Here is a 117,900-nt window from a genome sequence, read left to right on the forward strand (position 1 = left end):
GTATGCTTTAGTGGATCTAGAATGTGAGGACAATTATATTCTTTGAATCTTCCAGGTCGATCTAGATATATCACAAGTAGAAATACAATGAGAAAACTTATTGAAATACATTCTAGGATCTCTTTAATTCACAGTAGCCCATGTCTGAGACAGAAGCATAATATTTTCTTAGTAACTGTCACAGTCTCAGTTATCAGAGGCTTATTAATTTTTGTTTTAGCTAGCATAAACAACAATAATAAATACTGTACTAGGACTTCTAGGACATACTTCTTAGACTGTTATGCAATTTTGTAACACTTGTGTGACAGTCCTTCAATATTTTTACCCTTAGCACATTTTATTAGTTTATTAGAGTCTGTGGAATATGAGAACCTTTCAGAAGGCAGGGTGGCTGTGAAGTTTCGTTGAGGTTTGAGGGATAGAAACTTGGTCTTTGTTTGCTTTTTCACTATCCATATGCAGGGAGGTGTGCTGGTTTCCTGCTGGACTTGGTGAGAGAGTGGCACTCTCTCAGCTGCTTTGGAACGGCTGTGCCGTCTTTTCAGGACGGCTTGGTTGCTGTTATTCCCATGGCACCACACCCCTGCACGTTTCTTTCCACTGCTTTTTGCTGGGTGGGCCCCTATCAGAGGCTTTTTCCATGCTCTACTTCTGGGTTTGGTGTCTGCAGCTATTCTTAGGGGCCAGGGATGGCAGCTCTCCCTATGGCTCACCAAGCATGCCCCCACCTTTCCTGGGGGAGCCCTGGAGGCTCTGTCTGAGTCCTCCCTATTGCACAGCTTGACCACAGGTTCTTGCATGGTCCACAGGTCCTTCAGATGTCCTTGTCCTTGTCCTCCAGCCAGGGCCTCGGCAGCTCTGGAAAGGGAAGGCATTAGCAGGCCCAAGCTTCCCTCCTGGCCTTTCCTAAGCACTGTTTCCCTTGCGTTGCCTGGCAGTGCTCCGGAGTGGGGGCAAAAACAAGCCCTGTGGCCAAGGTGAGCAAGGAAAACTCTGCCCCTGGCACATCCCAGCCATGCCATTATTCCGTGCTGTGGCCCAGCTCAGCTCAGCCCAGCCCTCCAGGAGCCTGGCTGACGGCCCATCGCTTGCTCTGCTGGCAAGGAGGCTGCAAATGATGTGTTCCTTACCTGCTCACAGCTTGGAGAGGGGAGAGAAGGTTTCAATATGAACCCTTTATCTGGCTTTTTCACACTGATTTGGGAATGTGACACATCATGTCAGACAATGAATAGATGTTAGACTTCATATTGATTTTTTTTTTTTTTTTTTTTGCCTGCACAACAGTTTTATTTAAATGCCTAGTGAAAAAATATCAAATTTATTTCAGTGGGTTCTGGACCAAGTCCTAGTATATCAAGCACTTGTTCATAATAGACTGTGTTTATCTGTTTCAGATGCTGAGCTTGACATATAAATATGATATATACTGCACTGATTTTGAAAAGAGGTGGCTTCCTTCAGCTTGTGACAAATTCTGTTTGGAAACAATGCATAGTCTCCAAGGGGAACCTTGAAGAATAGGAAAAGGCAAGCACCCCTGTACAGCCTGAGAGAGAAAGCTATGACCACAGGTAGCACCAGAGCGAAGAGCACCACACAGATATGCTTATAGACCTTCAAGGCACCAGCCAAAGTCTGCACATGCCTCAGAAAAATATGGGTTTGTAAGTGTTTCCGACGAGCAACTGTGCCCTGCCAGCATGCTTCTACAGCACAGTGCAGGCACTGGAACGCATCAGCTGCATCAGATGGGAGCTCTGTGAATGTGAAGTGCCCTGCAGAGCTCATCAGTTTGTCAGCACATCCTCCTGTGCCTCTGCTGCTAGGGTTCTTCCACCAACCTGGGCACCAGAGCACCTGAGGTGCTCAGTTCAGCTACAAGCTGGCAGCGTCCTTGTTCTTGTAATGTGTGGCTCTTACCAGCCCGCGGCACAAGAGACTGAGTGGACTGCCTGCACTCCTTGAGCAAGATCTCTGAGGCCTTACAGCAACCTAGAAGGGCACTAAGTAAAGCAGATGCTTGGGAAGCTCTATGTAGTGAACCAGAATTAACTTAGTCTCATTATTTCTATGCACCTTCCATAATTGAACAGATGGATTACATTCAAATATCTTCCTTTTTAAATGATTCCACTTATTGCAGTCCTTAGCTGATGCCTGCTCCTCATTGATTTTACAGTCACTAACTAGATGCTTCATGGTCACCAGCTGTGTGAGGAAGAGGGAGGAATTACATCTCTCAGTGGTAAACACTTGGGTCTGTCAGGTTTCCATAATTGTAAGTCTAGCTTCTTGTGCTTGGGCACAACAGTTCAGAATGACTCAGTAACTTACAAGAGCGTGGACTGGGCTAAGGACTGCTAGGGAGACGGTGGATTTGCCATCACTGGAGGTGTTTAAGGTACGACTGTGTATGCCAGTTATCTCTCAGCTTGGGCTCGATCTCAGAGGGAGGTCTTTTCAAACCGAATTGTTCTGTCTGAAAGTATACAAAGATCTTACATATCAAAGAACATCCTGCCTTAATTTTGACACATTCCACATTTTCCACCGCGCGCGCCCTCAGGACTGCGGGAACAGCCCGTCCCGCCCCTGACGGCCTGCGGGGTCCTCCGCGCCGCCAGAGGGCGCGCCAGCCGCGGGGCGGGCTGCGGCGTGCGCGGCCATGGCGGTGCTGCTGGAGACCACGGTGGGCGACTTGGTCATCGACCTGTACACGGAGGAGCGGCCCCGCGGTACGAGCCGAGCCCGCCGGCACCGGCTGTCCCTGGCCCCCGCCGGCTTCGGGCTCGCCCCTGACCCCCCCCCCCCCCCGGCACCGGCTTTCCCTTTGCGCGGGCGGGTGGCGGCCTCGCTCGGGACAGAGGCCGGGGGGATGCAGTCAGCGCTTGCGGCCACAAATGTAATATCTGCTAAATCGAGGGGCTACCGTGAGATTCTTTCTCAAGTGTTTGAAAAGAAACGGAGGGGGCGGTGGGGCGGGGGGGGGGGGGGAAGTGTGTTTCTGTATAACTGGCCGTGTTTAGGGTTCTTTGAATCGCTAGAGATGATTTGTAGGAAGGGATGAAATGTTAAGTCTCCTCCGAGCATTTCTTTTAGCGTTTATAGGCTGTACCCTGGTAAGTCTCGACACAGTCTGCTCCAAAACCACTTTTATGCGCCTTAAACTAGGGCTCTGTTATATCTATTCTTACTGTATCTGTAGTTTCCCTTGTAAATGTTGGTATGATTTTTTGCAGCTTGTCTGAATTTCCTGAAGCTCTGCAAAGTCAAGTACTACAACTATTGTCTTATTTATAATGTACAGGTGAGTATTCTCATAAATTCCTTGTTTTTCAGTTGGTTTAAAATCACAGACAAGAAAGCAATATCTTATGTATTCTCCTTTGTGACAGAGGGATTTTATTATACAAACTGGTGACCCCATGGGAACTGGTCGTGGAGGGGAATCCATATTTTGGTAAGTGTTTATGTATAAAAATGATACATACATATGTATATATCTGTATATGTATCTTAACAGAGAATTTGTGTAAGTGAATAGGAATTCCAGTTAGATTGTCTTCAGCTTTCTTGGGACAGAATTACTGGTGGGAAATAAAAATGTTGATGCATAAGCTTCTTTGGCTTTCATACTTAGATACCTTTTTAATTTCTATGCTGCCTTTGGCCATTCACTGTTTTTTTCCTGGACGTTGTTCTGTCTCTGACCTTAGAAGTGAAGTTATAGGTAACAACTTGAACATACGTTTTTGTCTGTTTAGAAGCTGGCAAATAACTAAATGTTTGGTTAGAAAAGTATCATGACTAAATGCTCTGTAGAAGACAGAATCAATTAGCGTTGTGAATACATTTATTATTATAACAAAATATACTAAATGGAGCATGAGTGGAGCATAGAGGCTATACTTGATTTCCTCTGTGTATAGAAGCGATCTCCTTACTTATTTGAGTTTTAGTCGTGTTGAATGTTTATAAGGAAATCGCTTTTCTTATTTGTTCAAGAAGTTTTCAGTGGTCACGGAGACAAGAATTGAAGAGATCATTCAAACAGCTAGGATGGAGTTTTCTACATGATTCGTTTGCGCGTTTTCTACATGATTCGTTTGAAATAGGTATTAAAAGTAGAATTAAAATTACAGAGCAGACCTAATTACTGGGTAGATGCTGGGGAACACAATATACAGCAATAAAAGAGTTCAGCTGGAGCAGAGACAGTGTTGCTAGACTAGTGTTGGCTTTTTTAAGTCAGTGTGTCAGAGCTTCTTAAATACAAAACCTGCATTGATCCATAAATCACCACTCCAGTGGTCCTGGAAGGAGTGTAACTGTGCTAAGCAGATGCAAGTCTGGGTAAGTAAACTCGCCAGACTTTCCTATCTCTGCACACAAGTAAATTAAGTTTATTTTGATATTGTACAAGTCTTCTAAGACTGACTGGTGTGGCAAATTGGGAAGTACAGTGTGATGAGAGAGTGTCAGATCCTGTCTGGCAGTAGCACGGAGAAGGTCAGTTCATCTTTTGTACCTGTTTGTGTCTGCTGCAGTCCATGAAACTGGAGTTTCTGTTCTTGCAGGCAAAGTTTAATTTGAATCCTGTCTTCATAGAGTCTAGCTCCTGCCTAGCAGAATGAATTTAAACACAGCACTGTCCTTACATTTGGGCAGATATGGTTATTGATCGTGTAGCCATCAGTTTATGGAGTGAGACAAAATAAGTGATAGCAGGATTAGACATAAAAAATTTAAAAGAATGCAACAATTTGCTGTATCCCGTATATACCAAATTACTGTATGTAGTCCTGTCTGATGAACTGGTTTTGCACATAGATGTACTGCTTTTCTGTTTTTCTTGGGAGATAAATTTTTTATGTAAATAACTGCATTTTTACAGTGTGGAATAACTTCTTTTTGTAGAACCTACTTAAAATGTATAGTTCCTTCATGCCTCAGAAAAATGTTACATACTGAACTTAAAAATATAGAAGTGTACCCTTCCTACCCCACAAAAAGCCTCTTGAAATGAAATGTCCAGAGAAAAATTTGTGGTTCCTTGTAATATAAACTGTGGAAGTGTATAGGTCCATAAATATGTTTATGGGTGCAATGTAAAAATCCAGGTTTATTTGAAGGCCTAATGTAAATGTGAAATGTAAAAATTTTTTGAGATGTCATTTAGAGTTTTACAATGTTTGGTTAGCTCACATTTAAAAATTCATTTTTCTTGTAACATATTCATTATATATGTTTTTTTAGTCAACTGTATGGTGATCAAGCCAGATTTTTTGAGGCAGAAAAAGTGCCGAGAATCAAGCACAAGAAGAAGGGAACTGTGTCAATGGTGAACAATGGCAGTGATCAGCATGGATCACAGGTCAGCAGATAGTGTTGTTACATGTCTAAATAACTAAAATAAAAGTTACATGAGTTTACAAAAGCTGTAGAACAATGACACTGTCACGTCAATAGCATCATCTTGTAAAACAGTCAAAAGGCGTGTTACAAACCCACCATAGCTAAATATTTTGCATAGCATTCCAGGTGTCTATGGGTATTTGGTTACAAAGAGAGGAATTAAAATGCCCATATTCAAATCCTGTCCTAGAATAATTTTATTTGCTAGTACTCAGTCCTGTATTTTTTCCCTTTATTTATTTCCCTCTGTTAATACTTCTGTGTGATTTTGCTAATGAATAAAATGGTCAGGAAAAAATTCTGTAGTTAAATGGAAGTGAAAATTAAGGAAACTGAGTTTTGAATTTATGTTGACATATTCTGGTATTGACTTTGTGTTAGTTTGGAAACTGAAATCATATCACAGTTTCTCCTGTATGGTTGCTTGAAAGTTCATTAATAATGTAAGTTTACACTTTTACCACAGTGCTGGTATAAAACAGTTTTTGAAAGTGGTCTTGTTCTCTTTGCTGTTCATGGACACAAAGTTTTTGCTGTAGGTAATTATTTTTACTTATTTTGTAAGGTTTTTTAATATTTAAATCTCATAGAACACTATTATTTCTGAATTATTACTATTTTAGGTGCATTGCCACTTCTATGAATTAAAATACCTCACTTGTAATATCCATGTATTTTAATTTTTAAAAAGAGTGATTTTTAATAATCAGAGAACAATTTTTAAAAAGGTAGTGTTTTATTCGAGCTAGAGCTTGTAATATATACAAGTAATTATGCTGTTTCTCTGCATTGTATGTATAAAATGGCATGGTTGGGGTATTTAGGAAAAAGAGATGACATTTGTATTTATATTTAAGATCCAGCCTGCTAGTGCATATGCAGGTGTGTGGAAATGAATGCTGATCCCAGGAATGTTATTGCATCTTCTTCCTTGGGAAAGAAAAATTCCAGGAAGGAACTACCAGGAGTTGCCTTACAAGTATAGTGTAGCTTAGTGTAACCTATGCCAAATACTAACCAGTCTTAACTGTGTTGTAGAGAGAATGAGGAGTGGGGTGTTGCCAGTCAGACTGTAAAATGTGGGTGCAGCAGTTGTGTCCTGTTATTTGTGCATATCTGCCTCTTCCTCCCTCCTCCATTACCAAGTGTCCTCTACAGTTTGTTACTAAATTCTCAGCTGGTATCAATTTTCGTAGTTTCTGTTTTGCCTTAAAGTGAAAGATCTGATTTGTGATAGGATACTTTCCAGTGCCAGTTTGAGTTGATCTAAGTCAGTGTGTTAGTTCTTCTCTCAATGCTACTGCATCCTGGTTTTCATGAGACAAGGGTTTGTGGGATGAAAGGAAAAAAGTGGATAGAATAGGTAAAGATAGTACTATGGGAGTTAGGTAAAGATAGTACTAGGGAGTTTTTGCCAAATTTATGAAAAAGTACCTGCTGAATGCTGCTTGGTGAACAGGTGATTTCAGCTCAGCTCACAAGGGGTAGCTTTGCTCTTTCTGTCCTCTCCCTTTCATCAGCTGTGATGCCAGTCACAACTTTTGCTGGTCTTGCTCACCAAACCTCCCCAGCAGAGAGCTCTCTGCTCCTCCAATGCCCTTGTGCCTGATTACCAATTCACAGAAGGGTCCTGTGAGCTGCACCCACAGGCTCCTGCAGAGGGAGATTTCCTCAGGTAGTGGCTGTGAGCTGTACATTGGCTCACCATGTTCTCAGAGGTAAGAGAACACAGTAAGCCAATGTACATGGGAAAATGGCAAGAGGTTTTTTTTCCCCCCCACTGAAGTGTGACACTGTGTGACACTGAAGTGTGACAGTGACAGTGTGTTAAGATAAAAAAAATACAACCTGAGTTTTTCTATTTACTGTTCCTAGTTTTGTATCTTCTTTTGTAGTTCCTCATTACCACAGGGGAAAACCTGGATTACCTTGATGGTGTACATACAGTATTTGGAGAAGTGACAGAAGGCATGGATGTATTGAAGACAATTAATGAAACCTTTGTAGATAAGGATTTTATCCCATATCAAGATATCAGGTGTGACTGCTTTTAACTTTACTTTTTGATGAATACATTATTATTGAATGAATTTACTTCTTTTTGGAAACTAGATGAATATCATGATGTCAGGTGACCTGTACATGCTATCTTAAATCCTTTTTTTCCTCCAGTATTAGTGGTGAAATAAACAAGTACTAAATAAACAAGTATGTACAAAAATATTTAGCATCAGTTCTAGAATTTATAAGCACACAGGATATTTGGCTGTTTGGGTTACAACTGAGATTTAGTGGGGCTGGTTTGCTGTTAGTTGGGTAAACCAAGTTTTACTTGCATGTAACCAATGCTGATCTCGATTTTGCTTTCTCTAAGGATAAATCATACCGTAATTTTAGATGATCCCTTTGATGATCCTCCTGGCTTGTGTGTTCCTGATCGCTCACCAGAACCTACAAAGGAACAGCTCGACGTGAGTGTTCACAACAGGGAAAAGTTGGAAGAAATAATTAAATAAGTTTATCTCAAATAGCATCCAGCACAGATTTGGCCAAAATAAGAAATCAGTCTTCCAAGATTTTGTGTCTCAAATCTGTGTCCTAAAACAGCTACACAATTTTTCATGTAGAAGGTATTCTTCTACTGTGCCAGCTTGAGTTCTGATACGTCAAATGCTTGTCAGTTATTTGGAGCTATTGCTGTGTTTAATCGAATACTGCTTATTTAATACTGCTAATTTAAGCTTGTTTAATCAAAAGCTGCTTAACCTTTCAAGAGAAGGATAAAAGCATGACTTGGGTGCTCTCCCCTGTGGGTCCCGTGGAGTTGTGTTTGAAAGCTGTGTTTATGTTTTCTATTTACAGTGTAGATAAGCAGACCATTCAGAATATTCAATGCTGATGTTACTGGTTTTCTGTATACTCTGGTAGAAGACAAAATATAACTGACATTTATTAATATTAAAATGGTTACTGCTATTTTTCTTTTAAATGTGAGTAGGCTATATTTCAGTGGAAGTAATCTTTGTCATTTTTAGAGTTATATGTGCAGGCACACATACTAATGTGGGCTATTTGTTCAAGCACAAGGAATTTTCTAAAAAATAATTGCAAGTATGCGGTTACAGAAATTGTATGTGAGATTATTCCCTTATATGGAAACAGTTGTTTCAAGTAATGAATTAGTTAACTAGAGAGAATGTTGTTTATTTTTAAGCTTAATAGATACAATTACAGGATTCAAATTAGCGTTTCATAGTATGTGTGCACAGTGGTTAATCTCTGATGTACCTTCAGATATGTTAAGAATAAGGTATTTAGTAGCTCACTGCCAGCAGCATAGAGATGTGAAGACTTGTACTGAGTTCTTTTCCCTCATAGCCTGTCTGAGGATACCCCTTTTAGCATAGAAATGTCTATAAGAAAGGCAGCATTCTAGAGATACTGGTGAGGAGAAAAAAATAAACCTCAAGTCCTGCCTAGGTATAGATGTATAAAACCAAAGTTATTATTGTACTATGCTCTGTTTAATGTCTTGCTAGACACAACATATATTTGCAGTATTCCTTACCTTTGTTTGTCACAGGAGTTGCCTGGATTAGAAATGAGTTGACACTTGTGGTGAAATGTTGAGTAGGTGGGTATATATAAAAGAATTTAGAATACCTCACTGAGTATGGTTCAGACTAGTCACAGAAGTTCAGAAATAGTTCACAGTGCCTGAAATGTGAGGATAACATCTTCTCTTTTTTTCTTTTGTTCTGAGTGGGAAGAACAGAATAAAAGCCCAGTTCTGCAGACATACAGTGCTTAAGCATTTTTTTGTGTCTTGAGGGGTGAGGGGAAAGGTCATCCAAGTAATAGTTGGAAAGTGAGAAAGAATTTTTGGCCATGGCTTGGTAATAAATAGCATTTTCCTTCATTTTTCAGAGTGGCAGAATAGGAGCAGATGAAGAAATTGATGACATGAAGGGACGGTCTGCAGAAGAAATAGAAGAAGTTCAGGCAGAAAAAGAAGCAAAAACTCGTGCTATTCTTCTGGAAATGGTGAACATCTTTCTGTATTTATCTTTTAGATCTTATTCCAGTGTGTGTACATGTTAAGTCTAGGAGGATGTGTACTATTTGTCTTGAAATTACATATCTGGTGATTATGTCATGTTTCAGAATCTGCTGTTAAATATCTGTTGTACAATGAAAGGATTGAGCATGAGCACTCATGTTGTGGTTTTCTGATAAAGCCGGTGATGCTTCATTGTCAGAGTGGGCCAGTGGAGGCTTTCCAAAAACTTACTAGAAATGCATCCAATTAAAAAATGTAACAGACATAGTATGCTGCTGGAATACCTGCAGTTGTGGAAAAATTCTAGCATGTGTGGGAGAGAGCTGAGCTAATTTGTGATCAACTCCTCCCAGTGCATACAGTGGTAAACTCCATAGTAACAAAAATTGTGAAGAGGCTTTGAAGGCCTTTTTTTTTTAAAGAAAAAAAGAAAAGTAAATAAAGAATACAGACCATTGAAGGATGAGTGAATCCATCTCACTTCCTTACAACTACCAAATTCAAATTTCGTGAATAGTTTGCAGCAGAGACTAATTGCAAGATCAAGCCAGATCTGGCCACAGTGTTGCAGAAGATTTGTAGGGTCAAAAAGGGTGCACTTCCACCTTTTAGAGCTGTCTGTTTGTTATGCTAAGAACAGAAAAAGCAAAGTAGAATATATTTGTGAAGTTTCATGAAGTCTAGTGGTGGAATTGCAAAAAAATAATACATTTTAGGTGCTATAGAAAGCACTTTTTTTGTGACACTGAGTAGGAAAAATATTTTATTAAGTTTTGATTTTGTGATAGGAATGTGAGAGCACACAGAAGATGTGTTCCCAGTGTGCCATGTTGCCTGTAGAGAGCTTTAGGCAGAAGGTGATGAATGTCTTCTTTCTGTATCCCAGGTGGGAGACTTGCCAGATGCAGACATCAAGCCACCAGAAAATGTGCTTTTTGTTTGTAAACTGAATCCTGTGACCACAGGTGAAGACCTGGAGATAATATTTTCACGATTCGGTCCCATTAAAAGGTAATTATGATAAAAGAGAAAACCTTCTTTCTTGAAACTGAACTTGTTTCCTCCCAGTCTGTTTAGGTTTGGCTGTAAAGTAGTCTGGTGTCTCAGGAGATTTATGCTCTGTCTGGATAGAGACCACACGAATGGGGATACAAAGGCAGATCTAGCTAGAGGAGTATCCTGTCCCCAGGAGTGGTTTTAAGGAAAGCCTAAGGAAATGAAGGAACCAAGAAAGCATATGACACTCCTCCCTGCCCCCCATCTTATCACTCCCTTCAGCAGTTTTTATGTCAGATGCTCAATGAGCTGGATTGAGTCGCTGGGTTTTTCTTTCCTGTGGGAGTATGTGTGGTTTGGGATAAAGCACCAAACATCTGTGGCATCTGATACACTCCTTGTAAGATGTTCCTCATTCCTGCTGCCCTTCTCAGTTTTGGCCTTGGCTTTTAGTAATTTCAGCTGATTCCTCCTAGTACTGGTATCAAAAGACAGGATAGGCAATGAAATCTGCTTTCCTACACTCGTCTATCCTACAGCCCAAAGTTATTTTTTTCTTTGCTAAGAGTACTAACCTACATATTCATGCTTCTTCATAGTAGAGACTTAATTACCTTGTTTCGCTTTTCTTGTCCTTTTCCTGTTCTTTTGTTTTCATCTCAAGGTGAGATAACCAGAACTGCACGCAGTTTTGAAGAAATTACAGATTTATAGTGGAACAGTTTTGTTCTCTGTTTTACTCTCAACTCCTTTTCTAGTGAATTCTAAAGCTGTTTATTCCGTTGGGGTTTTTTGGGGGGATTTTGGGGTTTTTTACAATATACAGTTACGGTTCAACCCGTGCTTATCTTGTTGCATGTTTATTGATTCAAAGATGTTCCTTACGCCCTTGCGCTTACTTTCCCCAAAAGCCTTTAGTGCAAAAGTTTATTAGAATTTGCAGAGGGATTTCAAAAGACTTAATGGAATGGATCATCATCATCACCACACATGAGCCTATTGAGTCTGTTAGAGCATTTCACTTAAGTTTATTCAGATGGTCCAGAGAAGGCCCTGTGTATTCAGATGGATGCTAACTTTGTTCGGCTTGGAGTTTCTAGCAATTTGTGCAATACTGGCACACAGGCCTGCAGGCTCCCCGATCCTAAACTACACTGTCTCTGTATGTGGGTGAAATTGGCGTTGTGTGCCACTCTTACAGCTCCAGCATGATTACTCTGTGCCCTAAGGATTTTTAATTTTTTGTTCCTCTGTCAGAGCTGTCACTCTTCTGCAGTTTTTCCACTTTCAGATAGGTTCTCTGAATAATCCATGAAGGAGGGTTCTTGCACAAAACCATTCTGCCTTCTGCTGCGAAGAATTCCTATAGCTTGTCTGAATAGCCTTATGGTCTACTTTTTTTTCTTTCACCCCCAGCTTTTTTTTTTTTCTTTCAGCCTTGATCATCTTTTGATTGCAGATCCTGATTTGTCACTTCCTCTCTACATGTGGGGGAGGTCTAACATTTATTCTCACCTTAATGCCACATATCCTGCCCTTGTTGCCTGTGTGCCCTCCTTCAGCATCCTGTAGTCAGATTTATGTCGAGTACAAGAGTTGTGTAATACTGATACAATACTATATTGTTCCCATTTTGCATTACTTACTCAATACTTTCAGGCTTTTTATTTTTGCTCAGTGGCCTGCGTGATAAAAAGCTGGGCTGCTAAAGAGGTGCTTGCTAAGAAGAGAAAGTTTGTCTCAGGATGTTTGTTTAAACTTTTGCTAAAAATGACAAAGAAAATAGAATGTAAAATTTCTCATCTTGCATTACTGAAATGCAAAAAATTAAAAACGAACAGTAATGTTGAAAAATATATTTTGTTTCACTGATTAGAAATTCATCTCTAGTTTTGTGCTTCATGGTCCCATGTGTGAGTTCAGTGTAATTGTTCAAAGCAATGTCTCATGCATTTCTTATTGCAGTAGGGGGTCTCAGAATCAGGTGTTTTAATACCTTCAAGGTGTTTAGGTTTTGTGGGTTGGGGTTTTCTGGGTTATTTTTTTATCTCTACTCTCCATTTTAAGCAGTACTTTCCTACCTTACATTTTTTGCTCCAACAGTGTTGACAGTTTAATTTCATATCATTTTTTCAGTTGTGAAGTGATCCGAGACTGGAAGACTGGTGAATCTCTTTGTTATGCTTTCATTGAGTTTGAAAAGGTATGGGTTTTAGGTATAAACTCTATGTAGATCCCGCTTGTAAAAGCCCCTTTTTGGTATACTTCCATTTAGGAAAAACACTGACATCTTCAAGTGTGGAATAGCTAATATTTTCTCATACTTTACTGAGAGAAACTATAACTTAGTTACAGAAGTTGTAGGTCCTAAATGAGGCAAGCATATAAGTCTGTCTCTGTTTGAGCAGCCAGTACAAAAATGTACTTAGACTATCTTGAAACCAGTGGGAGGGCATCAGGCCCTTTTTTCCCCCAGAGTGCATTAAGTCTTCGAAGAGTTGAAGAAAGGAATGCTAGGGGCATGCAGCATAAAGAAAGGAGGGTGTATGGAATAAGATGGATCCATGTGTACAGTAGTTTTTTATTCTGGGCTTGTAAATGATACGTGCTGTATCAACACTGCTGCTCTTACTGTGAGAAGGATGGCAATAGTTCTCTAGGTGGTGTATAGCTTTATGTGTACTGGTATCTCTCATCTGTGAGGACAACACTGGAAAGTGTTCTCACTTTTCTTTAGCCTGCTTATGTAGTTAAAATTGAACTTTTATTAGTTCTATTTTCCTTTTTTTTCTGAATGCATTACATGTGCCAAATGTGTAGCTGGATTGGCAAATTTTTAAATAGTGAAATGAACTGAAGAATTGGGAATTGAAATGCTGATATTCAGACAAAGCATAACTATTTCTTTTGAAATGGTACAGTTGAAGAACTGTGGTGCTTTAGGCAATTTCAGAAAGAAATGTATGCCACTAAGCAGTTGAATTTGTGTTTAAGCTTTTCGGTGAATATTCCTATGAAATAATCGTGACTCAAGATTTTCCTGGTTAATATCAGGAGGAAGACTGTGAGAAAGCCTACTTCAAGATGGACAATGTGCTGATAGATGACAGACGGATACATGTGGATTTTAGCCAGTCTGTTGCAAAGATTAAATGGAAGGGAAAAGGTGGGTGTATTTGCAATTCTTCAATCCTCATAGCTTAATAAGCTATCACTTCTAAACTAAGTATTATATAAAGAGTTAGGAGTTTAAATCCTCTTATCTTCAGGCATATAAATGTTCCTGGTACTGGAATAAATAGAGCAAACACAGTTGTTAGTTCTTCCCTTCATTTGTTTCATAAGAAAAAGTGGAAGGGTTTCCTACTGTTACATGAACATTGCATTGCCACTGATTACCATCCTAGCCAATATAATTTTGCCACTAAAACATTTTTTTAATCTCAAACTTTGGACATGATTTTTTCTTATATGTTACTTACTAGCAAAATAATACGCCAATATATTGTTATTTTCTAGTTTCTTTATTCACTGTATGCCAATCAGGTGTATACAAGAAAAGGTCAGTATTCAGGCCAGGGATTTCTGCTCTTCACCTCCTGTAGGTCAAACATACTGCATGGCAGACTGTATGTTACAAAAACCCTGTTTCAGGTCTTTGAGGATGTTTTGGGAGAAAAAGGGTGGTGGGAAGAGGTGGATGAATACTGGGGCATGAGCAAAACACTGGACTTGGAGAGGTGTCTGTGTATTGCATTGGCGACATTCTTGTGTGTGGTCTTCTGAAAATGCAGTCAGTCCTCAGTTGTTGGCATGCAGTTTCTCCAGGTAGGTTGTGGCCATGAACACTGAGATACTGGAACTTGTCCTGCACAGAGCTGAGATGACTCTGTATTCTGTCTATACTAGGTGCTGTAGTGCATCCTGTGTTGACTGCCTACTTGGGAAACTTTATCTGAGGTCTAAATTGTCCAAAATATTGGAAAGCTAACTATATTGTCATCTTGTGCTTATATGGTACCCAAAAAATGGCCTTCCATCCTCGGTGTTTTCTGGCCTAGCCAGTGAGTGTTGCAGTTCTAAGCGTGGCCGTGAGAGGGCAGCACGTTGCCGTAGTTCGTTGATCCGTGCATTGGTGCTTCAGGGAGTGGAAACTGAAATCCATCGTGTCCCTCTTTAAATGTAGACGTGAACATTTTTTGTCATAGTCTTCCATTTGAATTCTTGAGATGTAGCTGTCTCAGAGGTTTCCCTCAGTGCAGACCAGAGCAAAAAATTGTTTAATAATGAGAACTGTCTGTGGGCTTTCATAGTGACAGAATTTTAAGTAGTGTTATATAGGACCTGTAATAGAAATGGGACTAATCCAGTTGCTGAATCTTGCTTTGTGATCCTCTTTGTGTGTTGTCTCCACTGGACATGAATAAGCAGAAAGTTGGGTGTTGTTTAATGGAATCTGCAAGCAAGAGAAGGACAGAACATCACAACTTGTCGTGCTGTCTTCTACTCTGTTATGCAGATGTCAGTACTTCTGGAACTATATCTTGCTCTGGAGCTCTCTATGGTTATAAAGAGCCCCTAAATCATCACCAGAACTTAATGTTAAACATGGGTCTTGGTTGTGTTTGTGGTTAGAGTGAAATGAACATATTTTTTTGTGGACAGGTGGACGGTATACCAAGGAAGATTTCAAGGACTATGAGAAGGAACATGACAAACCTTCGAAATTTGCTCTGAAAGAAAAGGTAAAACCAAAGCAAGAGTATCCTTTTCTTTTCAAAGGTACTTTTTGAATTAAGTAGAATTTATGAAAACAGCCTGGGAAAAACTTATTTTTAAAGCTTGACAAATGGATGTTTACCTTCTAACGCATATAACCTTTGGTGTTTGAGATGGAATTTAATATTTTGTGGTTTTCACTTTGATGAATTTAGTCAAATCAAAATGTGCTGTTTCACGTCCATGTTTTGTGCAGGTAAATAATGTCCCTAGTCCACAGCCCTGGAATGACATGTGGCATAACAGAGTTTTTAAGTAGTTTCAGAGGGGACCTTCTGCATCCGAAATGAGACCATTCTAGTAATTAAATCATTCTCTAAGATTATACTTTGTTTGTGGTAATCATGAGAGAAAACACCATAGCTTGTTCAGATATCCACAGGTGGAAAAGAAAGGAGAATGCAGCCTGGCTGTATTGTTCGACAGGACAGACTTCAGTCATTTTAGCACAGCTGATTTTTTTTTTTCCAATGTGTACAACTGTGTTCTGACTGAAATATGTGTTAAGTCTTGGTAAACTCTTGTCAGATAAACGGGGATTGGTTTGCTTTCCGTGCTGTTGTGCTCTGCTCTTCATTGATATGGGGAAACAGATCTGTCCTTAACCAGCACCATCAGTGCCAAGTATGACCTTGTGCTGGATGAGGATGCAGAAGAGTCTCACACAAGTCAGTCACACTTGGCTAAAAAACAGAAGAAGAAAAAGCACCACCACTCTGAAGATGAAGATGATGACAAGAGGACCAAAAAATCTAAGGTACTTGACTCTTCATGCATTAACTTTGTACCTGTTCATTGTTTTCTTCATAGAAGAAGCCAGGAAGAAAGCGTGATATTGAATAAGGACGTGGTATACAAAGTCCTGTGTAACATATAGCAGTTGTAAGCCTACAGAAGGCTGATGTTAATATTTGATTATGAAAGAGGGTTTCCTCATGGATTTTTGAAGCTTGATGTGTCTAGTGGTTTTTTGCCAGAACATCCTGAAGAGGCAATGTAGCCTCTCGTAAAGTAGGGGATCTTCAGCACTTAGAACCTGTTGTTCACATATTCCTAGTCATAAAGTAGAAGGTAATCATATTTCATGACTGTAGACTATGTCTCATTTTCTTGCCAGACCATCATACATTGGGTTTTTCCTATATGAGAACACAATCTCTTTACGTTATCTTTTTGTATTTATCCTTAACTGTTTTGGAAGTGTTTGTGTAAAATCTGCACATGGGTTTGCTTGCATCTGGAATGTGCAAGCCTATGGTGCTGTGAGGCTGGGGTTGTGGAGGACAGCACCAGGAGACAGTAACTCTGTAATTCATTAGTTCCACAGCAGCCTGTCAGGACAGCATTCCCACATTTCTGCAAACTTGGGATACTGAAGACACGGTGTTTTGTGGAACCAAAGTCTGCAGTGAGAAAATGGAGGGTTAACCACCACTGAAGTGAATGTTAGGAAGAATTGAGCTAAGCTGGAAAACAAGAAAACAAACCCCAGTATTTTAACAGTGCCAGCTTTATGAGTGAGAACAAAGCTGTCTTCTAGCAACTTTGCAGAAAGTGAAAAAGTTTCAGCCACAGTAAATAAGGCTATTGTCCCAGCCTGAGTTTCGAGTACTGCTGAAAGTTTTGGGTACACAAAGCATACATGATTCTGTTCTTATAGACCACTTCTTGCTGTGATGCTTGAAAATAATTTTCCTCATGAACATCAGCAATTAAAATCTTTCAGTGCCAGCAGTGAGACCTATTGCTCATTCGTGGACCCAGTCACTTTACTAACTCAGTCAGGGTCCTTTGAGTGGAGGGGAGGGGCTTGTTCAGGTAAGTAAAGTCCTGACTGCAGCGTGTGCATACAGGATGTGTGGACTAATGTTGGTTTAGACTTTCTCCTGTCTGTTTAGCTGATAGAAACGGTTGCTTTAGACTTCTTGAAAAAGTATTGAAAGGTATTTTTGGTGGCAGTCTTTGTTCCTGATGGTTCGGGAATTACACCCATGGAACTGGCTGGTCATGCATAGCAGAGAACATATTAAGATCATTTAGAAGTCTTCACGCTTGCAGGTGGCACAAATGCTGGCAGCAGAAGATTTTTAACATCTGTTCTAATCGTTGTAAATGGATTGTGAGACTTCATAGCATAGAAACATGAATGAGAACAGAGGGATTCCTGGTGCTATTTTCAGGTTCTGGAGTAGAACATATTCTAATGCTTGTCTATGTGATCTCCTCTGTGTTTATGTGTATCTTTTTGTGATTTAGTCACCTGCTCCTGGTGTGGTTTGTTCTCTTAGTCTGCTGCTGCTGTGTTCTGGTATCTTCTTTCCCACAGCTTTCTTCTCTCTTAGTCACCTTTACCCATTTTGCTCTAAGTAGTTTAGCTTTCTTATGCCTGAAATCACAGATGGAGGCTTACTTCTATTCTCTGATGGCAAGCATCATAGTTCCCCCTTGGAGCTGTGAAAATTAATTTCTGGGAAGAATTTTTCTCTCTGGATTTGAATGTCCTCATTAGTGTGTACTGTACAGTATGCATATACTGAGCAGTATGTACTCAGTCTCACGCAGACTCAGTATTTTAGGCATCACCTCTCTAGTGAAATCTGCAGCAAGCTTAGGTGACGAATCCTGTTTAGCATATACAAAATTTTGCTTTATTTTTTACTATTCATACTTTGGGCATAATATGTGAAACTAAGGGGAAGCAGGCATGTTCCTGAGGTGGAATATATTCAGTGGGAATATTGAGTCCAACACAAAGCATAGCAGCATGGAAACGTTTTAGTGAATGGTAGCATTTTTAGTATAGGCAAACAAAACATTCTGCCTTCCCCCTATTTTGTAAATCACTGAATGTATTTGAGGTAAGAACTTGAAAATAAAACAGATGCAGACCTTCCACAACTCATCAGCCAAAGACCGCAGTAGCCATACTTCATACAGAAACTTCCACTGTGAATCCATAGTGTGGCAGAGATTTTAATTAACAAAGATATGGGGCTTACATTGGGAAGTTCTGGCAACTGGAGCTGCAGTTTGTGCTATCAACTCTAGCTATGACTTGAAGGAGTTTTATTTTCTCAGTAGTTTCCATGATGTTGAGTTGTTTTTCTGTTCTCTTGCTGGTGGTAATTTTTTCTTTAGTATATTTTGACTCATCCTTTTCTCAGTCTGACACCCATTTCCTGAATCTTTGGCCTTTGTGTTGATGTTTCAAGAATATATTTTTGAGTCTTGTGCTGTTTGATTTCATTCCAGTGGGTAGAAGAGATAGGGTGCTGTGGCTTGCTTTTAGTAAGTAACAGGATGTGGGTCTGGGGCAGGAGGGCGGACTGCCATGTGGGTTTGTGAATAGGATTTGGTGCAGGTTTTTTGAATGCAGGACATGCTTCCCCCTGAGATCTATATTATGACTTTGTTTGCCTTCCAGTTTTCTCTGTGTGTTTTCTCTTGGATTTTATTTTAATTTTAGAAGGACTGAATCTGTGAAGTAGTATGGCCTATCCAATAGATTTTTGTGAGACATAGGGACTTCCCAATTTCAGATTTCTGTAGTGCATGGTTTTGGCAGAGGTTCTGATTTTTCTCGTTTTGATTTCCTGCTTTTACTGCTTATTGGACACTGTTCCCTTCATATTCAGGGTCAAGTTTTATCAAAATCTGCCCCTAGAAAAAGCTCTCTCGATTTGTTTGCTCCTTTTAACCTTTAACTACTGTATTTAATGTAAGTAAGAGGTGGCATATGCATTTTACTTCTGTGGCCATGATATTTCTAGCTATTTCACCTGTGACTGCTGTTTAGCAAGTACTTACTTTTGGCAAAATCAGCCATGAACTTCCAGAGAAGCATCTTTCCCTCTTTCCTTATTTCCTTCCTCCTGTGTGTTCCAACACAGTGCTGGATTAAGAAATGGGGTGATCGTCACTTACTCATTGACCGATGAGAGGCTGTGATCCTAGATTGAGAAATACAAATTTCAGCAGTAAGAGGAAGCCTGTTTTTAAATACAAATCCTTTTCTTCTTCTTCCAAAACAGTGTGTTTTTGACTTTCGGGCATAAAAATTTGGTTTTAAAATACCATTATTTTTAGTAATTTAGTGTGTTTTAAAAATTGACCCTTTTCCACACCAAAGACCTTAAAATGAAAAATCTTATTAAAGGGGAAATGTAACTTACGCTGGCAAGAAATAAAGATGCAATTCATTATATTAATTCAAATTACAGTTTTCTTCCTTTACATTGCGATCACATTAGCTACTGTGGTGACTTTGTTGTGTCACTTTCAGACTTGTCCATCACCTGTACCTTAAATGCTTTTGTGAATGTCACTGTTGTCGTTTAACACAATGCTTGTATGACTTCTAATCTTTTCAGCAAGTTGTCCTTTTCTGAGGCATTCAACATGGCCTATTTGTCTGTAGTTTGAAATGTTCACTAACCTGTTCCCTGCCCCCACTTGACCAGTAGCCTTGTCTCCAGTGTTTACTTGGTAGATTGTTCAGCTGAGTGTTGCCCTGCTTTTCTCCTGTTTATCCCATGTTTTTTTCCATGGGAGAAAACTCCAGCAGCAAACCAGTTAGAAGGCAGCCATACACCAAGCCCACCATTTGGTTTTCTGGCCAGTATTTTTTGTCTTGTTCCTGTCTACCCCTCCACTAACATGTCCATTGTCTGATGTTTACTCAGGCCTTGTCACAGAGGGGCTTGAAACCTGTTGGCTTTTTCAATCACATGGAGAGTGAGGCTTTTGGGTACAAGAGTAGTAATATGGCTGTGCATCATTCTGAGAATGGATGTACAAATCTCTTAAAAGTAGCTCGAAGCATCACTGAGACTTTTTGGTGGATCCAGATTTTAAATCTGTACTGAAATAAATTTTGACAGTAAAGATGTGGAATAGGCATTTGGCCACCACTGAGATTACTGTAACCAGCAGTAGCAGAATGTTTTTGTTATAGATCAAACCTGTGATTATTCATGTGTCTGTTTATCCAGAGGGTTTCTGTTGCTTATTGTAACCCTAATACTTTCAGCATTATCAATGTAATTCTAAAGGTGGTGTTCGCTCTGGGAACCACCCCAGTCACTGGCTTGCTGCATAAAATCTCTGTTCAAAGTAGAGTTTTTTCACTGTTCTTTTAAATAAATGAAGTTTGCTTGTTAGTACATGGAGTATAGGTTTTAACCATACAATTGTGAAGGCTGTTGTCATGGTACATACTTAGAAAAATAATATCTGAAATGAGGAAAGAAATACTGTGTGATTTAATGCAGACATTCTTCTTAACTTATAATGATCTGTGTTTAACAGTGTTGTTTCAAAAACCCCATGAAATGGTATCTTTCTGTTAGCACATACAGTGATATTAAACTATCAGGTTGTTCATTTTGCTGAAGCCTAGAATTTAGACCATTAAGAATTATTACAGGTAGGCCTTAAAATATGTTATATATCTGCATAGTGCTAGAATGCCTATGGGGCTTGAACCAAAAGTTATGGAAATATTTGCATTGCTGAGGTAAAGAAATCTGAAATCCAAATCTAGCTTACAGACATGTTTGATGCTTGTGAAGAGTTTGATAATATCCATCTGAATGGAATCCCTGATATAACCAATTTTTGCTACAGCTCCTTAGGCAGTACAAGAAACATGACTGACAGCCATTCTTTTTTCATAAACACCAACAGAAACTTACTTGTAAACTTACCTTCTTCAGATTGTTTCAGTTGGGTATTTTTATGTTACCTTTTCAAATCATCTTGGATGTGAATTTCTTTAAGGTAGTACCAGCTGTAGTTAAGGGACCTGCCATGCTCGACTTTTCTCTAGTTCTCTTTGTGCCTCTGTGTGTTTTCCCCTCTTGTTTGTAACTGCATTTCTGTCCAATTCCTTTGACAGGATTCTGACTGGAAGCACGAAGAACGCTGTAGGGAGAGGAGCAAGAGTGAGAAGAAAGACAGGCATCGGAGCTGCAGCCATTCTCAGGAGAGAGATTCCACTTACAGCAGACAAAAAGACAAATACAAAGAAGACATCCGAGTAAGAGACTGGGATAAAAAAGCAGACAGAAGCAGAAGTCCTAAGAAATCAAAAGACAAAGAGAAGTCCAAATATAGATGAAAGACAAGGAAAATACAGAGGGGCACTAAAATAATAAATTTAAATTTTTTCTTTTGTGATAGTGTTTTTTCTGTAATACTTACTGTAGTGTCTGACTGCATTATGCAGTAAGATTTTACAGCTTGATACCCTTCATTGGAACATGATCTGCTAATTCTAAAATTCAAGATGAATCGCTGCAAGTTGCTCTGCCCTGGAGTGCTTGTGCCTGGATAGAGTATTTCAGTGGACTGTGAAGAAAGATAACTTCTTATTGATTCTATGGGAAGGCAGACATTTAAGGAACATAATCAGCTGAAACTATCCCATGGCAGAAAATTCTGACTAGGCAGGCCTAGGGATGGCTGTAATCTCTGGACCTAAGCTGAGCAGGGATACTGAGGATATTTAATACAGGAATGTACTTTTCAGCAGCATCTGCCCTGTCTTTGCTTTGTTAAAAACAAAGCTGGAGTCCAACATCTTTGGTGCTTGTGGTAATCAGAAAACAGAACAAAAAACCCCACCTTCCTGTAATGTTGAAAATAACATAGAAAATGCAGTAGCAGAAGCATTGGCTTCTTCACTTTGACATAGCTGAGGCCTGTTTGAAGGGGAACACCTCATGCTTTGAGGCTTTTTGTTCCTTAGTTGAAGGCTTAGAAACCAGCTCCTCAGAGTTTTCCTTTACTTGCAACAGCTTAAAAATGTGATGTAGACTCTAAATTGTTTTATTCTATGGATTTAAGTAAGTTTGAGACCTATTTTGATGTCACACATTATAGTTCCTTTGGTTCTTTGTTGTCTTGAGCTTGAGTCCAAGACTTAAAGTGGGCTTTACCAAATACAGGAAGTGTACTTGGCTAAGAAGCTGCCTTTTGATGGATCTCTTACTTTTGTGTCCTTCAAAGCATAGAACTAGAAATCCAGGGCTTCCACAGCTGTCTCCTGGCAAGGTATTTCCAACTGCCTGAGACTCTACAGGGGCCAGTGCCTTCCTTGCAGAGTCTGAGTGAGAGCCCTCTGTCCCAGAGGAGAGGTAAACAGGAAGCCTGTTCCTGGAAGTCTGGGGAATCTGGGGCTGAGGACTGCTTACTATTCCTGTCAAGAAAATTTCTGCCTTCTATCTGAGCATAAGAAGATTCCAAGGAACTGTACTAGGTCAGGTTATGGTGCCTTTGGAGTAGTGTTATGGAGGCAGTAGGTTGTCTCAAACTCTTCCTGCTCTTGGTCTGCTTTGTTAAAGAAACAAGGATTGCGCTGTCGTCCTGTTCTCAGTCCTGCTCTCCTCCACAGGACATTTTTAACTTGGAAGAAGCACTGGCCAGAATTGACAAGGATGTGGAGATAGTGAGGCAATTGTGTTCTTGCTTTCTTTAGGAAATGGTAGTCATGGAAACAAACTAAAGCTTCCAGTTGGGGAGAATGCTGGATTCTTGCTGAACATCAGAGGTCCTCTTGTTGAAGAATTGTGACTTAACATTGCAGAGTTTCAGCAGCCATTCCTAGGCTTCAGCTAGCCCTCAACCACCTGTGGGATGTACAAAACTTACCAATGTTTAGAAACAAACATCCTATTTCAGGTGAATGTGTTCGCTTTTCTGCAGCAGAAATGACTTTTCTTTGCAGCAGGTAAATGCTTAAGAGCTGAAAGTTTAAATGAGTAGTATATGGAAGTAAATAGTCCATTTTCATTGTTGGCCAAAGAGTCTTCAGAATTAAGTGTTAAAAAGTCAGTACATCCAAAAGGTCTCAAGTACCTGATTTTCAATATGCCTTGGTGCTGTTAAAAATACACAGTATCTTCAGATTAGTGAAATTACCTGTTTGTATTTTTTTAAGAGGAAGTTTTCAAATGTTGGTGTTCAAAAATAAGGTAATATTAGTAGGTGATTAAATGACAGTATAACAGCTCCCAGTTTGGGAGCAAATACTTAATTTTAGGGCTGCATTTCTAGGCTAGTCTGCTGACAATGGAGGGATTGTAGTTCACCTGGCACATAGGTGGCAGAGCACTTGGGTTAGATGGGATTTGCTCCTCCCATCACTGGAAATTGTGGTTCTTCTGGAAATGGCATGAACAAGCTGAAACCACAAATATTTCCTGCTGTTCCTGTCCAGCCAGAGGTGTTGGAGTGGACAGGACTTTTTATTTGTGAGTTGAAGAGTTGACTTGTTTTAGCCTAATGAGAAGTCACACTTCACTGTCATTTCCTTTTTATCAATGCTATCTCCAAACTCAGTTTCACTATTGACCTTTGGTGCTTGTGGAAGTTGAAAAACAGAACCAAAAAAACCACCTTCTTCTATAATGTTGAAAATATCATTGAAATTGTAGCAGAAGCATCAACTTCTTCAGTTTCACTTAGCTGATGCTTGTTTGAAGGGGAACACCTCATGCTTTAGGTCTCTTTGTTCAAAGTGGTTAAAGTCTTAAAAACCAGCTCCTCAGAGTTTTTTTGTTTTCTAGTTTTCTATTTCTATTTTCTATTCCTTTACCTACAACAGCTTAAAAACATGATATAGACTCTAAACTGTTTTATTCTGTGGATTTGAGTAAGTCTGTGACTATTGCTGTCATGTGTTGTAGTTTCTTTAGTTCTCAGTAGATCTCTTGAGTTTGAGTCCAAGACTTCGAGTGGACTTGGCCAAAACCATGTTATAAATAGGACCTGGTGGCAGAGCACTAAAGGCAAGTGGGAGGAGGGTAGGTTGCAACACAGATCTCTCTCTAATCTCACGGACATCACACAAGTCAGTGGAAGTAGCATAAATGTTGTATCCAAGTAGTTGGTGTTGCAGGATGGGAATTACCCAAACCCAGTCGCGGTAACTGTGTACTCTCTAGAGATAAAGCTCTACCTGCTTCCTTCCACTTGTCAAAACCACACCCAACCCTAACAACCACACAGACCAAACCAAATTCTGCCCCAGTCCCCTCATCTGTTAGTTATTTGGGCAAGCATTTTAAAATTTCCAAGAAGTTTAGAACAATTTTTGATTCTGTTGCTGCAGTTATCTTTGTCCATCTCTCCATCTCACCCTCATGTAGCCTGATTTTTATCATATAAAACTTGGATTTGTTGGTGTTACAAGGTTTTGCTTGTAAGCTTCCTGGAGTGTGGGTAATGTCTCTCCTTTTCTGTCAGTCATCTGCTGCCCACAGAGGAGGTATGAGCAAATTGAAAAATGTTAAATTACAGTCAGATTTATATAAATACTTGCTACAGGGCAGTATTTTTGTGTAAAATGCTTGGTCTGGCCACTGATGGAATGTGCTTTTTCTCAGTGAACAAGCCAGTATCACCTTGGTTAAATGTGGTAGCTGTGTTAAAAGGTACCAGCACACCGTACACTGGTTTAGGTCTTGCGAGCTTACACTAAATTGTTGAAGCTGAAAGACAGTTCCAAGAGCCTTCTGAAATATTAACCTGAACGGCAGTAAACTTTTGAACTTGAAACTTGTTTGGGACTTTCTGACTCTGTAAAAGGTGCTTTTTTATTTTAAGCCCAATGGAAAACAACTTGAGTCATAGCAGTGTCTTGTTATATAAAAGGAGGAAAAAGAGATCTTTTAGGCCAACCAAGCAGGGATTCTGCTACGTCAAGACATTATGGACGGAGTTGCAATTTTCCAATAAGTTCCCATTGTTTGCATGATTGAGATTGGTTTTCTTATTATTTGTTCTCTCTGTTCTGTGATCAGATGGAGTGCTTGCTGCAGTAAAAAGTGCTCATTTTGGCAAGCATGTAGAAATACCTCTTCTAAAGATAGTGGCTTTCTGCCAGTATGAATACAGGATTGCCTGTCAGTAACTGAGCTGGTACTCTAGTAGGACCTGATAAGTTAGTGATGTAGGCTTTTGGGTGAACACCTGTCTCCAAGTCAAAATTTTCAGTGACTCCAACAGGGAAAGAATTTCACTGGCAGAAATTCATCCAGATTTTGCCTAATAGTAAAAAATTGTAATTAAAGTCAGGAGTGTAGCTTATTCTATTGAGAGAGCTTGGCTTGAGGATCTGACCTGAGCCTTCCTGAAGGGAGTAGGGAAATACTCTCACTTGAGGCAGGATGGAGAATATATTAGTTCCACAACTATTAAAAATATTCCTGGCAGTAGACCTACATTTGATTTAGCACTTGCTTTATTCTGACTGTGTCCTGCTGGTTAGGGGCTAAAGAATTTTCACTGTGTTACTATGGCCACGTGCTTGTTTGGTACACAGCAGGTGAACTTTTCAGATGAAGAAGAGAGTGATAATGCTTTTCTCTTGTGCTGATGCAATAGTGGCTGTTTCCTTTAGCAAAGCAAATACCTCACTGAGGTGTGTAGACTAAAACATCTGAGGTGTTCCACAGAACCAGTTTCAAGAGAGTGGTTTTTCCATGCAGGAGTCTAACTCCATCAGGAAAGTGCTTTTGTACAAGGAGCCTTCTTCAAAGTCATGCTTGGTCATCTCCATAGCCTCCAGGAGCTGCTGCAGCAAGGCTGCCCCACTTTGAGGTTGGCAGTGATTCTTTCTGGTGAAGGTCTAGTTGTTTCACAAACTAGTAAATCCTCAGTCCTTAGCACTGAAACATCCATTAGTGGGGAGATCTTCCCCTCTGAAAACTTCTCTTACTGCAGCTCTTTCCTTCTTGAACCTAACAATGGCCTTGAACAGCAATAAATCTGAGCTGGGAAAAACTCAGCATGCTTGTCAGCACAAGGGAGCACAGCAGAGAAAGGAAGTGTCTGAAACTACAGTCTTTGGTGCTCAAATGTGGGTCTAGGCCCTCATGAAAGGGTGTGAGGCCATCTGAAAAGTTAAATATGTTCCTTTATTTCTCATGGTCTTCCCTCTGGTAGCTGGTGATCACCTAGGTAAACAGATTTCAGGAATTGGCTAAGAGTCTCCCTAGCTGCCTATGATTTGATTGATGTTGAAGTCTTTTTTGCTCATGGCTTTTTATAATAGATGGACACAGTCACTTCAATAGAAATTAGATTTCTTTTATCTAATTGGCTTATCTTTTCTTTGTATAGTCTCTGATTTGTTCCTAATTAGGTAGGGAAACCCCCATTTTACTGAGAAGTAGGGGTTAAAACACTACCACACAATGTAGTGTGCTTTCCTCTGTTGTCTGCCTGGGTTATAAATAATGCAGCAACTTTCTTTCCTGTTGTACTGCTACTTGGTGGTCTTGTGATGAGGTGTGTGGCTTTGTGAAAGCTTAAATGGAGCAGAGGAGGTCCCTTCTCTCCAGGGATGTTTGGTTGGACTTGATGATCTCAAAGGTCTTTTCCAATCTAGTTCATCCTGTGATTCTGAGTCCAAGGAATGAGGAGTCAAAGGTTGTTCTGCTCTCACAGCTGTTCTGGGAGGCAGGGAGCTAACATGTTTCTTTAGTTGTGGCCCTAGGAACACTTCCTTGTTTCTGTAGCCTTAACCTGCCCAGCCCTTTGTGGATTAGAGGAAGTGTTGTGCCAGAGGTAGGATGGAGGAGGCTGTGTCCTGCCCCTTTATCCTGTCACTGCCTGAGCACTGCTTTACACAGCAGCAGGGCATCCTGGCTCCCAAAATGTTTCCAGGAGCCTGGGTGTGATGTAAAGGTGTAACCATCACTTGGAAAAAGCGACAGTGAGGATTGCAGCAACCAGCAAACACTCTTTGGATTAAACAGGATACTACAATGGGTTTGGCTACCCTGCTTACTCCCACAAAGTATGCAGGCAGTAGGATTTCTAACTGGAAAAGGTCAACCCTGCTCTGGTGTGTTGCCTTGTGACAGTGGACGAGGTTCTCTCCTTCCACAGCACAGCACCCCAGTTGTCCCTCAGGGCAGAGGGCACTGCACATGCAAGAGCTGTCTGAAGCATCCAAAATGTCCCAGGCTGACCCCTCTTAGAGTCTCCAACCCTTCTTGCTGCCTAAAATTGGATTTGGGGTGTATTTCTTTGCAGTGAGGTAAGGAAAAAGCAGAGGGAAACCTCAGGTTTCCATGAAGAAGTGCCTGTCAGACTTTGCTGTGGACAGGCTGAGCATCTCTGAAGCAGTCTTGCAATTGAGGCACCAGTAGGCTAGAGGGGGTTGTTTGGATTTTGATGTTTCATTGTAGTGTCCCAGAGCAGGTTCCTTCAGACATGGAAATGTTTGAATGAGGCTTTGCAGTATCAGGTGCTAAGCAAAATGTTGATTGTTTAAAGTACTTTTTTCCACATTTCCCCAGAGGTCAGGAATTTGCCAGATGCATGGGAATGAGGCTGTGCTAACTTGGTACAGCAACCCTGGTGAAAAACTTTTCACTTGACCCAGAATTCATATGCAATGTTCTCACTGCCCGGTGTTCTTCATCCCTGCTGGAGTGAGTTTGACTAATTTTTGCCTGTGACTCAGAACAGAGATGTGTTGGGAACCTCTTTTATTTTTTTTTCCTTTTGAAAAATGAAGTGAAAGTTTATCAGACTATGGTTATATGAGAGCATGGCCTGCCAAAAGAGGAAGTAAAACCTTCCTATAAAATGAGTTCTGCACACTGCACTTACTTGCCTCAGTTGACATCAGCCTTACCTCCAAATACAAGCTGGTGACTTCCTTGTGAGCCTGGTACTGCTCTGAATCCAGCTTCTGGCTGGAGGATGGTGGGACAGCACTGCTGGGCCACAGAGAGAACAGCTGCCAGGTAAGCTGCAGAGCAAGAGGGGTTACCTGTGGGCACAGCTCGCTCCCTGGGGAGTTTGGCTTTATTATTTTTAGCAAACAGAGCAGGGAAGGTGGGGAAGAAAAAGGCAAATCTTTTCTTAGTCATCAAGACAACAAATGTCTGGTGTTGCTATGAAGTTTATGAAGAGTTATGTGCATCTTCCATTTGTGAAAATAAAAATTCTTAGTTTTCTGAAAGTAGAGCAGCCCCACCACATAGCAGGGCTCAAATGGGCTGTCAGACTTAGGTGTTTTGCAGTGTTATTCTCAGGGGTGAAGGAGGAAAAGGGGTGAAGTGATCCAGCCCTGAGGTGTGAGGGGCAGCACGATGGTGGCAGGGAGCTGTAGCTGTGCTCTTTGTACTGCTTGGCATACGCATGAACTTTAGAGAATAACTTACCCTGCTCTGCCTTGACCAATGCCAGGTCTGTCTGGGGCTGTGTCCCCTCTGCCTCTGCTTGGGCAGAACAGGCCTTTGAGGGGTCTTTGAAGAGCCCTAACTCCCTGTGAGTCAAACTGCTCCTTGTGGTTGTGTGGTCTGAGGCTGTTGGCGGGCTGCTCTGACTAGTCAGAAGAGGAGCAAACACCTGGTGGAAAGAAAAATTATTCTTTAAAGTAATTCAAGACATAGTAATTGCCACTACTTCTTTGGAAAAGTGTTCTCAATTATATTTTTCTAATCTGAAAAATCTGTCAAAATATACCAAAGGCCATAACATACCAAAACCATAAGAGGTTTTTTGATTTTTTTTTTTTTTGTCTAAAGTACTCATTGAAACATTAACCTTCTAAAATGTTAAGATTGAAATAGAATTTTGGAAATCTGACTGAAGCCATTTCTTCTGTGTCTCTCTGTGTGTGTCTGTCTGTAAGAGGAGTCACAACAACACAGAGAGTGTGCTTTTTGATAGAACATAGGATGGGCAAACCATTATCTGTGGATAAATTATTCTATGAAATAAGAAGACTAGCTTTCAGTGGAGGGAAAACAAAAACAGATTCCAGTGGGATCAGCTGAGATGAAGGGAGAAAAGTGGCAGGAGGAAATCTAAGCAGTTTGCAAATGAAGGTCATAAAGTTTATAAATGGAATTTCACAACCTGTTTGTGATAGCAAAACCTGCACTCTGTGATACACAATTTCTCCTCTTGTCATGTTTTTTCTGCTGGTTATAAGCAGCCTGCTGACCTGCTGGACTTGGGCACACTCTGACTGTTTACTAATGTGTAAGCCAGGGATTTTATTGCATTTTAATTCCCCCTTGAGAAGGGTGACCTCAGTGTTTTCTGTGACCAAGGCTTCCATCTCAGTTTTTCCAAATTATTCTCTCTGTGGTGAAAACCCTGCAGTGACTATCACCCATTTATGATGTTTGGCCACACTGCAGCAGAAACCCAGTGGTTAACTTTGCAGAATTACCACATTGCTGGTGATGGCTCACACTGCATCTCATCAATCCTGGACAGCCATCCAGAGCTCAGCACTTCCCATGCTTACCAAGCCAAAGGGATTCACTGGTTGCACAGAGGGACCAAGCCTTGCATAAAGAAGCAAAATGTGCAGACGTGGACCACGGGCTTGGTGCTGCCTGGGATGGAGCTAGGAAAGTGTTGTGGTGAACAACTTTCAGCCAGCACCTGCTCATGTGTGCTGGAGGCTGCAAGGTGGATGTGGCCTCTGCCCCCTCTGCAGCTGGTAAAATTCTAAAGGAGTGAACTGAACCTAATTTCAGGTGAAACGCAGGGCAAATATCCATGCCACAAAATGTGATGCTAACATGGGAAATTGTTCTGATAATAAAAGATAAGGGGGGGGGGGGAAGAAAAAAAAGCATCAGAGTAGACAGAAGTATAGGTTTGAAAATAAAATTAATGGCAATTAAAATATGTGGTAAATATTTTCTTTTCAACCTGAAGACATACTAAGAAAAGTTTTAATTAATAATAATTTATTTTTAATAAACTAGGCATTTAAAAAAAATCAAGTAGTACACTTTAGGTGTTTGGAGCCACTACTCACATACCTGGACACAGGTTTTACTGTGGTGCTAGCCCAGATGTGACTGCTTCTGCTTTATTTGGTTACATCAATGTATTTCAGCTCAGACAGTAGCTGTTTCAAAGATGAGAAAACATTTCAATAATGAAAAAGCATTTTCATTTTCATCTTTAGTCAATAAATTAAAAACAAGGATTAGATATAAAAATGGTTACAGAGTGCACTGTGAGGAAAACAGTCACTGACTAAAATAAGCAATGCTTTAGTTTAGATAGAAAAATACACATGGTAACTGTTTTCCCCTTACAGTTATGACATACTTCAAGTGTGTTTTATTTTATTGATGCTGCTTGTCATTTTTAACTGAGTGCCAGATTTCTCCCAGAGAATACCTGAAATTTATAAAACTACATAGAAAAGCAAAGATCAAAGTTTCACGGGGTAAGGTATAATTATCATGTTTTCCTGCTGAACTAATCAGTTTTAAATTAACTGAACCCAGGGTGGATTTCTTCCCCACAGCCTGAGAGGGCTCTTATGCCTTGGGAAGGAGCTTCACTCTGAATCCTCTCCCAGCTGTTTGTTTCCAATACCTCCATGCCTTCTTCCACATGGTTTCAGCTTCTGGTTCCTGGGGTGGCCTACTGCTGGGCAGGGAGTGGCTGGCAGGCTGGGAAGGGGAGATGGTGGGTGGACTGTGGTTCTGGCTCTGGGCTCAGCACAGAGGGGGTTGTTTGGCCAGTTAATTCTGGATCTGACCATAGTCAGCAAAGGGAAGATGGCCACCCTTACATCCCTCGTGTGGGTAGAAGAACCAGCCACAGCTTTCAACCAGGTAGCACCAATAATTGCAGTGATGTGGCAAGAGATGCTTCAATGCAAGCAAGCCAACAGTGACTGAAGGTGTTTGGCTTGACAGATGAGTGGTCACTATGTTTGTTCTCCCATGTCATGCTTGTTGGGCTTGGGCAGCTCTGGGTATCCCTGACTGTGCTGCCCATCACCTTCATTCACTGGGTAGACCAGAAATTTACGTAGTGCTGTTCTGGAGACTATGAAGTAGCTTTTTGCTACTTTTGCACACTCATTTCTGAATTACCTTGACAATAAACGTAAGTGAAATTGAAACTGCTTTCTGGATCACCTGCTTCAAGGCACCGTCCTGACAGCTTTCAAAAAACCAAGCTGCTTCTCTGAAAATAAAAGCCCTCGCTGGAATAGCAAGCAACAGGAAAAGAGTAGTCAGGCATCACTAGAACTGATGAGTGACAGAATTTCAGAATTTATGTCTGTGTACACACAGACAGATACATAGTAGGAAAGAGAAAACTATAAAAAAAATCTGTTTCCAGATACTTTGCAAACAACATGTTTCCTTAAATCACTGGATGAAATTTGCTATACTTCTTAAGTTGCTATGGCATCTGAGCCTGCCCAGTAAAGCTTGACAGATATTTATCTTGGGTTGAGAAACCACACAGCAGATTGAAAATCCCCTTTGTGTCATTTCCTGTGAGATAAGTCTGCAGAACCAACTCACGCATGCAGCCTGTCTGCGTACAGGCACCCTGGCATAGTCACAAGTAAAGTGACACCTGTCTGACATAATGTTCGGAGAGTGACGAACATTGCATGGGACACTCTGGTGCTTTTATAATTAATAGCAGGCCAGAATGCTGAGAGAAGACTGGACAGTCTCCTCAGAGAGAAGACAGCTAATCTTCTGGTCCCTGCTGTGCACTAGGCAAAGAATTGAGATGATTGCACCTTCTTCCTTAATGCTTGTGTTTTGTTGTTAATCTTTCCCTCCCTGAAGCTGATGCCTGTGGGACACAGCTGGGAAGACAGGATCATCAGGTTTAAAGGAACATAAAAGCCTGCTAAAATGGCACTGGCCAGTTCAATTTCTAGCAAAGCAGTACCACCACACTCCAGAAAAATTTCTGCAGCAGGGGTGGAAATGCACCAGAGCAAGATGGATTTTTTCTGCAAGCTGGGCTATGGTAAGCAGGACATCTGCAAAGTGCTGGAGAACCTGGGCCAAGAGGCCCTAGAGGATGATGTGCTGAAAGAGCTGATTCGGATGGGGAGCAAACCTCAGGCTCTGGAGAACCAGGCTCAGCCTTCCCAGCTAAAGCTGGTTGCCCGTGGATCATGTAGCACCGCACCAGGTCTGAAGTGGCTTGGAGAAGATGAAAGCGATTCTTCCGATTCCTTGAGACCCATTGTGATCGATGGCAGCAATGTTGCAATGAGGTAAGCTCCATTTCCCGAAAGGCATCTCTCTTCCTCTAAGCTTTTGACTTTTAAAACTGATGGCTTGAAGTGGGTTTTTCCTTCAGGTGAGAGGTGCATTGATGCATTTGATGTATCAACAATTGCTTATTCCTGTTCTTTGGCTGATGCACAGCTTTTAAGGACCTGCTGTCTTGATGCCCCTGAATATGCACATCACTTGCAATTACTGGCTCACTCTGCATTCTGACCTTCTATAAGGCAACCTCTGTCCACTGTTTGTGGCAGTGTCTCCCTTGGAGCTCACCAGTAAATTACCCCCCCCCCCCCCCACCATTTCCAAATGGGCACCTAAGATTTCTAAACCTGAGATGTTTCCAGGGAAAATCTGATGAACAGATAGACAGACCACCCAACTAATCTAAGGAGAAGGGAAATAAAGTCAGGTGACTGTGGTTTCTAACAATATCACAGTTTTACTGCTTTGTCTTGCAAGTAAACTCCAAAAGTAAACGGAAGCCAAATCAAAAACCAACAAAAATTATACAAGCTGGGAACATTTCCTGGTTTATATAATTTTTGTTCGTTTTCTACTTGGCTTCCATTTTAGGTAAATCTCGGGGAATTGATAATTGAATAGATTCATTTCCTCCTCAGTCATTCTGTTTCTGGGAAATGTCGAATCAACCCATGCTGGCCAGTTGCATTTCCTGCAATGCCCTGGCACTGTGAAAGCGCTCTTACAGATGGGGAGCCTGGCATGTCCCTGGGGATGGGATGTCCCAAGACAGCAGTGAGTTGGCCTCTGTTTATCCAAGCAGTACGGAGCTAAGAGTCCAGGATTCACTGGCTATCCATCTGTTTTCTCTGTTAACTTCCCTGTCCATTCAGCAGGGCCAAGCTCATCCCTGCAGGCTGAGGGGGGCAAAGGAGGGCTTCCTCCTTCTGTTAGCTATCCTGTGAGATGAGATGAGACCATATCCCCTCTGGCTGGAGAGAAAAGTGGCCAAGCACATCCAGAGCAAATGGAGACTAAGCAAATTATGCCATCTTGTGGGTGAAGGGAGAAATCCCAGACAAAACCAAGAGGTTCCCTGCTCAAGGCAGCTCACTAGGAGTGGGAAATACATAACAGGGCAAAATTGTTTGGCCTTGTCTGCACCATGAGCTTGGTAGCCAGGTGTTAGGATCTCCTGCCCTGCTTTGCCTCTTCACTCAAGCCCCTCCTCAGGGTGTCTTTCTTGCCTCTCTGCAAAAGAATTGAGCACCCACTCAGGTAGTGTGGCTGAGCTGATTACTCACCCTGTCTTTGTGCCGGGGTCAGTATTACCCATAGTGGGCCATGGGCTCTGTTCTTAGCTCTCCAGGCACAGCAGCTTTAAGTTTCAGAAAGGCAAAGGTTTTACAGCTCTTTTCAGACATCCCAACCGCTGTTTTGGTAACAAGTCTGTGGATGATGGAGGAAACCATTGAGCTTGTCAGTTCAGTAGGTACTGAAAGGGCACAGCTGCTTTCCTCTCCTGGATGCCTTTCAAAGTGGTGCTGAATGACATTTGCTTTGGCTAATGGAGTAGGCCTGGTCAATGCTTTCAGTATCCTTGCTTTAATTTTTCTTGTTTGCTACTGTCTACCAGAGAAGGACGGTTTGCAGATGTCAGGGGAAAGGGATGTTAGGTTCCCTTGCTGGGGAAAACTCCATCATCATCAATACCAACAACCATAAAAGTGCAGAAGAAGCAGCAGTTCAGGAATGAAACAATCAAGAAGTTAGAGCTTTAAGTGGCAGTTGTCTGTGTGAAGAAAAATATCTTGAGCATTTGTATTTATATCTTAGGATTGCTGTTTCTGGAGCATTTTGGAGTTGGCATTGAGGGCCCACTGTAGAGTGCAAGGTTTTGAAAAGGATTAATATGCCCCAGGGTAGTAAAGCAACTGGCTTGGCAGTCTCCAACCATCAATCAGCCTACCCAGAAAAGCGGAATGGAAAATAACCTTGCCTTCAGCCAGTCTCACTCATCAGACATCTCACTACACTTCATGTTTCCATCAGGTGTAATAAGAAATTTCGCCACCTGCCAGCCTATCCATGGCAAGCTTAGCAAGGCTGGTGGAAAAAATAAATGGAGTTGTGTTAATGGAAAAAGGGAAGTGTCATAACCTTATTCACTGCACACCGAAGAGGCTACTCTCTCCTCTAGTGCTTGCACTTACACCTAGTTTTGAAGCTGTGGTAGCTACAGAGGCCTATTCCTAAGCCTTTCTGACAAAGCTTTGGCTGATGTTGTGTCATGACCACGTGGAGATGGGGCCATTTGCAGTTTTCAGAAGAAGTTGGTTTGCCTAAACTACCTCTCAAAAGAATTGGAATGGCACAATTTAAAAAGTATGCTAATGATGGATTAACTGCTGCAGTCACAGAGATGCCAAATTGCTGCTCCATTTTCTGAGAGATAGGCCCTGCGGGTCTGTGACCCAAGTGCAGTGTAGCCTGTTGCTGGCAGGAGGGAGAGATGAGACTGAGTTATGACAGGTCATGGATGGGTTATGGTCCATGGACTCTGGGGTTGCATGGGAAAGGTGACTGACTGGAGTCAGTCTGTGCCCACTCAGGGAGGATGGAAAGCTCTGAGGGCCCTGCTCCATTGCACAGCAGTCACTGGTGTTTGGTGGGGATGTGCAGTCCCCACAGTGTGCAGCCCCCCCATCGTTCAGATGGCCACAGGTCTGGCTGTGTAGCAGCAGCTGGATTATCTGATAATGCTGAGGGGCAGTTCAGGGTGCCTCATCTTCCTTGTTCCACTCAGCCTTTTGGCTGACCCACTTGTACTTGAGTACTTTACTTTCTGCACAGGATTATATATACAAGTAGCCAATATTTAAGAAAGCTGTTGCTGAACTTTGTTTTTGAGTCATGGCATCAAAGATGTACCTGGACTGCCTTTTAAAGGCAGTTATCTGAACAAGTCACCCAAATTTCCAATTCAAGATCCAGATGATGGTATGAATATCCTGGAAAGTTCCTATCCTTTAAAACCAAACAAATCAGCTGTTCTAAAATGGAGATTAGATATGTCAGGCACATCAGACCATTTCTTATTGTTAAGGGTTTTGAATTACTTCCTATTGCCTTGGTAGCTCTTAATAGGCAACCAGGTTTCTTCCTACAAATTGTGCTATTTTTCATCTGTGGTCACCATTTCAGGACAGAAACTTTTATTGGGTGTAAAACAGAGCTTTGGTTATGAGGCTGGTGTAGACAGATCCTAGAGATGAATCCCTGGGGGGTGGTGGGAGACTCATTTAAGACTGCAGCATCACCCTTGACTGGTCTGTCAGTGCAGGTGGGTGTAGCAGCCAAGAGAGTTGTTCACAAGGGCTTTTTGCAGAGGTGAAAGCCTGAGAGAGACTGGCAATATTATGCAGAAAAGTCAAAGTACAAGGATGAGCATTCTGTAGATACTGTGAAGGCATTTATCCACTTAGGATTTTGGGTACAGTTTATTTAATTTCCCTGTGCAGAGGTAGTTAACAAACTACCTTTCTTTACACATACACTGCACTGTAGTCAAATTTTAGATAAGTGAGTGCCAAGCAGTAGGAACTTTCAGGGAAGGTGGGACATTTAGAAGGATGTCACCCCCAGCTGTTTTCCTTGAGGTTATTTTCTGTCTTATGCTGCATATTGAATTCTTCAGAACCCACCTTGCTGGCACTTCTAGAACACTTGTCTTAGGGCTTTCCTACCTCTCTGTGCAATGAAGAAATTATCCATCAACTAGAGCAGGATAAAAGTGGGCCTGAGGTGCCTGTGGCCGTCTCCACTGATGTCTTGTCCCTTTTTTGGTTCTCTATATTTCTTATCCTGCCTCCTACAGTTTTTCTTCCCCCATATTTTGTCTCATGTTTCCAAAAAAGATCACCAGTGGAGTGCCCTGTGATCACACCTGCAGCCACTTCTGCCATTAAAATCTCTAATGGCCCTGTTACCACAGAAGAAAATTCCCACATTTTGTTTCTCACAGGAGCCTCATGGGTTTCTGCTTGTGCAGGAAGAAACTCTCACCCCTTAAACCTTTTTTGGACAAGGCACGTAAAGGGTTTGACGAGGCCCAAGATCTTCTTGGTTCTTTAGAGCTTAAGTCCCTCCAGATAAAGATGGAAGGAATAGGCTTGGGTCACAGAAATGGGGAATAGGATACCTCTGTTTTTAAGTATCCAAACTGTTTCAGATAAATCTTTGGCTCTGCTGGAGGGGATGTTTGGATGTGTCCCACCAGGACATCCTGCCAGTTGTTTTCTTGGAAACCGGTGAATAGTACAAAAGATGTTTATTTTGCCTTTTGATTACCGGCTCAGTTAAAGAGAACTCTGAGCTTCATGAAAGCTTTGCCTCATCATCCTCTCTCTTTCTTTATAGTCATGGAAACAAGGAGGTGTTCTCCTGTTGGGGGATCCAGTTGGCAGTGGATTGGTTTCGAGAGAGGGGGCACACTTACATCAAGGTTTTTGTCCCACTCTGGAGAAAGGCACCCTCTCGACAAGACAGCCCCATTGCAGGTAGGTCACCACCCTGAGCGTAATTTGGCAGCCATTAGGTGCAGTTTGGAGACAGAGGGAGTGTGAAGAACCTGGTACAAGTTTTTTTCCTGTAAAGACAAGCACAGTGCAAGTTGTGTATCAGGCTTCCCTCACTTAAATGAGTCATTCATTCATTGCCCCATTCAATGCTCCTGGCTAGCAGCTAAAACTGCTTACAAGGCAGTTACACTGCTTTAAACCTTCTGCTTAACAAGCACAAGATGCTGCCAAGCTGACTTAAAGACGGAGTTTGTCAGCTTGCAATGAGTCTATGGAGCCTTTGAAGCCTGCCAGGAGACAGTGATGTTCATTACTGCATGGCTATTATCTGCCAGCCTGCTGCCCAACACAGAGGGTGCACGGGATCCCCTTCCAGGAGAAGAAAATGCATCAGTCTGTGGAGAGAAGTGAGACTCAGTTTGTCGAGAAATACTTTGTCTGGAAATCAGCCAGGTTTGTGCCAGAAGCTTGGTGTCTGCAGATGAGGTGGATCTGCCTTCCTGCAGAGAAGGAATGGCAAGAGGTCAGAGTGTCCTCAACAGCAGCAAAAGAAGTTTATTTATGTATTTTTTCACACACATTTTATCTCCATGCAAAGCTTACATCAGGGCTGGTTGTGAGCCTTCTGGCATCTAGCAGGACAAAAAGGGCACTGCAGGGATTCAGTATCAGACTCTGGTGTAGAATTCAAGGTATTCTTTTACAGAAAAGACTTAAAAATCAAAAAAGGGTGTCTCAAAATTTACAGGTTAGGTAAAACCTCTTTGTAAAAGACCTAATTTTCAAGTTGTCAAATAACCACCAGATATCACTGCATCTGAAAATTGCACCATGACTTTCCTAAAGTGCTGAAATATCTTTAGATTCCTGTTGGTTTCTAGCAGACATTTGTGACGTTGGCCATAATTAATTAATTCATTTCTCTTTTATTTTTTGCTTCCCTCCCCTACTTCTGCCAATCATCCCACCAGATCAGCACATCCTTGCGGAGCTAGAAAAGCAATCTATCCTGGTCTACACACCCTCTCGGAAGGTGAAAGGCAAGAGGGTGGTTTGCTACGACGATCGCTACATAGTGAAAGTTGCTTATGAGAAAGATGGAGTCATTGTTTCCAATGACCACTACCGGGATCTCCAAAATGAAAACCCCGAGTGGAAATGGTTCATTGAGCAGCGACTACTCATGTACTCTTTTGTCAGTAACAGGTAAGAGATGATAGTGTTATAGAATTTAGAATTTAAATGTTATGGGCCGAGTCACCTCCAGCATCAGAGTACCTCCCATCAGCTGCAGAATACATGAGGCTTTTTATGAAAGGAATTTATTGCAGCTTTTCTTATCTTGTTTCTTGAGTGTCCTACTCCCTCAGCTTTGGTCTTAAAACCTCCCATGCCACTCTTCTATCAACTTTACTACTTGAATGGCAGCATTAGTGACCAGCTTTTCTTCCTTCCAATCCAGTTTGTGATGTTGAACCAAGGGCTGGTATATTTTCATTTCTATTTCCTGTAAGAAGCAGAATTAAATCCATGAGAGGAGGCTGGCTGGCAGTATTTTTAATTCCCCTACATGACAAAATAGGACTTTCCCCTGTGTTTCTGCAGTTGTAGCTTGCTAGAAGAGACAAGAAGCTAGTCTCTTTGGCCCTTCACCATCCCTGCTGAGAGAAGGTTTGCAGTCTTGCACCATGCCTGCAAGGCTGAGCTGAGTGGTCCTCAGCGTGTTCATACTAACCTCTCGCGAGTTTCCTAATAGCTGAGCTGTCCAGGGGAAATGCACTTCACTGAGACATCCAGTGTGCACAGACATGTGCTTACATCCATGGCTTCTTTTACTTTTCCAGGTTTATGCCTCCTGATGATCCATTAGGCCGGCATGGACCCACCTTAAGTAACTTCCTCAGCAAAAAGCCAGTGCTTCCTGAAAAAAAATGGCAGCCTTGCCCTTATGGTGGGTTTCTCCCCATGCTGTGAGCTGCCCCCTTCTTCCCAGCAGTGCTCTCCCTCGGCTAGGGACCACTGCCATGTGCTGTCCTGCTTTGTGTGGTAGGCACTTGGGTTGGGGTTGCTCAAAGGTGTGATGCTTTTCCCCCCTCCTGCTTGAGTGCCTGCAGCCTCAGCAAAGGCAGCAGATGTTTTGGGCCCCTCCATCCTTGCCTGCACGCAGCACCCACGAGCACTGTGGCTGTGCTGACTGTCCTGTCCCCACACACTTCTCACTTGGTGGAGTGGATTTTGCTGCAGCATTAGGGAATGGCCATCCAAACACTTTCCCTCTCTTCCCTCCCACCAGCCCCCTAGCAATGTGCAGGTTTCTCAGAGGTAAATACATTTTTTAAAGCAACCTTTTGTAGCAGCAGACCTCCCAGCCCACCAAGTGCAGGAACTGAAACATGAATATCAGACACTTCCAAAATAGCAGAGACTTCCTTTCATTGCTGCTTCACCCTGCTATTCATATCAACAATATTTAAATCTGGAGTCAGTAGTACTCAGTTTGAAAATAGTACTTCCTCTTTTTTCTGTGTTCACCACACCCAGTGCTGGGGAGAAGTGATGTGTGCATTAATTGATGTTGGTGCTAGTGACAACTTCCTGTCTGATTTGTTTTTATTTTTTCAGGTAAAAAATGCACCTATGGCAATAAATGCAAATTTTATCATCCAGAGAAACAACATCAAGCTCAGCTTTCAGTTGCAGATGAGCTCAGGGCCAAAAAAAAGGTCCCATTAGCCCTGGGGAAAGAGGAGGAGAGGTGTCAGTGCTCCCCGTGCGATGCCTGCACAGAAGCTCTGCGGGAAGCCAGAGGCTGCTCTGGGCCTTCCTGCTGCCCAGGCAGGGCCCAGGGGAGCTGCTCTGAGCAGACATTCCGTGCCTGGGCCAGCAGTCCTAGCTCTGACCTGCAGCTGGACCAGCGCTTGCCGCAGTCAGAGCCGCTCCTGGAGAAGATGTCAGCAGTGTCCATCAGTGACGCCTATGGCTGCAGCTGGTCCTTGTGCACCTCTCGGGAAAGGGGGGTCATGGACGGCCCTCACCCCTGCTCTGACCTCAGGCACGAACTGCTCTCACTTCATCACCCTCAGGGCTTGGACCGCACCAGCTCTCCCAGGCGCCCTTTCCAGCGAACTGTGCTCCCGCCTGTGCAAGGTGGGATGTGCCCGGAGCACAGCTGGGCTCAGGAGCGCCCTGCTGTGCACGGAACAAGCCACAGGAGCCACTCCTTCCCTGGTGGTGCTCAGCACAAACAGGCCCTGGAGACGCAGCACCCTCTTTTGCTGCAGTCCACAGCTCCATCCCCTGACAGGCTTCCCCTGTACAGTGAACCCCAGCTGCAGCGGCAGCAGCACTGCTGCTTCCCCAGCCAGGCCCCAGGGCAGCCCTTGCCCTTAGATTCCAGCAACGGAACAGGCTTATTCCAGAAAGCCCGTGCTTACCCCAATGCCTCTTACAGGGACTACTGGCCCACCCCAGTTGCAAGGCTACCCTCTGCCCAGCAAATAAACATACTCAGGGAGCTGTGCTCCCCTTATCCTTACAGTGGGATGAGCCAGGTCATGACTTTGTACCCCAGTATCCAGGATAAGGGGACTGGAGCATCTCCCCTATGAAGACAGGCTCGGGAAGTTGGGGCTGTTCAGCCTGGAGAAGAGAAGGTTCCATGGAGACCTCATAGAAACCTTCCAGTATCTGAAGAGAACCTACAAGGAAGGCAGGGAGGGACACTTAATCTATTGATAGTACACAGGGGAATGGCTTCAAACTGAGATGGGGTAGGTTTAGATTAGATTTTAGGATGAAATTCTTAATTGTGTGGCTGGTGAGACAGTAGAACAGGTTTCTCAGAGAAGTTGTGGATGCCATATCCCTGGAAGCTTTTAAGGCCAGGTTGGGTGGGGCTCTGAGCAATCTGGTCTAGTGAAAGGTGTCCCTGCCCATGCATGGCAGCAGGGGTGTTGGAACTGCATGATCTTTTGGGTCCCTTCCAACTCAAACAATTCTGTGATTCTATGACATTGCTTGCTGGACTTTAATGATTCAAAGACACAGAAACTTGTGAAACCTCCAGAGCAAACCATTCCCAATAAGCACAAGTCACAGGGCAAGAAGATGCTGTTCTGAGGCTTAACTAAGTGTTTTTAGAGGGTGTTATGGCAAGGATTACAGCTGCTCCAAGAATATAAGTATAAGCATCAAGTCAAGGCAAAGGCTGTCGTCCATGGCAGTGGGATTGCATTCCACCTCCCCTGAAAGAGAACAGGAGGGCTCAGGGTTACTGGGCTGTCAGCATTTGAACCTCACTAGTGCCTGGATTGAGGATGGCACAGAGTTTCATTAACATCTTGAAACACTAGATGTGTTTTTAAAGTCCTAACCTATGGTTCAGCTTCTGTAAAACAACCCCAGTCAAGGGCTCTCCCATGGCCTGCCTGTCACTGTCATTTGGCCTGTTCCCCTAGCACAAGGCTGTGCTCTCTGCTAGAAGGCAGCTTTGGGTCCCTGTCATTACCTGATTCAAGCCCAATCCACTGTCAGTGAGCTTTCAAAGCTACATCTCGTGCTTCTAAAGCAATGCTGAGAGCACACAGAACCCCTAGCAGAGGGGCTGGAGGTGCACCAGAGCACCTGAAGGAGGACACAGGTACATTTCTCAGAAAAGAGACACACACAGCATAAATAAAATCAGGGAAGTCATGTTCAATGGAAGTCCTGGTGTGGACTGAGGGCTCGGGGTTGGTAATTAAAAAAAATCCAGAAGTCCAGATGGAAAAGAGGAAAAAGAGGGAAAAAAAAAGCTTGAAAGTCTCTCCTGTATTGAACAAGAAATGTATTGTTGACTTAACTCTTAATTACCAAATGTGGCCCCATAATGCAGTTATTCAGTAAACTATGTTCTGTTAGGACATGTTTGATTTTCAGTAAGCTGTAAAGCTGCTAATCTCTGCATTATTCCACCAAATGCTTCAGGTTGTAATTCAAATAGTAAGGTTGATCCTGAAGGTTTTTTTGGCATTATACCAAAGTTTAAGTATGTCAGTATGACATGTTTTAAAAATGTTTTAACACATTATAAAATGTTCATCTATAACACTTTGTTCTCAATAACGCCTTCTTTATTTTCTGGGTTTTACTTAGGTGGTGGGACTTCTGTTGTTGTTATTTTGTTTAGTTTTTGGTTCTGATTGCTTTTTCTCCCCAGTCCTCTTAGAACAAATGCTTCAACATTCAGGTGGGATTTTCAAGCTCTCTGAGCCTGCAGTATCTCATTTCTCTGAAGTGCAGTGTTGTTAGTTCCAGGCAGGAATTAAACACGGTCTTCAATGAGAAGTTGAAATTCTGTTGCTTTCACAAAGGCAGCAGTAATTTACCCTTAGTGACATTATCACATGATGAATTTTTTGAAAACGGTGATAGTTTAACCTGTTTCCCTCTGGAAACCACCACCAACTTTTTTTTTTTTTCTTTTTTTGATGATGGTGTTTGAAGAATCTGCAGAAAGTAAGTATACTGTATCTTTTCAATTTCTTATGCCCCTGTGGTTGGCTCCAAGAAACAGCAATTTGGATTTTGGAGGTATGACTTACGTTCACAGAACACGACAGTTTTTTCCATATGTCCTATGGATTGTTGGAATGGCTTATAAATTTATCCACTACATATTACATAAGGATTAGAAGTGTTCTTAAAACAAAACTATGGAAAAAATTCTCTGTGATATGCCTCAAAAAATACTGGAGACAAAGTGTGATGCTGAGTGGAAAAATACCTTCCACCCACTCAAACAAAGCAAGTCCCAAATGGCAGCATCCAGAAAACATACACACAGCAATGGAGCAGGATGTAACTGTACATGCCAACATTCATTTTCATGTCTGGCATGCATGTTACATATTTCAATACACAAAGCATTTAAAAATCCATAGGAACATTGGCACACAGCCTTTATATGGTGCCCTCGGCTTGCTGGAGATGTTCCTGAACCTTTTCCTTTGAGGATACACAAGAATTTGGTGGTTGTTCAAAACTCTCTCAATGTTTAATTTGTTTTTTTCCTTTTAATTTCTGTCATATTTACTGAGGAATCTTTTTGTAAAATACATAGAATGTGCACTCTGCTGAGAAAGTGTCTGAGAAAATAAATCAGACTTTGGTGCTAAACAGAACTTGATTTCTCTTGGCTCTTGTGCTCACCAGAGGTTTTTTTTCTCATGGGGATTTTGTTGGAAGGGCAGCTCAGCAGCAGCTCTGTGTCACTGCCTGAGAGGAACTCTGCTGCTGGCCAGGAGACCACAGAAAGCAGGGAGTGTTTCCCTGTTCGACCACAGCCCAGGCACATGGGGCTCAGGGGCTCCTGCTGCAGGGCCTTTTGCACTTTCCAAAGCAGAGATTTCTATTCGCCTTTGTCAACCCCTGGCGCAAGGGAAAGGGCTGTGAGCAGAAAAGAGGCAGCAGGTCTTGGACAGAGGGGTAAGAGGCTGTTGCTATTTGGTATCTCTGCTGAGATGCATTTGAGGCCAGCTCTTGCTGCCAAGTTGCAAATGAATCCATAAATCTTAACAGGCTCAGAAAGCCCTTGATGTTCTTTGCTTTTTGGTTGTCAAGACTCTTTTAGAAGCTGGAAGCACTGAGAGCAATCTTCCAGGAGACGGGCTGCTTTCCCAAGGGAGATTTACAGAGTTGCCAAATTCATTAAAAAAAAAAAAAAAAAAAAAAAAAAAGAGTCAGGGAAAAAAAAAATCCTCTTCCTTTCTCTATACTCTGTCTTTTCCAAAAAGGCAGAAAGCCAGAGACACCCTCCCTTGCAAGGGGCTAGGGAAACTAAACACAAATATTTCACTGAGAATTCTTGGGTCAGCCCTGCAATAGCTCCTCAGCGTAAGGGGGAAGGAGGCTGCTCTTCGCAGTCCTGGGCACCTCAATGCACCTCCCACCAGCTTGCCTAAAATACAGAAATCTCTCCTTTGCAGAACATGGATGACAAGCCTACTAATGTGGTGAGCTGAGGTACCATAAGAATTAATGCCATAAAACAGTCTATAAAGTAGATAATCTTCCTGGGTATCAAACACTTGTATTTGCCAATTATTCTGAGAAGTTTTGATAATATTTTAACTCAGTTCCTACAAGAGCAGGCACAATTTATAAGCAAGTATTTGAACTAATCACAAAAACTAAATAGAACACGACTTCTCTCCACCTTAAAAAATGTTGGGAAGAACAAGGCTTGTACTTCACCAAGTGTGACAGGCCTTTGCACTCACTCATGTATACACAAGACTGCTGTAGGAAATATCTCCCATGCACTGGTGGGACTGGATGCTTTGAACTCTTGAGAAGAGTGTAATATTACAGCACCATTACCATTATTAAGAAAGTGCTATGACTTGCAATTGATAGCAAAGGGATTTTTTAATAGTATTTTAGCCATGTCCCTTCTCCACCCCCAGCTGGGCTCACTGCCTTGAAGTCTTGCAGCAGGCTCAGAGGAACTCTTTAGTGAGATGTGCTGACTTTGCAAATGCAGCCCAAACAGACATGCATGTGGAGCAGAGCAGTGAGTGAACACAGCCATGCATGGGGACAGCACATGGGAGGCAGTGAACCAGAGAGCCAGGACAGCCCCTGAAGGGCTTTGAGTGCGGTCAGGAAATCAGATGATGTGCATGAATGGTGGCATCAGGATTGCTCACCCTAACCACACTGCCAGCTCTTCCTCTTTCCCTGAGTTAAACTGTTTCCTCATCTCCCCTTTCTTCTCCCATCCTTGTTGGGCTCAGGATTTTTGTTGCACCTACAATTCCCTAGTTTGGGCACTGAAGGGAATTACTAACACTGCTGGTTCTATACAGAAGACAAATGGGCATCAGTACACTTGATGGCAGAAGAAAAATATAAACTAGGAGCAGGCAGCAAAATATAGATGGCATAAAAAAAATGCCACACTGGACAACAAGTAGATTTTCTCAAGTAAAGAACAAAAAGAAATTAAATCCAATTAATTAATAGTAGAGCTTGAAGGAGCAAGCAATATCACATATGGTAGGATGAACCTTGGAAGGGAACTGCTGTGCAAAGTAAGACTGAAAAAGGTGTCTGCCACCCATCTGCACACTTGCAAGGCTGAACAAAGCAGGCCCAGCTCTCCTGCAGCTCTTAGCTTGCTGAATTTAGAATCTGTAATTTAATATTTGCAGGGACTCTAAACAACTGAGAAAAGTGCTAAATAAGAAGCAGATCAGCTGTAGTAACCAAATGAGCTACAACACTGAACACAAAGTCAAGACAAAGATAACTTCACCATCTGGTGATTTAGTTTCCAGATTAGACTTCATTTTACTACAGGAATTAAAGTTCTCCTGGCATGGTTGGGAGGAGAGCTGTGCAGAGAGACCAGAACTGCCTACAAGGACTAAAGAACAACCAAGGCTTGCCAAGGGGGGGCAGCAGGAGAAGCCCAGAGGAATGTGATGGCTTTTACCACTTGAACTGGTAAACAACAAAATGCACTTCATTAAATAATACCACATTCTCCAGCTACATGGAAATCTAAATCCTAAGAACTGCCATGATGCCTTGGTAAAGGTTGCAGTCCACCCCTCCACCCCTCCAAAAGTGGTGCTAAGGAAAATTTAGCAGGGAAGCAGATTCGTTATTGCCAAAATATACACAGCCATTGGCAGACAATTATAAGTGTTACTCAAAACCATCATCAGAATGAGAAATACCGAGGTCTCCCCACAGGAGGTCCTGTTAGGAAGAGGTTGAAGTGAATACAGAAGCTTGTAAAAATGTTATTTCCAGCAGGGAAACATTCTTGGAGAACTTCAGTATCTGCATATCCTTTTGTTCATAACGTAATGTATGAAATGTGGTGTATTTGGAGCCCTGGCTTCACTTAAAGAAGCAGATGGAAGATCTTTAAATCTTCAGAGCATCTTCCCTAGGTCATATTTAAGCCTTGCAGAAGGTAAAAAAAAGTGAATACCAGTTTAAATTGAAGTAAAATAAACAATATTATGGAAAACAGGACAGAGAACTCAATTTTCTACATCAGTAGAAAAGTAGAAAAAATAATCAACTGTTATTTCTGTTCATCTTCTATGATATTGATAAGCAACTAGGGATGGTATTTGGGAGACACTGGTTTAGGTCAGCCTCTGCACTTTGCTCTTTGATGTTCTAATGTTTGAACTTGCTCACAGCCAAATGGAAGTCCCTAGGGAATGTCGTGCAATTGACGTCCCTAAGACATGCACCAATAACATATTTCTAGAAAAGACGATGGCCAAGTCCACCACAAGATGTCGATGTGGTAGCACTAGAAGCAGGATTTGCTGCTCCAAGGGCGGCTTTGACACGCCGGTGCCGTGCACTCGGGGAAATCCTGGCAGCAGAAGCTGCACTCGGGAGCAGCAGAGGCACCAGGACAGGGCCGTGCGGCACAGGCTCAGCTCTGCTCAGCACGGACGCTCCTCTGCCGGGGACCCGGCCTGAGAGGCTCCCGCAGGCTGAAAGAAACCACGAACCTGCGGGTGAGGCTCGATCTCACCGGCCGAACCAATTCTGCTGCTTCTGCGACCTGAAACACGTGGCATTGTTAACCATTCACACGCGCCTGGGCTTTAGCCTGCCGTTTATGTTTAAGCAGCCCTGCAAGGGCACACAGTAACTCACACGGACTCGGAGGCTACAGCAGTGTCAGGCTGTGCAGCAGTGAGAGACAAATGCAGAATAACAGGTTTCAGAAAGGGGATATTTTACAAAATCTACCCTTTATTCCATCTCTTTATTCTCCCCTCACCTGCAGTTCAAGCTGTGGCTGCCCTGCCATGGGCGGCTCAGGATTTATCTTGGCTGGGGCCCAGGCGCTGCTGCCAGGCTTTCCTTTCAGGGCAGCAGCCCTGGGAAAGTCACTCGGGGTTAAGTTTAGAGTTCCACGTTGGCACATTCTTAACGCAAGCCAAAAATAAGTGTGAATGGGGATCAATTTTATGAATTTGCTGAGCTGCCAATTATATTTTAAAGCTGAAATCTGAAACTAGGTTTGCCAGTGGATAAGTATCACAGCCAATCCTTAGGCAGAAATTAATTGAAAAAATACTCTGCAAGTCCAGATAGCCTTGCCTTACAAATGTTATCTCCCATGTCTTTCCAGATGGACTTTGGACATTGGCAGTCAATCAGAACACAGGGGATTTTAACTAATTAAGTTTATTGACTTGTATGTGTCAATCAGCAGTTAGGTGGATATACAACAAATATTCCCAGTAGGGCAGCATTAAAGGGAGGGGGTGCAGGGGGAACTTTCTCCCAAAACAAACCAGTACAAGCTCCTACTGCATTCCTTTTACACCTTCTTTCCTTGCATTTTTGGGGAGCAGGGTCACCACAGGTGTACAGCTGCCCAAAGCCAGGCAGCTGAGTTGTGCACCTACATCTCAACAGAACTGAAAATAAAATTCTCCGCTTGCCAGGCAGAGGCTGGATGTGCAACTCAGCACTTACTAGCTCACAGCTACCTGAAACCTGCCTGCAGCCTTATTTCTAAGCTCCTTGCCAGAGGCACAAATAACCCTGTGGATCCAGCTATCACATCACCAGCAGAGCAGCAAAACTGGCTTGAAGGCAGGATTTCCTGGTGGAACCTGTATTTGTCCACAAGCCAGCAGAGGATTCCCAGTACTGTGCCATACTCAATTTCATTTATTCAGGCCTGCATTTGTGGTGCCCAGCTCTTGGTTTTCAGGGCTGTCATGGTTTGACACTGGCGCAATGCCAGCGTCCCCATGAAAATACACCTTCCCAAATAAATGCTGTGAGATGTTATCAGGAACAGAGCAGAGCAGGCCCAAGCTTAATAACAGAGGAAAAAAAAAATGATTAAACTACTACTACTACTAAAAGACACACACACTAAATCCAGGATGAAGACCTTTTAAAACACCCCTCTTCCTCTCAATTTCCAAAACACCCACCATGAAACATCACCCGGGATTCCTGATCAAATTATCACCCTTCAGATAATCAATACTCAGTCTAGCAAAGGAGAGAGAAGTCTCTCTTGCACCACAGACCCCCCAGGAAACACAGTTGCCACCTCCTGTGTTTCCATGTCACACATGGCAACCGCCCGGAGAAAATCTGCCAGTGTGACACTCTCCTTTCCATGTCACAGTGCTCTCACCACCGTGCATGGACAGACTGCTCATAGGGCTCCTTTAAGGATGCTTTGCCATGGACCAAAAGAAACAACAGTTCAGCTTCTCATCTTGGGACTACAGTCCCCCCCATTTTCCCCTGGGGCCAAGGGTCCAAGAACAGAGATCATCTTCTTTCTGAAGACAGAGGGCATCACCATTCCCTCCTCAACTTTCCTCTGTTCTTGCCATTCCTGTGCTGGTGGTTGCTGAAGCAGGTCTCCTTGGGTCACCACTGCATCCCCCTAAAATGCAGTCTCTATTGCAGGAGATTTTGGTTCAGTCTATGGCTAACAAGAAAAGTTCAGCCAAAAGCTACTCCATCTTCCACCTCCCACCTAAAAATTTCTTCTTCTAACATCTCAGGTCCCGGACTGTCTCTCTTCCACTACAAATCGAGGAGGAGTAATATTTTACAAAGCCCTCATTTCCCAGGAAAGGGTTAGAAGTTCAGACTCCCTGGACGGCTGAAATCTCTGCCCAGCATTCTCAACTCCCACACTGGGCATCATCCCCCCCCTTTCTCCTTCTCCTATGTCGGCAAATCTCCAGGTGCCATCAGGCTCTCTGTCTCTTTCCCTCTGCTGGGGGGACAAAGGCATCTCCGCTTCTCTCCACCCTTCCATCCGCAGGACCTGGCTCAGTTCCAGATCTTCAGCCCCCTCGGCCTACCCGGACAAGGCCGCGTGGCTTCCCCTCCCCCACCCAGCCCATGGCTGGGCAGGGGAGAGTCGGCACTCTCTGAAGACTGGAACTAAAGAGACAGTTCCCCTGGGAGTTCTTGCTTTTAACCCCCTGTGTTCTCAGAGGCCATACTTTCAGTGGTCACTCCAGGTGCCAATATCCAAACCTGACCACCGACTGGTTTGACCCAACTTCCTGAAAAAAAAAAAAATCACTTCCATGTCAAACCACAACAAGGGCTCAATACAGTTTTGAATGCAGTTCATCCCATTTCAAGGTGGATTTACATCAAAGCCATTAGCACCAATATTACAAAAGTTACACACACTTTCTAAACTCTGCACTATGTAAAAGACTCTGTGAAAAACAGAAGAAATCCTTCTTGAGCAACTTCTAAAGCAAATCTTCCAGAGGACACAGACAGCTTTATGACATACAAAATGTATACGTCTTATTAATAAAAATGTATTTCACATATTTTAATAATATAATTTTATTATGTGTATATGTATATAATGTATAAACATTATATTATATTGTATTGACACTGAGCTGCAATCCAAAAGTACCCACCTCAAGTGCTGTGTGCAATTTTGGTCACCACAATATAATATAGACATAGAGCTATGAGAAAGCATCCATAGAAGGACCATGAGGATGGTGAAGGGTCTGAGAGGAAGCTGTGTAAGAAGCAACTGAGGTCATTTGGTCTGTTCAGCCTGGAGGAGAGGAGACGGAGACCATGCTGTGATCTTCAACATCCTTACAAGGCAAAGCAGAGAGGTAGACACTGAAATCTTCACTCTTGAGACCTGAGAAAATGGCCTGAAGCTGCGTCAGGGGAGGCTTAGATTGGATATCAGGAAAAGGTTCATCACCAGAAGGTGGCTGGGCATTGGAACAGGCTCCACAGGGAAGTGGTCACAGCATCAAGCCTGACAGAATTCAAGAAGTGTTTGGACAATGCTCTTAGGCACAAGGTATGTCCTGTGCAAGGCCAGGAGTTGATTCTGATGTATCCCTTCCAACTCAGCATATTTATGATTCTAAACACTGAGGCTTTTGCTGGAGCATTCCCAGGGTGCTGTCATGGCCCAGCCTGGAAACGCTGCCCTGCAGTACATGGCCTCTGAAGTGCAGGGCAGCCTGCCCTGACAGCAAAGGCTTCCCCAGGCTGGCCTTGACACAATTCAGAAGGAAGCAAGAAGCACCAGTTTTGCTCCTGCCTGCCTAGGGACCAAAGACTCAGTATTGGGTTAAGAGTACAATAAAACCTTGCCAGCTCAGGGGTGACTCAGCAGCTCGTGTGCATTACATCAAGCCCTGCACAATCAAACACGCTAGCAGGGAAGTCAAGAGAAAATGAGGAAACACTTGGTTTGGGAGCTACCCATGGCCATAATGTGGTATAACCCCTCACAGCATTGCAGCAGGCTTATCTCCTCCTGACTGGAAAGTGCTAAAAGGGCAGGGAAAGCAAACTCCATTGACCCAGGTACTGGAGGCTTGTGAAAAAAAAAAAACATCTGGAAAAGGTCAGCAAGCGTGCTGGCTCACGTTACTGCTAAAGGCATGCAGAGAGAGCTAACTGTGCCTGTGTCGTGACAGCTGGCAGGCACCCTCTCAAAATACCACACGAAAACCAACCAGAGGCAGCCAACAAAACCTGCAGGTATGGAGCAGCTTTTGTAGCTAAACACACAACAGGAAGGCTTGGGGTGGGGGAAATCCCACACAAAGCAGGCCCTGTCAAACATGAGTGACGGCTGATGCTTTAGAGGATCACACAGGAGTTGCTAACAGATGAATAATGACTGACAAAACAAGCCTCTGAGCAATCTAATTTATGCCACCTACCTCAAGCCCTCAGCCACAGCCTTTTCACTGGTGTGTTTTATTCATTGGTCTTTATAAGGTTGTGTTTAAATGCTTTTACTCTTACCATGAAAATAAAAACAATTAGGTCATGGCAGTAACAGCAGGAGCCAATTGTGATGTGAAATGAGCTGTGTTACCTTCCTGAGACTCATCTGGAGTCATAAAGCCAAAATTCAGAAAAAAACATTAATCACCACTTGCCAACGTCTTCCTTTTGGCCACAGAAGTGAAAGCCCTTCCACACTAAGCAGGAAACAGCAGCTGTGACCAAATGATGGGCAATGCCAAGATCAGCCATTCCCTGTCAGCCCTAGGAGTGTGCCATTCCAGTGCCAGAAGACAGGATTCATAGCCCATTAACAGCTCCACAGAGAATGGGAGCATCCTGGAGTGTAGCCCTGTAAACCAGCAACAAGGACACCTACAGCTGGGGGTGATGCAATCCCTGCTCTGAAGCATTACTAATGCATTTTGTCTCAGTCTCATGAGATGAATTTCACATGTGAAATGCAAAGATACTGAGCTGAAATCACCACATGGCAGCCCACCATTTTCTGGGCCAGTACTATGACTAATACAACCATTTTAAAATTCAAGAGAAAAGCATGGTTGCCATGGGGTGGCAGACTGATGAACAAGTGCGACCTAGATGCTGACTCAATCCTTGAACTCAAGCACTGTGTGCAATCAAGTTATCAATTGGTTCAACCCTGCTACCAAATACAGGGATTGGTCCAGGAAAAGAACAGGATGAAAAGACAGGAAATTAAATGAAAGAGAATGAAAATCAACATGAAGCAAGAGATCAGGAGATGGATGACATTTTTCTATGCAACTACGTAGAGACATACCTTTGCATGCCACTTACCTTATGTCCACTTTGAACTTAGCTGGGCTCTCAAAGCTGGAATGCAAGTTTCCGAGCATGGCGCCACATGGTACAGCCATGACTGACAGTTGCGTTAGGGGCGAATAGTAAATTATGTCAACAGTGAAGTATCTCTCTCCATCACTCAACCCTGTTTTTTTTCAGGAAGCACTGAGAACTGGGAACAGGGAAGATACAGAGTCACAAAAAAAACCAAAAGATAAATCCTACTTCTAATCCAAACTTTCACTGTAGCTACTGGATAGTTGCAACAAAACATACGAAACTTGGCCTGAGTGGTTGTTCAAGTCTCTAATTAGAGATGGAGAAAAGGCAAACTGAAAAGACAGAGGCAGAGATGAAGGCATAGGGAATAGCAAAATCCTGGGGTTGCATTCTGCACCCTGCCATGGTACAAGAACAGAGCATCTTTTAGAAGCTGAGTCAGTGACATAGCAATTGCTGAGATGGACAAACCAAGGGCCAGGCTGGATTGAGCTTTGAGCATCCTGGACTAGTGGAAGTTGTCCCCGCCCATGGCAGAGGGAGCTGGAACTAGATGAGCTTAAAGGTCCCTTCCAACCCAAACCATTCAAAGATTCTTCAATACCTTTGGCCATATTGCCTTTTAAGGCCTAAGAGGTATTTCACGCTTTTTCACTACTGTGCACAAGCTCCCAGTCAGCACCAGCCCCAGAGCAGTGGGATGGGACACAATGCACCCAAACATGTCCTTCTTCCAAACAGCAGCTCCCCAGATGGAGCAACAGTAGCTCTCCATGACATAAAGTAAATACAAACAGCAGCAAAGCTGCAAAAAGATTCTGTAAAAAATCCATCCATCCATCCATCCATCCATCCATCCATCCATCCATCCATCCATCCATCCAATTTTGTTCTACACAGGATATAACCTGTGAAATAGTAAATACTAAAATAAATTTAAAAGCCAAAATAACAATGAAAAAAAGGGCCCCCAACTCACCATCTACAGCTAACTATGAAGTACAGAGTTGCTACCATGAATAAGTAGATTGTAAATGAAATATCTTTTTATATCAGCTGATAAGAGACATTAGGTATGTTTAAACATTGCTTTGCTTGTAATCTTAGATCAACAAAAAACCGCTATAAAACAAATTCTTTAAATAAAGTTTTTGGGAAGATAACTTTTGTAATTAAGTTTTCATTACAAACACACATGCATTCTCTCATCTAAATCATGTTTCCTGTCACCTCATAAGAGCTATCAATATTCGTTAACCTCTATAAAACTCACTTCTAGATTTACCACATGAATTAGGAAACGCCACTTTTACGGGTTTATTGTTGCAGTATGATGGTACAAAGCTAATCCAGAATTAATGATGCACAGGCTATTCTTTCGAGAGTAAAAAGTGTCTCTTTTAAGGAATCAGTGTCCAACCTTGCAAACCATGGAGGCCGAATAACCCCTTTTACATGCAGGCGCCTCTTCCCTGTTGTGGGTAAGCAGCTGTGTACCAGTCAGATAAGGAACTCCAGGAACTCACTTCTCACTGTCCTTTCCTCAGGAAAACCTTGTGAACTTTTCCTTGGCATGTAATGAAATGTGGCAAGCGCAAAACCTCAGCAGACAACGGAGACGTGGCTATCCTGTCAGCAGATGCACAGTGGTGACACCAGCATTTCTCTCACATAATGTCCCAACTTCCTGACTTCAACACACCCTGTCCAGCTCTGAGGTCTTCTGCTTGCCACATTTTATTTTGCATGCTACAGCAGGATGCAAGGAAAGCAACACCACCTGCTTCTGTATACGGAGAACAAAGGGCACAGCATTCCTTAGACCATTTCCTTGCTATCTCCAACACCACATTCCTTAGCCTTGGACCTTCAATCATTTGCAAGGGGAACCTGAATTTAGGTATATCAGTCACAGGCTAATAAGGTCTGCTGATATCTCCTAAGACAAAAAGCACATTAAAATGCTGAATTCTCAGCATCTCCATTTGTTACCATATCAGCTACATCAAAATTATTTTGGTACCACATTCCTGTAAATGGTGTGGAAAAAAAAGCACAGTCACAGAATTCAAAGCCGTAACAATGCGCCCCCTTAAAAAGTGAAACTGGTGTATAAAACAACTTCAAACGCTTTAGTAGTACCCGAATCGAGATGCTACTTTTCGCTTTTAAAATCTGCACTCATGTGTGATATGATAGGGTTTTATTATTTTAAATGAACTCGCACATCATAGGCAGTTTGAACCCCTGCAGATAATTTTGGCTCAAAGTCCTCTCTAAGTACACATGGATATCTGCTAATCAAATCAATAAAGAGAACAGGACACTGGGAAAAATAATCAGCTAAACTCATGCCTGCCGCAGCACTGCACTGGCTGAAGATTGTTATATTTTGATTAAATATTAAAAAGTATTTGCATTTGTGATGAAAGCATAATTATATGCACTGCTGGAAATTAACATGTGTGAAGTCTTGACTGAAGCAAAAATTTCTGAGACTTTTACTCAGTGCTGCCTCTGAAGGTGGCACTGTTTGAGTTCTACTGTAGATGCCATTCATACAGAACTGCTCAAAGAGAAGAACAAATTAAAACTAAAGAATCATATAAAAAAGTCAAATTGAGTCTGATCATATTTTAAATGTTCACCACCACTCCCAATTGCTCCTCTAGCACTTAAGCTTGTTATAGAGCCTGAAGCCCCCAAACATTTCAAAGAAACTCTTCCTATTCTCTCTCAGTACTTTTAAAGTAGTTTACACAAAATATGAACCTCTGGACTACATAAAATCAAAGATTCTTCCTCAAAATTAGCAATAAAATAGCTATTCAAGCAGTCAGGCTTGAAAAAAGAATGCACTGAAATTATTCCACTCTGTGCCAATGAAAGTAATCTAAAGTTTAATTTATATTTGCTGTTCAACTTATCTGGGTATAACAAATATGAGATATCAAATTATTTTCTTGCTAAAGTTAGAATTAAACTTAAGTAATAACTGCTGTGCATTCACAAGCTACACTACATATTCTGTTAACTGTCCTGAAAAGTTTCTGCCATTGCTTTGTAGCAATACTCCCATTTTAGAATACCAAAGGAGTATTGAAAAGAGTAAATAGTAGATTTCAATAGATGTTTATTTTCTAATATTTCTTCTACATCTTTAATTGAGTCTTCCTTTGTGTCCAGGCTCCAATATATATTCAAGTGAGAGGAATTTGACTGAAGAAATATAGTACTGATAAGGACACTTTTCCCCCAGGTATCTACAAAACACGCTGAAAGTAGATGTTTCAAGACCTCAAAACTGATTAAATTCACATAAATAAAGGAAATACACGGATAGGCATTAATACTGACCACACAGTTTTAAAGCCAATTTATCATTAGCTTGAGACTAAAGATACTGAATCTCATGATTAAACTGAATTTCATGGGTGCCACACCTGGCCACACTCCTGGACAACAGAACAGCTTGACTGCTGAGAGACTGCACAAATGTTTTTCTAATACATCTAGAAAGTAGCAAGGTGAACTGAGTCAGTTCCACTGAGCTGATGTCACACAGCAGCCCAGTCAGTACTAGCTCTGTTTTGTTGCTACATTTCTAAAGTTATCCCAATTCTGAAACTTGACCAAGTGACAATCTTAAGCATTCACAAAAAATAAAGAGGAGCATCTCTGAAAGCCAAGAAGGGTACTCCCTTCTTGCACATATGTATTTGAGATCACTGACAAAGACAGTACAGAAAAGTAAAAAGTCATAAATCAGCATCCAATATAAAGTACTGATGTTCACAACACAAAGTTTAACCTTCCTGCAAGTATTTTTTTTTAAATGTTCTGTGAGGAAAAAAATCCAGCAGTGAAATCTAGCTCCAGTTCATCCTTCAAATTGAAGGCCATGACACAGTACATTGATATGCCACTATCTGATGATATATGTGACCTGAAGTATGCTAAGGGCATAAAACTCTTGAAGGGGAAGGTAAAAGTCTGGAATAGACACTGGAGACATCATATCTCTTATCCCACTGTTTCAGGATCAGTTATTGAAAAGGCTGTCCAATACACACTCATGTTGAGCAGATGGCTCTGCACAGCTAGCTGGAACAAGGATGTAAGTTTTTTTTTTTTTTTCCTTCAGAAAATAAACAAGAAGGGAACAAGGGAAAAAATCAATTATGCATTTCATAGAATGAGCAGGATTCCATCTCACCTATTTCTCCAAATATGCTCTTTCCACCCCTCAGTTGACTGAAGTTTCCTCTATAAATTCAGTTGCACCCCTCACTCCAACCACTATTTCTCATATTGCAGATTACAGCACACTAGTTGAATAATATACATTAAGGATTTTTTTTTCTGGATCTGTAATTAATTTTTTTTTAATAGATGTCTCCTGAAGGCCTTTTATACAGCACCAGTATATCTCAGGAAAGCCCAACTCCACATACCAAATATCTGCTTCAACAGGATCCATGTGGGAAAGACATGTCAAGGAACACACCACATCTCACAGCATTTATATCCATAGCACCAAGATACAGTTTAGCCATGTTCATCCTTAAACTTTGCTTATATCAACATAAGTTTGTCATCTGTTACCACAAAGTAGTTGCCCACTTTGGTTTAGAAAAACACTTAAAAAATCATAAACCCCAGAAGCAGGAAGTAAAAAGGGCCTGTGTCTAGCTTATTGCTTTATGAATAAGTGAGTGGGTCTTTGGTCAGAAAACAATCTTGTTCAGTCCAACTTTATGAAATACATTCCTTATGCTCACTGAATTGGAATTAAACAGAGTAACGCATGGCAGGAGAGACAAGGTTCAACAAAACAAATGCTTAAATAAAAACTCTGCTCATAAGAAATCAGCCTACTTTTAATACTGTTAATGCTTATTGTTCCGTTGAGTATTCTGTTGCTCCACAGCATGGAAAAAGCAAACAAATCACAAAAGAAAACATTAGAATATTTTTTTTTAATTTTTATAAATAACTTATCTGTTACAAAGGCAGTTTACCCAGCTAAATCACAAAACCATCAACTCAAGATATCCAAATTAGGTTTTATTAATAAACAGGTAAAAACTGATTTGTCAATCTTCACATAGAACTGCAGATGAAGCTGAAAAACAAGGCCTCATTTTATAAACAAAATGCATTGAATGCAAGTGCTTTGGGTCTACTGCCTAATTACCTGGGATTGACATTTTCTTCCCACATAAAAAAAATGCAAAGCCTTCAAAACAAAGGCCTCTGTGCATTCACATAGATCACTTGTAAAACTCCTAATAAAAGTGTCCACTGGCGGATGTTTACAGTGGGTGACAGTTTACTTTGTCTCTTGCTACATGGTTAGCACTCCCTCCAGCCTCACACTAAGTGCTGCTGCTACATAATTCTTTTCGTGCCGTCTTTCATGCATATTGTACTGGAATTCCATTTTCTTGATCTTGGTTACATACATCCCCGATTATGTGAGTATTTTCCTTAAAAAAATAGATCATCAAAATAAAAGAGATGCTTGAGGTTGCTTCAGTGTTCAAGTCTGTTTGATTTCTCTTTTCCAGCCTTTATTTCAGTTGTCCTAAATATTGCTATCCTTGTTTTCTATAAATATGAGACTTCACCACAAAGTCAGGTTTAGAAACTGGCTGCCAAAACAGGAAAGCATTTAAAGTCCTTGAACAAAGCTGTACGATGCTGTTGCTGTTGATTTTGGCATTTTATGTACTTCCCCAATGGATCTCTCTTCAGGAGTCTGCAAGACACCCAGCAGATGAAGCAAGCTTAACTCGGATGCTGATCTGTTGGTGGGTTGAAAGTTTCCTAGTATAAGGTTTCCTCACACCAGACAAAATGCTCCCTTTGTGTCACCCACCGTAAAACTCAGTGTACAGAGTGAACTATATGCATAACTCTTCCAACTTTTCCTGCACTTTTACCACGCTGCATCTGCAGGTCTTCACAGATCATCAGCATTTACAAGAGCAATGTACAGAACGAGCAGAGGAAAGCTATTTTGTGCATAGTTTCTTACTAATGCTCTTATTTTAAGGCATTGCTTCTCTCAGATAAAAGCTTAAAAAAAGGGACATGATCGTGCTTAATCACTTAAAGGGAAAAAAAGAAAGTTAACAAAAAGACTATTACACTATACATACAGAAGTACAAGAAAATAATAAAGGTGAGGAAAAGAAATCACTTAAAGCAGGCTTTAGAGCTATGTACAGTAGGAAAAGCTTTGGGGTATTTCACTGTGTGTATTGTACAGACAACGCATGCAGTTTTTCCTTTTCATCTTTAGATGTGATTGTACTGATTTCTGGCTTCACAGAGATGTTTTCAGGGAAGACAAGGCAAAGAGTACCACTGATTTGTGAAGTTCTTCCCTTTATCAAAGGCACTATGTGGCAGCAAACAGTTTAAATATTTAAACCTTGTTCCTTTTAAGATCTCCTTTGTGCATGTAGTGTTTCACTGAAAGCTCTGAAAACAAAAACACTAGCACTCTATTCCTTTCCCCTGTCAAAATTCAGTAGTGACATCGGGGCAGAGAAGAGGATGGGCAACACCCAGGCACTGAACACGGTGTGTGTTACTGGTAATACTGTACATGGTTCAGGCAGCTGGCGAGTCTCTCAGCAGATTGCCCTTCAGCCGATCAGCGTCAACTGCCTGTGACACAACTGTGAGGTATTGCTTGCTCTGTGGGCTGATATTTAACAACAGCAAAACACCATCTCATCACACTTTCCATTTTACAAAATCCTATGCATAAATGCTTTTTTTGCCCCCCAACGCCTGGACAATTCCTTGTATGTTTGCTATGGTTTTACAGAAGGTAATGGGCCCGTTGGCTCAGAAATGCCTGGGCATTTCACACTGTTCACAGCGATTTAAGGCCGGATGATTTAAAAAAGTACAGGCGGTACAACTCCACTGAGCTCCCTCATCTTCATCTGTGTCTGGAACAGTCTTTGGTGTTTTCACAATGGACCTCTGATCTGTGACATGGAAGAGATAAGATAAGCAGTTACTAACTGAAAACAGCATGGAAAGAATTTTGAGATTTTTTTTTTCCTGCAACTGAGAACTATCTTGTTCCTCTGAGAACAGCATAGTTATTAAAAGTGACAGAAGCAGCTTTTTACCACCCCCTTGACTACAGCTTGATTGTAGGTCAGCCAAAAGGCTCAAGGTAAAACTAAAAAAATCAAGTTTCCCATCCCTTAACTCTGCTTTCTTCCCTCAGTTCAAAGCTACTGCATAATAAGGAGATAAAATTTGCAAATTAATCAGCACAGGAAACATGGACAAGATTTAGATCTGAGGTCTACAGAGTGGTCTAAAATTCATTATGACAAGAAGTATGTGCATTGTAATCCTTTGATACATTAAACTTTTTATCCTAGAAAGAAGGTAGCAGTTCTTCAAGCCAGCTCAGCAGACAGATGTACTAAAGAAAAACCATTGCCTGGCTCTGTCATGCTAGAGTAATCATCCCAGCCATACCAACACATCGTTTTGCATGATGTGTTAAGACAGCAATCTTCAACTATTTTAAGAGAGAAAAGAAGAAGAGAGAAAAGGAATGAAAAGGATGAAAAGAGAGATGAGTGACTTCTCAAGTTAAGGGTTCCCTGGTTTAGGCAACTGCAAAAGCCCATTATTTCATCTGGAAAACATCTCATCAGGAACTAATCAACGGCAACTGCTGCAAAATTACAGCAAGAACTCCAGAAGTACAACGGTACTGATCACAGTTGCAAGAAGAATTATTTTTGTTCTTTTGTGAACAGCAGTAATTCTGTTTTATGTCAAAGCCTACATGATAGCTAAATTGAAGCTTAAAATGAAATGAAAATTAAAGTTAATGAAGAGCTAAGACACAGCAGAGATACTTTTTTAAAAAGAAAGAAGAAAAGAAAGATAATTGATAGAGGGACTTTAGAGCTTTATAAACCAGTCAGGGATAATTTTGCATTTTTAAGATAGGTTTTACAATGCAGAACTGTCAGAAATCTCTAGGATGAGATTCTGTAACAACAATTACTGCATACTCCAAGGACAATTTAACACACATATCTATATTATGTGGAGAACTTCCAGGTCAGAAAGACTGCACAGAAACACCTGTGGATTATCTCCGTGTTTCATGAGGTGGTCTGCCTAAAGTCATAGTATAATGATGTTCCAAACAATTCATTCTCTGCTTTATTTTAAACACAAGAGATAATTGTTCTGCTTTGTTTGACATTCTGAGAGGGAAAAAAGCAAGTAATGTGCACACTAATGACAAGCAGAGTGTTTAAGAGTGGCTAATATTCAGCAATACTGACTGTCCTACTGCTCTGCATTACTTTCCTGTTCAACTACATTTACCAATAGTCAGAAGAGGCTTTCATATAACTTGTTAATTCAAATTCTAAAGCAGCCACAAATTCCAGTGACAGTAACCAACCAGAGTTGTTGCTACATGTAAGTAAATCTACTCTTCGCTATGGATAATGGTGAAGTCATCTAAGTGAGTTTCACTGGTCCCTAAGGAATGTACCTCATGATCATTTTTAGAGAAAGATGGATGCTTCCATTACATAAACTGCCTTACAATATATTATCCATCTTTAACATAACCCATTTAATATACTTCTCTTTCCTGAAAGTATCAATAGAGAGGAAACAAGAGCAAACAGAAGCATACTTACTGCCAATACAAATAAAATGCAAGGTTTGTATGCTTTTGAAGTAATCTATTTCATAATCAACACTTAAACAAGATTTGTAAATTAGAATTTGATATTACATACAAACCAAGTATTTGTATCAAATCCAAATTTTATCAATACAATACCTTTGGGTTTTGGTGGCACGGGACCAAGAAATCCAATATTATCGTAAAAATTATGAATAGCGCTGGGATTAAAATGTGGTCCTGAAAATAAAAAAAAAAGTGCAGCAGTTTAAAAAAATAAACTTGAGTAGGGAATAATATCAGTTTTTCCTGGTAGTAATTCTGTAACAATACTATTATTCACTTTTCACCTTTTATACCAAGGTGTCAATACAGACCTAACTGAGATATTAGTGATTTCAACAATACACTTTAACAAACTTATTGCCCAAAATATGCAACATACAGTAAAGTCAGAGACAAAATCTAGCAAACTAAACTCCTTTAAAGGTATCTTTTTCTGCTACTCTAAGATCATTTTGTTAGTTAATCTTAGCTGACTTTTTCTAAATTGCAACTATACTCAGAGATATCTTACCTACTATGCAGTGTATTATACATGCTTAGAATTAAAACTCAAAAGGAAGTTCTAAATGCAATTTACTGTAACATGCAAAAAAAAAAAAAAAAAATCACTCACTATTCACTCTATTTAAGGTCATGTTTTTAGTGTAGCATTACACTCAGCACACCTGTCTGCCTTCTCCTGAACTGCAGGAAGATTGTCTGAAGCAGCACTTTGGTAGCTCATGTCCCAGCTGATCTAACAGCTCACTGCTTCTGACAGTGGGAAGTATCAATTCCTTCCCTCTCACTATCTCAGTTCTCCCTTCCTGTGCCTCTCCCTCACATCAGATGCAGCAAGCTTTTCCAGTAATGCAAGTTTTAGCTTGGCTCGTAAACAGAATCAGCTCTGCAAAGGGTCTAAAAAACTAATACAGAGTCAGAGCTCAGTAAATGGCAAGAGAGAGAAGCAGGAAAAGAGAGGCTTTCTTGTTGGCAGTTCTTGAACTGGCTCAGCTGTCTCATCATTTCACCCCTACAACCAAAAGCTGTGTCCTTGCAGACAAGGAAAGCAGAGAGCACACTGGAAGTTACAACCACACTTTATATTTGCTAACTTGAGAGGCTAAATAACAGACAGAGGTGGAAGACAAAAGAGAGAGATGAACACATATGTATAGATGCATAATTCAAAAAACTTACTCTCTTTCTTTGATACTCAGATAATCAGATTTCCCCCCCTAGCATTTAATAAATAAATGGCATCACAAACTTCTCTCTTCTGAGCCAAGTATGAAATAGGAATGACTGTGGAATTAGGAAAATCATATGGCCAATAAAAACAACAGGCTTTAAAGACAGTTACTACCATGGTTTCACTCAAAGCAATGTAATAATTTTTCAAAAAGTGTGTATACCCATCATGTATGACACAGACTTTTTTGAAACATGTAGACAGTGGGAAAAAAAAAATCAACATTTACAGTTACTGATGTACTAAGACATACTGTACCTCTTGCTTGAAAAAGATCAATTTCTTTGGTTAGGCAATCTATGTCTATCTGCAGCTGTCTGTTACAACTTCTTAACTGTTGCATTTCTTCCAGCTGAAAAAATAAATCTGCCTGTTAGACTAATTTTCCCAGTTTATGAACAGTTATCATTCACGCACAGGTAGACAACATTTAATTATTTCAGAAATTATGATAAAAGAATCTTCCCTAATGACCACCTTTCTTTTAATCCAAGCATAATCTTACAAAAAGCTTCCAGATCTACTAAATTGATCTCTCTCATCAGACTTCAGAGCTAACTGAACAACTCCAAACTGCAGTGGGGGCACAGCCAGTGGTCTGCTCCACCAGATCAATGAATGATCACCCAGCACTGAAAACTGGTGCATTAATCGGTTTCTTTGAGCTCAGTATATGCACCAAGACCAAAAAGTACTTGGTGTGATAGCAGTATGAGGATTAACTTATAAAGACTATCAGGTCAAACCTTTTGTGAGTGCCTTTAAAAGCAATATTTCACAAAGAAATTAGCAAACTTCAAGGCTGTGGTTAAATAACACATTTTTAGTCTTTACTCTAAACTCCACTGTTTACCAGCTTAATTCTAGCTATACTGTCTGTCCCCAGTATATTGTCAGTATCTGAATGAGTCTTCCTTCAATTTATTGTGACAGACCACACTTGTGGTTTAGGTTCATACCCTACAGACGTTTCAACTTACTGATGGAATTTGGGAAACAGAATTCGATCTTTTCAGGCGCCTTCGTGTTAGATTATTCTCCATTTCATTGACCTCTGATTTTAGTTTATCCAACTTTTTCTTTTGAACCTCAAGTTCTCGTTGAAGTCGCTCCATCCTGGCCTTCTGGTGTACCAGTAAAGCTGCAATACATAAAGTCCCATTTTATCTACTTTATTATCATTCACATGGTAACATCAGATTAAGATGCAAGTTAGTACTCTTTTGAGAAAAAATGGAAAAAAATACTGCTACAGACTGCTTTTCCAATTTCCTCACAAGAAAATCTCTGCCATAAGACAGAAAGTGCTGTATTTTTGAAAACAGCACAAGCTAACTACAGACAAGCAAATATAAGAAAGCCATACAACATAATAAATGGCCATGCAAAATTTATCTGTAATCTGTAAAAACCTACAAGACTAACTACCCAAAGGTAGGAACAAGTATTTCTTTGTGCATTCATCTTAACCACTGTAAAACAGGTAGTATGAAAAGGATTTCAGACAACTGAAATATGGAGCACTACATATGCTTATTACAATTAGGATTGGATCCAGTGTTCATCACAGTACAAACCATCAAATGAAACCAAACCAGAAATAAGCACACCACTAGCAAACTATGATATTTGACAAAAGCTGGATTTTATGTCACTTTACCCCTAAACTGTGGTGCAGAACCATTAGGTCAGCTTCTAATTTCTAACACTGGTTACTATTTGTAAAACAAAAGGCACAAGGAAACCTAATTTAGAAACAATGAAGTTAGCAAAACTTCACAGTTTTAAACCACAGTTTTTTAAAGGTATAAAGCATATAAGTAGCAGATGACACAAATTCATGCAATCTAATGAGTTTATTTCACTGAAGGTAGATTTATTATTAAACATCATCACAAAAGCAGATACCACAGCTCAAAGTAATAATCACCTTCTATAAAAATGCATTTAATTAAATAAACCAAAGAATCATTTTAACTTCTGCACAGCCATTCATTCATCCATTAAACTAGTAATTCATATAAACTGTGATCATTTTCACAGACTATGAATACTTTTATATCACCCGGGAAATGATAAAGAAGTAGCAATAACAAGGTATTTTAAAAAGATTGAATTTGCCTCACAAAGTCTTTAAACCAAACTGTAGCTGGAACATGATGCTTAATTCCTCACAATTTCTTCAGGTACCAAAAAATTAGAAGCACTCAAATCTGGTTGCCTAGGTTTCCCAATAGTAGCAGAGGAAAAAAAAAAAAAACCAAAAAAAACCTATCAGAAAGATGGAACGCTCCACGTCTCTGGCAAGCAGAACTGTCTTCTCCTGCAGATCTTGCCTGCTCATTCATTCATTCACACATTGCATTTTGTCTTCCAGAGGTTCTTTAAAAGGAGGAACCATGCCAAACTATTTTTGAACAGTGTTACAGACTGTACTGAGATCCAGCCTAGGCTTTTGAGCCACAAATGTTCACAAGATACTGAAATGACACCTAGCTTCTGCTACATTTTGTTCAAATCTCAAATCGGTGACATTTTCATAAACAGACACCTTTACTTTGGGTCACAGTAGTGGCACTACAGTAAAAATTGCAGCTGTGCTCACACGTAAAATAAAAATGTAGTAACTGAAATCTCAGTATAAAGATTTTTGTTGAAGACTAGGAATTATCAGGTAAGTAATCTCAACAGACAGCCTCTCCTCTTGAAAAGTCTTTTACAAACAGCAAATGAAGCTGCAAGTCTAAAAAAAGGAAATCAAAGACTACTTTGCCTCTACTCCTGCAGAGACTGTACAAGCCCATTTTCTTTTTACATTCTATTTCCACTTTTACACAGTCTCTTCTGTTTTCATTACCTCGGTAAGACTGCTGAGGCAACACAGCTATGCTCTACTGCCTAGACCTCTTCAGACCTGTCAAGCTGTGGATGCAAGCTGCTGGTGAGTAGCCAGTGCTGCTGGATGTGGTAGGTGAGGAGCACTGTTACCAGAATATCAGGCTGTATGGCATGGCATGGCCTCAAGAGTTCGACACAATGACCAAGACTTCACCTGTGCATCCCTCATCTCCTTTTTTAAGCTACTCTTGAAAAAAACCCACGATTTCTCATTTCAGTGTTCTCCCACTTGTGAGGTTTAGAAATTCAGCTGTCAGTATGGAACTGCACAAGAAGGAGAAGGCACTGATGGATGCTCACAGCATTAACTACATGCTTTTCATTTTTATGTCATGTCTGGAAAGTTATGCAATTTATTCTCCTAGGAACTTTGTGACTACCATCTGACAATTTCAAATCCCAACAGATTTTAAAAACACACATTAAAAATTACCATTGTGATTAAAGAAGAATCACTTGATACCACTGTGCTATCCTTCTACTATTAAAAGTAACTTTGATAAGGAACTTGAAAGAGATTGGTTTAAGTGGAGACTTTCATGTACAATTTGGTAATTTTGCTTTAATATCAATTTGGTAGCTGCAGGAAAACAATGGTGGGGGGAGGACAAAACTTTTCTTGTATTTCAGTGTTGTATTTATGAATGGAAATCAGCAATTTAAGTATTCAGCTCCCTCTAGTGTTGCTCAGAGCAACTGAAAACGTTCAGAAAAACACGGCAGTTCAACTTCTTAATCAAGTGCAAACAGGGTATTTGGCACATTTAGATTTTACACTTCTGCAGTTTGCATTCAGCAGAGCGCAGTACATTTCAATGCTCTGGCAGATGCCACTGTTTCCTCTGACATCCAAAGTGCACATTTTTCACATAAAAGCTGTATATCATTATAATAACAGGAAGGAGCATAAAAGTCTGGAGGACGAAAGTTCACTCTTCCTCTCCTAGAGACCTTCTCAGTCAGGCACTAAGTATACCTTTACTTTTGAAAATGTATGCATAATTGTTTTCTCAAAGAGTCTGTGAATGTGAATTTAGTGTCTTTTGCTATTTTAAGTGTTTCTAAGATAAATTCTAATCTAGGAATACAACGATTTCACCCTACCCTATAGACTTGAATCGCTTAGTTTGTCAGATATGGAGGGGATTTCTGGCAATGCAATTACACTGTGGCAGGAGGTTCATGAGAGTCTCAAAACACACTTATGCTTGTGCATGTTTTCAAAACTGTATTTGAAGCTGCACAGAATTCAGTCATGTGATATGCAACTTCAATAGTTCAAACTGATTTTTTTTGTTCTCTCTTTACCTAATTTTTTAAAAAGAGCATCACTGAAGAGCAGGGATAAGGATAGACAGAGCCGAATATAAGGTGGTGTTTTTTTTTAGACCACACGAGGCAACGCACTCAGAGCCTCTTGGCACATAGGCCACAGCTGTATCTCATTCAAGTCTTTTTTCTTAAACATCTACAAGGACTGGCTAAGAATTAAAAAAAAAATGTTTCCTGCAGCTTTTATTTATTTTTTTAAGTTTTAAAGAGTTCCAAGAAACCAAAGCAAGAGCTGTGCAAAATGTTAATTTACTAATCTAGTTTATCAATTCATTTATTTACATTAAAAACACAGTGGCAAGAATTGCTAAGCAAACATGCATTCACATATATAACTATAGTTGGTACCAATGATTCACCCAACTTTGCACACCATCCTCTTTCAAGTTAAAGAAAATAATATGAAAACATCAGACAGTCAAAGCCATGTAATATTTAAACAAAGGACTTAAGTTCCCTAGTAAGAAAACATCTACCTAGTGATTTTATTACACAATTATGTATTTTCTTGATGGGATGCCTTTCCATTACACAGATGGAAAGCTATACGCAGAATGTGCAATTACTAAATAACTGTTCAGCCTCACTACTCATCACATGACATGCATACAGAGCATACATCACAGAAATGTATCTGAGTACAGATTTTTTAATTTCTAACAAGATTTCTATTTTTCATCCATATGACATTTTATACTAAACTAAATTATATACTGAAATCCCACTTAACTATTTCATATTCATAAAGCTAATTATCAATTGTAATCTCTCCTAAGTAATGGGAATACTCCTGCACACTAACAGAAGTGATACTGAACACATAAAAATGCATCCTCTTTTGGCTGTCCTTCTGGGCATGCATCTAGCATTACACTTCTCACAGCACCATGAATTCTTACTGACTTCAACAGCGGACACATGCACTCAACACTTGCACAAGTGAGTCCTCAGTATCTCAAACTAGAATCCTAGAAAATGAGAAACATCCCTTAGCAACCAGTTCTCAAAAGTCTGGTGACAGTGAGTTTCTTAGGATCACAGAGTCAGTGACAGAGATACAACCAAGCATTCCAGGGAAATGACATTGATCTTATCTGAGCAGTACTCACTCCTTTACACATTATATAACCTCCAAGTTTGGCAGCAAATGAGACAGAGATCTGGGGCAGTCTTCTACTACCTGCTGTGACTTTCTTGGGAGGAAAACCAGAAGTATCATGGAAGGAGACTGAGGTGCCTACACACACTGCAATTAAGTAAAGTTTCTTTGATGGCAAGCAGCAGCACCTACACAGACATCCAATACATCTTCTGTTCTCCTGGGTTGGACCATCCATATAAATGTAAAATAAATAAAAAGAGCAAAGGAAATTTCATTTGACATCAAAGCAACTCCCTCTTCCACCTCAAAGTTTCTTTCCCCCCCAGCCAGTTTCAATTCTCCCTGCCAAGATAAGGAGCATTCTGGCAGAAATAGAAAAGCTGATGAAAATACATTTTTCTCTAAACATAGCCAGAGAAACGACTCATCTTCTCTAGTGAAAATTAAAATGGAAACAAGCACCTTGCATGGAAGGATTCTGGCAGTCTGGCTAAATCATATGCAGTTTAGAACACAGAAAACATCAAGTAACTCAAATCTCTTTTTGTATGCAAGACCAAAAAAAAAAACCCACTGCTAAGTGTAAGAAACATGTTTAAAAGCAACAGTTAGGACTTCCAGATAGCCATATCATACAAGTAAGTCTATCAGACTTCAACTTTCCAAATATTAATTAATAACAAAAACGTAAGAAACACTGCACTTATTGCAGCAGAAATGGAACACACATGCTGGAAATGCAAGACATTTCTACGTGTAAAGAACTTCAGAAGTACAAGCACACTTTCTAGTGAAGGACACAGAAGGATGGTACTTTCCTGAGGTCCCTAAAGTTGTACCTGCCCACATCACAGATCTACACATCACCTAATAGCTGCAGCTTGGCTTCAGGAAGAGCTGGGCTCCACAGCAAGTATGAGGTCAACGCTTCTGGAACTATAGTATCAAGCTTGCCTCATCTTGATAAACTGCTGATAGCTGCAGCTTGTAAAGATTTTGCAGGAGGTTACAGTGGCCATCACTACCAAGGGTACAAGAGATAAAAAGGTAGACCTGGTAGAAGTCAGTACCCTCAGAAAGAAAAAACAGAAGAAAGGGACAACTCCCCAAAATGTACCCAAAGTGCAGTTTTGCAACCCCCTAAAAAGTACCCAACTTGCTTGGGAAGCAAGTTCATGACCTAAAAGACCGTTTAGAGCCTAAGGACAAGATTTCAATTGCTTAATTTCTGGTATATGAAGTTTTCCAAGACTAAGACTAAAACAGACACCTAAGTCTCCCTCCAAAGTAAGAAAAGGAAATATGATCTGGGGGGCAATTGTTTTGCTTACCTATAGATGAATTTTCTGAAGTTCTTTATGCACTGAACATAAGAGAATGTAAGGATGATTAGGTTTTTTGTTTTGGCACATAACCTTTAGAAACTTTTGAGTTAGGATTGACTATTCCTCACCAAAGATAATTATATCCAGAAGTAGTGCACAAGCTAGAATCACTTTTTGATTTACTTCATTAACACTCCAGTGTAGTACTCCAGATGCAGACCTGGCTTTCAGTGTCCTGATCACTGTACTTATTTACACAAAATAAAATGGCTAAATTCATCTGAAGAATGTTTATATTGGCTGTGGAACAAGCCAGTTTTTGAAATTCTGAATTGTTTGCTAAGTCCAGAGAGGACCAGTGAGGTCAAAGACAAATTATTTTGACAACCTATTGTGAATACTGCTTAAATATCCTAAGACTCATTCAACATTTTTATGTTAATTGCTTACAGGAGGGTTAATAAACCATTGAGTTGGTAATAAAAGCAGGCAAATCCATGAAAACAGAAGAAAAAGATTAACAGGTTATCTCGCTGTATCACATATTCTAAGTTTTACCCCTCCATTACCACTGATCCCTTAAAACAGATTCCTTTGATTTGGTGTTCCTTTTCACATTTTAAAATGTAAGAGAAGTAAGTATCAAGACTTTAAGCATTTTATTGTCAGGAACATAGTAGGAAACATGGAGGCCAGGCCAACACTTCATGCTATGAATTGCTTTTGAAGTCTGCTTTTCTTTCCTCTTAAATAACACTCACAAAAAAAAAAAAAAAAAATTATCCAATGTAAACAGTATCTCAACTGATTTAGAAATCTGACAATGTAATTGTAGCTTTTAAGTTGAACAAACGTAGATATTTCTTCCAGAACAACATAAAAATGAAGATGGTATGACTCCACTTCATTAAACAGATAACATATCTACTTAAGACAAACAGAAGAAGATCTCCAAATATTCAGTTACATGTCTTTACCATAAAAAGAAATCTATGATTTGCTTATAAAATGCTTTTATTTATTTAGGAAACACTCACAAAAGCTAAAATTAAAGACACTGTATTAACATCATAAAGGTTACTAACTGTTTCCTGTTCTGCAATCTACACACTGAATTGACAACCTGGTCAATATCTCTACAATTTATATTAAGAATATTACCTTGCGTGTAGGCAGCATCATCAGATCCCATACTCAATTTCCGTGCATCACTGATCCTATCCACATGTGCTAAAACAGGGTCAGTAAGATGCTGGATACCCTCTGGTTCAACATAGTGATCAGGAAGGTTTAGAAGGTTTGTAGGTTCAAAAGTTGGGGATACTACCCCTGGGGAAACTGCAGGGGGCTTATTTGGAGAAACTGTAATTTTAAAAGTATATTTTGTGTTAGGCTGCGTAACAACCACTCGAGGAGAAGTTGCAGTGGTGCTGTTGCCCACTGCTCGACTCTTGGGTGGATGGTGATGAATAAATGCAGGACCCATGCTTACTTGACCAGACATATTCCTAGCAGTAGTAGATACTCCAGGATTTGTCGATATGAAAAGCGTGGGCTGGTTCCGCACAAGTTGATCATCTCCTGTTGTGGCATTTGCTGAAATGTAGACCTTGGGCTGACCACGTGTGATCACTTCATCAGTATTTGGAGGACTGGCCGATATGTAAACAGTGGGTTGACTTCTACTTAATGTCTGGCTGTTGAGGGAAGAGGGAACAGTGGAGGTGCGAGGGCCAGTTGAACGTAACTTAGAAGAACTGTTTCTTTGTGGTGGTTCAAGTTTGATTTCAATTTGATTTTTGCGAGGTCCTGTGGATATATTCTGAATGTTGTATTGGCTATGAGCCGAAGATTGTGAGCTACCAGATGAATGAATCATAGGTGCTTGTGGAGTAGTAGGAGAACTGATAGGCATGTACACATGAGAAGTCTGGTGGCCTTGCTGGTTTGGCTGTGTTGAGTGTTGCGATGAGGTATGTGGCGTAGTACTGGATGTAGGAATAGTAGTCCAGGGACTTGGCTGTGAAGGCTGGTAGACTTGCTGAGGGTGCATGGGATTAAACTGAGATGCCCAGCCTGGCTGCTGCTGTGTTTGCCGAGCAGTACCACTAGGAGCTGTGATGTAAGGCCTAATATAGATAGAATTTCCCTGGGGACTGTTAAGTACAGGAGGAGGTACACCATGTATGTGCAAAGACGTTGGGGTATTGCGACCAGGCTGAATGTTTGGGGCTAAAGTTACCATAATGGGGTTGAATCTGGGTGTTTGTTGAGACAAGTTAGATACTCCTTTGCTGCCTAGGTGAAATCCAAGATGCTGCCCTGGATTAGAAGCACTAACTGTATTAGCCATCCCAAAGACATTAAATCCTTGTGGAACCTGCACAGGCGCTGTCTGTGGTTCCTGCTGAAACAGTTCATTGTTGGACTGACTGGTTTGAAGGTGTCCATCACTAACACTGTGAGCTAGAGTCCTACTTCCATTCATTCTACTTCCTTCTCGTCCATGGTGATAGACGTTCTGTGACTGCAAATCCAAATTAAGAGATGTCATGTGATTTCGTAGTCCAGGAATCCCAGAGTCATTCGAAAAACTCAGGTCTCCTTCACCGTAGAGATATTTTGTGCTCTCTTGAGAGAGAATTGCACAACAGGCATCCAAATTATTGTTATTCTAAAAAAGACAGATGGAAGTTTGACATTACTGATAAAATACTGTCACAGTTATGTATGAATATATCCAATCACAACTGAAAAATGAGCAATATAGCATCAGATGAAAGCTTTAGGTGGGTGGCTAGCATAGCTGCTCTATACACACAAAGGGCTTGCCTGTGAAGCTCACTGCTCTGGGAACAGTGACTCAGCCAGTGGCACCAAGGGCAGTGGTCTGCATTGCCTCTGAAGCAGTGACAGGGAGATCCTGCACCTTGGAAAGCTAGCTTTATACAGTATGATACACCTTGGATGAATACTTTCCCTATTCCTTCTCAGTTTCAGAACCATCTTCAGCAGAGACCGAAGCTCTGGCTTTAGGGAGGAAAATGACAGCAGGAATGGAGTCACAGCATCTGCATAGTAATGATTAATAACTTAAAAACAAAAATAAAAACACATGTTCATTTTATATATTTTCCCAAACACTTCAATACCAGTTATGCATTACCTCCTGCTGAAAACAGAAAGTGAATCTTATGAAGAGAAGAAATACGCCAACTCAAGAAACTGTACACGACTTCAAAAGAAATGCAAAAATCAGTTTATACAAATATATGAGGATTATTCTTTTGTAAGATTAAAACTATTAATTGAAAACCTAGAGGACATTTGTATTTCAATTTTAAATTATTGCTTGCAAAGCTTTTAAATACTTATATTTGTACCTTTTAAAACCTGTAATAGGATGACTTAGAACAGAAACCACAACCTAGTTAACTCTTTTTTTTAAGAAGATTTCAGAACCAAACCACTAATCTCTCTTCTCCTTTTCCACATGTTTAATAATATTGTACTCTAATCTTCCCAATTTTCTTTCCTACATAAGGATTTGTAGAAAGAGTGAACATGCATCAGTGACCTAATTTCTTCATACTGTGCTCCGTCTTTATCACTTTTCATACAGAACCTCCCACTCCCCAAGAAATTAAGGTTAATACTTTCAGCCAGAAGAGCACCTGTTCAGACCCATGTTATTAACACTAAATAGGTGGCAAATCCATCCAGCACATAGAAACAGTTACTAGAAAAAAAATGCACGTGATCAAGGAAAAAAATTGCATGTGCCAAGTAGCAACATTATCAGTTAGTTAAAGAGTAACACAACCAGATAAACTGATCCATGCTACATGCTTTCTATTTTGTCATTTTTGTTAAATTAGCAGACATTTCTCATTCTTCAACCACAATGAAGGTGACAGTGCTGTGCAGACATAGCAAGACTGTCTCTACCTTACAGATTTACCAAAACACCCAAAAAACTCCCCCAAAAAACCCCAAACAGCAACAACAACAAAAAATCTCCAGAAGTGGGAGAGGGATGACAAGGCTAAACTTCACCCACAAAACCAAAAATATGTGTTCATACAGACCAGATACAGTTCTGAATTCTTCCAAATTAAAGAAAAAAAAAAATCCCCAAAAAAACCCCAGCCACAAAACTTTTAAAAATGACAGGATTCCCTAAAGGCTATCTATCAAGCCAGCTCTATATAAGGATTGCTGGAAAAAAGTATTCACTGATATGAAAATGGATCAAATTGATAAGCATATTGCCTCTAGTTTGGAATAAGCACCAGAAGATGAAGTAATCAAAGGAAGTTAGTAGTGAAGAAAGGAAACACGCGGACAGAACAGTGGGTAAGATAAGAACAATAGCCTGGTATTTGTTGCAAAGGAGAAAAGGGAGCCAGAAAAGGGAAAAAGATAGGATGCTACAGAAAAACAAGCTAGAGAGATCTCAAAGGCAGATTTTGCATGAAGTGAATTAAAATCATTAACAGAAAGGCCAAAAATACCAAACCAAAAAGGAACAGGCCAAGCTTGCAAGGCCCTTACATTCAGCTTGAATGCATTTCTTTGGACAATTTTTTTTTTTCTTTTTTAAGACTGCATCCAATCAATTCCAAAATTTCAGTGACGTCAATGAGAAAATTGGAGAACTCAAAGGGGAAACGGGGGCACATGGAACCCCTGGCATCTTCTGGCTGGCAGAGGCAGAGTTTCAACCGCTTCTAGCTCTTTACAGATCAGAGAACCGGTTGATGGCAGAACTGAGCATATTCCAGCAAAACAATACCCCTCATCTTATCTCTGCCCATGTCCCATTTGAGTTTAAAATGTTGGCACCCTGAAAGAGAAAGAAAAAAAAAGAAAGAATAAGAATGTTGGAGGGAAATGAGGAAGCAAGGAGAGGACGTAGACTTGAGGAGCAGGTATAGAATACTCTGGACACAAAAAATAGAATAACAGGGAACAATGTCCACCGACTGTGGGCACTGCAGGGATTGCTTTAAATGAGGAGAATGGGAGAGCTGAATGCAGGAGGCTTGTTGGGACAAACAGAGGGATACAAAACTTTTTAGGAATATTCAGTGCTGTCAGCCCAAGACTTTTTACTCCCTAGATTAAGCATGTTTAGGTTTCCTCCTATTAGCTCTTTGGTGGTCTTCTGTTGTTTGCATGCTATATATTGTTCAGGTATTTCAACAGTGTGCTATTTACCTTGAGGTATTTGCATACTCTCTTTATCCTTACTTTTTTCATTATAAGCATGTAATGCCATAAACCTTCCTTTAGAAACAGCTGTAAGCATTTGGTTACAAAGAATTAATGGAGGATGACTGAAGTATCTGTACATTTTTTCTGCACAGTTCACAGTGATCCAAACAAATTTTCCTTGTTATAGTATTATTGATGAGGCTTTTATAAACTGCCTAATTGCTTATATTCTTTCAGATTCTCACCTGGGGTATCTTATAACCTCTAGCTTAAAAATAACTTCACCCTGACATATGATGGCTGCACATAAGGTACTGTGAGGGCAAGGCATTTCTTACACCAAATGTCCTCAAGTACTTGTCTTTGACCTGAACTACACTTACTGCCATTATTGGAAATTCCTTCCACTGTGTTCAACTACAAGGTGGCAGAACTCAAGATTCAGACACTGTTCCAGCAGCATTGAAAACATGTGCACAAGTACTCTCAAATTCTGCTTTTCAATCTTTCCCATCAGTCCAAGTACAAAATTTGTTGGTTTGAAGAGGTCATGTTAGGAAGCTTTTATAAAAAACAACCCCAAACAAACCAAAAAAACAAACAAACAAACAAGACCCCAAGCCAGAGAGTAGCAAAGCTAGAAGGTGCATCAGAGAAACCAGAGCTCATGAAATTTCAAAAAACCACCAACATGACAGGATTTTCTTAGTGAGTCTTAGTTCACAAAAAAGGTAGCTTTCCAGTGTGACAAATTAGTTTAACAATACTGCACACATGGAACATTATTCTAGACTGTTTTTGAAAGATCCTCTTATAAAAGCTGACTTAGAACATTTCCTCAAAATCTAAACCCTTCCCCAAAAATCTGTCATAACATGGTATGTACAGTATCTTTTCTTCGCAGTTATAAGGCTCTTTTTATTTAAAGAAATCCACTGTATTCAATGTTATGAAGATCACTGACTGTAATAAAGACAAACATTAGTTTTTAAGTTTATCAAGGATTACATTCAAAAGATGATTACTGATGCATTCACTCCACCAAGTCCACAGCCCTTGCTGAACAAGCAGTTCTCATGTTTGAAGAACAAAACTGTACTTGTAGTATAAAGTCCTACAGAGCACTAACAAAAATAGCAGTGTACAATCCTGAGAACAAGTACAGGCAATTTATACTCTTGTTCAGTTTCCTTTTCAGCTAAATAATGAGAAAGAAAGGACTGGAGAAAGCTTGAAACCTCATGAGCCCTGAGCAGAATTTTGCCATCTTGCAAAACAAAACCTATTCTGTTGATGAAACGCACTTTTCACAACTTCTTACTCTAGAAAGACTGGAGAGTCATGATAAAGTCTTGGCAATATGAATGTTAAATTGTTACAGACACTTTTCCCAACAGTACGAACACTTTATTTGGAGGTATGTGTGTGTGAGTACATATACATGTGTAAGTAAAGAAAAATATGTATTTCATACATAAAAACACATGTAAATAGCAAGACAAAAAATTAGGATATAAAGAATGTTGAATCATAACCACAGCTGTCCTAGCCATAGTCCAGAGACAGCTTCTGGGAAGCTGTAACCCGTTGTTTTTCCCTATCAGTGTATATTGATGATCAGTATGACTATTTGAATAATCCTCTTATTAAACAGAGTAAATCAAATGTTGAATATCCTAGAATGAAAAAGAAGATCAACCAGTATGGATGCTTTGAATTGATGAAAAATGCAAAGTGAACATGTTTAAGCAACATAGTTAAATAAGTCAAGTCTACCAGCATTTGTTAACTCAAGGCATTTAGGTGTCCCTGCTGGGCTTTGAAGGGACATTAATTTATCTTCTGAAGTAGCTAACATGATATTACAGAACAAGAAGCTGATACAAAATATGGTATGTGTTCTGATAGTGGCAGCACTAAAAACAGGCAACTGCATGTAGAATTTGAGAATATGCAGCTTCAGCACTAACTACAAATGCACTGGTCAAAAATGATTTTTTACTATGAAGCCCAACAGAAATCCATTAATTAATTACACAGACCCCAAAGGTACAACAAATAAATGAAGCCCATCTGGCAGCCAAAGCCCTGGGCAGATGCACACCAGTGCCTCACCTCCCACTCAGGTCTAACACTAGAGGGGAGGCTACAAGCACCTCATCCTGCCTGAGACAGCCCGACTTGGAGCACCTGGCTGTGCCCACATCACACTCCAGGCTTCCTGCTGGAGAGGGTACTGAAGGCCACCAGTGCTGGCTCTGCAGGCCAAGGGAGCTGGGAATGGAAAGCATTGGCGCCAATCCGCATGCAGGCAAAGGCCCACCTTTAAGACTGATGGAGATCAGGTAGCAAAGTTGCTTCTGGACCTGCTTCAACACTCAAATAAAAATTAAAATAAGATTTTTAAATGCTGCACGTTGTAGCGTTGCCTTAAATTGCCCCTGCTGGACTCAAGTTGGCTTTGCATCCCTCCTTTTGCCACAGTTAATTTTGGCTCTTGAGATGGCCAAAAGGCATGAGCATACTGATTGGTGAAACAGCAGTCTCCATACACACACTGATTATTGATTTACAGGCCGATGTACTTTGGACCACCTCTGATTAGGCATGGACAAAGAGATGCCAATTTAACACTTTGCTTGCTGTGCAATATCAAGAAATTGTCTGCGTACATTTGCCTCATTTATAGAGAAAAACAGAAAGAAAAACATCTGCTTTCAAAGGGGACGCCCATACAGAAAGCTCAAATTAGCAACACTGCTTACTCGTACAGCCATGAACAGAGCACTGACCTGTAACATGCATCTGGATACAACACCTTCAGGTACCTCAGGAAACTTCTGTCGCAGGTCATGTAAAACCTGAATATCAATTTGCTGGCTTCCTTGGGCCATTCGTATATTGCCTGGTCAGGATTATTTTCAACAGGCAGTTTTAGGCCTTAGTAAAGGAAGTATTCATCTCTTCTGTCCCAGCATTTTCTGGAAGAGAAAGGAAAGCCTTGAGACACCAAAAACAGGCACTTCTGATGTAAAAAAAAAACACCCCACAAACTGAAACACACGTACAAAATCCCTTTCTAATTATGCAGCCGAAGTCTGTACTTTATGTTGATGTTTTCCCATGTGACATTCCTAAGTAATTGTCCTTTACACACCCAGAACCTTGAAAATTTAAGTTTAAATTATAGATATATATCCATAATATATCTATAGCCATTTATAGATACATCTGGTGGTCAGTTTCCTTCTATCTTTGGTTTTATACTGATATTATAAAATACATTAAAAATAAAAAAATACTTGATTTATCAAAGCATTAAAATTATTTGGTTTAAGAACAGCATTTTTACTTATTTTAAACACAACTGAACACAAAGTAGTCCACATCAAATATTGCAAAATAGTGTTCACTCAACTTTTGAATGTACCTGCATTTTTACCTTTACCATCACTGTTTTTGTTTACTGTCAGGATATTGTGGATAGAAGTTCAATGTCTCCAAGTTTCAGAATTTACTAGCAATTGTCTACTTGATTTTCACCCAACATACTTCAGAATATTCTGAAATTATTACTGGAAGAAAATAACAGTGCAACAACTTAGGCTTCTTCAAGTAATTCTGTTCCTGCTTTGAGGGAAATTTATGAAGAGCTATGAATAAGACTATTTCACAATCACCCAATCTACACATTCATACAAATTATCTAACCAGACCATATGATATCTACAGGCTTTTACCAAGAAGAATTTCTACCAATAAATCTTCAAAGAATGCACCCGTGTATTAGGCAATGGAATGGTATCTTCTCCATATAAACTAGTATTATAAATAAAAGTGTGAACTTATAAGTAAATATGGTTCATAAAAACCCTGGCATAGTCAACTCCAATGTACATTTACCTCTTAAATTAGCAAATCTTATTCAAGCATCTCCATGAATTTTGTTCACTTTCTCTGTGGCAGCAGTAGAGCAATTAAAAAAGTTCCTTAGTCTATGTCTCACTAGAAGTACATGCACGTTACTTCAACAGTTTATGGTGCTAGACTAATTTAAGCAGTGACAAGACTACTAATCTTGCACCTTCTTTAAAGAAATAAGGAAAAACACTCTTCAAATGAAAAAAACTAAACAATTACATTGTGCATCAAAAACTGTACTGTAATACTTCTCTAATTAAACTTTAAATCCGTGTATCAAAAACTGTACTGTAATACTTCTCTAATTAAACTTTAAATCCAACAAGATCACAGCAAGTCCACAAAACCAGAAGATTCTATTAACAAGAAGAAAACTCGTTTACCCTAGTTCAGTATCAAATGCCATTTTTCCACCCCTCTTCTACTGAGCAGTCCATAAAACTTCCTGCTAAATAGTTAAACTCCCCTCAATCCTCCTAAGATGGCTTAATTTTTTTTCCCCAATTTCTCTAACCTACATTAAAGCAAACCACTCTGCAATATGCTCTAATATTTCAGAATAGCAAATTCTATGATATCCATCTCAAGTTCCCTGGACAGTACTAAAATTTTGTATTTACTCTTTATTTAAATTGTACCAGCAAAAACGCACCTTCACAGCTGCCACAGCAAAAACTCCATGGAAAGAGATTAATCTATGTAGTCTTTTCAAAAAACAACAGAGAATAAATTAAAAAAAACAGTACTTAAAACAAATGTTCCACATTCCAGTGCTTCATTTCAATAAAGTATTTTGTATTCTAACTCATTTTTCAAAGTCTGAAGTCTTGATAAAACACACAATGACAACAATTTCCATTTATTACTCCAAAGCAGCAAAGTATTATAATAATTACCTTAAAATTCAAAAGTGCTACAGAAAAACTTGTCTGCATCTTCATGAGGCATAAAATGATTTATGGGTCATCACTGAATGCTTGCAAAGTTCAATTATTTGTTGGTAGCATGCAGAACTCAGGAGATTGCTTATTTTTATTTTTTCTACTGTATTTTTAAGTTTTGGTGGCTTAGCACCAAGCAGATGCCTGTGAGCAGTATCACTTTCCTAAATTTGCTGATAAATTTTTGCACGTGTGCATCAGATGTGCCAACATAGCAAAATATTATTTTTACTGTAATATGGGAGGAAGTAAACCAAAGAGGCTCTGCTCCCATTATCTTAATTCAGAGGAATATACTCCAACACAAAAAGAAAGAATTTTTTCCCCCTTAGTTTCAATTACAATAGGCAATTGATAGGTCTTCACTGAGAATTTAACATATGAAAAATGTATCATATGAATATGAAGGTCTCATTCCAATCATCACTTCAAGAAGAAAATCCCACTAAAGAGCTCAAAGATATCAAAAGATTATTAATAAACTCAAATTAACCTTAAGAAAGACTGAAGTGACAGGTCATGAGGTCTTTTGAGGCCTCTCTAGTAAAGACAGATGAAAAGTTTTTTCCCCAGTTCTTGATGTTGCAAGAAACTACAAAATGGACTCAGGATGCATGTCCAGAGGCACTCTTAAAGAACTGAAAGTTACTTTGACAGATGGAAGCCTAAGGAACAGACACCCAACACTGCTGTCAGCCATGGAACTCAGGATCATCCAGAATATTGTTAGAAATATTCTTAGAATATTGTTAGAAAGTTACATATGCAAGTGGAAAATAAAAGGCATGAATGCAAGAGCGAATAGCCAAGACTGCCAGTATTTAAGACTGTAGAAGAAAAGGGTATCAACAGGAGGCAAAGGAAACTGCTGGCAGCAATATTTTTGTTTCATTCAGAGATTCTGGCATAAAAATCAAGGCAATACAGCATTACAGAAGTAATCAGAAAAACCTATTCAAAAATTAATTATTGGAAGAAGGAAAATTCAATACTGGTGACTCAGAGAAAAAAATTCTTCCTAAAATCATTAATAGCAGAGTTTTATTACAAAGAAAAACTTCTAAATACTGGAGTGCAGTACAACTAAGTTATTCTTGTAGTAATGCCCATTTCCAAACAAATCGTTTTACATACTGCTTCTAACTATTAAAAAACAAACAAAGAAAGAAAACAAAACAACACCTTCAATGTGACTTTACAATGCTTTATAATGTTGAAGAGAGACAGAGATCTCACTGCTCATTTATGCCAGAAATACTAAGTAACCGGAAGAATTAATTAGCTGTGTTCCTTTTCGAAGAGTATTGGCATGATCCCCAGACAACTTAAAAGGCCTGGCAATTGTATCATGATGGAGCTCCTGCTGAAGCTTTATTCTGTGAAAACTATTGAAACCAAAGTAAACAATGTGTCATCTCTCAAAGACTACTCAGAACCATGAGTATGAGACACAAAATACACTGCCTCTCTTGTTTATGAAAATATTCAAAGACAACTTAATGTGAAATTTAATTCTGATGCCAAATACTAGGCCGTTATAGTGCTGGACCAGTGCTGGCTAAATACATAATTTTTCAAGTCTCCTTTCTTCTGACAGAGCACATGTTTAACATATCATGGACAATTCTTCAATACAAACCTTAACCTAGTATATCACATTGACTTTCCACAAAACACTTATAAAGCTAGTGCTCTTCAGAGTAGATTCTGCCAAAATTGATTTTATGAAATAATGAAACCTGTCAAAATCTAAACAAAGAAGCTGACAGACTTATCTGTCACTTCTTGTTCATTACTAATTTTTTCCTACTGCAACTTCACATGAAGTCCATGTCACAATAAATATCAAAGGTAATTGTGCAGATTTTAACATAACTGCTGTATTTAATAATTCCAGTTGGAGTTATGATGTACTCATTATGACTGAAGTCCCATTTATGGTCAGCTACCATTTGGGAAACAGCCCTTGTGTGTTCAAGAGAGCAGCTTTTGGAAATATGCAGAACACTGCCGCAGCAACCAGCATGCCCCCTTCACCTTCTCCAAACTCAAATCAATGCAGAACGCAGCTTTTATAATCTTCCTTGTTAGTTCAGCTACACCCAGTAAGGAAATTGTTCACATTTTTCTGTGGTTTTATTCTGATCACATCTGATCTGTGTTTTACTCAACTGGCTAAAATGCTGTAAAAGCACTCTATCTAACAGCTTATTTTAGAAATCAGGCTGTAAATACTTCTTAAGAGAGTGAATGCAGAAACAAGAGAACATTTTCTTGTAACATTAATGGTGCAGGGTACAGACATTGTTCATAAAAGACTGCTGTAATGACAGGAAATCAGATGCAGCAAGTTGCAATGCAAGCCTGGTAAAGGTTGCTCAACCAACAGCAGAAAGACACAAGCAATTAAAAGGATGACTGAAAAAAACCAAAACCCAACAAAAACCCAAAAATAAACCACCCAATCCCTCTATACTTATCTCAGGCTCCTTCATCAGGACTAAGACACAGAGACTATGCATTTGGTAACTCCAAAAAGTAAAATTATCTTCACCCCTCCTCGCTCCATGTTTTCATGAGCAATACCTTCTACCTTCGCCCATATATTTAGCTACATTTTTTTTCTGTTATATCCAAACACCTATCCAGGCACGAAGCCAACAAATATTAAGAAACTTCTATGGGTCCTTTTTTCAGCCAGACCTCAATTCTGATGTCTCACTGCAATAATTCAACTAAAGACTAACCTTAGTTCATTCTCCATTGAGGGATTCTTCACACTGAATTGCTTGAACGACAAAGTATAGTAGATATTCTTATTGCTAGCATTTCTTTCAGCTTTCTTTAAAAAATATTTTCTCTCTAGTCTACAAGACTCGAAATCACATTATAAATATATGAATTTCTATCCACAGCAGACCCCTTCTAAGCAGGATCTCCATTCCTCTGACTGTAACAAGCATTGCAAGCTTAATGCGGGTTTGTACTTCTGTGTTAACACTCCCCTTATGATTAAAAGTATGTTTTTGTATCCCTATTGCTTAGAAAAAAAAGAACATCAGACAATAAATGTCATATTGTTCTCTTGCAACCTCCCTCTCCAACCTCTTACATGCCAATTTCCACACCTATTCTTCCTTGTCTTCCTCACTTATAACTGCACATTCTTGTTAAACATGAGACTAGAAACTTACCACTGCATGTAAGGCCAACTTTCCTTAAAGAAATTGGTTCCTAGCTATATGCAGGACAGCACACTTTTAACTCTGTCAATGACACCTTGCAGGCAGGAAAAAAGAAAAACCAAAGAAAAACAAAACCAAAATTGTATGGTTCTTTGAGAAACTACAATTTAAAAAATTAGAAATTAAACAGCAAGGAACAATGCAATTCTTTTCTCCCCATTTAGCCCCAGTAGACTTTTTCTGAAAGCCTACATGGAGCCAAATATCAGGCAGCCTGAACACACACTTGTTTTCTTAAAATTAAAAATTTAGAGTAATTTTGTAAGGGCAAAAATATAGAAACAAGAACATTTCACCCCAGAGTTTCATATTCTTTCTGCAAAAGAGATTAAGAAGTGACAGGACAAAATCTAAAAGCTTACACTAACATCACTAACGCTTTAAATGCATATAAAAAAAAAAAAAAAGTGTGAGAACTGGATGATGGAAACAGGTTTATTAAATATTCCTAGTATAATTTAATTGTTCTAATATATTATTCATGGCCATATTTCTATGGCCAATTTGAACCGTTTCAACAGTTCTTCACCAGTATCTCTGCTTAAGAATAGTATTATCAAATCCAGATGTTATACTTCACTCATTGCCATCCATCTCTTAAATAAATAAAGCATGAATAAATTTAGCCCATCACATTTAGTTTCCCATTGCATCCTCAACCTACTATACAGTGATACTTCCTTGTAACTGTTTGCCAGATTTCTACTCTGCACTGTTCTGAATCCAAACAAGAACATGAAGCATATAAACCTGACTTCATTGCATGACCTTAAAACTGAAAAAAATCAGAATTGCAAATAAGCATCACTATGAGGTCTTCCCAAGCACATTGCTGAATTGGATCAAACCAAAAGACTTCTATCAAATAATTAATGATGAGTAAGGTTAGAGGAAAATGGTAAACTCTGGAACAGTTCAAAGAAGTAATCTGTTCCTATGGAAAATTTATTTTAAGTGATCCTACCTGGAAGCAATTCCTACCTGGAAGTACAACTTGATATTTTTTCTTCCTCCAAATTAATTACAAAGAGTAATTTCCAGAAATAAATTTTATTTAACACATTTCATAATGTCTTTTAAACTCCTGGCCGGAATAACAATGTACTTTAATGGGTCCCACAGCAAAAGTGCACACATGAAACATTTAAAGAAGCTTAATCTGTCAGGTATTCCTTGGAAACTATGAGCAGTTACACAATTTCTTTTTGAAGAGAAATTAGTTGGGGGTTGTACTCTTTTCATGTTGAGCAACCAAAAAAAGAAAGGTTTGGTTTTGTTTGACTGTGAAGTTTTAATTCTTGCTAGTTCAGTAATGCTAATGCACACATTAAGGGATTCTACTAATGGATTTTACCTAAGTTTGGTTTGGATTTTTCTTCCCTTTTCCTTAAGAGAATTAATTTTTAAAAAGCCACCTTCCTTTACTGCAGGTCATTCTGTCAATTCTATCAAAGCATAGCTGACCTTTTCACAGCTCAGCAATATGTTGGCAAATCTCATACATAAGCACGTTAAAAATTAGGTTTCTCAGATCACTGTAAAAATTTCCTCAGGAATATGGTTTCATTAGAGAAAAATCTATCACAACAGTTGAGCTTGCCTTAAGCTACTGTTAGGAGTTGGCAGTTTGAAATTTGACCCCTATTCTTTGCACAGTATGTTAAGAACAGAAGTTCAGATCTGAAAGCTATGAAATTTGTAAAAGGGTTTAATTCATTTTTACTGGAGATGAACTAAAGGTGAGGAAAGCAAAACACCTCTAAGATAGCTGAAAAGGCATTTTCAATTCTTCCTCCACTTATTCACCAAGGCAAACCCAACCGTTTAAGAGCAACATTTCTCATGTGCTCTCCTGCCCATACAGTTCTCACAAGACCTCTAAAAGCTCTACATCACTACCCATTAAGTTATACTGGAAATGTATGTAAAGATATAAAAATCAGATTTCTGAATTACATGTGTATCATAAATACAATACTTGATGAAACTCAGAATTAAAAGTCCAATGTTATAAATCTATCCTTATGAACCATTTTCTTCATCTTAGAAGCAACCATATGTTTTATATGTGTCTTGTAAAACTTGTTTCATGGCAATTGCAGGATGTCATATGGAAATGAAATACACAAAACTAAAATTGCATAGTATAATCCAGTCAGGGTATTTTTTAAAATTATATTAATGAACTCCACAGTAACTCTAAATTCTGCCTGCATTAGGATTCCAGTCCTAACATTCTTAATGTCAGTTTTACCTAGATAATCAAAACTCTCTACCTTTAAGTAGACTTATTCCCTTTTTTATTACACAGTTATTATTGCTTCCATTTGTCAGCTTCCCAATGAATGAAAAACCCATTATTAATTTACAGGAAGGTCAAGTAGCAAGTATTAATCTTCACATCCCCACCTGTGATTGAATCAGGTTTCTTCCACAGATTAACAATATGAGAAAGCTGTCACGTTTTTTTTTTCCTTCTGCATACCTAATTTCTATGTTGCTGTAGTGTAAAGCTTTCATAAAGATAATCCTCTATGAGCACCCTGAAGTCAAAAGAAGGTGTGGCTATTTTGAAGAGTATGCACTATTTCCAGTGCAACTGTTCTAAGAGTTGAAGGAAGAGGAAAAAAAAACTTGAAACAATAAAAATGCCAATCAAAGAAAGAGGCAGGAAAAACACACCTATATGACTAGCCCTCATTTAAAAAATCTTGAAAAAATAACAGAAAATAATGGCATTCTACATAGAAATATGATTAAACAATTTTTTCTTTAATTCATTTGACTATATCTCCTTTAAAATCTGCTTTTGACTGACAAAAATATACAAGAGCTTCCTACAAGTGCTTATACAAGAAGCAATGATTTTAAACAACCAGTTGAAATCTAACTAGATTCTATAATCTCTCACAGCTTCTCTGATCACAAAGTGCACTGATATAAGAACATAATATCTTACTGAGTCAAGAAGGGTCATTTTAGCTCAGTGTTGTTTGCAAGAGTGACAACAAAAAGCAATATTCAGGAAGACCATGTAAGCCTAAGCCTTTTTTGAGCACATTCCTTTCATTCTCTCCGTATGTACACGTACAACTGTGTGGTTGAAGAAACTTGAGAGCAATGCCTTGCCTGTTCTCTTTACAGACCTGTTGATGATGTATTCATCAAATTCCTTTTCTTAACCTACTGAAATTATCTGTCCCTCCAATACACTGTGGCAAAGAATTCCAGAACTTTACTACTCTGTTCATTTTAAAATAATAATTCAAAATCAACCAAAAAATCTTAGACTCTTTTCAAACTTCTTGTCTTACAGGTCCTGAGTGGTACACAGTTCCAAGTTGCAGGATTCTGTAACCGTTCTGCATTCACCACCTGCATTAATTTTCAAGCTTTGCTCATAAATCCTCCTACAATCTTCACCTCTCCAAACTGGTAAGTCTGTTGTCTAAATGCCTCCTTGGAAGGCAAGAGTTGTTGCCATGATTAAAAATAAAATAACATCCTCTCACTACCTTCTCTAACACTAACATATGCTCCCTGAGATACAGGGACTGTAGCCCTTGGTTCTCAAGGGGAGGGTTTACCAGGGCTTCATACAGCAACGACACCATTTCTCATGTCCTCAGTATCTTTCTGATGATGCCCAATAGCTCTGCTGGCTTTTCCATCTGCTCCTGAACACTGCACCAAAAGTTTTACACAACTCCTCACAAATCCAAGACTGCTCTTCTCAGAAAAAATCAGTTATGAATGTAGTATCTATACTAGTCCAAACCAGATCGAAGTCTTCCTTGAACAAACTGCCCCCAAAAAGCTGTGGATGTTCAGGGAACTCGCCAGTAACCTACTGCCAACAGCAGCAATAAAATGTATATGAATGACAATTTCTTTGAGTAGCTTTAGGAACCTCTACAACAGCTGACTCCAGACCAAAGGGGACTACCCTGCAGCCTAAGTACACAGAAGCCCATGTCAAAACCTCTTGGCTCCAAATACCCTCTCAATAGTATGAAACCACATTCCAACTAGACCTGGATCTGCAGAGTTTGCAGACTTCTGGCTCCACCACTGAGAACCACAGTCCAGCATGACTGGCTGCTTCAGAGCTGTCAAGCTGATATGAACTCTAGAATCATCATCCCCATGACAGCTTCACTGAACCCAGGGAAGATTCAGCTTACACTTACTAAGTTCATATTTCATTTAAAAATCTTCACATAAATGAAACAGACATCTCATGAAATGAGAATCACAACTCCTAGCAAGCTACATATTTAACAGTAGTTTTTGACAGTGATTTCCCAACTAAAAACTAAAACAAGACAGCACACACACCAGATAGCAAACCTTTCACTAAGAGATGTACATTTACTACTGAAGAGCCATCATGGGACATCAATGTATAGAAATGGGCACATAAAAACATTTTGTGCCATGTTTTAGCAGCTTGCCAGATAGTTCAATTTCTGATATGTATTTTGGGTTATTCGGTTCACAGCAGGAAGCTCTGGAAAGCCTCTATATCCAGGCAAATAGCTGAACTTCAGCAGTTCAATAAAGAAGCCAACAACAGCATTGCACATCTCAGAGCTTGCATTATGTAACCCAATCTTCCAGTGGTTTTGCTGATGACTAGATTAGTATTTGAAGGACTTCAGTGTTTCATACTGATACTAAAGCAACTACCCCTAAAAATGCTGAGAAGTTCCATTATCCTACAACAGTAAGCCAGAAATGAAGCTAATCAGAGATCAAGGGATATGACAGCATTTTAGGGAAAACATTACATAATCAAAATATCTCAATAATTGCCCATAGCCACAGTCAAAAACTCCTGAAGATGAAGTAGTAATTTTAAACTAGAAGAGCATATATTTAGATTGGATATAAGGAAGAAATTATTTGTGTTGAGGGTGGTGAGACACTGGAACAGGTTGCCCAGGAAAGTTGTGGGTTCACCCCCCTCATTGGTGGTGAACAGGTTAGGTGGAGCTTTGAGCAACGTGAATGTCTGAAAGGTCTTCCTGATCTCTCAAGCCCCTCTTCAGACTTAAAACATTCTCTATCAGTGGTGTCCAAACCAAGAATAATTAATTGGATTTTGATGCAGTTCAGTAATGACTTTAAAATTTTTTTCCCTACAATTATATGACGTTGCTGAAGTCAGGCTGTATAGCAAATTAAACGCACACAATTACATTAAGAAAAACATAACAGAAATCCCAACAGTAACAAGGCATGCCAATTGTTGTCTTATTCACATTATATGATGTGTCCCATTTTCTAGTATTTGCATTACATTTTTCCCTAGAGAAAAAAAAAAAGGCTCCTGTATAATATTGGCCTAAAATGTTGTTGATAGCACACCTAGTATATAAAAAGTGAGAAACAAAAAAAGCTTGTCCCAAGTAATTTCTAAAATATGGTGAATCTTTCTTATTGCTTTGACTGAAAACATTTATTTATGGGAAAAACTCCTAAGACATCTGCATCTCTCTTTACTTCTTAGATACACATAATGTACAGGCTGTTTCCTGATCTTACAAGGAAGATTTTCTAAGTATTTGCCTGATTTCATGGAACCATTCTCTATTTTTTACTTTTTAACTTAAATTTCTATATTCTTAGTTGTGCAAGCCCCACCTATACAGTGACTCATTTTGGCACAACCTGGGCACTGCAGCACAGCCCAGCAAGAGCAGCATCCACTGTCAGAAAGCAAAGATACAGGAAGCAAAGATCAGCAAGTCATACTCCAAGAAAATCTGGTTCTCAAATGTTTGTATGACTATAAAAAGAAACAAAGCACACATTTCAAGTTCAGGTCTAGCTGCACCTTTGACGCTCTCTCCAGTAGTTTGAAATTTAAATCAAAACATACATGTTCTTATCTGGAAGATGTTTACATTTGGCAAGTATGGTCTTTCTATTATTTTCCCCCTGTTCCCTTTATGTCTCTTGGATGTGACTAAATGAGGTAAGTAGTTAACTGAATTGTCGTTTAGACATAGAGATGGAACAAATTCAAAAGGTGTCAGTATAGTACCACCTGAATGACCAATACAAGTGGCCAGAAGTTGTCTAAAGGTTGACAGTACAGTCCATCCTCTTACTGAGGGTACAAGTATAAGGTTAACTATAAGGATCTAATGGAACATAAAGGATGTAAGGCTAACTCTAGCCCTAAGCAGGAGCTGGGGAAAAATAATTCAGGTCTGGAAAAATGATTTGGAGGAAACTACCATCTCTGCACTAAGACTTAAATTAATCTTGTTTTCTTAGTAATTCCCAGAATAGAGCCAACCAGCCAAGAGATTTCTCCATTCTTCATTTATTCTATTGCTCTAAAAGGTTGTTGCTACTGCAGCAAGGGCATTACTACTGGCAATGTTTCTGAATGCAGCTGTAGCACTGCGAAGAAACCTCAGGCCATGGAGGGAAACATATTTCACTACGTTTCTAACTCAGCCAATGAGTCAGAAATGTTACAATAACATTTCACGCAGCAAGAGAGGCCTCTAGCTTGAGGAACTCTCATTACCAAATTTTAAAATGGAGCTTCTGACTGTAGGTATATTAGACTAACAAAAATAATTTTTAAAAAAGTATTTAAAATTCTCATTTCCTGCTATAATAACAATAATATTCTTATGGACAATAACATTCTTATGAATATTGCTGCTGAGTCTTTGCCCTTGTAGCCATGTTATATACTGTTCATCATAGTCTACAAATGAAAAGCCAGACCAATGCAGTAACTGAATAAAAGGCCTCAAAAAAGCATGACTGTACCAAAGGCAAATTAATAGCTGTGATACTCTGAGTTACATGTAACTGTAATGCCAATTCAGTCACATGATGACAGCCAAACTCTAGTAGTAGTACCTTCTTTAAATGTATCTTGTTTTCCATTAATTATTTTTCATTTGTATCTAAAACCAGTGTGTATTGTTCAACAGGCGATATATCTACTACAGAGCAGCCTATATTAATGGTGACTGAGAAAAGGCTTTAAATACATATAAAATAACATGACTTTCGCAGAAAAAAAAATCATAAAGCACTGGGAAGTTAAGAGTAAAAATATTAGTAACATCACAGCCAAGCCTGATGTGCTTTCACACACACATTGCTCAAGTCCTGCCTAACATCCTGCAGGAACTCCACAGGACTGCCAGGAAGAGAGTTGCACACTCTGAATCTAGCACACTGGAATGCAACTAAAGAGACAATTTCTCTCTTCTTATCATACTCCAGCTCATTCATCATCTTTCTCTTGTATTGCAGTAGGCAAAACTGTATTTCTGAATTGTATCATCTTCCAAACACTCTTATCAATGCAGTCTCCTTGCTGATCTCATTTTAAAACATAGCAGGAATTCTAACTTGTTGAAACAACAGGAATTTTCCCAGGTCACAGGGTCAAAGTCTCTGATTCCCCATACGCTAAGCAGGCACTTTAAGAAGAATATTAACATTTTGCAAAAATTTACAGCAAGGGCTCTGTCAGCACTTGTATACAATGTGCACGACAAACCTCCATTCAACTTGCTGAAGCCACATTCACACAGCATTTCACTGTGATTCACTGACTACTTTGTGAATGCCTGGTTTATACAAAACATCACTCAAAAGAAAAGAGAAAAATTCCTGAGCAATAAACTGGCTTCAGGGAAATTATCTGCTTACAAAAAAGCAAAGATACCAAGGATAACTTGAGCAATAATATTTTGAACAAGTCTGTAAGCTACTACAAGTTACAAACCATATGATTTAAGAGCAAAACAACTTCATTGCCTTCTATCTTCAGTGCTCTTTCCTGGACAGTACAAACAGTTACCTGTACATCAAAGTGTACCTTTGACACCACACACAAATGTAGTTGGAAGCTTGGTAGTGGAATTTGTGATCCCATTTCCATTAAAGACATAGCACAAAGCATTTAATGGATCATCAGCAACCCCTAGTGTGTGCACTGCATTAGAAGGGGAAGAAACAAGCTGGTTTACTTCTCCCTAGCTGTCATGTACAGCCATGAGACCATACAACTTCCTCCTAGGAGGCATGGGTTAAAATGCACCATTTACAGAAAAACTGGAAGTAGCTTTGTACTGTTAAAGAAAGCATCAAACAGAACAAAAAAAAAAAAAAATCTATTTCATATATACCAGACTTAAGTATTTGAACAGTTGCTAAGCAGCAGCAGATTGTGAGCATCACAAGATTTTAACGTTTCACTGATATGTTAGAGACAGTTTTGCAAAATCATCTATCAAAAGTTTTTAACTATTTAGCCATATTTCTTCGAAAATGCAGTCTGAAACCTTATTAACCAAGTACTACAGCAACTAACACAAATACAGATGCTGTCGTGTCACAAATAATGCACATCTGCATTTTAGTCCTCTGGAGCAAAATAACAGACAACCAAATAACAGAGAAAGCTTTTAGATTTTTGGCAGGGACCTTTTCCCCTATGGATAGAACAGGCTGTCCCCACAAAACCGGTATTTACCAAACGCGGCTCGATGATCGAATTACACTTACTCTGGTATTCACAAAGTAGTGAATGCATGTGTCACAAAAAAGCCACAAGAATCCACAAAGTTGAAGAGTAACTTCAAGTATTCCCTTTACTTTCCAGATACTCCTTTCAGAAAGCACTCTCAATTCCATGATCTATATGCAAAAAGCCCCTTATTCTTTATATTCATATTTAAGGAAGAAAATTTCACTCACATCAATTAAAATCACCTAAAAATATTCGAGTAACACAAATAATTGGTCCAGGATAGTAATGATACTGATTCTAATTTCTCAAAAGCAGAACCTTTCTTGTAATTGAGACTGCCAAACTAAGAACATCATTATGGCAAAACCTATATGCATGCAAAAAAGAAAAAAATTAGTTGCTAAAGAGAGAATTGTGCTCATTCAGATTAAGGACTCCACAAGTAACATTAATCTCACTTTTCTTCTTTGTTCTTTCTTAATTTAAAAACAAATAAATACTAATGCAAAACAGTTAAAGTTTTACCAAAACAAAATATTTAAGGCCTTCCATTAAGTGCCCTAAGCAAATGATACTTCTAAATATTTAGACAAAAATCTACTGCCTTGAATACAAATGAAAGCTGGCTATTAAGCCAACTAAAAGTCTTCTGTCTTTCAACTCTTCAAAAAAATTCCAGAATTAACACTCTGGCCTACTTTCTTTTGGAAAAAAAGGAGAAAAAAAATCCTTTCAATATATATGTCTGAAATCTCTATGAGCCTTTTAAAATCAGGGCCACTCATATTTCCAGATGCAAACAGTGAAGCTCTAGAACTCAGATTATTAGATCTATCAGCTGCCTCCTGTGGCACAAGGATGGCAAAGAAGCCGCCTTAGTCAGGAAAGCACAGAACCAGCTCCTTTAGCTTCCCTGAAGACCACAAGTCCACAATCATTATTCTCACACACTGTGAGGATAAGATTATCACATGAATCTTCACCTATGAGAAGACTACAATATGCAAGTTAACTGTGTGGCAGCAACAGTCACCCTTGCATGCTCCTTTCCTAATGAAGTGCTTACAGATTAAGGGTGAAACTACGTGAGAAAGCTGAACAGACTGAAATCTTCAGTAAACCTTGCCTTTCTCGCCACTCTGCTCTTAGACCCTGCAGTTCTGCCCTCTTTCTTGCTCTGGCCATGATACTTGTCCACCTCTTCTCTGTCATAAATTCAAGAGATCAATTTTTTAGGAGCTAATACCTTTCTTTTTTGTTGGATTTCTCCTTGCATTTCAGCAGTGATGAGCTGCTGTAGACGTTCAAACCATCTTAGAAACATTCAGCTGTACCACATCCAGCAAACTGGAAGATCCCATCAAGTGGAAAGCCTGAAAATGCATTATTCTGAAATCAAAGACTTTACTGTGAAACTGAAAGAAATAAAGAACTAGGCTGGCATAAATTACACCTGCTTCCCAAGAACTGTAATTAAGAATCTGAATTACAGACCCTGTAAGCATGGCTAGACCAAAAGCTGAATTGGAGCAGTGAGTTATGGGCCATGTGTTGTTATTTCAATAGCCAGCATTGGATCATTGCTATGACTGGATCATTTTTATATCCCACTCCTATTATAATCCTATGGGACTACATATTAAACCAATTCTACACCTAGAACAGGTGCAGAAGAGCAGCGACTGCCTAAAAAAAACAAAACAAAAGCATTTCTAAGAAACATGTAAAAGCAGATTTTAGGAAGCAGTGATCCCAATTCATGGAGCCTCAAAAAAGCTGTAACTATATAATCTAAGGCTGCTCTGTCTCAAAGCACTTCCAACAGCATCCTAGATAAAACAGTATTGATCTAGAATGTTTTCTAAATTTGGGCCTATGATTCTTGAATACTCTGTAATAAAAACCAACTCTACCTTCACAGGATTACTGATAAACTCAGGTTGGAAGGTACTGACAGAGGTCACCAGCTCCAAACACTATTGAAAGCAGGACTTCAGGTTTAAACCAGGTGTGCGAGGCCTTGGGCAGTCAAATTCTGAAAAATCCCAAGGATGGAGATTCCACTAGGTTTCTGGAAAATCTCCTCCACTGATTAATCACACTCACTAAGAGCAACTAATTTTTTATATCCAATTGGGATTTCCCTTGTTGCAATCTATTACTTGTCATTTTGTTTGCTACCTGAGAAAGACATTCCTGCCCCATCTTGCCTGTAATTTTGTACAATAGTCCATTTTTAGAACTCTGTTCCCCATATTAAGCATGCTGAGGTTCCTCAGCCTCTCTACTTATGTGGCTAACCATCTTATTTCCCTCAGCTGAAGTTGCTCCCATTTGTCAGCATTTCTTGCAATGGTAGGCTCAAGGCTGTCACATGCACTCTCACAAGTGCTGAAGAGAAAGAATAATCACATCCTACAGCATGCTGCCTATGCTATTTCTTATGTTCACTTTGAAAAGCCCTTTTGCTTATCCTTCGATAAGTTCACTTATTGATAAACTTATTGATATTAAGAAGCCCATTCACTGCTGCTGTCTGAAAGATGCTTTTTTAAAAACAAGGTTAATTAACTTGATGCTTTTACAGTGCTTTTGCACCAGTTGTTGTATTATAAATCAAGTAAAGCTAGGTATCTAAGCAAATACAGTAACTGGTATAGAAATACTTTTTCTCTACTTTTATATGTATAATACACACATCTCCCATATCTTCCTCTTCCACAGAACAGAGAGAAAACCATTTAGGTTTGACACCTGCCTATGTAAGAATTGAAGTAGGGAAAAATACACAGGGAGAAATTAAAGCTACGTGTCTGAATAAGCTAGGAGGAAGAGCAACAGGAAAAATTATAGACCTCAGTGCAATTTGCGACAGAGTCCAAATTCAATTCAAACATCTTGGCCAAGGATTTGTCTGCTACTGTTGGGCTCTATGCAAATCCTTAATCAATAGCTTCTGTGAGTCCCAACACTTTTTTTCCAGACTTTTAGATCCCTCTCCACTCACTAGATGCTTACATACCTCAGTGGAATTTGGTTCCATTTGAGTAAGACTTATTTCTTTTTTGCCCAGACCCATGTCCTCTCTAGACATCACAGAGAACACATTTAAATATTTTAAACTGAAATTTTAAAATGCCAAACTTCTTAATGCCAAAAATCAAAAACTGCTAACGTTATTTGCACAGCAGGAAAGTTTTCATGCCAGTATAGACAGTGGAAAAGCTTTTTCAATATCATATACTGAAGTTCAGAAAAAACTGTCGAGCTCCAAATCTTCCCGTGTCATCACAGTTGGCAGATCTTGCTCTGCCTTTTTCAATAAATGCAGGATGGCCATCTATTGGTTATGAGAACAGTAAGTCTTGCAAATGGAAAAGCATATAGGTATCAAAAAGGGCTACTGTGAGTTGCTACTGGCATCAGACATTATGAAACTAAGGAAAAAATAAAAATCCAAACCAAAACCAAATGTTTTCGGATGGACTTCTAAACTTCATTTTCCCCTTACTGTCCTGCTTCTCACCAACAAGGAATGGAAACTGCTACACTTTCCATAAAACAGAAGTTACCACCATGTTGCAAATAAATGGTTAGTTATTTTAAATGAGGTGGTATAGTTAATTCCTTATGCAGAAATAAAAAAAAAAGATTAAAAATATTTGAAATGCTCTGGCTACCTCTTATCCTACAGATCTTCCAGAGGGTCTAAAGACTGACATAAAATCCCTTTTGATAATTAAACAAGAAGTCCTCAGAAAAAAAGCTTGAATGTCCTTCTGTTTCACCCTAAACACTAGGTTCAAGCTGTAAAAAATGTCAGTGATCTGTCACTGGAAATGTTGTATCCTCATTTTGACACTGTCAGGGTACTCTTTTGCACATCTTAAAAAAGCAGTTCCGTCAGTGACTGAACCACTGAGGTGGCCTCACCCCCACTATGACTATTATGCAGTGGTTTTAATGACACTGACCAAGTGATCTTAACCTTTTCACTGGAGGCACTGGGGACAGATACAGCACTTCAGATGTGACAGTAGCCAACTAAATCACACTGGGAATTTTCAAGACATCACAGCAAGAATTTTGACCATACTGTGCTCTTTTGTATCAGTGAGAGTTAGATACGTTTAGAATGCATGACTGATTTCAGTCTTCCAAAGAATGCACTGAATTTGTCATAATACAACACAGGTTATAATAAATAAATAAATTAATAATTCTAGAGCCATTTAACTTCATGATGTTAAAATATATTCTGAAATATTTTCACTTCCTTCATTGTTTCAGCTATAGTAAAATCAATCCCTTTTTATCAGCAGTGAGTCCTAACAGGATTGATAGCTCAGTCAAAAGAACCCTAAATGCCACCAATACCACCAACCTGAGAGGCCCTGTATCTTTCAGGAACAAAACAACATATTCTAAAACAATAAAACCTTCTGTGAACACTCAATTTCAGTCATATGAATTTATAATGAGGAATTATGAAATGCTACTATGCATGGGTTAATAATAAAATTAGTGTGTGTAATAGTAGAAAAAAACCACATTCTACCCACTATAACATTTCGTAGCAAAAACTAATCTAACAATTAATTACTTAAAACTCTACAATATATGTAACTTGCCTTTTAAGAGAAGTATTCCTTGTATCTCAATTTATAAGAGACACAAAAACCAGCTCTTCCTGTAACTTAAAATTCCATAAAGAAAATTCCATTACAAACAACACTGGACATTAGAAATGTATTTCTTATAGATTCAGCAAAGGAAACCACTATTAATTACAGTGAAATGCTCTGCCCATATTCCTTTTTCCATCATCAGAGGAAATTCTGCATGAGTTGTCTTTACAGCTTCCCAACTACTTCATAATTTTCTTAAATATCAGTGACTGTAACAATTTCACTCTTGCACTGATCAGTAAGCTTACCCTTACATTAAAATTTCTCTTCAGTGCACAGGAAAGCTACAAATAGTCAGCAAAAAAACAAAAACAAACAAACAAAAAAAACAACCCACAACAAAAAAACACTGCCTACAAAGAACAGATTTGTGCTTCCTTTCCAAGCCACAAAATGTAGAAGTTTAGAAGCTGCTTTTCCCCCCCGCTCCAGTTTAATGAAACCTTAAACTTTGCATAATTAGAAAAAGCTCTTTGCAGTTGTTGCCATAGGGATAGTGAACTCTTAAAGGAATAACCCAAAGCACAAATTTCCACTGTAATATTACCTTTGATTTCTCAACTGATTTGTAATTGTTCAACTTTAACATTACATGATAAGTAATGCTGAACAAAAGCATTTTGAATACTAGTTTGTTTCAAAACCTAAGACTTCTCATTATGCATGTATTTAAGTCCACTCTAGATGGATATTTGTCAATGGAATTGGGTAGAAAGCATTCCAAAGACTCACTACCAAATGAAATAAATGAAACTGTTTTATGGCCACACAAGAGCTTAGATATTTGCCAACTTAGAGAGTAAAAACCATGAAATACTGCAGCATTTTTTTTTAAATCCTAGAAATATACTATCAGGCACACATGACTGAAGGAAGACCACCTTAGCAGAATGATGCCTGTATATAAAGAAATGTAATACCAGCTCTTTTATTCTACACTGTATACTATGCACGCCAATATGCAGAAATACAAAATTTAAAAGTAAATCATCATAAAATTCTAACTAACTAGTCCGAGTAAGGGAAAATACTTGCCTTCCCCCCACCAATTTGTAACATGAGACTGAGAACTGAAGCTGACATCTAAAATGATTAAAAAAATCCAATTAGAAAATAAATTAAAGAATTGAATTGTCTGTGTACAGGACATTTAACAAGCAACAAGAGAGCCAAAGTTTCAGGACAAAGAATGAAAGCATTGTTATGCTTTCTTTCCCAAGAGGACCCATAGCTACAAAGATTCAGCAAAGATCCACAGCTACATAAGAAGGAATTCTTAACAAATTGCGTATTATCTCTTGAAATCTTAAATCTGTTCTTCAGATCTTTAAGTTTCTTATCATATCTACTAAAAAACTGATTTTCATTTCTTCTAAGACTTTCTATTGCTCTCATCTCCAAAAATAAAGGTTGAATGAACTGCAGGAACACAAGTGTTGTTGAACATGGAGGCAACTATCTCAGCATTACATATATTCCAAGCAGACAGCATAAAAAAGCAGAGGATGTCTTGATTTTACAGTTCTTTAATTTTCTAATGATCCATAGTAGTTCAAATCAGTTTATGTAAAGAATAATAAATTTTACACAGACTGTGGTAATAAAAGCTGTATCTATGTGAAGAATATTTTGACAGCACAGTACAACTGTACCTAGAATACACATATTAAGCTATAGTTTCACAACACTTTTTCCACTACAGTACCAGCTTAAGCAGTCCTCATTCCTCAGCTGTGCTGGCACAACTGTTTGTGCAGCTGAGCAGTGAGGCCGGTCAGGGAATTGATCCAGGTTAAAAATAATATTTTTCTGATGGTAAATTCCACAATCTGCTTTGCTGCAAAGCCACCTGGCACTTTAACTAGTTACACCAGCACAACTGAGGGGCAAGGCAGGAATAAGAAGCTAAAGTCAGGGCAGCCCATGTCAGTGCTGACATGGAAAGAAATGCTCATGAAACTACACTCTTGGTCTTTAAATGTTTTGGCATTCCCTGATTAAGTGCATTATCCAACTACCACAGAATAAAAGGGAATACTAACTACTACCTCACAAGCATGTTGAGCACTCATCTCAAAATATTGGCTATCCTATGGGTAAGGGCTACACCTTTGCTCCTTGGTAAGATTTTAAGCTTTAGTAGCAATAGGACTTTTGTCAGTGATCTACTTTATACCAAGTTTATTCAAAAAGATGTCTACAAGGTCATGAAAAGGGATGAACCCTTGTTGGCTGTGCTCTATTGATATAAGCACTTTCAATTTGGGGCACAAGCTGTTGGCATACAAATACTCAGGTTTACGACTACATGGATAAAGCTTCCCAACAGAAGCTGGTTTAGATCATGTTAGCATGGCATGGAGCCGTACTCCACACACACAGGGAGCACACATGTGTCTGAACCAGGTTCAAAAGAAGCATCCCTGGCACACAACCTTCTACTTCCTGCTGGTTACAGCACAATTTTTGAGAGTATTGCAGTTAATATTGGAAGAAAATATACTTTTACTTTTTCTTAAAAGAAAAAAACACTAATTCTGGGAACATTCTATTATTTCATTTTATATCTGATTCACACATACATACATCACACTTAGGCAGGTCTTTGAACATATTACCAGAAAATTCAATAAATTAAATGTATTATTCCAAACATTTAAATTTAAAATATATCAAACAGATATGTCCAACTTTTGTAGTTTCTTTCTATGAATTTGCTTCATGAGACATTTTTAACACTATTAACTTAGAGAATAAAGAATAAATGTATTTTTTCCCACCTGTTAACTTCAGTTTATAATCAGATTTAATTCAAGGTACAGTTCAGAATTTTTGATAAGAAATACTGTAACTGAAGAATAAGCCTTATAATACCGATTTGGAAGAATTTTTAACACCAACTACACACTGTACTCTATCCAGCCATGGCTGGACAGGGTACTTCTTAGAGATGGGTCACAAGGAACAGGCCTTGATTAGTATTTCGATTCATTATTTACCTCCCAACAGATACGGCAATATGTAATATGCAATATGTAATATGGCAATATGGCAGTAGTAATAATACATGAAAACCTGCTGACTCTGGACTAATTTTTTGAAAAAAACCCCAAAACCAAACCTGAAGCTGGAACGACTGTACTGTCAAACACTGACACAGGCTTAATTAAGTTTAAGATGGAATTCCCCTCTCACCTAAATACAGCTTAGCACAGAATCAATCATATTGGAAGGGATCACAGGGGGTCATCTGGTCCAGCCTCCCTGCTCAGGCAGGATCATCCTAGAGCACAAAGCACAGGATTGCGTGCAGATGGTTTTTGAATATCACCAGGAGGGAGACTCCACAGCCTCTCTGGGCAATCGATTCCAGTGCTCAGTCACCCTCACTGTGAAGTTCTTCCTCATGTTCAGGTGGAACTTCCTCTACATCAGTTTCTGCCCTTTGCCTCTTGCTCTATTGCTTAACCCCTCCCAGGAGTTAAGGTTGTACATTTCCAAATCTATTCAAATAAAAACTAGCCAGAAGCTTGCAGTTCTTCAGCAATTATGAGACACAAAAGAATGATAAGCAGTGCATGTGTCAAATCTTGCCCAAATTACCCCAAACTACTGATCATCCTGTGGTATAACTACAGTAGCCCATATCATGAGGGAAACACTACAATGAAGTTTTGAGAGAGCAGTCTGGCTCCTCATCTGGTCTGAACACACCTCTTCAGGGGTCAAGTTTCACTGCACTACTGTTACAGTATAAATTCTGATAAAATCATGGTCAAATCTTTATTTAGGTACTTGTTCTAGCACCCTACCTAGTCTTGTATTACTCTGACAAAGAGCCATGAATTTTGATGTTACCAAATATGTGACCCAACACATGTACTACCTGTTTACCTTGCACAAAAAGTTTATTTAAAAATGTGCATTTCCTCTTACATATGTCTCACTGTACTATTACGGTAACAGAGACGGGTCTAAACCAATCTACCTTCTCAGAAAATCCTACAATGAGTAGATGAGCAAACAACAGCAGCCTGCTGTCACTCAGAGGGGCTCCTTTCTGAACACCACTCCAGAGCTCTTTTGACAAGTGTCCTGCAACACATCTTGTTGTGCAAAGGTCTGAGAAAAATTGTTTAACAGGACATTATCTATTAAAAGCTATCAAGCTACTTTCAGTGAAGCTTCTTCATCTATTTATCATTTACCAGCCATTTTTCCATGCCCTCACACTTCCAAGTCAGCCCGGCTCAACAGGTTGCCACCTGCCGGAAGAGCTTTACTCTCAGTTCTCCATAACAAAAACTTCCCTGGATCTTCTGCTCACTGGACACTTGAAAAGGGGAAGTCCATTTGTTAGGTGATCAGAAAGTGATTATCTGGCAGTCTGAATTTGTCTGTAGCAAATGGAGCTGGTTAGAAGAGGTACCTGAGAAGTGCCAATAAAAGCCCACGTGCAGGGCAAGATACACTTCTTTTGTTAATAGGAGGAAATTCTTTGACTGACACTGTATTATTTCCAGTGACAGGATCAAGCAGAATGACTGCTGAACTCTCAAAGACAACTAGCCTGATGCTTGTTATAAATAAAGCCACCTTCTGTTATTACAAACAAAACCATGTCAATACTGCTTACAGAAACCATAAAAAGTTGATTTCTCAAGTCCACCATTTTCACACAAACGTTTAAAGACACTTGGGCCTTTGAAAATAAAACTCTTAGCTGATTTTAGGCACCTTCTAGAATTCTTGGTCTAGCATCCTTTTGCAATGAAAATATAGTCTGAAGTACTGAATTAATATGAAGATCACACATACTTGATTTCAAGCTTTCAATGAATCACCAAGGAGTTGAAGCAAACTACTCCATTGGACAGTAGTCAGCAACTGTACTAATACCCATCAGTCTGGTGAAAGAGCAGAAAACCAATTCACCTGTCCAATAAATTCCTTCAAATTTGAATTAAGTCTCGTGAAGTTGCAAGTGAAGTAAGACATGAAGCATGAACAAAGCAACTGAGTTGTACAGGTATCTGGTAATTCATAAAGATAACAACTTCCACCAGGGTGCCATGGTCATGCATTACCTTAGCTTGGTACTTCATCACTCAATTGTGAAAACCCTTCAGAACACCAAACATTCAGTTGGGTAGTTTTACATTTTGAATTTTATGACACGCGTCATTTTAGATTAATTGTAGTCATCAGCAACATGAAGCTGACTGGAACTCTTTGGAATTTCAGTTTTAAAAGTAAGAAGCAGTCATCAATATAGATGACCACATATAAATGGGCTCTGGTCTTCTGGAAGACTTCAGAAGAAAGTCTGAAAGAATGAAATTCTTATCAGTACAATTTCTTTTCCTTTCTTTCACTTTGTTTCATTCAAAATAATCAGAAGTTATGTCAGCTGTGTTCTTCAGCCTTGAAGGACAGAAGATTATGTTTTATTGAAATTCTAACTTTAGTACTGGGCAGCACCATGCAGCACATTGAAAAAAACCACTTGAGTTGGCAGAGTGTTTCTTCTCTTACTTATTCCTGTAATTTCTTCATGCACATTCTACCAGTGAACAATAACATATATTCAGAAACCAACACGTTAATTACCCTATATCCTTATTTGTCTAATCTCTCATCTGTTAAAGAGCAATCCTGCCACAGTCAGCAAGACCAAACCAGGTAAAGATGCAGTGTGAAATAGGTCAGACTCTGTAGGCTGGAAGAAAATGCTAAAAACAGGTATAGAAAGAGCACAGTGCAGATTCCCTTGTAGAATACTCAGGTAAATAAAGAAAGGAGAAGAAAGGTCCTGAGAAACAACCCGCCAATGAGAAAAAAAATCTTGCATAGCAGATACCCAGTTTAAACAGCAGATCTTTGGAGAGGGACAGATGAGTCAATAATGCCTACCAGAAACAGGCTTTGACTACCCTCTGCTGAATTCCTTTAAATTATACTGCTACAAATCCTACCAAGTATTGTATAAAACTACAACATTCTCAATATAAAAGTCCATGTGCCTGCCTACAATGACTTGCTAATCCAGTTCTTGGCAATTTCATCTGCTCTTGAAAGGTAAGTTTTACTGGCTGCTCTGATAAAACTTTAATCTACCTCAAAACATAAGACCCCAGCATAGTAAGACTTAAAGCTCAGGCTCTCCCTCCTCTAATTACAGTAATTTTCAACACCTTAAACTTAATTCTTTAAGTCCAAGCTGCCAAGAGAAAACTGCTACCTACACAAAGCTGTATGATGCATTTAGCATGTCAGGGATATTAAAAACAAGAAACTCCCTTTTTTTTTTGTCAATGAAAAAAGTAATCACACATGATCCTAACCAAGAAAAGAGGAGCAAAAAATTCAGAACAGATTATCAGAGAACACTTCCCCATGAACACGAAGACTCATCTTCCTCACTTGCCATTTGCTCAAATAAAAGCAAATGCCTGCTTTTTATGCATGGCATGAAAGGTAAAAACCAAATATCTGAAAGCTATAATCATGGTCCCTTAACAAAGCAAAGATATTACAATATCACTCTTCCTAAGAGCTGAAGAAAAATGGAAGAAATAAAAAAACTTCTTCCTTATGAACATCTGTGAAAATCGGGCTTCTTAAAAAAAAAAAAAAGTTAAAATATTGGTGTCAAGAAACTATCAATTCCTTTGACTCATTTAAAAAGTGAAGAAATTCAAAGAAGAGATTCAATTAATTATTTAAGCCTAACTGAAAACCAGTTTGTTCAGAATATCCAGGCACAAAATTAGGTTCTCAAACTTTTCAAAGAAAATAGTCTCTTGTTTGTCTTAACACGATTCATACAGACCATATTTCTTTTTGCTGAAAAGCATCTTCAATTAAAATGTTTCATTACAGATAATAACCATTTCAAAACACTCATAACTACACTTCAATCCAGAAAACAAAGTCAATCTACTAAAATGTATACGTGTCACAGTGTAAATTTTTATCAAACTTAAAGGGAGAAGTGAAAGAAAATCATGTTTTTTGCTAAGGCAAAAATTTTCATTGCCTAGAAAATGATTGGCTAATGCAATCAGTCATATGCTTCTCTTATTTTAATGAATTATAAAGCAGATTTGTTCTAACAGAGGCAAACAGTTTTGGTTATTTTAAGGATTTGGGGATATCTCCACCCAAGAGTCTATTCATAGGGGTCATCTTTTGAGAACAGCAAGCTCAAAGATAACAGTAATAACTAAACATACAATTAAAAGATATGCTTGATGATCGAATAGAACAGATCTTCAGTTTTGCGCATTGCTGTACTTCATTTCATCCATATTTTCCTGAGAAAATGACTACAATTAAAGAAAATTCCTTGAATTTTTCTTGCTAGGCTTCTAATCCAAAATAAACTCTCCTTTTTTCATTTTGGCATGCTTTAAAATTTTTGCAATTACATGTGAAACTGGGACAGTAGGACAAGCCTCAAGGAACCATCAAATGCAACTCTTTCCTCTGGCATGACCACTAATACCTTGTCCTGCACACTCCAAAATGGTGAAATCTCTTATGGTTAATTCCCATTCCATAGAGGTGGGTAGATGGAAAGAGGCTAATGAGCAAAGAAAAATATCCACCCACTCTTTGGAAGCACACCAATCATTTTGAAAACACTTGCACTTTTCATAGTATAATGACATAAGCTACCACTGCCAAAGAGTCAAAACAGTAAAATGTGTGCCCACTATCAGACACCTGGGTACTGCTTAGAAAGCTCCATGGTCCTAATGCCCACAAAAACAGATGCAAGCAGAATGAAAGGTCTGAAGCAGCTGGGCCAGGGAATATGTAGTTAGATAACTAAGCAGCCAAATACCACAAGCTCCAGCTTCCCTCCTGTTCCCTAAAGATAAACAAAGTAACTAAAGGGCAACTTCTACTTCCTACTCATTTATGCAGCGTGACTCGCCTTGAGAAACATCTCAGTTTATTCCATGAACTTTGAGATTTCATTTAATTTCCCAGCAATCCTCATGGTACTCTTTCCTGATCAAGGAGCACAGAGGATTGTGTCTCACACATGCTTTTACTTCTGGGCTGATTGAATAATTTCCTTTACTTCTGGGCTAGCTCAATATTTTCTTTTCCATTCTTCCACCCTTTACAAAACTCAATTTCTTTAATTGATGGAAGAGGTGCCACTGGTAAATCCAACGTTTGCATAAATACCTATTGGAAGCCAGACTGGCAAAAAAATAAATTCCTTTTTCATCTTAATCAAGGACTTCACTTGTTTACCAATACATCCTTTACTTATAATATTTTAATGACAGTAAGGCTGGGTATTCCAGCCACTCCTTAATATCCTGTTCCAAAACAATTCAATACTACACTGTCATTCCTCCTGTTCCCAGGCATACATTCCCCATCTCCCTCCCCTCCTGTGAGTGCCCAATTTTGGCACTCATCTGATTCTCCAGCAAGCCAGTTCATGGAGCAAAAACAGAACAAGGAATAATGTCATGTTAATTTTCTGCTAGTTTAGCTTTGAGTCAGATGAATGTCAGAGTGAACACAGGGAAAGAAGCAAAGCCAACTTACACTGATCTACAAATCACACCCTTAGCATTTCCTAGGGGCAATCTTGGAGGGGGGAGAAAAATCAAGGTTCTACTCAACACTACATCAGACTTTTCTGATTTTTACATTACCTTAGCGCTAGAATAAACACTGAAAAAGTTGAAAACCTAGCCCAATCACACAAAGCTGCTTCTGGCAGCTGTTACAAACAAGCAACAATGTAGGCCTGTAGGATAAGAGGAAGGAGGAAACATACAAGTTTAGAGAAGCTATACAAAGGGTAAATAACAGCAAACCACTTCCTTCAATTGATAGCAGCTATAATTGGAAACAACTCTGTCAAAACACAGCACCTGAACTGAAAGGCAGTGGAGAAGTTTCAGAAAGATTGGAAGGACAACACCAAGAGAGAACCTCCCACCAAGAGTTAAGGAAGAAAAGACCTTTAGCTATTTAACATAGTACCATAAGCAAAAAAATGGCCACAGAACTCCCCTTTTCTGACAATCCTTTCCTCTAGAAGGGCAATTGAGATCCTTAGATACAAAGGGTGTCCATATTAGGAAGAGACTCACAGCTGGGCTGCCCTAGTTTTAGGCTAACAAAGCTTTACTTTGTATCTGCAATTATCTTCACCTGTGAAACTACACTGGCAGAAATCCCTGGGGGAATAGTGGAGGATTTTTTACAGCTGCCAGGAAAATGGGGAAAAGGAAGGGTGAAGTGTGGTCATGGAAAACTAGTTGTTGTTTTCTCTTTCTTCTCTATTAGTTCCCAAACCAACGCATATAAGGACAAACCAAGAGCACCACTGCAAGATTTGGGAGGAAGCCTCTAGTTTCCACTTATTTTCTGCCAAATTCGTAATAGTAGAAAATAAACAAAAATCCATCCGATACCTCATCTTAGTGTTGGTGGAGGTTAACAGACACTGAGATGCATGAGTCAAATAGACATACTCATGATGGTGCCCATACAACTTGGTTTTCCTGTTGTTTTTCTTCCAAGGCCCTATCTGATACACAAGTAGAGAAAAGTAACAGATAGATCTCTAAGCAGCTATTCCTCTAGCTCCCGGTTAGCTTCCCGTACTTACCTTCTTCTAGAATAAGATACAGATTTCCCATCAAGAAACTGATAATACGTAATTTTAAAAATTGCTCTTTTTGTAGGTTCCCCATGTTTCACTATGAACTGTCTTCAGTGAAGACGAGTGCTAGTTGTTATCCATCCTTTCATTAAGGAAAGGAAAATGTGATCACTGCACTCGCTGTTATGCAAGGGACCAATACCACTGATCTTTTTTTTCTGCATTTTACTCCACACAAGATTTGGGGGAATGGGATTAACAAGGAAAGGGGAGAGGAAAGCCAGGAAGAGCTGAAATGCCTCCAGCATTCACAGCTTCTCAGTACATATTGTTTCCTGCTGTAACAACCATTAAAAGACGATCACTAACCCTTTTACAATGTAACCTATCATCTACTTTTTTCCTACTTTAAACTAAAATACCTTAAAATCCCTTACAAGAACCCTGACAACAGATATGCATACTAACAAGACAACTAGCTACTCAAAAGGAAAAAAATAACTAAGTAACCTGCTCTGAAAAAGGCGGACAAGGAGAAGTAAAAAGAAAGCTGAGAAAGAATAGAAAAGATGCCTCATGGCACCAGGCGAGTAAAGAGCTTTTAGCCTTCCACTAGGCTAGGTAAGGTCTTCCACTTTTTCACATCACTTGGGAAGAAAAAAAAGAGTCCCACAGCAGTCCCACAAGACTAAAATTCACATTAAAAAATCCAGAGGACTTGCAACTAAGATTTTGTCCTTGTGTGATCCTTATTCCAAGCCCTCTCTGTAAACTGTGGACAGAGAAGCAGAAGAGAAGTGCAGAAATAAACAATTTCTACTCAGATTTTGACTTCCCACTGTGCTTTCTGGATATTGTCTGAATATATTGTCTGGATATTGATATCAGCTGATAGCCTTTTATAAAGGAAAAAAAAAAAAGGGAAATATAAAAAGTATATACAATTAAGAAGAACAGTTAAACCTCAATGTTTATTTTCTAACCAGAGATATAGTCAGAGATTGTGTATTTTCAGGAAACTAAAGAAAGAAGAGAACCCATTTTATGAAAATAAATATTAAACAAGAGCATGGTGAAAAAGTAACTCTGCTAGTCCAGATATCTCTTCACAGCTTCGACATCCTAATACATTTCTTGCATTTGCAACAAAGATAAGAGGCCTGTTAATAGAAGTAGAACGACTTTTGAAAGATAAAATGAACAGTGTCACACAGATAAAGCAGCAAAAGATTCATAACTATTTAGCTCTGTATTTCACAAGAATTCAATTTTTAGTCATCCCAATTTTCTAATGCTTGTCCTGCAAAAATAATAAGCCATAGCTTACAGGCAGGCATAATTAAAAAATGCAGATGGGGACTTTTCAGAGGAACTGGCAAGAACAAAGGTATATTAAAAAAATACCTCAGGCTTTAATTTTGTGATATCACCACCGTTTCCGCCATAAATAAATAGCAAACTAACTACTATTCCTTCCAATTACATTCTAACAAGAGGTTCAGAAAGGATGATAAAGGAGTGACAACAAATTCTTAAGTTCATACGGCAAACAAACCTGTACTGCTAGGCTTCTCTTAAATCAATTTAAAATCTGTATATACCAGAAAACAAAGCTACAACAGCCAGAGAAGGTAGCAATAGTCAAACATAAAATGAGAAAGGGCTTTTGAAACCAGCGAATTTTGACAGTCTGCACAGTTACTGCAGGCATTCTGCAGCATTCATTGATATGACAGTGTAAGGTGATGACTTGCTCTTATCACAAACAGGCAGCAGCTTGAAGTCACACAGACAATGCTGAAATACTGTTTTGTCCAAGACTCTTAAAAACTTCAAACAAAAAGACAAATTTCTTTTAACAAGATCCCATGCTAGTATAACTCTGAATATTTTTCTAGATGAAGTATTCCTCTCAAACTATATTATGTTGAGGCAAGTTGCAGGTCTCCGTCTCATTTGCGTTGGCAAGAATTTCCCCACTCATTGATGGGGAGTGGAAAAAACCTTCCAGAGAGCTGGCTCTGCCCTGAAGAAACATAAGCTTCAGTTTGGCCTGTTTTTTTGGCTGGTTTCAACAGGAAGGAAGCCTGTAGCTTCATCAACTCTGCTAACTCCATTAGGTGGTACTTTAAGATACTCTCTTGTCACAGCAATACTACTGGCAACCAAAACCCCTAAGAAATCAAACAAAATCAATATAATAAACACAACCAAGAAAACATGAAAGAAATCACAGCCTAAACTTTAGCTTGAAGAAGTTGTTGATATCTGCCAGCCTAGAATCTGAACATGCAGGCCAGATTAGCAACTACTGCTGAATTCCAAAGTCCATTCAAAATCTGCAACTTGAAGTTGTTTCTTTCTTTCTGAAAGAGAACACCTACACTCTAGTTTTAATTTGCTCATCTTTAAATGAAGCTCTGTATTCATTAATATGTTTGAAGAGCAGATTATAATTTAAGAGATTCACTAGTTCTGTCTTATAACCATTAAAGGTTATAAAAGGCTCCAACTCTAGGCCACAAATAATGCTCCCTTGTAGTACACAGGTCAAACATGAATATCATTACAAAACGTCTGTTTCGCTATCCTAATTTAGCCACATTTTTCCTCAAGAGTCAACAAGTGCTGCACCTTGTTTCTCAATCTTTCTTTCCATAGTTTACATATCTTATTGCACTTACACTTAACCTATTAGCCACACTTTTATTAGTTTCAGTGGGACCTGAATTTCCTACTGCACTGCAAAACTGGACTACAGCACTTAAAGATCAGAAAACCTTAGAAAAAACTCTTTCTTATTGACAAAGAGAAGACTGCTAGGGTTCTTGCAGGCACCATCACTTAAAGCTAATTAAAATACAGCTGTTGAAAGCATTTAAGACCCCTTGATTATGTCCAGATAAGAGGAGAAAAATTACTGTTACCACATTTCATCCAGGTAGGTCACTAGTGAAGATTTTAGTGGTAGAATCCAGATACGTGGGGTCTGTGGTGAAGTTAGTTCAACTAATTAAATTAGTTCAACTAATGAAGTTAGATCTACTTTTTGAAGAGCTAGCTTTTAATTTACACCATTTCAGTATTTCAGTTGGTGACTCTGTGAACAGCTGCAGTGCCACAGTGCGTAGGGATGAATCCTTGAGCTGGTCTTCTTGCTTCTCTGTCATAGGACCACTCTCAGGTCTACAGTTTCATGAGGGGTTTTCATCATCCACAATACCAGCTTAATTAACTCTTATTTCTTATATGTATCTATTCTTCTGGTTTTTCTACCGTATTTCAGTTTTGCAGAAAAATCTATTTGTGGGCTCATACTAAAACCACATCAGTGGTTTTAGTCAGTGAACTCAGAGGAAAGGATGGCAAGCCCATGCCCTGTCACCGATGTAGCGCAAAACAACCCCGTCAACGTGAAGTTACAGGAGGTTTTTGGACTGATCCAGCAGCTCCTCAGCACCCAGGGCTTAGTCTCAGCCCACGAGATCACCTAAGTTAATAGCAATCTGGTTAATTTTCTAACCACGCATACAGAAACTGCCCTGGCTCACAAACAGATGAGACCAGAACAAGGGACCAGCTGCTGGTGTCAGTGAAAGCAATCTTCCCTGTTCAGTCACAGCAAAATATCAATGGCCCCTGATGCTCACAAACACTTGTTTTCTTCCATTTTTGCTCTAAACCTCCTATCTGAAAGCCATTTTTTAATATTACTTCAAGAGTAAATAATGTATGCAGAATACTGACGAAATAGCGAAAGCATTCCTTTCATGGCAGCTAAGGCCTATTTTTGTGTCAATAAACCAAAACTACTCACTCAATGTTGCAGCTCTTCCAGAAAAATAACACCATTCTGCACACGTAACTGCACTACACCAGCAATCTCTGTATGCAGACTGCTGCCTTATGGAAGGATGACACTCTTTCATCCATCCAAAATCATGCAGCCATGCTGGTACCTTTCCCAGCTTTGACAAAACCAGTATCATCAGAACAGTCAAGATACCACATTGTCAAACTGATATTTTTCCTCCACAGTATGTGTATGAAAGCACTACTGGCAGAAACTATATTTTCCTTTTGATCTGGAAACCACAGGGGTTTTCAGCCCCATGCAGGGGAAAAGAAGAAACAAATAATGGGTATTTTCTCTGAACCTTGCTGCTTCACATAAGAGACTGGAAAGAACAGGAATTTCCACAATTCAAATGACAGCTTTCACCTGCTGCTTACAATTTATTTTATTCTTCTTCACCAGATATTGTGGAAGAGGAACAAAAGAAAGTGTTGCACTTTATGCATGGAAAAGAAAGATCAACGTGTGCTTCTTGTAGAGGCACAAAAACTGATCCTTTAGCAACGTTTTTTACACATATGTTCATACTAAGTTTTAACTCTATACAGAAAAAAATCAAATATATATTTTTAAGAAATTGCTTGTGGTTAAATTTTCCTTGTATTCAACTCATTTTCTGAAGAAATAAGAAGTTCTCATTCAGAGTGACGCCCCAAGTGTGTCACAGATGTGATCCACTCTGATAAACTTCAACTCTCAGCTTTGATACACCGACCTCTACCCTTAGCACTACCAATGAATACAAGCTAGTGAGGGTCTAACTCCAGTAATTTCATAGCTCTTCTATGAATTTTCCAGGCAAATATTAAAAGTAATGTCAAAACATCACTAAATGAATTACACCTATCAAAGACCGTAATTATTTTTTAAATATTGGAACAATTTTAAAATTACTGGAGAACTAAGAGGCCTAATAAATGAAAGATAAAAATACTTTGCTAAATGTCTTTGTCTAATCCAATATATGCACCTAGGTAAACAAATTTATTATTCATGGGACTGCAAACTCTTCTAGGACTGACTTATTTAATAAATGTTTATACACTGCCTTGCACAAAAGGGCCTAATACACATTAAACTCTAGTCAATACAATATAATAATCTGGTATTGGCAGTTATCACAGTAACACAGTTTTAAATATACAACTTTTTGCATACAAAACAATCTTATCCCCATTTACCAAAGACAAGAGTAGTACTTATAAAAAAAAAAGTGAGCAAGACACCAGATTTTTTACTGCATTGTACTTCTCAATCTGAAATGCCTTTTTAAGCACACTTTTGCTGAGCCCCTGGAGATAGTCTGTTCCCAGGCTCAAGGCTGTCAGACTTACGAAGGCTCTTTAAGAAAGATAACCTACTATTCCCTTTGAAAAACAAATGCTTATTCAACAAATGGAAAGTCGCAGTTTGAACCAGCTGAATGAATAGAAAGAAATTCAAGTACAGAACTCAAGATCTTTTTTTTTTTTTTCTTCTCAGGAAAGCCTAAATGAAGCAGCAGCAAACTTAGTAATATTACTCTGAAGAAGAGACAAAATGGGAATGGAGTGACAAGTGCTGAATCGGTCTCTTCAGAAAGATTAGAACAAAAAGAATGGCAAAGTCAAGTATAAACAAGAGGGCACTGACGCTTCAGCTATAAAGTACAGATCAGCATGCCTAGGCAAGGTAAACGAAGAGGATAGGAATGACCAGATTTCCTCTTTTCTAGCTCGCCTACAAATATGATAGGGTGTCAGTAAAGTGGCTGGAGGAGATAAATTCTGCATGGCACAGATTTCTCAAAGAGTAAAGAAAAAATAAATAGAAAACCCAAAAAACTATAAATGCTGTAAAGACAGGAGAGTACTGCAAAGAGATGTGTAGCACAGCACAGACGCAGGGAGGGGAGACTTCAGTTCTTAAGAGTTTAAACACAACATGAATTGACAAAAGATAAAATTACAGACCACACTGTACAACTTAAATATTTCTTTAATTGTGTGCTTTTTTTCCCCTATATACAGGTGAAACAGTTAATTTTTTTCTTCCTGAGGAAATCAGGCTTAGGACTTACATATGGAAAGACTTTTCTGCATTTCTAGCCTTCAGTACAAAATAGAAATCAATTTCCAGCACCCAAACAGCTTCAAGATAAGAGATGATTTATCTGAATGTACATATCACAGCTTCTGAGCCATCAGATCAGTAGCTAATGTCTGTGGCGTAGTTAAATTTTGCAACTCACTGTACTTTTTCAGTTACTTTACTAAACTTGTCTCATTTACCCTGTTAAAAAAGACATTCTGAGAACACACTGATAAACTGATGGATCAGCAAGAGATTTTTACACACAGAGCAATTTCCTTTGAAAAATGCATTCTAAAGCCCTAGCTTTGACAGTCTCTAAGAGTTACTCCCTAAACATATTTATGCTTGATCTTTCTACAAATCAATTATGAAAACACCTGAAAAATATATTCTTGGCTGCAGCAAATAGAATTAAATGGTTGCTGTTAAAGAGTATTTCCCATCTGCTGGCGATTTCTTATCCACTTCTACTAGCATTGTGGACAAAATAGAGGTGTATCAGGCAAATACTTATTTCTATGCTCAAAAAACTCCATAAAATCTTTAGTCTGTAACAAATCTATATTAAAAAGCAAATAATTTCAGGCTTACTAAAACAATTTGATACTACCACAGCTCAAAAAATCTGTTAGACCTGGGAGTACATCACATGTACCATTGCATGCAACAGCCCACAAAGACATGATTGAACAATACTACCAGCATGCAACCAACATGTAAGTCACATTATCTGAAGAAACTGTAACTATACATGATGTAACAATAAAATAATGCTTTTGATGGTGTATTTTGAGAGAAACATGTATGTCTTACACACTTATGTAACTCTTCCCTTACTCATGCACATTCTTGCCCCATGCTGCTTCACACTTGCCAGTCTGGGCACTCCTGTTGAATCCGACCCACACAAACACAAGTGCTGGCACAGCTCAAGAGGCTCTGTAATGAGTGGAAGCAACTATATCACCAAACCTTTTCTTTCAGTCTTCATCTTCTTAAGAACCTATTTTAACATTACTTTTTGTTCAGAGTGCTGTCCCATAAACAGCAAAATATAGTCCCGTTTCCCACAGATCTTCTCCACGCCTCAGCCATGCCCTTGTGCTCCAATTAGTCACATTCCACCTCTATCCCAGAAGCCTATTATCTTACCACTCTCTTCCAAGCACTGGTCACAATATACTTAACCTCTCACGTCCTCTAACTACTGACTGGAGAAAAGAGTACAGCACTTCATACCTGGTTCTTACCCCACACACAACTGGCAGCTAAGTACAGGTAACTGCTAAATTCATGCAAAACTTTCCCCTAAAGAGATTATCTTAATGAAGCCATCAACTTTAACAAGTTTAACTTTTGTTCAACATTATTATAATGTAACATCTTTCACACCTTGACCCTTGGCTAATTTCTCTGCTGAAATGTTGATGAGCTCAAAATTTACTGACACACAAGATTAAACGAAGTATGATTGCTCAAGATTTGTGACTTTAGAAAAGCAAATGAAAGACAGTTTATACACTACACAAATATACAAAACCAGCAACTATTTCTTTTCAAAACCCCACAGAAAATAGGTGCATCTCAACATTCTATCCACAAGAGAACAGCTAATCAGCTGCAAAAATTTATTTCCTAGCATGTCCAGTTAACTAAGGCTTCTTAAAGAAATTGCATTTACATGTTTTGTCTGTCCTTTTAATAATTACTTACATCCTCTGATCATTTTCAAGTGCATTTTAAAGGACATATAAAATCTCACAGATAAAAAGTGTTCTAAGAATTTCATGAAAACTGGCAGCTCTGTAGAAAAAAGTAACTTGAATTCATGCTTTCAATGAGAGTAAAAGCAGGTTGAATTCTGCCTTCTCCATTGGCAGCCCCAGAAGACCAGCCACCCAGCACCACATAGCACCAGATTTGATTAATTCTAGAACAAGTATAAGATCCTTTGCATTTATGTGGTAATCTACCTTAAGTTAATCGTCAAACAGTGAGCATATAAAGTGGCTTTGTCCCATTTTTGGCAAATTCTAGCAAACCTAACAATATCATGACTAATAGGTGTACAGTCCTAGTTGCTTGGGTGATCATTTTTTAAAAATTCATATATACAACATACACTTTTCTTCTGCCACCAAGTATTCCTAAGTTAATGCTTTTTTAAGCACTAAAGTGAACACAAGGTTTAAATCCATTCTGAAACACAGATTTTTAAATAACGGAAAAATTAAATTCTGTTCATAGTACAACCAGGATCTCAATGAGTTTTAAACCACTCATCTTTAAAGACAACGAAATCTGATTTTCATCTGTGCTTAGAATAGAAAAGATCTACACATTTTACACATTGCTACAAAAACTGATTCCACATAGCATTTTTCTAAGAGTAGAATGCATATTTCAAACAAAAAAAATTTTTTTTCTGGTCAAATTCTCTGACTAGGGATTAACTTACAATTTATTTAGCACATTACCAAGCTATGCTTCACTTCTTGCAACCAACAAAAAAAATTTAATACATTCTAAAAATATTAAGTATTTAACTATACCTTAACTGTACCTATGGCAACAAGAACATACCAAGTGATGCCACTCATTCAACAACAGTCATGGTCCAAGAATATTGGGATACTACACACAAACCCTATAGATCTTTTAACTTTACTTATGTCAAGCTATTTCACTTGGTTTCACTAGAATCTAATTACTACCAATTAAGGAACACCACCTAAAGCAGTGTAACAGACACCAGAAAACTCAGTAAATCTCTGTACAGCATTTCCAGTAATTTCTTGATTGAGAGTTTTACTCGCTGATCAGTTCAATAAAAATGAATAAAAACTTTATTACAAAAAAGTAATATAAAAGTCTACAAAAACTTCTGTCAGGGAAAGCATGAATATTATGTCAGTGATTTTTTGGTAAGCATTCTCAAGAGAGGGTGAAACTGAAACAACTATTATACCGAAAAACTCCTGATGACATTGAAAAGTTTATAAAAAATATTATCCAATTGTACATCTGACAGCATTCTTGCTTTCATAGTTGCATTTAAATATGTGGAATCCAAACCAGAACAGGTTGCTAAGAAGGATTCAAGATGCCTTAGAGCATGCAACAGTATTTCTCCTCCTTGAAACAGAAAGCACACACTTGCCCAACTGAGATAACCTACTACACCAATGAAGTGAGAAAAACCCAACTTGAATCACTGTATACATTCGTGGTAAAAAAGTTACCTTTCATGTCAAACATTTAAATGTTTGAGTTTTGAATACAGCTTTAAAAAAATCCAGTTCTGAATCACTGGAATTTTTGTTCTGTTTTCTGTAAAAGCACCAACAGTAACATCGTTCAGCATTCCGCTTGCAGCAGCTCAGAAAAGATCAGCCTGATCCCGCAGTCCTAAATTTACAGTCATTTCATAAACTTGAGGTCACGTCTGACCAACTTATTTCTTCCAGTGTTTCCAGCCATGGAGATCATGATAAGGAGGCAGCACTTACAACAGGATGAACAGTAACATAGTTTTATGTTTCAAAATACATTCCCACAAAGAAATAATTTGCCAATAGCTCTTTAAGTTACATAGCAAAAAATACATATTTTTTTGTCTGAGAATAATCTCTTCAACAGATGACAGGTTTAATTCTACAAGACTCAAAAAACATACCAGCTACCTATAACATCAAAAACCATTACAAAACAACACAAGACCTTGGCCTTCAAAAAAACGCCATGGTGCAGAAAACCACTATCTTCTTCTGTTCTGTCACTGTTGGAAAAGAGAAGTTTCTACCAGAATGCTGTCAAAGGAAGAGTGCCCATTTTCAAGAATTCTATTATTGTGTCAGTAGACATAAAGGACAGAGTAGAACCATTTGACTTCCCTTATATCGAGAAAGATAATGGTTTGCATTTCACAAAGTCATGAAAAACTGGCATAAGCAAAGGTAGCATAGCACAGCATAGCAAGATGGCACTACCCCCACACGTAATGGTAGGGATGATGCTTTATCAATTATCTCCTAAACACAAAATTGAGACAACCCAGACTGAGTACCTCCCCCAACCACCTTCCTTACCTCTTCCCCTTTGGAGGCTCTCTCCCCTGTGAAGCAACATGAGAAAAACCACCCAGGTCTTCTCCATTTTTACAAGAAATTGAGACTCAACTGAGGGTTCATTCTGCTGCAGCACAAATCAAGGTACTACCTACCATTAAGAATACCCAAGTAAAACATGTCACAGTCACAACTGACTGAAATTTCAATTTAAAATGGAGAGCAGGACTCACTGAAGCTGATGACATATCTCTCCTAACCTGTCAGTGGAACTTCCCTCTTGCCAAAAGCAGGTATCAGAATACAGTTACAACAGTATAGGCAAAGAACAAATAATTGAAATTTGTATGTGAAACACAAATGCTTAATTATCTGGCAAATCAATAGCTAAGCTGAAAATTATTCTTGATTTCAGCAAATTGTGGCCAATAGTGAATATAATGCTATTGCTACAACATCATTAGCCCTCCTTATAAAGTAGTGCACGAACAGTACCATTTTGGTGGGTAAAATCACGACATGAACTAATGTGAACAGTCTAAGACTCTATGTGACTTATGCTGATGTTTAGAAGGCATATGTTAGAGTATTGAAAATTATATGCAGCACCATTTTCAGCGTGAACTTCAGGTGAACTTCAGAAACTGCTTTATCAAGTCTGTATCAGATATCCTAAACTTATGACTAGAAAACCACACCTGAAACCCACTCCTTGCTAAGAAGCATCCCTTTGGAATTCCTTTTTTATGTATGTGATTACCATCATTAATACAGAAACACCCACAGGTCCTGGGAACAAACCAGGCCCTGCCGAGTCACCAGGCACAGCACAAAGAACACCAGGTTTCTGCCCTGAAGGCCTTGCCTACATCTAACAGGACTGAGCATTCAGACTTTTCATACGAGCCTTCCAATGAATGAGACAGAGTATTACACACCTCCGCAGAGCGTTCCCACTTCCCTCAGAGGGACAAAACAGAAAAAGGGAAGAAAATGAGAAACACTATGCATCTCCTCTCTGCAAAACCCCTCTTATCAGAGCCATTTCAAGAATTTCTACTCGACAACTAAATTGACTCGAATAATGGAAACCAACGTCCCAAATATACTATATATGGAATCGAGCCCAGCCAGCCCCCGCAAAGGCACGGGACACTAAAAACTTACACCTCAAGACACTCGGGTACTCATCCTCAAATGGCGGAGTCTCGCACTCACACCTGTCACCTGCCAGGCGCCGGGCCAGCCCCTCTCTCTCTCTCTCTCTCTCTCCCCCTCCCTCCAGCAACCAGGCGAGCCCACTGGCAGCTCCCGCCCCTCCTCGGGCAGCCGCAGCCCCCCGATCCCGCGTCGGGAAGCTCCAGCGACTCGCGAAGGAAAATAGGTTTCCATCTCTCTCTGAACGCCCCGCTGCGCGGAGGTTTCCCGTCCCTTCTCTCCCTCCCCGCCCCAGCAAGCCGGCACGAGCAGGGTGCCGGGGCTGCTCCCTCCCCGCGCACAGGCCTTCCCTGTCTTCCTCACCCTAGCGCAGCCCGGGGGGCGCTGAGCGGCCGCGGGAGCCCCGGCCCCCCCGCCCCTGCTGCCCCCCGCGCCTCTCCCTGCAGCTCCCCGGGATGGGACCAGGAAACTGGCCCGGGGAGTCGCCACCAGGCCCGCCTCGGCGGGGTCAGCCTTACCCTGCTGCCGCTTCTCCTCCTCCTCCTCCTCCTCCTCCTCCGCCGCCGCCTCCCCCACAACCACGGCAGCAGCGGCCGCCACTACCGCCACCACTACCGACACCAGCGCCGCCGCCGCCTCCGCCCGGCAGGGGGGACCCCGCCGACCCGACCCTCTCCGCAGCCTCCCGCCGCCGCCGTTCCGCTCCGCGGGGGAAGGAGGCGGAGGAAGGAGGAGTAGGAGGAAGGAGGGCAGGGGGGTCCGTGCTGCCGCGGCGGCGGGCGGGGCGCGGTGGGGTGGGGGTGTGTGAGGGTGCGCGTGCGGTGGCTGTGGCGGCGCCGCTCCCGCTCAGCCGGAGCCGCCGCTGGGGCCGCGCGCCGCTCCCGGCCCCCTCCCCCCGCGCTCTCTGCGCTCCGAATCAAAATAGAGTGACAATATGGCGGCGGCCGCCCCAGCATCGCGAGACCGCGCCGCGAGCGCTAACGGGGATGCGCCGCGCGCCAATGGGCGCCGGGGGGGAGCGCGCGGGCCGTGCCTCCGCCGGCTCCGCCCGCGGGGCGGGGCGCCAGCGGGGGCGGGGCGCGAGCGGGAGCGGGGCCCGAGCGGGAGCGGGGCCGCCGCCTCAGCGCTGCCGGTGCGCGGCGGGACAGCTGCGGGACGCCGGGATGCGCGGGAACTCACAGCGTTCCTTCCTGCCCTGCCGCCACCGCTCCACCTGGCCCGGCGGCAGAGGAGGGAGAGGGGAAAGCGGCGGTGGCGCGTAGGTGGGCTGCCCGCCTGGAAAGCAAGCAGAGTCTGAATGGGCTGGGGAAGGAAGGGCAGCATCCGCAAGGGGAAAAAAAAAAAAACAACTAAGAAAATTAATATTAATTCAGCCCTCCCTCCCCCCGTCCCCCCAGTTTATAGCCAAAACGGTTATTTCGAGGGAATTGCCAGATGCTTTCTATCAGAAATAGGAGCGCTTAGTCCACATTACTCAGAGTACGTGATTTCCATCATCCCTCTGAGGTCGAGCTCTGACTAATCATCTCCCAAAAATGTCGCCAGGCAAACATGGCCCGGTATGCTGGTGAATCCCTCTTCCCCTGTCAGCTCCACCAACACCCTGGCTCAGTCCTCAATAGGCATCCTTAATTTTAGTGGGGAGTCCAAGTAGGTCTTTATATTTCTGTATTTTGGGAAGTTTCAGCTTCAATGAAAAGACAACTTTCTCATGATATTGTAAAATCATCCAGTAAATCAGTTGAGTTTCAGGGTTGTGATACCTTACACTATCTACTCCTTATTCTTCCTATACTTGCTTTCTTCCTGCATCTCTTGAATCCTCCTTCCTTCCTGCAGTGAGCAGGTGCTGCCCATGTTGTCTAACAATTATCCATCCATCCATCCATCCATCCATCCATCCATCCATCCATCCATCCATCCATCCATCCATCCATCCTTGTGTCATCTTACTCTGAAAAGTACAGTCAGACACAGAAATAATTTTAATGTAATCTTTATCGTCTACAGCAGAAGGAAATTGCCTGCAACCCTGCAACCTAGAATGGGACCTGGCAAGGAAAGGGATGTGCTGAAGCTTTCAGCTTTTCCCATGTAGTGGGACTGGGCTGGAATCAATAGAGAGAAAGGTTTTCTCCACCACTTTAACTCCCAGAGGCACCAGTGATTTCCAGCATGTGCCAGTGTGTGAAAGGCACTACAAAAGGCCCAGGCCGTAATCATCTCAAACCTTAAAACTATCCCTTGCACTATCCATTTCAGAGGTATGACAAGAGAGAGCTGCACTTTCTTTGCAAGACCTCAGCTGTTAGACTGGCCAATTAACAGTTGCAACATTGAATGAACGAAACTAATAAAAAATCTAGCATGCTGTAGGCAGGAACTAAATTACTCATGACAATTTAGGCTAAGTGTTCTGTTACAAGAAATAAAGACAACCCTGCCATT

General features: G+C 39.9%; 3 protein-coding genes across 5 annotated transcripts; 2 read left to right on the forward strand and 1 right to left on the reverse strand.

Annotated features, from left to right (window-relative positions):
• Positions 1-2,389: 2,389 nt before the first annotated feature.
• Positions 2,390-21,433, forward strand: PPIL4 (peptidylprolyl isomerase like 4). 3 transcript variants are annotated; one of them, XM_053974102.1, is made up of 13 exons: positions 2,390-2,407; positions 3,246-3,313; positions 3,402-3,466; positions 5,263-5,380; positions 7,317-7,459; positions 7,796-7,892; positions 9,349-9,465; positions 10,368-10,492; positions 12,614-12,680; positions 13,532-13,643; positions 15,143-15,239; positions 15,875-16,013; positions 21,153-21,433. In XM_053974102.1, exons 3-13 carry the CDS (start codon positions 3,432-3,434, stop codon positions 21,372-21,374), a joined length of 1,272 nt encoding a protein of 423 aa, XP_053830077.1. In that variant the 5' UTR covers positions 2,390-2,407; positions 3,246-3,313; positions 3,402-3,431; the 3' UTR covers positions 21,375-21,433. The 3 variants fall into 3 exon arrangements, with proteins under 3 accessions (XP_053830077.1, XP_053830076.1, XP_053830078.1); XM_053974101.1 differs by lacking the exon at positions 2,390-2,407 and adding an exon at positions 2,650-2,741; XM_053974103.1 differs by lacking the exon at positions 2,390-2,407 and adding an exon at positions 2,890-2,908.
• Positions 21,434-31,917: 10,484 nt separating this feature from the next.
• On the forward strand, positions 31,918-40,815 carry ZC3H12D (zinc finger CCCH-type containing 12D). Its single transcript, XM_053973400.1, has 5 exons — positions 31,918-32,291; positions 36,688-36,827; positions 37,820-38,054; positions 38,693-38,799; positions 39,471-40,815. The coding sequence occupies exons 1-5, from the start codon at positions 31,921-31,923 to the stop codon at positions 40,454-40,456; spliced, it is 1,839 nt and encodes a 612-aa protein (XP_053829375.1). The 5' UTR covers positions 31,918-31,920; the 3' UTR covers positions 40,457-40,815.
• A 15,624-nt stretch (positions 40,816-56,439) lies between these two features.
• Positions 56,440-116,062, reverse strand: TAB2 (TGF-beta activated kinase 1 (MAP3K7) binding protein 2). The gene is made up of 7 exons (XM_053973991.1): positions 115,971-116,062; positions 76,138-76,326; positions 69,290-70,802; positions 62,452-62,612; positions 61,730-61,823; positions 60,334-60,414; positions 56,440-58,486 (listed from the first exon to the last, which is right to left on the reverse strand). The coding sequence occupies exons 2-7, from the start codon at positions 76,237-76,239 to the stop codon at positions 58,341-58,343; spliced, it is 2,097 nt and encodes a 698-aa protein (XP_053829966.1). The 5' UTR covers positions 76,240-76,326; positions 115,971-116,062; the 3' UTR covers positions 56,440-58,340.
• Positions 116,063-117,900: the final 1,838 nt, after the last annotated feature.

This window comes from Vidua macroura, chromosome 3 (assembly GCF_024509145.1).
Source record: "Vidua macroura isolate BioBank_ID:100142 chromosome 3, ASM2450914v1, whole genome shotgun sequence".
Taxonomy (NCBI): Eukaryota; Metazoa; Chordata; class Aves; order Passeriformes; family Viduidae; genus Vidua; species Vidua macroura.

Coding starts and splice junctions, on each gene's coding strand:
- ZC3H12D (XM_053973400.1), top strand. CDS start 31,921: ATGGCACTGGCCAGTTCAATTTCTAGCAAAGCAGTACCACCACACTCC. Junction 32,292..36,687: donor GGCAGCAATGTTGCAATGAG/GTAAGCTCCATT, acceptor CTTTCTTTATAG/TCATGGAAACAAGGAGGTGT. Junction 36,828..37,819: donor ACAAGACAGCCCCATTGCAG/GTAGGTCACCAC, acceptor TCATCCCACCAG/ATCAGCACATCCTTGCGGAG.
- PPIL4 (XM_053974101.1), top strand. CDS start 2,672: ATGGCGGTGCTGCTGGAGACCACGGTGGGCGACTTGGTCATCGACCTG. Junction 3,467..5,262: donor GGAGGGGAATCCATATTTTG/GTAAGTGTTTAT, acceptor ATGTTTTTTTAG/TCAACTGTATGGTGATCAAG. Junction 7,893..9,348: donor CTACAAAGGAACAGCTCGAC/GTGAGTGTTCAC, acceptor TTCATTTTTCAG/AGTGGCAGAATAGGAGCAGA.
- TAB2 (XM_053973991.1), bottom strand. CDS start 76,239: ATGGCCCAAGGAAGCCAGCAAATTGATATTCAGGTTTTACATGACCTG. Junction 62,613..69,289: donor TGATGCTGCCTACACGCAAG/GTAATATTCTTA, acceptor TATGTATTGCAG/CTTTACTGGTACACCAGAAG. Junction 60,415..61,729: donor TGATCTTTTTCAAGCAAGAG/GTACAGTATGTC, acceptor TTTTATTTTCAG/GACCACATTTTAATCCCAGC.